Source organism: Choloepus didactylus, chromosome 3 (genome assembly GCF_015220235.1).
Source record: "Choloepus didactylus isolate mChoDid1 chromosome 3, mChoDid1.pri, whole genome shotgun sequence".
Taxonomy (NCBI): domain Eukaryota; kingdom Metazoa; phylum Chordata; class Mammalia; order Pilosa; family Megalonychidae; genus Choloepus; species Choloepus didactylus.
Window position 1 is genome coordinate 149315677 of NC_051309.1, and position 144179 is coordinate 149459855.

At 35.4% G+C, this 144179-nt stretch overlaps 3 pseudogenes; 1 reads left to right on the plus strand and 2 right to left on the minus strand.

Annotated features, from left to right (window-relative positions):
• Positions 1-41034: 41034 nt before the first annotated feature.
• On the minus strand, positions 41035-106841 carry LOC119530480 (annotated as a pseudogene).
• Positions 106842-106860: 19 nt separating this feature from the next.
• LOC119528843 lies at positions 106861-107177 on the plus strand (annotated as a pseudogene).
• Positions 107178-136308: 29131 nt separating this feature from the next.
• On the minus strand, positions 136309-137495 carry LOC119530481 (annotated as a pseudogene).
• Between the last annotated feature and the right edge of the window lie 6684 nt (positions 137496-144179).

Below are 144179 nucleotides of genomic sequence, written 5' to 3' on the forward strand. Positions count from 1 at the left end.
AGGGGTTCAGGAGGAGTGGAGGAGGGGTAAAAATGTAGGGCATGGGGTATTTTTAGGGCAATAGAACCACTCTGTATGAAACTGTAGTGGTGGATACATGACAGTATGTATTTGTCAAAACTCAACACAAAGATGTTGGTTGATAGTAAACTATCAATATTTGTTCATCAATTGAAGCTAATGAACTTCACTCATACAAGATGCTAATAATGGAGAAACTATATTGTGTGTTGGGAGGAAGGAGTATATTGGGAATCTATACTTTCTGTGCAATTTTTCTTTAAATCCAAAACTGCTCTAAAATTAAGCTTATTATATAAAAAGTCAATATCAAAACCTGGTTTAGATTTTTATTATTTCATCTCCATGTTCATTTGGGAATAAGGTATACATTTTTTCCCTTTTCTTATATATATTCAAGATATTTATTTGGACAATAAAATATCATTTTAGGGAAATGCCACAAATTTATTTTTTTAAAGAAACATCATGCAGATAGGGACTTTGGAACAATAGTTCCACATTATTAGAATAGTTACTGGTGGCTAAAAAGTTCCAAGGTAAAATAAATTTAGGAAACTGAGTTGAATAAAACTCAAATTTATTTCATTCAGAACTGCTTTGGGTTTTAAATAACCAAATTTGAGCAGGGAGTTAAAAATAGGAACAACCAGTGATAAATGACTTATAAGGGAAGTTTTGTAATTATCTGGCCAGGCTTTAAAATTCCAGATCTGCTATGTCCTGTGCTACCATGAATAAAATTTACTTTTTTAAAACCTGTTGCCTCATTAATAAAATTTAATAATTATATATACCCATACTTCAGGCATATTGTAAAATTTACCAATATATTAATAAGAATGAAGAATGTAATATCCAGAATATACTAATACTAATACTAATACCAGTACTAATGACTAAATCTTTCACATATTTAATTTCACTTAATCCTAGCAAAAACTCCATAACATAGGCATTATTATTTTCTACTCTAATAGAAGTTTCCTGACAAGTACATTTTTTTCTTTTTCTTTTTTCTCATTGCTGCATCCTAAGTGCCTAAAAGAGTGCAGAACAAATCATAACTCAGTAATTTTAAATAAATACATAAAGTTAGAAAGCACAATAAAAATCTATGCACTTCACATTCCAAACCTGTAATCTTAGCCATGCTATGTGGAGGATTTCAATGAAAAGTTTAGTGGTTTTCTTTGTTTTGATTTGTTTTGTTTTTCTATAGTCTTTGAGATCAGAAACTTTATTCATCTAAACTAATGTGTTTCATTTCTCCTGCTTCTTTGAAATTCTTATATTTATTTATGTATGTATTATGTATTTTATTCATTTATTCAACAAGTATTGATTAAATAATGGCTGCGTGTGAGATACTTAGCTTAAAATCAAAAGTACAAAATGGAAAAATACAAACCTTCTGCCTTCAACTCCAATATTATTAAGCCAAGCATGTAAACAAGTATTTATAGAACACATCAAAGGTTCTTAAGTATTTATTAAATGTTTATTGAAGACCCACTATGTGCTAAACACTCTACTATGAGCTTATAAGGCAATGAGGAAGAACACTTGCAAACCGGCACAGGCTTTGCACAAACTGAGCAGAGAATTTTGAAAAAAGGAAAGTAGGCAATTAAAAGAGCACAAGCAGCTAGTTAAAAAAAAAAATGTGTTGACCATTTCAGAAAACATCCTTTACTGCATATGCAGAGCACTTTATTGACAGTGCATTCCAAGGCATAGCATATAGTGGAACATCAAAAATGTTTGAAGAAGTGGGTGAATGATGCTATGAAGAATTGCTTTTAAATGACTAGAAGTAGAAGAGGTTAGGTTGGGAACATATTTTTCAATCTTCATGTTGGAGTTTTGGGAAAAATGTTCTCATATGCTTCTAAAATGCACTCTCTACTATTTGTCTCTATGGATTAGAATATATTATAATCAGAAAAATAAGTTCTTAGCTGAGCAAATTTGATATAAAGTGGCATATAATATGTATACATTTCTTTTTCTAAAAGAAAAATGGATAAAGGAATACCTAGTGGAAATAAAACTTGAGTTAGTAGAAAGAATTTCTCCAAAACAGACTCTGTTTATTTAGAAAAATGTCACTGTACACTTAGAAACAACTGTCTAATGAGCCATTTGAAAAATAAGCATGAGTTAAAGAAAAGGCACATTGGTAAAGTATGTTTCAATCCACCAGGCAAAAGTGACACATCAAACCAGAGATCAAGGGTAAAAGTAGACTCACTAGATTGGCAGATTGCCATAACCGACTTTCTTCATTTATCGGCTGTCATTGTCATTTTATAGCCAAGACTAATATATAATGGTGCTGAATTTTTCACAGGAAATACTATGTAGTCAAAATAAACTTACAATTTCAATTTGCTGCAGAAATTCAATATCAAGGTAAATTTACTTCTCAGTCCTTCAAAAGCCTAGGTAGAGTGTGATGTGCTCATCTGAGAGACCAACTAACACAAAGGGTTTCCCAGGGTGACATTGATTGCCCTTAGTTTACCATGACTTAATTCTTTCCTCAAATTTACAGGGCAGGCACCTAATTTTTTCAACACCCCAAAGTTGAATCTGTCTCTCAGAAGATTAATATTAACTAAATTTGTAAAACTAATTTATACAACTAAACTGATCATTTATTTATATCTATGAATTATTGGCATACATTTGAGACTACAAAAGTTATATATAAATTATGTGGAAGCAAAATAAGTGATGGTAGAAGTTAATTGAATATTTGCGGTAGAGAGCAATGATGACCTCAATTCTTTATTCCTTCCTTTAGCCTTGCCTTTTGTTATATCATGATGCAGTTTCTCACAGTTTACCCCCTGGCCTCCCATTTTGTAGCCTAGCAATAAGAACAAACCAATACATATAGTAAATAAAAAATAAATATTTGTTAACCTCACCTTATTTCAAAAAATTAATTTGGTAGATAATTTAAAGAAGATGCACCTTGGATTTATTGTTTTCATATAGTGAAGCACATCATGTCATTGATTTGAAGCTGGTGTTGCCACTGAATTTTACCTCCAACTCCCAATATAACTTGATATGCAGAAATATTAGGAATCAGTCTTAACTAAAAAAAAAAAAAAAAATCAATAGAAGGTGAATGGGTTTGTTCTTTTCTTCTGAGATATAATGTTAGACAGTGTTCTCACAGGACATGGCCCACTCAGTCTAGCAAATTGATTATATTTTGATACTTAAGAAATCACTAACTATAGAGGGTCCTAAAGCTCTCCACTTGCCAAATACAGAAGCACAATCATCAGCAATGCCAGTGCACAATGGGTGGTTTGACAAGCAGCCAAGTGTCCATAGTTATTCCACACAAAATCACAAGTTATTAATTGCCTAAGCTGTCCATGTGGACTTGTCAATCAACTCCTAGAGATAGAAGCCTCTCTAAGAACAACATCAACTAACTTAGATATTTTATTTTTGTACTCTTACAAGCAACTAGTTTGCATACGGTATTGCTCAATCTATGAAGATTAAAAATAACAGAATGCCCATTTTTCTTTTCAATCATCAGTTCAGAAATTCAATCCATGAACACAACTTAAATAAAAGACTTGCAAAGAGTTCCACACATCAACTCAAAAGCACAGCCCCAGATATTGCTAACCAAATAATCAGTGACTATTGGAATTAAATCAGCATCCTGAGTGGTTTGACACTGTGTATCATTTTTAATATATTATTTAAGATTGCTAATCCTTTTTGTAATTGCATTTGTAGTGTAACTTTTTAAAAATGAAACACGGAATTTGTTTCACATGATTAACTGTTACGTATATACATATAAATAACACTTTAGTACCTGTATTGAATGGAAAAAATTTAGGTCATAATTTTATAACAAAATATTTAATAAAGGCACATGGCAGTAATATATTTTCAAAATGATATTACTATAAAGATTTGTAATACCATTATATGTAAATATGTTTGACTTCAACATCACCAAATTTTCATTCCAAAATAACATGTTAAATGTGACACAATTTTAAAATGGAATCATAGCAATAGGTCAGTATTACTTCTTGTACATTACAAATAAAATTCATATCACACAACTATCAGGATACAGAAGATGCTTGAGATTCCACTCTAAGTCAATCAAAAGCATGATTTATGTGATTTTGGAAATAATACAAATATTATATAAATTACTTTATTTCTGTCTCCTACTAGTAACTTCACGTGTTTCTCAAAAACTTATTGGCATCGTAGATGCTGTGTATGGTTACAATAAGTATTTAACTATGACATCAACCAAAATGAGAGCAACTTTGAATGATAAACCTTAGGATCATCAATACACCTACTAAAATATCTAATTGTGATAAGTATTATATAATATGCATGTATGACTACTATATGTATATAGTTTTAAAAATCAATAATAAAAATCCTTCTATATAATTATTTATCAAGCCATCCTATGCTTTTAAAAAATGAGGGAGATTTTCAATTAAAAACTTTATAGATGTTCTCCCATTGATGATCTCCCGTGATCTACCACTCAAAGTTGACTTATTTTCAAACTAAAATACCCTCTGTCTCATAGATTGAGACATCTTAGTATCTCAACAGATAGGACAGTCTTAAGGGAAGTTCAATAACTTCTGTTCATAATTAACAGTTTTTAAAATGACTTGATCCCTTATGACATAATGAGGCTTTTAAGAATATAGTATTTTAGTTAGCTGAATCTTGCTGAGTTTAAGGTTAATCAGGGTTCTTTAAAGTAGTGCGTTTGTTAATTTCATCTTTTCAGAACTTCACATACATAAGTATGATTATTACAAGGTTCTGTTCTGAATGTTAAAATTTTAGTTATTCAGTCATACTCAAATATCTCCCATCTGTCTTATGACAGATGAAATTTTCTTCAATGAACAGGCATTTAAAGGTCTTGATTTGTAGGTCTCAAGTTCACTTACTTTACATATAAGTCAAATTTAGTCAAGGAAACCTATTTGACCATTACCAATGTGCCTTATGACTGTTTCAGATGAAGTTTGTTCAGTGCATAGCGGGTATAGGCATGGGCCTAACCATTGATTTATCATCAGCAGTAAACTTGCCTTATAACAAATGAACAAAACAACTGCACCAACTTCTAAGGAAGGTGATCAACACTGTTCAAAGATGAATAAGTAAATCTATGAGTGTCTATTGAATTTCTAACATGAAAATATGAATAAGCACAGTGTTGGGAACTGCAGGATAATTTATGCATACCAAAAAAAAACCTCATCATTGTTATTATAAACTAAGCATGGAGATATAAAAACTAAACATAAACATGTGACAATTTATAGTTAAATCCCAGAGTAGACTAATATTAGTTTTGTTTTACAAGACTTTGTCTTCAGTCGATCTATTAAAATATATATGGCTACCTGTAAAAATTATATGTAAGATTCTCAGTCAGTAGCTAGTTATCCCTGATGCTGCTTCAACACTTCTGAAGTTACTGAACATTTAATTGTTAAACTGAGATGTTTTTCATCTTTGTTTAGTAGGGATGGTTTCCATAAACCTGAGTAAGAATGAGGACTCACACTTAAGGCTGATTCTATCTGCCCAATAACAATTATAAATTGGAGTAGAAAGAACATATAATTGTTGCATCCACTAAAAAATGTTCTGCAGAAATGTCCCACTGAGTTACAATCTGTTGAACTGTGTTGTGATGGTTGAAAATAGTTTGTGATTAAAGTTTCCCAGCAAAATTCAACACATGGGGAAATCAAAGTGATGGGACACTTTCTTTCAAGTACAGAAGGAGGGCTAAAATGGCAGGGTCCAAATAGTTCAACAACACACATATGATAATATATTCCAATCTTTAAAAGGCACTAGAAATTTGTTTCTGTGCCAAATAAAAAGCAGCTACCCAATATAGATGCAACTGCTATATCTAGAAATAAAAAAAATGCTGAAATGTTGGCAATGCTACCATCAGAAAGAGAACAGTAAGAAAGTTTCTACATCCCCCAAACTGGCAACTCTTTGGGGGGAAAAAAAAAGTGATGTGTGACAAAGCTTGCTTCCATATTCACTATATTATAACATCTTCATGCATACATTTTAAAAATAGAAAATGAAGATGCAGCCTATCAGTTCGTAATACTGAATATTCATTCAATTTTCTTTAGCACTAAATTCCTTTCTTCTGTAAAAAAATTTTTGTTTGTAATGTACTAGAATTGGGTAGCTAAGGGTTAGAAGAAAATGTTTACCTAATGAAAGGAAATTTCAGTAGACTAAAGGAGGAAACACAAAGATAAGTAATGATGACTTTTAAATTATTATTTTTTAAAAGGACACAGAGAAAATGTTGTTCTCAATCTTTCTTTCTCTCCCTCTCTTTCTCTGGGTGCTGCATGCATGTTTCCAAATCCTGAAGCTTATTTTAAAAGGAAAAAAATAAATAAATAAAAGAGCATACACTTAATGTGCAAGTAAAGGGACTTGGATAACTAAAACTAAAAGGAAGACATTTTTGTAAGTAATGGTTAATATTTATCAAAATAGATGACTTTTTAAAGGTAAGTCATTTCTTCCCTTTGGAGAAACAGAAATAAAGACTGAAATTCCTTATTTCCCTTGTGTGATTTAGATATAAAAATGAAAAGAAACTGGATATTGAACTAGATATCATCTTGAGGTCCTTTTGTCCCTTCAATTTCTGAAATTATTGGCATGACAATTAGTGGTAAAATATGAGCATGATTATGTAAATTGGCTGATTCAATTAAATAGTTAGGGATATTTGACATGGGGTAGGAAGAGTGAAACTTTTCTTCTTATAAATGTTTTAAGACTATGCAGTTTCAAAGAATATTCTATTAGTAAAGATAATCATAACTGTACACAAATAAGAAATATGTAAAATAAGAACTCTGTAAATTAATCTGATCTGAATACCAGATATGGATATGTAATATAGATATGTGACCTGAAAAGGACACTTATAGGTAAGATCTTGTACCTTCCATGGCAATTATATACCAATTTTACTTTCCAAGGTATTTTTGACACTTTCTTACGTCACATTTTATTATGTTTATTGTGTGTACAATTTTTTGCTGTAGTTCACGGCTACTATATGTACCGTCTAGATATATCAAAGCCATTCATGAAGTAATTGTTCAAAGAACTGAAATATTTTAACATCTAAAACAAACTTTATGGGGCTGTATTTAATCACAAATGGCAATGCAAATCAAATTTGGACAAAGAGAACACTCTTATTAATCAAACCTGCAATCAGTTGTGTAAACTTCTATAAATAAAATAATATATAATTTAGTTTCTCTCTAGTATAATTTTTTTCAGCTCAAATGAGAAAAGAGATCATCAAGGAGTCAGAGGTGTGTGGTTGGAAGGGACAAGGGACTTTTCAGAAAGAATAACAACCTGAATCACTCAGTGAAACTTTTGCTCTTGAAATAGAAAGAAAACAGGAGAATCTACATATCTTTGGAAAATAATACCTCTTACCAGACTGCATTTGCTTTTGTCTTCAGTATGAATTGTACCACCCACACTACATGCAGAAGGAGGAAAGTGCATTACTGAATAAAGCATCCAAGTAATCTCTGGAGCTCCACAACATAGAAGTCAGTGACAATGACATGTAAACATATTCAGTGGTCTATAGAACTGTATGTAACTTTGGAGATGACAGTTAAAAAAGAAAACACAAAAATTAGTTTTCTAAATGATATAGCAAGGTAACATGCCCTAATATTTTAATGTTAATGTAAATGATATATTTTGTGAAAATTTATTGTCTGCTATATGTTGAAAGTTTATAAAATAAAATCAATTTTTTATATATTTTTCTTGTGTCTTATGAACTTGCTAATATTTGCTTCTTAATTTTTATAGATTTTCTGTAGATTTGTTCTAATGTGTAAAATGATGTGGCTGCAAATGATAATTTTATTTCTTCCATTTCAATTTTAATACATTCTATTACTATTAATTTTAAATTTATTTTACTTACTAATAAGTATAACTATCGTTTACTTATTTTACCTTATTTTAATAGTCTATAAAAAGCTGCATAAAAGTGGTGATGGTAGGCTCCCTTTCAGTGAAAAATAGCACTCACTATCAAGTGGAGTATCATCTATAGATTTTTTGTAGCTATTACCTATCAATAAAGGACATTCCCATTTAGTTTCCAATTTGATAAGTGTATTTTTAAAAATGAAATCAAGTTGAATTATTTTCAATGATTTTTTTTTTCTTGTATATTGACATGAGCAAATAATTTTTATTTCTTCCTTCCTTAAAGTGGAAAATTACATTGCTGCATTACTGGAATAAACATATATATAATATTCATGCATTGTGTTTGGGTTACAAATATTTAAAATAAAATTCCTGCATTTATGTTCATAAGTGACATTGTCCTGTAAACTTCATTTCTTATAATGTCCTGGTTAGGTTTTGGGATTAAGGTTATCCTAACTGGTAACATGCTTTGAGAAATGTTTACTCTTTTTTAATTATCTAGAAAAGTTTATGTAATTGTGTGATTTTTTTCCATTACATACTTGCTATGTGTGTATGTATGTGTGTGTGTTTGTGTGTAATTACTTTTGGATTGTCTTGAATTGCTAATATGTGTGCACGTGTTTGGATGTATGTATATGTATATTTGAAACTGCATGACTGTTCAGATTTTTTTTCTTTTTTTTGTGACAGTTTTCATAAATATTTCTACTAATTATCTAGGTTTAAATCCTCTTATTTTTCCTTTTGCCTAAAGAGCACATTGTAGTATTTCTTTTAGTGGTGATATATTGTGAGCATATAGCACTTATTTTTCTGAAAATGTCATTTTTTTCATTTTTTTGAAGTTCATTTGTATTGCATACAGACTTATAGGTTGAAAATTTTTTCAGCACTTTGAAAACATCACTTCATCCCCTTCTAGCTTTGATGTGTTGTCATTATTGTTGCTGCAGCTCTCAGTGTGTATTGTTGCTCATTTAAAGCAAACAGGCCCTTGTGGTTTTCTTCTGATTGCTTTTAAGACTTTGTTTTTGATTTTCAATGGTAATACTATGATGTACCTAGAGGTAATTTTCTCTTATTTTCCTGATTTGGCGTTTATCAGATTTCTTGAGTCTATGGCTCTTTGCCTTTCATTAGTTTTAGGAAAATGGTTAGCCACTATCTATCCAAATATCACTTCTCTCCTCTGTTCTGGTATTCCACTTTTATATGAACATTTTTATCTTATTTCATATGTCTTTTAATTTGTTTACATTATGTTATACCTTTATGTCTTTCCATGCTCTTTCCATGAAGACTATTTTCTTCAGAACTCTTAGTCCAATCAATCTTCCTTTACCATTTCTGCTTTGCTATTAAAAAGTGCTATCGATTTCAATATTTACGGTATTGCATTTCTCTGTACTGGAATTTCTCTGTACTGGAATTTTCATGTAATTTTTTTAAAGGTTCTAGTCCTTGGAAAGTTTCCCAATCTAAACTTTTATTTCAATGATTGTTAGCCATTATTATTTTAATGTTCATAGCTGATAAGCCCCTTATCCTGATCCACTGTGAATGTTTCTTTTGTTTATTTTGCTTCTTGTATTTTTTTTAATTATTATTTTTTATCAGGCCTTGACTTCTTCTATGCCTGGTTATTTTTATTAAGTTCTGAAAGTTGTTTATAAGCAATACTGGAGATAATTTAAGGTTTTAGATAATCTTAACTTCCCTCCCAAAGTTTTAAACTAACAATAATGAATCCTGTTGATAGATTAGAATGTTTTCTTTGAATTCAGATAAACTGAGGAGCAAGTATGAACCCAGTAGGTAAAGTTTGGGTTACCTAAATCAGAAATGGCACAACACTCAAGCTCCAGTTCAACATTTATGGAATTAGAATTGACTGTTTATAGGAAAAGGGAATACAATCATTACAGTATTCATTGAAACTGCATTTGAACTATAACTGCCTGAATAAGTGGTAAATATCAAATGTAAACAAGCTATGAAAATACCAATACTTATATAAAGACAACCCGTGAAAAGTTTAAGAGAAATCTATGAAAATATTTGAAGTGACAGCAGCAACTAAAATTATTATTTTAACCTATAATTATATTTGCATTTGCTTTTCTTTTGCCTTTTTAATTCACAGAAGCTAGAAGCTTCTAAATTTATCTTAATTAAAGCCAATTGTGGGTTTCCACGCTCTCAAGAAGAGAAGAAAAAGTAGTTAGAAAGGATCCGAATCTTCTCTTGAGACCAGAAATTCCTTAAGTTTTGCTGATACACATCTTTTTTACTGTCAGATCACAAATAAATTCACGGAAAATGTCAGTCGTTTCTTTAGCTTTTATAAATAAATGACAGGTGATTTCACAAACTTATTTTTAGTTAGACTAAAGGCTACTTAGTAGGAATCTGCTGCATGAATTATTTAAAGTAGCCATAATTTCACATATATAATGTAAAACTAACATATTACTAAGAAATATTGTAGCCATAAATTGTTAACAGCATCACAAACATCTGGAACACTCAAGCAGATGCAGGTAAATGTAATTTACTCAAGTTTGTGGAATGGACAATTGTCAGCACATGATCCACAGTCACTTTAATTGGTCATTTCCAGTGTTGTATTTTTACTTTTAAGTTATGGTTATTATATTGAAATTAGTTCATTGTATAGTTACATCAAAGATAACCTTAAAATGTTTAGATTTTTAGTTAAGAATAGGTACATTTATGTATTTTGTGAAACTTCAAATATGTAGATAATCTGAGAAAAACCTACAATTTACTTTTCCACAAACTCCTCTAAAATCCTGATAATTAATGACATCCCCCAACCCTCCCTGGTGGGGAGATGATTGTAGTTTTAACACTTGTCATATACATTTCTAGAATTTTTCTCTGTCATGATATTGTTAATCATGTATCTAAAAATGTTTGGTTATCAATGATTTTTATTTCATATATATAATCCTGTTATTGGCTTATTTTTATTTTATTATATGTTGTGTCAATCTTGACAAGTTACTTAAGCAACTTACTTAAGCATCAGAATAACCTGAAACTTTATTTGCCTGGACCTTACTTTACATCAACAAATACACGAGAGGCAAGTGCAAAATACTAGTCAATAAAGGATCAAAGATCTTACTGTCAAATGGTTTCATAACTTGGGAGGTGAGATAGACATATATGTGTGTGTGTGTGTGTGTGTGTGTGTGTTTGTGATAGCAAAATGTGTGAAATGGAAAATAAAACAGAAAGTGAGATAGGGAGTGCTGGGAAGGGGTACTATGGCAGAAGGTGTAGTATTCAATTTAAAATACGGTGTCCCAGAAAGGCATCATTTCAAATGTGAAATTTGACCAAAAACCTGAAAGAAGTGAAGAAGTGAGTCATATACCTGCTGAAAGTGGAAGAGAATTACAGACAGAATTACAACTAGTGTCAAGTCCTGAGACGCCAATATGCCAGGCATGTTTGATGCAGAGCCAGGTTTCCAGTTTGGCTCAAGCAGAGAAATGTGAAGAATAGAACAAGATGTAGTGAGAAACCATAAGAAATTTTTGAGTGGAGCATTGATATAATTTGATAAAAGCTTTAACAGAATTACCCCAGCTGCTCTGGGAAAATAGATTTTATCTGAGTTAGGGTCGATGGAGTAAAACAGAAGGTTTTCCAATAATACAGTTTGGAGATAATAAGTGGCATGAACATGAAATACTGGAACTGGTAAGAAGCAACCAGATAAAGATAATTTTCAGATTGATGTGTAATTTATTGTTGTAATTAACATGACAACGATTTTGGGGGTCAAGAACTGAAAGATACAGATGCCAACACCTAAGACAGCAAGGAATGTTGCAGAAGAAGGTTGGTAAGGTGAGCAATACAGAAAAAGAGGTGCTTGGATTTAGAAGTCTTACATTTGTTGTCAGGCATCTAAATAGAAATATCAAATAAGGAATTGGTTACATAAGTCTGCATTCTGGGGAAATATATTTCTTACAGACCCAAATTTAGAAGTTTTCAGCATGTAGATGATATTTAAAACCATCTCAGCAGTTGAACAAGGTCACTGAGGAAATAAACACAGGCAGAGAAAAGAAGTGGTCATGGGATATTAATTGTAAATATATCCCTAGTACTTTATATTCCCTGTATTGATGCCCTTTTTAATGCAAATTCACAGCTCCTGTTATTAAGAAGTAGAGTTTACCCGGAGCTCTTTGAATCTTGGCCAGCCTCAAGACATTGTTTGGACAATATAATGGATGGAATTGTCAACTAGGTCACTAGACCCGTGGTGGTGATTTGGATTTCTCTTTTGGAAGCCTGTCACTGTTAGGAGAACAAGACCAGGCTAGCCCACTGGATGCTGAGAGTCACATGATCTAGGCACTTTGATTGCCCAGGCCACCTCGCCTGCCATCCCCAGAAATATGAGTGAAGCCATCCCGACTAATCTCCCATCAAACAACACACCAACTTAACACAGACATATGAATGCACAGTTGAAGTCAACCAAACCTGTCTCAGTTCAGCAGAACAACTCAGGAGACTAAAGAGCAGCTTCTTAGTCCATAATAATTTACTATTATCAGAATCAAAGAATGAATCCTGAGGGCATTCTAAATGGTAAGGGATTAAGGCAATGAAGATGACCAGACAAAGGAAACTGAAATGGCAACCAGTAGGGATGGAAGATATTCAGAAATTCATAGTGTCTTTTAAGCCAAGGAAAGCAAGTGTTGCAAAAGAAACATCTATCAACTCTGTCAGGTGTTGCTAAATCAAGTAAAATGAGGGCTAGAAGGTGACCAATGGATTTAGTGATGTAGAGGTTATTGTTGACCTAATTTCAATGATCCTTTTCTAACCTTGTTCCCAGGATGAGAAAAAGATGAACTTGGTGGAAGACACTTATGACTACCACATAAATTTAATTATAAACTATCAAATTTTGAAATTCTTGTTAGTCTCAGTGTGCCAGTTTGAATGGATTATGTCCCCCCAAATGCCATTATCTTTGATGTAATCTTGCGTGGGCAGACCTATCAGTGTTGATTAGATTGCAATTCTTTGAGTGTTTCCATGGAGATGCGCCCCACCCATTTGTGGGTGATGACTCTGATTGGATAATTTCCATGGAGGTGTTGGCCCGCCCATTCAGGGTGGGTCTGAATTAAATTTCTGGAGCACTATATATGATCAGACATAAGGAGCAAGCTGCTGCAGCCTAGAGAGGAATGTCCTGGGAGAAAGCCATTTTGAAACCAGAACTCTGGAGCAGAAACCAGCCACATGCCTTCCCAGCTAACAGAGGTTTTCTGGACGCTACTGGCCATCCTCCAGTGAAGATACCCGATTGCCTATGTGTTACCTTGGACACTTTGAGAGTAGCTGCAGGTAAGAGACAGTTTGAAGATGGCTGTTGAAAGCAGACTTTTGCTCTGGAGAAGCCAAGAGAGGAAAAACACCCCAAGAGCAACTAAGAGTGACATTTTGGAGGAACTGCAGCCTAAAGAGGAATGTCCTGGGAGAAAGCCATTTTGAAGCCAGAACTTTGGAGCAGATGCCAGCCACGTGCCTTCCCAGCTAACAGAGGTTTTCCGGACGCCATTGGCCATCCTCCAGTGAAGGTACCTGATTGCTGATGTGTTACCTTGGATACTTTATGGCCTTAAGACTGTAACTTTGTAACCAAATAAACCCCCTTTTATAAAAGCCAATCCATTTCTGGTGTTTTGCATTCTGGCAGCATTAGCAAACTAGAACACTCAGTTTGGCTCAATTACATGGATAACAGGAATTATAACCCAATTATAAGATATTAACCAGAAACAACTGATTAAATCTTTAAATAAATGATATAGACTGACTTCTACTCTTTATTCATAAATAAAACAATGAAAATTCAATTATCTTGCTGTATAAACCATCGTATATATGATTTCCATCGTAGGCTCCCTTCATTAAGCCAAATGACAGATAGATGTACTATTGCACACCAGCATGCATGTTGATAAGATATCAAGGGAAAATGCGGAAGGAATTTTTTAACAGAGTACTTTTAAAGACATAAAATATCTCTTAGTTAATTTAATCAATTGGTCACATTAAAGATAGTATGAAAAAGAGTTTTCTAGACCAATATAGACAGACTTTGTAGTAGAAGTTGGTAATAAAATGGGAGTCTCTTCATTTACTTCATAATGGGCTTTAGATTTTTCTGAGAGTAAGACTGATGAGTTAGTTAGTCAAATATTTTAGTGACTTTCTCTGAACTTCATGCAAGATTAAGAAAGGGGATCCATACTGGATGTTTGACTTCTATTGCTTTGTTTCCCAGGAGGTCATGTTTCTCTTCTCTGCTCCCTGTGGTACACCTACTAAGATCCTATGAGCCTCTCTCTTGGTATAAATGTGAGTTTCAAGACAGAATACTGAGGCACTCTTAGTAACCTTTGTGCACATGCCCAGCAGTGGTCAGAAGGAAATAGTTATAGCCACTTCAAAGTGATTAAAAGCAGCTCTGTCTGTGAGAAGGGAAGAATCATCCTAATTGTGCCCTAGGGAAGAACTGTTTCAGAGGGATACTTGTGATGGCTTTGAAGTCAAAGTAACTACTCTGGCCCTCTTACCAACGCACTAACTAGAAATGTGTAAACTTTCATGGACTCAAGGAAAGAATAAGCTGAATACCTAGTATAAGAATTGATTTCTTAATCTCATGAGGCAAACCCCTGCAGAATCTTTTGCAAAACAATCCATGTGATTCCAGCTGAGTCACTCCATTGCATTAAAACTGAATTAGACCAATGTCGATAAGCCTCAAGTAATGAATGTCCTTCTAAAGAAAGCAGTAGTTACAATTTTGCTTAAAGATTTTTTGCTAAAAATAATCAAATAGAATGACTCTAATGCAGTTTTTGTTTAATTTTAAAGTAACATGAGATAAATTTGTTAACTGACCAGTACAGATTACATATTTTGAAAGCATACAATAGTATTTAGTTTCACAAAGCTATAGGAAAAGGTCAAATGTGTCACTCTGCTCTATTCTGGGGACAAGATAGACAGTGCAACTCCTACATTTACACTCCTTCCTGCCAACCAATGAGTTAAGCACTAGGGAGAAGCCCTAAAACACACAGGTCTTCTACATTTAAAAATAGGTGCATGCTTACATGCTGTTTTGTTCCAAATTCAAGTTATTTCAGAAATTTTGTATACCAATAGGGAATGCACCTGCTATTTAGCTATAAACAGCAACACAGTCAAGACTGGTATAATTCAGAAACGGTCTTTTGTATAAAGACCTTGATTCAACAATATTTAAATATTCCTAACTCAGTTTAAAAAAATTATCATAAACACACTAATTGTACAGTTAGGGGAAAACCATTGCTGATTTTGACCAAAATAAAATTATATTTGGTAGGGTTACTAAGGCTATTGTTAACAGTCTTGTGTTTAAGAAGTAAAATTTAGTTTAATTTTTGCAAATTCATTTTCCTTTAGATTTTACAAAGTAATAACATCTTAAAATAGAATTTGCTTCTAATTAAAACTTCAAGACATAAGACATTGCTAAGTATTACAAATATACACTTTTATGGAAAATACTTATATGTATAATATAAAAATAACATAGGGATGGTTTATTTTTTCTTGTTTTAAATTTTTAGAGACAAATGAGAACTACGAATGGAGAAGAGTGCAATGAGTTATAGTTGGATGTGTATGTAAACTGATATTTACATAAGCATTTGGGATATGAGAGTTTCAATCGATAATCACCTATTTCATTGTCATCACTTAGTACAACTTTTTTTTTTGTTTCTTTTTCTACTTTTCTAGGAAGGTTTTAATTGAAAGTGTTAGTGAAAATTAAACAACACTTTTTTGGTATTACAAAACACAAGAAAAAGAATAAAATTTGCTTGTATTTTGCATTCTCTATTGACTGTACAAGCTCTCTTATTTATGTTGTTTATTTATTTCCCAGCAAGGGCTGATGGGATAATGCTGAGTGCAATGGAATATGTTATGTTTTCTCATCCTCAAATTTTTACTAATTTTTCACTGCTGTTGGAAAACTGCCATATGGTGTAAAACAAAGATTTCATTTCAGGATGCCACAATATGTTCTATTAAAACTGTAAGGAAAAAAAAGTTGGATATAAAGGTCATAAAATCACTGGAATGTACCCTCCTGAGAAAGGAGTTGTTACTAAATCGCCTCATGAATATAATGATAAACATTTCAATATAAGCACTAAATGAAATAGATTTGAAATATGTTTAAAAGATGCCTCCTTTATGCAGAAAAGTATGATAATGAAGCAAGCAGTATGGAAGAGTGAATATTTAAGTCTCAAAAAAAAAAACATTTGAGAGCTTGGGTCTATTCATGCATTCACCAAAATGTATTGATTACCTGCAATAGAGTAAACATTAGGCAGAAAGATGTACAAATTCAGAATCAGTTCTCCAGAGGCTTATAATCTACTAATGGAGGTTATAGACATATAATCAAATAACCATAAATATGCAGTAGTTTCTATTTTTAGAACATGTCTGAAAGTGATGTTCTGTGGGCTCAGAGGGGAAAGCACTTAACTCTCCATAATAATTCAGGGATGACTTCCCAGAGGAACTATCATTTCAGCTAAAAGTTTTGTTTCCATTATTCAAATCTCCCAAAATGCCAAATCTATATTTCTATAAGTTTAAAACAACAACAACAACAAAGAAAACAGAATAAAGAGTGGTTTTGCAACTTCTATCCTTGTGCCCTCACAATCTATATTCTACAGAGCAGTCAGGGTCATCTTTGCAAAATATAGATCAAAATAAGCTATTCCTTTGCTTGAAAATCTTCAGTCACTAGCCATCATCTCATGATCCATAAGGCTAAATATGCCTGAGTTCTGGATTGTTCGTACTCATCTCTTATCACTTTTCCCTTCACATTCTCTACTCAAGACATATTGTCCCTGCTACTGTTGTTTCATCTACCTAGAAGGCTCATCAACAAGACATTCATAAACTTTATTCCCCCACTTCATTTCAGTAGCTGTTCAAATGCCGTATTGTGAGAAAAGAATTCCCAAATTGCCCTATGAAAAATAGCATCACCTAGACTAATGTATTCCCTTAACCCTGCTCTATATAGTCTCCATAGCAATTACGTGTACTTAAAATTGTATTTAAAATAATTGTTCATTTCCCATGGACCCCCTTAGGGTAAGCAATGTTTCTGTCCTATTCATCACAAATCCTTAGAACCTGAAACAATAACTTGCATAAATTAGGCACACAATAAAATATGTAAATTTATATATGAATGAATGCATGACTTATTTGGGAACAGAGTACTGTAATGGAGCTTCTTTTATCATTGGCTACATAGATGTAATGAATAAATAAATCAAAGAACAACCACATGTTTTACAAAGTTGCATTAAGTCTTGTGAAGAAATAGCAAATGAAGAAAGAGAAATAAGAAGAGATTATGTAAACCAACTAACAAAGAATCAAAACCAACAAAGGAATCAAAGTAGAAAAATCAAGCGTCTCTGCATTTTCAAATGTCTAAAAGTCTTTCTCTTCATTTTGAGTTTCACAAAGTTCATTTTTACCTTGAAATAAAAATTGTGTGGCTTTCCCTCTTGTTTGCTTATAAGCATCCCAGCAGGCTTTGGTTGCAGATATGAAAGGAGTAAATTCCCCCCATATGGTTTTTGCATTATCCATATGAGGGTAATCAAACAAGCCAGCTAGGGAAATCAAAGTGATCAGCTGGAGACTTCCTTTTGCTACAGCTAAACAGACCAGTTCAAACAGTATGCTTCCTGAAATGTCATTTTGCAAAACTGGTTTTATTCTCCAGAAAATAAGAATACATCTCCTTATGAAAATGGCCTGTATTTGAAAGTACTAACACACTTTACTCTCTATATAAAGGTACTATTTCAATGTGTTAACTAAAATATGTTTGAGATAGCTGTGTTACCATTTTGTTTGTTACCAAATTGTCTCTGCAGCTGAGCAAGTATAACAGTTGCAAAATTTGAATTCTTCATTTCCTTGGTGAACTTTTTCGATGTTGTTCTGACAAACCATGGAGACTTTCAAGAGAAAATACCAATTCAAGCAAAAATATTTAAGACTGTATTATTTTCATACATATTTCTGGCATATGTTTCCTGTTCTTAAAATTTATAAATAAGGTCTTTAGTTTGGTTAAAACATTAACTTCTTATTCTTGATAATTTTACAATGATAACATAAGATGCCAATATTATGGGAGCAAGATGAGGGATATAGAGGAATTTTATGTACAATTTTTGTTGCTTTTTCTAAAATTAGTTTGCAATAGAAGTTCAAATGTAAGAGAGTGTGAACCTTTAGCTACACGAACAGTAGACTATTATGTAACATATATAAAGAATATATATTATACAAATAGTAGAATATGATGTAAAATATATAAAAAGAGAATCATGATTAGAAAAATCTATTTAAGTGAATCAAGTTTTGATAGTAAAACATTTTTGTAGTTCTACTTCTACTTTGGTTATGGCAGATATCTAGTATGGACATGCTTTCTCATAATAAACAACTATGAAAATGGGAAAAATATATGAGTTATCATTTTTCAGGCATTAAAAAAACCTGTAATAACTTTAATCCCTGAGAGATTAAACATTGAGGAAAACTCAATGTTACAACCCTCTGGCTATGGGAATGTACCCTAGGTAAATCCCCCGAGTCATCAGCTAAGATATAGACTGTCTAAGTGCAGGTTGAGATTCTGGGAGTCCTGGCAAAGCATAGCTACTTTGGTACAGTAAGGGGCACAGATACATCAGAGAACACACAGGACAGGGAAACACTGAACTTGAGCTCCAATTAGAGTAAAAAGATCTTGCTAATCTCCTCTAGTATTAGTTTAGATGTCAGAAGAAAAACTATACCTTAATAAAAAGGAACTTACTCAAGGATTAAAAAAAAAACTAAAATACCTGCCCTATCAAACAATAAACTCAAGCCTAACAGAGGCAAAGGGAGCTTCCAGTAATTGAACTACCTCCTGGAACAAAATTTAACACCATTCAAAGGCAAATGACATAATCCTTAGTCCGTAGACAATATCAAGACAATGCCCAACGTATAATAAATATTTCTAGACTATGAAGAAAAAGGCAAGTGCGACCTATAATGCCGTGGAGTTTGGTGGGTGGAGCTGGGGAGAGAATTCAATAGAAACTAACCCCAAGATAATAAGGATTTTCGAATTAACAGACAAGGCCAATAGAAATTATCCAAAATGAAGAAACAAATGGAAGAAGTTTGAATAAGCATAAACACACCTAAATGACTTCTGGGACAACATCAAGCAGACTATGAGATATGTAACTGTAATCTGAAAAAAAAAGAAAAGAAAAGAAAGAAAAATGAGAGAGAATGAAGCAAAACTATTTGAAGAATTTCTTCCAAAGTTTTGATAAATATAATTTAAACAATCAACTTACAGAAGAACAGAGAAACCTGATAAAGATAGATAAAAATGAAACCACACATATGCACACTATTGTCAAACTGATGAAGACTTAAAGAAAATTTCTTGAAATGAGCCAGAGGAAACAGATATTTCATTAAGCAGAACAATATCAATAATGGCAGATACTTTCCTCGGAAACAATAGAGCCAAGAAAACAATGGAATGATATAATTAATGTGCTAAAACAACAATAAGGAAAAAATAAACAACCCTGCTAAACAAGGATTCCAATAAAAATAACTTTCCAAAATGAGTAAAAAAAAAACTTTCATAGATAAATTAAAACTAAGACAAATTGACACCAGCAAACCAGAAACATAAGCAATGCCAAAGGAATTTTTTTCAGCTTGGAATGGAATGGTATGAAAGAAAATGTGTCTCTACAAAGGAAAGGAATAAAACATGCCTGTTAAATGACTATCGGAAGGAAAAACAATTATATTGTATTCTGCTGTTTATAACAAATATAGGTACAAAATTTATGATAAGCTACCACAAACCACAAGAGTAGAAACTGGAATTATACTTTTGTAAGGTTGGTATATTTTACATGAATTAAAAGAGTATCAAGTGAAAATGTACCATAATACATTAAAAATGCATATTGCAACCCTTAGAGTTACTATTTTAAAACAATACAAATTGTTATAACTAAAAATCAACTTGTGGAATTAAAAGAGGAAAATATTCGGTTGACCCCAAATAAAATAGGAAAAGAAGAACAGAAAGAAAAAAAAAATAGATGGTGTAAAAAGAAAACAAAAAGCTAAGTAAAGATACATAAACCCAAACATACGAATGATTTCATTAAATACAAAAGGATGAACATTTCAAATAAGAGGCAGAGAAATGTACAACAGAATGATATGATTCAAGAGAAACACTTTAAATATAATTGCAGTGATAGTATAAAAGTAATATGGAACAATATACTATGAAAACTGCAAGCATTAGAAAGCCATTGTACCTATGTTAGTATTAGACTAAGAAGGGAGTGTTACAAGAAATGAACAGAAGTATTTCATAATGCTAAAAGCTTTACTCAGGAAGATATAACAATCCTAAATGTGTCACAACTAAAATGCATGAAGGAAAACTAGCAAAACTAAAGAGAGAAATGGACACATCCTTTATCAGAATTGTATAATTTTCATACAACATTTGGTAATTGATAGTAAACACAACAAAAATATCACTCAAGATATAGGAAAGCTTATATAATCAATATTTGTACAGTAGTAACCTGATCAATGCAAATTATTTTCTTTCCAGGGACACTCAGAGTGTTCCTCAAGGTAGACCATATTCTAGTCATTAAAGTACATCTAAGTATAATTGAAAAGATCAAAATCTCATAGAAAATGTGCAGAAGCTGAGTTTAAAAGATTTTATTAAATATAATATTAGGAAACATATACATGTGTTGAGGAAATAAATGTGAAAATAAGTGTAGGAATGAACAAAATAATGCATCTTAAATTCACTTCTTCATTCCTTCATTTTAATGACTATTTTTGAGTGCCTACTTATGAAACATAATGTTTTCTATTGAGTGAAGTTCAAGAATTGTCTGAGACAGAATTGCGCCTTTGAATATCTCAAAATCTAATGGATTACTTTAGATTTATGCACATTTTGCATATTCAGAACAGATAGAAACACGAAATTACCACTTAACACTTTGTTAAAAGTGAGGAAAAGTAATATAAATAGAATAATCTAGTCAACATGTATATATCTATATACTATAAGATATTTAATCCAATTAAAAATTAGATTATGCTAAAGAACGAATGTGTAAAAATAAGGGGTTTCCACAAGGCTTCAAAAATGCTCTCTGATATTCATGATTGCAAGATCAACCATAAATAATTTGGCAAAAATGGGTATCATCTAGAAATAACACAATTGCATAAAGATTTTTTATTTGTTTTTTAACTTTTCATAAACCATCATGGGTCTTTAGGTGGCTTGGACCTATGCACCCCAGAAAAACATGTTCTTAAACTTAATCCATTCTTGTGGATGTGAACCTTTTGATGAGGTTACTTCAGTTCAGGTATGGCCCAATTGAATCACAATGGGTCTTAATCCTGTTGCTAAAGGCCTTATAGGCCAAGCCACAGAGAAATACAAAGCCAGAGGAAGCAGCCAGAAGCTGGAAGTCAATGGTACCCTGAACAGAAAGAAGCCAGGGGAGGCCACTTGTGCATTGCCATGTGACAGGAAAGCCAAGGCCAAGGATCACTGGCAGCCAGCCCCAGAGTGCCAGAGTCTTTTGAGAGAAAGACGTGATGATGCCTTGATTTTGGATTTCTCCTTGACTCTAAATGCTGAGCAAGTAAATTCCCATTGTTTAAGCCAATCCCTTGCATGGTATTTGTTTCAACAGCCAGGAAACTAAAAACAAGGTGATCCCAAATCCATGTGTAAATCTTGAGTTGATGCTGAAAAATAAATTCATTGAATAGATCAACTCTATTAAAATTTCCATGTGTAGTCACTAAAGATAATTACTGTGAAAATTTTGCAAATTTCAAATAAAGTGTATAACCGAAGAATTAAAGAAAAAAAAAATGCAGACGTATAACATATCTCTTTTATACTGGCCATGCTGCGCTGATTGAACTCAATGTTACCCATTGTCTTGAAGAGGTTCTTATTTAAAACAACAAATGATTTTTTAAAAACTGAAGCACCAGCTGTTCATGTCCTGATAATACATATAATAATATATTATTTTGCTTTATTTTTCACAATGTATTGCCAGCTGAAATCTATCCAAACATTGACTCTAGCTGTAGCATTCCCTGGACCTTCCAATTCAACACAATATTATATTGAATAGTCTTATCAAGTCTTGCATATTTATGATCTTAAAAATGTTGACAGTATGTAGGCTATTTCTCTTTTATTTTGTTGTTTTTATTTTAGAATAAATTTTAAAATAAACATTTATATTTTACAATTAGGAGTTATTGAGGTCATCTTAAATGTAAAATTTGTAGATTTCAGTTGAAAGGGGAAACATTGAAAATTGAATGCTTATCAGCGACATTATCAATTTAATTACAATGTGTTAATACTCAGTTTTCCATAACTGTTCTTATTATTTCTGCTGTATAACAAACCAACCAAAATCTTGTTACAAAAAGCAAACAAACAAACAAACCAAAAAAAAAAAAAACTCTTTATTATGCTCATACATTCTGTAATTCCAGAATTTGGACAGGGAACAAAAGTAATGTCTTCTTTCCACAATTTCTGGAACTTTAGCTGAGAGTGTTTGAAGACCAAAAATCATCTGGAGTTTCAGTCATTCATATGTCTCATGCCTGCATTAAAACAGCTAAAAGATTTGACTTAGCTAGAATTCACCATCAGAGCACCTACACAAGATATTTCCCTATGCTTTGAGCCCCTCACTGGATAGTAGTAGCCTCAGGACAGTCAGGCATCTTACATGGTAACTGAGAGCATGAATGTTCCCACAAACAAGGTGGAAGCTGGATGACCTTCTATGGCCTAACCTTGGGAGGCACATAGTGTGACTTCTGCCATATTCTATTGAAACAAGTACAAGTGCAGTCACTTGTACTTATACTCCTAGGAGGAGACCCAGATCCTGCCTCTAAATGAGAAGAATATTAAATAATTTTCAGCCAATTTTTAAAGAGCAACAATTTCTAAACAGAATTATGTGCTTTAGATATTGCAACCATTTTCTATAGAACACCATCAGAATCAGTAGAATATTTCACCCTGATATAGAATCTTAGTGACAATAAAATTCACCCCCCTCTCATTTTTATATGTGAGATTATTATAAACTACAGAAACAACTATACTCATCTTTGGAACATGCACACATACCTACATACATGAAGCATACGTAAATAAATTGGTAGAGCAAAGTACATAAACTGAGTCTCTAATATTTTAAGAGCCATATCTTAATTTAATTTCACACATGACATCCTTAATAACTTTTTTTCCAATTTTTTAATTGCTTATAGTCTATCAGGAAGCTGATCACATAAACTGTATTGCAGTGACAGCCTCCCTTCAGCCAAATCCATTTTATCACACAATTTAGTGGATCCTTCTGCAAAAAGATGATACCAATGTCCCTATGTATTATTCTACCCTTGAGCATCTTTGTTAAAAACTAAAATATTTGACCTCTGTAGATACTGTTTTGGCTGCCAGCCAAGTGGACTCAGAGACTGGATATTCTGTCTCACTTGAAACAGAAAACAACAAAAAACAGTAATTAAAATACAACAACTAGTGGTTTTCAAGATCCGCAGAGGGTTGCCCCATAAAATATTCATCACAGTAGAAACCAGAACATGCCTATGAGGAAACTACTCATAGCTGCTGAGAGAACCACCTGAAAGTACAAGAAGAATCAGTACTTGACACTCATACAAGGCCAAGGGTAGTGCTTGTTTCCATCAGACAGACTGGAATTCCTCAGAATTCAAGGGACATTGGTTAGAGGACACAGAGGAGAATAATTAGCCCTAGATTAAACCCTGCTATTGTCCTACCTAACAACAAATCCTGGATCAAATTACTTTGAAGGACCAAAGTTTCAGAATGTAGGGAAACAAAAATATCCAACAACCAAAAGTAAAAGTTTTTGTCTGGCATCCAGTCAAAAAGTACCAGACGTGATTGACAAAAATTCATAAATTTAAAAAAATGTTATTAAGGATGTTGTACAGGAAATTAAAATAAGATATAGCTCTTAAAATGTTAAGACACCATTTACATTCTCTGTTCTACCAATTTATTTAGGTATTATGTATGTATGTATGGTCCAAAGATTAATAACTTTGTTTCTTTAAATAACCCATAATAAGGAGAAAATTCAACCACTGAAACTGACCTAAAATTGACACAGATGTGAGCATTAGCAGATGAAGACATGAAAACAGTTACTATAATTGTATTCCATATGTTCAAATTTAAGTAGAAACCCTAATATAGCCTATGGGCTACAGTTAATAGTACAATTATAATAATATTGTTTCATCAATTGTAACAAAATACCACACTAATGCAAAGTGTTAATAATAGGGAGAATTGTGTGGGTGAGGGAGTATATGGGAACTCTGTACTTTCTGCATGATTTTTCTGTAAACCTATGACTTCCCTAATTACAAAAAAAAAAAGGGAAATATCCGCAAGATCCATTGAAACAATTGCTTGATATACACATAAAGACAGCAGAAGGCCAGTGTCCTAGTGGAGGGCTCACCTAGGAAAAGAGGAGGCAGCATCCCCTCTGACTCAAGAGGGCACTGACTCTCAACCAGTCACAGAGGTGGGGGCTGGTCTCACCTTCGGCTTGTTTCTCTTTCCCCCCTCCCTCTTTTAGAGAGCATTTTTGGTTGTCTTCCCACGACATTTTCCTGCCAGAGAGTTGAGGCTGTTTTGATGTAAGACTAGTTGAGGCAAGAAGTCAGTGTATTTTTAGTAATGCGTCCCGCTTAAAGCAAAGGCTGTTTCACTTCTTGAGACAAAAAACAAACAAACAAACAAACAAAAAACTTAAGTAGAACCATGTAAGATATTAAAAAAAAAAAATTGAAATTGAAATTCTTAACTGAAAACTATAAAATATACCAGATTGGGAATGCCCAGGAATGACTATGGTCTGTTAATTTCTGATGGGTATAGTAGGAACAAGTTCACAGAAATGTTGCTATACTAGGTAACTTTCTTGAGGTAGAGTAGGAACATGTTGGAAGTAAATTAGTTATCTTAGGTTAGTTGTGTTTTTCTTACTCCCTTGTTATGGTCTCTTTGAAATGTTCTTTTATTGTATGTTTTTTTTTTTTTAATTATTTTTTTAATTTTTTTATTTTTCATACAGTTGATTTAAAAAAAAGAGTTAAAAAAAAAAAAACAAGGAAAAAAATATGTAGAGCCCCCTTGAGGAGCCTGTGGAGAACGCAGGGGTATTGGCCTACCCCACCTCGATGGTTGCTAACATGACCACAGACATAGGGGACTGGTGGTTTGATGGGTTGAGCTCTCTACCACAGGATTTACCCTTGGGAAGACTGTTGCTGCAAAGGAGAGGCTAGGCTTCCCTATAATTGTGCCTAAGAGCCTCCTCCCGAATGCCTCTTTGTTGCTCAGATGTGGCCCTCTCTCTCTAGCTAAGCCAACTTGAAAGGTGAAATCACTGCCCTCCTCTTTACATGGGATCAGACACCCAGGGGAGTGAATCTCCCTGGCAACGTGGAATATGACTTCTGGGGAGGAATGTAGACCCGGCATCGTGGGATGGAGAACATCTTCTTGACCAAAAAGGGGATGTGAAAGGAAATGAAATAAGCTTCAGTGGCAGAGAGATTCCAAAAGGAGCTCAGAGGTCACTCTGGTGGGCACTCTTACGCACAATTTAGACAACCCTTTTTAGGTTCTAATGAATTGGGGTAGCTGGTGGTAGATACCTGAAACTACCAAACTACAACCCAGAACCCATGAATCTCGAAGACAATTGTATAAAAATTTAGCTTATGAGGGGTGACAATGGGATTGGGAAAGCCATAAGGACCACACTCCTCTTTGTCTAGTTTATGGATGGATGAGTAGAAAAATAGGGGAAGGAAACAGACAAAGGCACCCAGTGTTCTTTTTTACTTCAATTGCTCTTTTTCACTCTAATTATTATTCTTGTTATTTTTGTGTGTGTGCTAATGAAGGTGTCAGGGATTGGTTTAGGTGATGAATGTACAACTATGTAATGGTACTGTGAACAATCAAATGTACTATTTGTTTTGTATGACTGCATAGTATGTGAATATATCTCAATAAAATGAAGATTAAAAAAATATATAGCAGATTGGATTAAAGACAGATATTCTATTGAAGTCATAGCAATGGGCATTGTTTGTTATTAATTATTAATTATATTAATTAGATTTGTCTTTTTTGTGGAATTAAAAATGAGAATGTTAGAGGTTTACATGTCCAATAAATGAAATCAGTCTAGTTCCCAAAACATAACACAGAAGAAAGCCACAACACATCAGAAAAACTTACAGTTCACATGGGTTAACACACACACACACACACACACACAAACACACACACACCCTGATATAAATATATATCATGCTAAGTCACTGAAATATCATAGTATATTAGTTCTGAAAGCTATCAGTTTCCTTACTAACACAGAAGTAATATTAGTAACACTTTCAGAAACTGTTAACATTCTTCTCCGAATTTTATATAAATTTATGCAATTTACTCTGCATGTTTTACTTAGAAAAATTAAATCATGCAATAAATTTGATTTTAAACTAATGACTTTGGTGACTGCTTCAATTAATACACAGTAGCTCCCAGAACTTATGTCAGATATAATGCATATTAGTGACAGAAAAGTTTTATTCTAATTCTAGGAAGTTGTCCAACTCTCAAGAAGCAGAAATAAAGGCAGATACATGGTAGCACACTGTAGGTGTGCTGAAATAGTGTGCAATTCTGGCACTAAATTGTTAGTTTGTGTAAGCTTTTTGTAAGAATCTATTTACCCTAATTTTTTCATCAGTAAAATGATGAGATTATGTATGCATATGTACATATAAAACAATAAAGGGATTCCACACTAACAGGTGCTTCAAACACTTAAGCAGTCTTACATAAGTCAGAAGTTGTGTAATGGTAATAATGATCATTCACTCAGTTTATTTATTTCTTTGTTTTCAGTTTAGTTAGCAAAAATTACATTAGGTACTGTGATTTTTTTGAGAATCAATAAAGGGAAAGATTATTTCTATATCTAAATAGTTGGCATTTGAGTAGAACTAATCACAACAGAGTGCATGGGTGCACAGATGGACAGGTGTTCCAACCTTGGAGTCAGAGCATCATTCTAAGAAAGATAATACCCTAACTGCAGCTTGAAGTAGGAGTAGGAGATGAGTAAATGTATAACACTGCAACAGAGGCAGCTTATCAGAACAGAATGAACTGTGATAATTTGGGGAACAGAAAATTTAGTGTACCTACATCTTATGAATGAAATGGCAGTTGAAGCTATGTATTAGTCATAATGGGCATTTGAGGTTACCACTGTTCCAGGGAAAAATCTAGACATTTCTATATAACACATAATTCTGGTGTCTATGGATATCATTTACTGTTTTTGTGGTAATCATATTTTGAGCAAATTCTGCTATTTATGTCATGACTCACCAAAATCCATAAGTTATGCTGAATACAGATAATTGTGATTTATCTCCCCAAATCATTAACCTCCCAGTGAGAGAGTAAATCTGCAAAGTAGTATATCTTTCCCACTCTAGAGAAATATCATTAACATAAACATCATACATATTAATATTAAGGAACAAATAATTCAAGAATATGCCTACATTTTAATAATTGGATTCCATGGCCAATCCATTGTTTAAATTCCAAAATAATACCAAGTATTAAAAAGAAAAAAGTTACTATAGAATTTCTCTGCCATGGCTAATCTTTCCCCAACACCCAGATATCCTTACCAAATATAACTCTATAAATAGATTCTGGCTGTAAAGTCATGCCTCATCCTAATCTCATCTTTGAATGAGTCTTCATCTGCTATCAGTACTTTGAGATTTCAATGGAGCTTACCCCTAGACTTTTGGATAAAGTTTATAAGAGCTGCAAATAACTGGACTATAAACAAGAGTAGTGATAGGAAACGTTACTTTACATAGACACAATATCTAATTTAACCTGATAAAGTGTATTAAAATATTCGGAAGTACTGTATCTTGTACAAAGATTAGTTAACCATGGGGATAAAACTACAGAGTTGCTGAAATAAAAGTGGTTACCATCCATGCAAATACTCTTCGGGTAAGTGGACCATAAGCCAACAGAATCTGAGTATCTTGATCCCTCTTTCCAAAATGAATATATTAGTATGAAGTCATTAAAATGTTGAACCATGGAGCTCTTCTTCTCTGATTCAATACTCACCAAGTAAACTCATTTTAAAATAATGCTCACCTAGAGCTTCCTACAGATATGGAATGAACTGGTAAGGTGGACATCAGTGTTGTGCTCTATGAAGTAGTTACCTTTTTCCCTTTATTTCAATTAATTGAAATCCAGATTGTATCCATTAATCAAACATTTTTACTAATATATCCCAGACCCCAAGAAAGGGCCTACTCTTCTGTGTACACACACAACAAATTTCTAACTCATATAAAGTAGCATTGAATCTTGATAACATTAATCTTTACAATTTTGGAAGGACGTTAACCATCTAGCTTTTCCTTGGCAACACAAACTGTGGTCACATGCCTGTTTTCATTTAAACTTCTATAGCTTCCTGTTGCCTTTCACCTGCTTCAAGTCTACTGGCTATTGAACCCTTCTGTTGTGACAAAGAAATCACTCTATTTGCATGTCGTCTAGAAAAATGGAGAAACATAGTTGTCAATTATTCCATTGAAACACCTGCTATTAAATGGCGTTTCTTATTTTGGAGGTTGCTTCAGTAAAACAATGTTCAACATTGAGGAAGATAACCTTTGAGGATTCAATCTTTATCAAACTGTCACTGTAGGCTACTGAAATGAAAGAGATTAACTTCCAAAATATTGAAGAATTTTTTCTCCAATAACTAAAATCAGCATAAAATAATGTCCTCATTCATAGTGTTGAAGGTCAAATAACAAGTACCCTGATATTTTATGTCTTTTTTATAGTTTTAAAAGCATTGACCTCACAATTTGAACTTTCTTTCTTCTAATTACTTCTTTTCAACATTCCATAGAGTTACATACTGGATACACTGGTATCAATTATTAAAGTTCATATAATTGTATTCAATATTTCATTATAATTACAACAGGCTCAACATTTTTGAAATTCCAAAGCTATAAATGGAAAGTTTAATTACTATGATATTTAAAATTGGACACATTGTTCCTTCATCTCCTTATATGATTATTAAATTTATCAGAGTATTTATACTATAGTGCATCTATTTGCCTATGCACATGAAATTTAATTTTAAATGTTTAAATAATAATGTTACACACTTTAAATGGTTGAGCAAGTGTTATTGAACCTTGAAAATAGAATAACATATTTTGAAAATAGTTTTTCATGAACTTTAATGATAGAATTTTTTCTGTACAGTAACAGATACTGAAACATGACTGTACTTAATAGCATTCTTTAATATACAGAATTTCAATGCATAAAAATGGCCTCAATTCTCTTCAGAGTACAAACGGAAATTTCTAAAGTTAATGCACTTACAAACAATTTTCCTCTCTTAGAATGATTTGAATATTTAGAGACTTTGAGTATGCTAAAAATAATGCCATTTTATTTAGTATTTTTTATAAATATGACAGTAAATTCATGAGTTTTTTTGATGAATGACTACTTTCCTATTTTAAGACCATGCTCTTGATGTTTTCAGGGAAGTTATGGTGACAGACAGTATGTTTCATCATCCTATCAGCAAAGACATGTTCTGATCTTACAAACATTCTATACTTTGCCTTGATTTTTGTGTCACTGTCATCTGTGATTTGGAAAAGTTATATTTCTAAATCACCATTGTTTTGTAAGGAAAAAAAAAACATTTATTCCACTAAGGATCCAACAGTGTACTACTTAATTAACAAGGTATTTAATTATTTGTTTTACATGTGTCTTCAATAGATATTTAAGGTGTTTAAGGGCAGGAGCTGTGTCTATTAAAACTCTATTGCCTTCTTGTATTATAAATTTGTATTTTAACATGCAGGGATAGATAAGTAAATAAATATCAATCAATCAATAAATTATACTTAACATTTTACTTTCCTTTCAAGGTGTATACTAGGTCATAGTCTAAGGTGACAAAGACTAACTACCTATACTCAGAGAATAATGTAGAACAAGTAGAGTGAAGGAAAAAAAATAATGAAAATTAACATAGACTCAGATAAAAGGTTCTGGTATAATAATAATATTACCATCATTGTGTTTGCTATTTATTAGACTGACTGTGTTGGGATCTTTACATAAATTTACTAATTAAATCCTACAGCAATCATATAAGATATATATCACCATTGGTCCGATTTTAAAAATGAGCCCCCAAAAAGTTAAATGACTACCAAGTTATGGCACTAGTAAGTTACACTGGGATTCACTGAGAATCTGACTACAAACTTTGAACAGGCTTACTAGTAATTAACTTATTTTGTTTCAGTGCACTTATTTTTGTGAATTTCCCTTGAATTGATATGATTTTTAAATGTATATGCTATTTTGAATTTTTAATCTGTTCTAACACATATTCTGAAAACAAGTAGTGTATTAGTTTCCTGAACTGCTCAAGGAAAACAATAAAATGAGTCAGAATAAACAATGGCAATTTATTTCCTCATGGTTTTGAGACTAAAAGAAAGTCCAAATCAAGGTGATGTTTTCTCCCTGAAGTCTGTGGCATGTGGCATTCTGGGTCTGGCTGCTGATGATTCTTGGTCCTTTGATTGTAAAGTGGCAACATACATGGGAGCCTCTCCTGTCCTCTCCATTCTTTTCCAGGTTTTGTTCATTTCAAGTTACTTATTTCCTGTGGCTTTCTCACTCTTTCTGTCTGAATCTTACTTTGCTTATAAAGGACTCCACTAATAGTATTAAGGCCCATCCTAACTGAGGTGTGCCACACCTTCTTAACTGAAGCAACCTCATCAAACTGTTCTATTTACAAACAGTTAAAACCCACAGAAATGTATTATATTTAGGAACATGTTTTACTGGAGTACATACAGCTTCAAACTGCCACAAATAGTTAATTCTTTTTAGATGTAAACATATTAAATTGTATCTTTATTAGACATTATTATATAATTGTGACTGAATATTACATTTTAAGAGTGGAAATACTTTGTCTTTTTAAAACTGTAAAAAGAGATTCATTGAAGTATAATTGATATACATAAACTGCACATATTTAAAGTGTACAACTTGATAAATTCTGACATATCACCATATCAAGATAATAAACATATCACTAACTCCCAAAAGATTACTCATGCTCCATTATAATCTCTTCCCACTTGCTCTGACTGTTCCCTCACACAATTTTCTCATTATTCTATTTTCTGTTGCTATAGATTTGTTTACTTTTCCTTGAACTGCCTATAAATGGAATCACTTAGTATGCACTCTTATTTTCTGTCTTCTTTCACTGAGTACAATATTAAAATCAATCAATTTTTTTTTTTCTATCAAGCATTCATTCTTGTTTTGGGTAGTGTTTCATTGTGTGACATACTATATGCTTTGTTTATCCATTCACCTACTGATGAACTTTGGGTTTCTTTCTGGTATAGTACTATTAAAAATAAAACTGATATGAACATTCATGTTCAAATGTTAGTATGTGCATATGCTTTCATTAGTTTGGGGCATATATCTTTGAAAGGAATGACTGGATCATATGGTAGATTTATGGTAAGATTTTTAAAAAACTGCCAAATTGTTTTCCAAAGGGGTTGTACGGTTTTACATTCCCAGGAGCAGTGTGTGAGTCCCAGTACCTCAACATTCTCATCAACACTTCCTATGGTTGTTTTTTAAATTTTAACTATTTTAATAGCTGGGTAGTGGTATGTCACTGTGGTTTTGTTTTGCATTTCTCTAATGAATAATGATGCTTAGCACTGTTACATTGTTTATTTACCTTCTATATATCCTACAAAGTTCTTAGCCTCAGTGTTCCGGCATTACTTAGAGGAAGGTTGGCATTAATATTGTATAAATGCCTTCAGATAACCCTAAAACTCCTGAGGTCAGCAAGGAGCCAAACAAACAGTTTGATTCTTGTCCTTAATACTGTGAAAATTAATGAGGTTTCTGTGCCAGGACATTTCCTTCAGGCATCACAGCATAATAATGGGATTTTGCCTAAATTTCATCAAAATGTATCTATCCCAGGTGCTGGACAGTGTTGAAAGTATACCATAATTTGTGAGAAAGAAGGGGGAAACTGCTTGTAAATTTGTACTTTAAAAGTATGCAGATAACTATATGATCAAACTGTAAACAGTTGATTGCATACCATGGATGACTGTATGGTATGTGAATATATTTCAATAAAACTGAATTTAAAAAAAAGTATGCAGAAAAATCTGTGGGCATATACAGGAAACAAGCAAAAATGTTTAGCTTTTTTTTTTTTTTCTTTTTTCTCCCCCCACCAGAAAATGGAAACCAGACAGAAGAGAGAGGGTTTTTAGTTGTACTTTTTCACTACTCCTGGAATTTGAGTAAAAAAAATAAACTTTGCTATTTATTAAAAATAAAATCCAAGCAAAATGAAACTAAATTCAAGAAAATAGAAACAGAAAGCATGTGTATGTGTGTGTGTGTGTGTGTGTGTGTGCGTGTGTCAGAAAATAAAACCCTCAATTCACTATTATTTCATGGTTATTTACTACAATTCCTATTAAAATCTTTATATACATTTTGATTGTTGTAGAAAAATGAAAAAATATTCTTAATATTCATTTGTGGAAGAATAACCAAGAAATTATAAAACAAAGAAAAATGATGGGAGACTTTCTATACAAGATTATCAGAATTAAAGACACTCAGGTAAATCAAACCAGAGCAAAATAAAAAATCCACCATGAATGGAATTTAATGATTCAAGGGATAAATTGAGTCAGAGGGAAAGGATGGATTATTTATATTTCTACCAGCACTGTTTAAACATTCCAGTTCCTTCACATCCTCACCGACACTTGGTATTTCCAGACTTTCCAGTATTTGAAAAATTGGTTATCCATCCAAAAAACAATGGCAACATAGCATACAAAAAATATATAGCATGCAAAAAAATGAATTACAAAGGATGAAAAATATGAATAGCAAATACATCATGTGCTTTAATTAAAAAAAAAAATCTTGAATCAGAATCTATGAGACTGTATGCAAAATATAGGGTTAGAGGTTTTATAACCATGACTGAAATCCATATAAGAAAATACGTACATGACCATATAAAATAAATTTTAAAAAAGCTGGGACCATAAATTATATCATCCCTAAAACAGTCAATAATTTATTTTTGCAAGTAATTGCCACATATAAGGTAGAAAAAATTATTGATATATAGAATATTCCCAGAAATCTTAAAAATCAACAACTGGGAAAATAACTCAATATAAAATCAGAAAAAAATATATTAACTAAAAATTCATAGAAGGAGTTTGAGGGGGCAAGATGATGGCATAGAGAGGAGTGGAATTTAGTTAATCCCTTGGAACAACTAATAAACAACCAGGAATAACAAGTAAATAATCTGCAACAGCTGCTGGGGGACAACCATGACTGTCCACACATTGTACACCAACCTGGATTGGGAAGAAGGCCAGAGATCACAGCATAAAATCTGTAAGTAAAACTGTGGAAACATGCCAGGAACCCCTCCCCCCATGGCAATCTGAGCTGTAAAACCTCACTGTGGTGGAAAGCAGCACTCTTTGAGCAAGCAAATATAGCTCAACCCAGTTCCAACTGGGGTTTCAATTAATGAATGTGGACTGCTGAATGCAAGCTACAAATCCTTAACAACAGAGAGAGGCTTTTGGTGACAATTGACCTTAAAGAGCCAGAAGATGCCTCTGTCCTGGGACAGGGAGCCCAGAAGACCAGGTGTTACCTCTGACCAACAGATGAAACTGGGGGGCTGTGGACTGACTCTAAAAGGGGGCTTTCTTTCCCTTTTTCTCTCTCTTAGAGTGGCCTAGTGGAGAGAGCCACAGCAATTTTCAGTTTGCAGCATTCTGACCTGGACAGGGGTGGTGATAACAGAGTCAGAGAGACAAAGGAACTATTCAAATGCAGATGATAACTCCCTAGGGGCTGTATCTTCCCTAAGAGGAAGGAGGTGGGGCCCAGCTCTAATACCAGCTTTCCCATCAGAACCAGACCCCAGGGCCTGGGGGAAAAACAGCCAAAACAGAAACAAAAGGAGCCACACATCCTTACACCAGTCAGGAATGACAGACTGACAGGTGCCACCTACTGGGCAGGTTAGGAAAAGCTCAGTGGCTAGAGACTTCACAGGAAAGTCTGTCAATCTCTATGACACACCCACAGGGAGACTTGAAACTGAATATAACCCCATTCTGAGATCTGAACCCATTCTGGTCTGGGAAAATCTGACTGGGGTAACCAAGGAAACCAGATGCCTAGGCAACAGAAAACTACAATCTATTCTAGCAAAAATGAAGATATGGCCCAGTCAAAGGAAAAAACTTACACTTCTTCAGTCAAGACACAGTTGAGATATTGTTTAACTTTAATGAAACAATTTATTAAAGATTTTCAAAGAATATGCTAAATCAAATCAAAAACCAAATTGGCAAGTTTAGGGGAAGATATGGCAAAAGAGATGAGGGATATAAAGAAAACACTGGGCAAACATAAGGTAAAAATGAAAGTTTGAAAAAACAACCAGCAGAATCTACGGAAAGGAAAGGCACAACTCAAGAAATGATGAAAATAATGGAGACATAAAATAGCAGATCTCAAGAGGCAGAAGAAAACACTCAGGAACTAGAGAACCAGAAAACAGAAATCCTACACACAAACAAACAGATAGGGAAAAGAATGGAAAAATATGAGCAATGTCTCAGGGAATTGAATGACAACATGAAGTGCATAATTGTACATCTCATGGGTATACCAGAAGGAGAAACAAGGGAACAAGGGCAGAAGAAATAATAAAGTAAATAATCAATGAAAATTTCCCATAGTTTATGAAAGACATAAAATTACAGATCCAAGAAGCACAGAGCACCCCAAATAGAATAGATCTGAATAGATCTATGCCAAAACACTTAATAATCAGATTATCAAATGTCAAGGACAAAGAGACAATCCTGAAAGCAGCAAGAGAAAAGCAATCCATTATATACAAAGGAAACTTAATAAGACTGAGGATTTCTCAGTATAAACCATGGAGGCAAGAAGGAAGTGGTATGATGTATATAAGATACTAAAAGAGAAAAACCACAAACCAAGAATCCTGTATCTGACAAAACTGCCCTTCAACTTTGATGAAGAGTTTAAAATATTCTCTGAAAAGCAGGCAATGAAAGAGTTTGTGAACAAGATACCTGCTCTAAAGGAAATACTAAAGGGAGCACTATAGACAGATAGGAAAAGACAGGAGTGAGAGGCTTGGAACACAATTTTGGGTGATTGTAGCACAACAATGTAAGTACACTGAAAAAAGATTACTGTGAGTGTGGTTGAAAGAGGAAGGTTAGGAGCATGTGGGACACCAGAAGGAAAGAGGAAAGATAAAGACTGGGGCTATATAACTCAGTGAAACTTAGAGAACCCAACAATTGTGATACAATGTACAAATATGTTTTTACAAGAGGGATAACAAATGAATGTCAACCTTGCAAGGTGTTAAAAATAGGGTGGTATTGGGGGAAAAATACATTCAATGCAAAGTAGAGACTATAATTAACAGAAGCATTGTATTATGCTTACTCTAATGAAACAATGGCAATATATCAAAGCCAAATGCCTATAACTGGGGAACATAAGGGAGAGATATGGGACTCTTGGCATTGGTGATGTCTGACTTTTAATCTACTTTAGTTGAATTCTATCTTTCCTTTTGTTGCTTTTTAGCTGACATATTTTTGTCTTTCTTTTGCTTTTTCTTTTGTCTCTCTACCTTCTTTGACTCTTCCTCCTTCTTTGTGCAAGAAATGGAGATGTTCTTATACAGATAGTGGTGATAGTGGTGAATACATAAACATGGGATTATACAGGGAACCATTGAATTTTACTTAGGATGGAATATATGGTGTGAACAAAACTGTCTTAAAAAAATGGGTTGATGAAGAAACCTTGAAGGTATTATATTAAGTGAAATAAGTCAGACACATAAGGACAAATACTGCATGGTCTCCCTGATATGAACTAATGAACTAATTATAGTATGTAAACTCATAGACATGAAATATAAGTTACCAGGGTATAGAATGGGGAGAGGTTGCTTATTATGAGCAGAATGTTCAACTAGGTGGAATTTAAGTGTTTGGAAATGGACGGAGGTGATAGTAGCATGTTATTGTGACAGTAATTGGCAGTGCTTAATGGTACATGAATGTGGTGGAAAGGGGAACCATAGAATCACATATGGCACCAGAAGGAATGTTGGAGGTTAAAAGATGGGAATATATACAACAGTGAATCTTGTGATGGACACTCTCAATGATTAGCTGTACAAATAGTAGACATCTCTTTCAGGAGCTAGAAGAAATGTATGACACTATAACTAGAAGTCAATAATAGAGGGGTATATAGGGAAAAACATATACCCATTGTAAAGTATGTTCTGCAGTTAGTAGTGTTTTAAAATTCTTTCATCAACTGTAACAAATGTACTATACCAATATTATGAGTCAATAATGGAAGGGGGTGGTTAAGGGTATGGAAGGAGTTGTTTTCTTTTTTTGTCTTTATTTCTTTTCTGGAGTAATGAAAATGTTCTAAAAACTGAAAAAAAAAATTGTGTTGATGAATGTACAGCTCTACGATGGTACTGTGGGCAATTGATTGTACACTTTGGATCTTTGGATGATTGTATGGCATGTGAACAATCTTAACAAAACCAAATTAATAACAAAATTCATAGAGGGAAAAAATCATAGAGGAGCAAGTACTAAAAGACAATAAATACATAAAAACTGAAACATACAAGTGGTCAGAGATTAGTACTTGATAATGACTACAAGGGCATCACTGAACAGCCCTCAGAAAGGCAAAAGTTAAAATGAGGTATAACACCTATTGCTTTCAGGGATTGAGGGAGAAGAGGGCACTTTCACTTATTGCCTTAGGTAATGGAATGTGTAATGTGTTACAGCTACCTTGAATGAAATCTGGAACTATACATTGAAATTAATAATTCAAAAATCTTTGACTTAGCAAACCTCAACTCAGAAGACCAAAGTAGTGTGCAAGGACATATAAACAAGTATGCTTATAAGGTCATAGTAGAGAAAAAATGTAAATATCTGATAATGGAAACGTATTTGAATAAATCATAGTACATCTATGCCATGAAATACCATGTAGCCATTGCAAGGAATGATTGACAGCTATACTACTTTACTTGGATGAATTTACCTTTTGAAAAAAAAGCAGAGGTGTACAAATATATTTAGTGAGAAATAATTCTTGCATAGCAAAAACACCCCAAAAACTTTCTTATATTCAGATGCATAAATGAATATTGTATAATAATATAACTATGAATAATATTATAAATGTGTTGCTATATAGTTACACACATACAAAAAAACAGCACAATTCTAAATACTGGGTTGTCACCATGGACTGCCTTTGGAGTGATAATAATGTACAAAAGAAAGATATTGAGCTTAAAAATTTGTACCTCATTAAATATTTATATAAAATGTGTTTATATTCATAAATGAATTTCAAAGTACAATAGACAATCAGTGAGTGTCTCAATTTATCTTAAACCAGAGAGCTCTAGAAACTTCAAATCTATACTTCCAAAATGATTCCAGAACACTGAAAAGTTGAAGGGAACTAGATAAACAGTAACATTTTACATAATTGATTGAAATCAGCTTTCTTCAATCAATTTTAAGATCACTTAAATTTTTCTACCTTTGATATGTTAGCTAATTTTCAAAAACTGCAAAAAGTATTATCTTTTATCACCCTTTCAAAGGATTATTTAGTTGTTCCTAATTATATCTAAACATGTTCACATTTGTCTTTTAATAGCCACTTATTTCAGCAATTAAATTGACATGAGAAAATTGTTTCTGCTAATAAGGAAGCTTTGACTTAGAAGTCTGTTATCAATATGCACGTAAACATTAGCTCAACAAATGGAATTTAAATAATTGACCTCATAATATATGTTACTAAACATTTTTGGAAAAGATCATGTATATACTTGCATCAGTGTTGGGGGAATAATGGGTTGTTTAGCTCAGATCTACATTCAATTTTACAAGCTTTCTCAAAAGAGGCCTTTTCTTTCTAGAATTCTATACACTTGGATTAACAAAAGTAATCTAATGCCTGTTAGCCTAATGAAAGAGAAGTAGTGAATCAAAACACATTTATTTCAGTTCACTTGTTCACAGGCTCACTCATTCATGAAATCTAATGAAATGCTGCTGGAATGAAAGGGAGAAAGACTGAGAGAAGCTGCCAAAGATTTGTGGGAAAATTTGAATTAATTTTTGAGGCAATAAAGTAACAGAGAGTTTAAGAAAGCAGATGCTTCCTGTCAGAAAACTTTGCACCAACTTATTATCTGAATTACAGCATATATTATTTCAAAGAATCGAATTTCATACATACAATACATATTATTTCATAGAATTGAATTCCATTCTCAACCACAATGGTTCCCTGTTATTAAAAAGTAGAAAGATTTACCTTGGGCTAGTCTTACTGATAGAATTTAGAATGTTGCAGATTACAGTTCATTAATGGGAACACTGGTTTTAATTATTGTTCACCTGGAAACCAGTAAACTGCCCTATATGACTTGGTTAACCTCAAAAAGTATTGTTTTTCAGCAGCTGAAAAATGACGATGTGAAAAAAAATCACAACAGTTATTTACCTGCTAATTTCATAAATTCTTAGTCATTTTTATTGGTTATGTGAAATTTTGAGTCTAATTCAGTCTTGGAATACTATTTCACTCTTGGAATATTATGTGTAAAAATCAATTAGTCATGATTTTTTGTTGTTCTTGTTATTTTTTTCATTGTATGTATGTTCTTAAGCCCTGACAAATATTGATAAATAATATTGATTTCAAATCAGTTGTGGAATGTGGTTGCATGGGGTTTTTAAAAATACACATTTAACAATCTAGTAACATGTCTATAAATAAGACTTTTATTGAAAATCTGATATTTTTAAGCAATCTAAAAATCATCTCTCTTTGAACACTATCAGTGCTAAATTTGTGAAGAAATATAGCAGAATCATCTTTCAGAAATATGCAAACAACAAATCCTTTCAGAACCACTTTTCTTACAGAACTGTTTCCCTTATACAAAATTTATAGTATATACAAATTTCTTTTATGTACTTTGGATCTTAATCTTATAAACAGGAGATCATATTACATGCCCTTTCCGATATTCGATTTTCCTACATAAAAAATACTTATGGTACATATTTCCAAGTAACTAAACATGTATTTAAGTTATTCTTTGCAGGATCTGCAGGTGAATCCAAAATATGGAGGCTTTACAATAATTGTAGCCATCCCGCTCCTCATAGATATCCAGGTTGTTTCCAGTTTTCATTTATGCAAACAAACACAGCTGAACAAATCGTCCTTGCTCTTTTATTTATCTATGTGAGCTCTTACTGTTATAAAATAGATAGCTTAAAAATGAAAGCACTGAGCCCAAAAATGCACATTTTAAAGTTTAATTGCTATTGCTAGATTGCTTGCTAATCATACTGGAACAGTTCATATTACCACTAGAATTAGAATCATCATCATTTTCACTATGTTATCATTCATTTAACATTTTGTGCTCTTAATGGTAAAAAGTGGCAATCCTCTGTTGCTTACATTTAGTATTTATCTCACCCAAACACTCTACTTTTTATCTTTTGATCCACTCTTTACCCCACTTTTCACAATGCACCTTTAGAAAATTGTTACTTCCACACTCCCAACACCTCACTCTAGGATTCCTTGGAATTGTTTAATAAGCCTAACCAAGGTTATTGTAAGGTTTTCCCTTATAGCATACATTCATAGCACTGCATACACATAACACTGTATATTTAAAAATCTAATCATGCTTTTGTTAATAAGGTCTATTAAGATCTAAACATGTGTCAGTCATAATTATTTTAATTATTCAAATTTTATAATTATTCTTTCTCCCTTTTTCCCTTACCTTGATATTTCTGGTTTTTAGTTGTAAATTAGTCAAATTTTGTTGTCAATTGGTCAAATTAGTATACTTGAAACATTATATTTCTTTCCTTAAATATTTATCTTTTACCCTAAGGAAAGGATTATACCTTGTATAAGAAATCAGGCATCCATTGGAGAAATTGCAGATTCAGTTCTAGAGCATTAGAATAAAGCAAATACCACAATAAAGTGAGTCACATGAAATTTTTGGTTTCCCAGTGCATAGAAAAGTTATGTTTACACTATACTGTAGTCTACTATGTGCAATAGCATTATGTCTAGAAAATAATGTGCATACCTCAATTAAAAAGTACTTTTTTGCTAAAAAAAAAAAATGCTATTCATCATCTGAGCCTTCAGTGAGTCATAATCTGTTTACTCAAAGATGATGGCTGCTAAATGATCAGGGTGGTGGTTGCTGAAGTTTGGGGTGGCTGTGGCAATCTTAAAATAAGACAATGAAGTTTGCCACATCAATTGACTTTTCCTTTGTGGCATGCAATGCTCTTTGATAGTGTTTTACCTAGAATAGAACTTCTTTCAAAATTGGAGTCCATCTTCTCAAACCCTCACACTGTTTTATTAACTAAGTTTATATAATATTCTGAATACTTTGTTGTCATTTCAACAATGTAAACAGTTTCTTCACTGAGAATATACTCCATCTCAAGAAACCACTTTCTTTGCTCATTCATAAAAAGCAACACCTCATGGGTTCAAGATTTGTAATGAGATTGTAACAATTCAGTCACATCTTCAGGTTCCACTTTTTCCTAATACATTTTTTAATTGTGAACTTTAATATATATACATAACAATGATAACTTTCAAAGCACAATTTAACAAGTAGTTACATGCGGTCGCAGTTGATTCGTCTGGGGGAGGGTGGCGGCCGGTTGCTAAATCCTAGGCTCCCAGGATTGCTCCGAGGGTACCGGCAGCGGGGGCTCTTTCCCGGAGGCGAGGGCGAGGCGGGGGACTTGGCCAGGTCCCCGGCGGGAGGCGTGCAAGTATGGAGGGCGGCGAGAAAGGAACAGGCGGGACACGTTTCTTTTAGGATGATGAAAACCAAGAGAGAGGGCTTTATTAGGGGAGAGTACAAGTTTATATCGGGCGGTTTCGAGGGCGGGGTAGCTGTAAGGGTTAAAGGCTTGGATTGGTTCTGAGAGGACGCGGAAGCTGTTTGTCACGGCAGGAGTTGCTCTGGCAACAGTGCATGCGCACTGGCGGTGGGGGAGTTGCTCTGGCAACGGGGAGTGGGTGGGCAAGGTAAAGGGGGCGGTTTTCTCCGGCAAGCCCTCCCCAATGGTTTTTACTTTGGGGTGAGGAAATGGGGCCTGCATTCGGCTCCACTTTCTCAGGCCCGGGGGGCCGTGGAGGGCGCAACCACCCGTGCCCCACTACCTTTCCTAGGGGCTGATCAGTTCCCCTGGCCCAGGCCCGCCAAGTCAGAACTTGATAACAGTGTCCCGCATTTCCCCCTTCTTTTCTAATTAGAGGAAGAAGCTTACCGGAGAGATCCGCCAAGGGATGAGGGAAAGGGGAGGTGGGGGAAGGGATGGGGTAGATGGTAGTTAGAGAGGCTGGAGCTCGACGTTGGTGTGGCGCCCGGGCGTTCGAGAGGGGCCTCGCTGCTTGCGGGATGGACGAGGGTGGCGACGCTGCGGAGGGTCAGCTTCTTCAGTGGAGGCAAGTTGTTGATACTGGACTTGCACAAATGATGAAAAGACAGCATTGGCTTGGTTCTTAGCAAGCTGAACAATTTTGCGGATAATGCAGGGCCCTAGGGTGAGAGCTAGAATAATCATTAGTAGGGGGCCGATGAGAGGGAGGAGGTATGGGAGGAGGGGGGTAAAGATGTGGGACCAATAGCTGGTGGCTTCACGGTCTTTTTTGCATTGTTCCAGTCCCTCTCGGACCTTTTTTAGGCTGTCCTCGGCGAGACCTGTGGAATTGGCATATACACAGCACTCCTCCTAGGGCGGCGCAGAGGCCTCCTTCTTTGAGGAGGAGAAGGTCAAGACCTCGGCAGTTTTGGAGCACTACCTCAGAGAGGGAATTGACAGAATTTTTAAGATGGGAAATAGCGTCTTGTAGGTGACGAATGTCTTCGTCAACAGCCGCCCGGAGGTGAGTTAGGGCGGAGCCTTGACTGGCTAATGCAGCGATTCCGGTGCCAGCGCCTGCAAGACCTAGGAGGGAGGCAATCGTGAGGACGGTGATGGGCTCTCGCTTTTGCAGTGGAGCAGGGGCTGCAGTTCTTTCCAGGCGGAGGAAGAAGTCTTCCTCGCTGTGGTATAGGACCCTAGGGATAAGGACAATTAGGAGGCAAGTTTCATTAGTTGTATTGAGGGTTTGCACGTTAAGGCAGGGGGTAAGTCCTGTAGAGGAGCAGAGCCATTGGGAGGAGTTATGAGGAATGAGAAATTTGGCAGAGCTGCTGGGAGATGAGTAGCTGGCACAGGCAGTGAGGCTGGGAGAGTTACTGGAGCGAGGGCGGATGCACTTTCCTGTAAAGGAGACTGAATGAAAGGTTAGGGGGACGGCAGAGGTATTCCAATTACATTCCGAGGGGCTGTCCTCTGTGTTTTCTGAAAAGGAGAGGTTGGAGGCAACTGGCTCATACAGTGAGGAGGAGGTGGAGAGGCAAAGCCAACAGGAGGAGGTAAGATTGGGGTAGGAGACATTTAGTGAGGTGAAGGTTGCTTGGATAAGGCTGAAGAGGGGAGAGGAGTAATGAGAGGGGGGTAGAAAAGGTTGGGGTGGTGGGGTTGGCGATGCGTTGTTTGCAGCTGAGGTGCGGCTGGTTGAAGCTAAGGTGCGGCTGGAGGGCTGTGGAAAAAGGGGGTTAATGACTTTATTGGGGCCAATGCCCGAAGATGAATGTTGAGCTGCTTCCTTTTTTATGAGAATGAGGGATCCCGGATTGGACCCCGCTAGATAAATTCGGAAGCCCCAGGTTCGACCCATGAGCCAAGACGTATCGGTAGGGTTTTGTACGGTGAGCATTAGCCTATTAGGACAAAGGTACCTGTTGAAATAGCGATTGCCTGAGTTTAGGCAAGTATAAGGGATTACTGTAAGATTTAGAAATTTGTCAGGGACAGAAGGTTTCCAGCCTGTGGCTAATGTTTCACACCCCCAGTATGCACAGTAGTACTCATAGGGGGAATTGCAGTATGATTTTCCAGGATTTGAAGATGGACACATATAATAATTTTGTGTATTTAGGCTGCCTGGATAACCAATAGGTTTTGGATTAGGAGGGGGGAACAGATCAGTGGCATTAAAAACAAAGGAGGGGGATCCTGCTGTGGTAATGCAAAGAATTATTTTGGAGTCTTCCCAACGCGCAAGGGTCCACTTCCAAGGCTGGTGGGGGTTGGCCTGGGTAGAAGAGGCGAGGGTAAGCATGACCATTAGAAGGGAAGCAATGCTTGGGTGGGGGTTATGGAGGTGTAGGGGGCTGGCTTTTGCCTGTCTGTATAGGCGCATGATTTGGACGATTTCTTGTCTTTCCTCTTGCGAGTTTTCAGGCCTCTCCGGGGGTGCTTTCGGACGGCCTTCCTGGTCCAGTTGTAAGGTTGTCATCTGGTATGTTAGGCTGCGGAGACGGCGGCGTTCTCGTCTTGTTAGCCGTTTGGCTGCTGGTGGCGGGTCGGATTGCTTTTCCCGGGATCCAGATTGGTTGTGCTGCATCATCTGGGAAAACACAAGCAAACCCACGCCCCTGGGCGAGGAGTGGGGAGGGACCCTTCCAGGTATTATTCTCTGGGTCCTTCCAGTAGACCATCGGGGCCTGGGTGGGCCTATACGAGGGCCCCCAATGTTTATGTAGGGGCGAAAGCCCTTCCTTATTGAATGTGAGTAGATTAAGGTGAATAAGGGCTGCTATGATAAGGTCCCCTAGAGTTGCCTGGGGGAGCATTGCCCTCTCTTTTTCAACTTGTGTTTTTAAGCGGAGATGGACTGCTTCCACAATGGCTTGCCCCTGTGGATTATAGGGGATGCCGAAATGATGGGTGATGTTATATAACTGAAGAAAGGCCGCAAAGGAGGCACTGCGATAGGCAGGCCCATTGTCCGTTTTTATGTCCCAGGGGACTCCCATGAAGAGAATTCCCTGTCTTAGGGCCTTGATACAGTGTTTGGCCGTTTCCCCGGCGAGGGGGACTGCATAACACATGGCTGAGAAGGTGTCAATCATTACATGTACATACTTGAGGCGCCCAAAGGACAGAACGTGAGTTACATCCATTTGCCATCTAGAATTGGGTTTTAGGCCTCGTGGGTTGACTCCCTGAGGTTGCAGGGGGCCAAGCGGCGCAAAGGGCGCACAAGTTGCACAATTGCGGACAAGATGTTTACAGGTATCTAGGGGGAGGCCACATAAATGATGCAATGACGTAGCCGAAAAGTGAAACCTGGAATGCAATAACTTGGCCTGGTTAACAGCGTCCCCCGGAGGGGCCGCTGTGTGAGTTAGCATAGCTTGGGTAGTCTGAGCTGAGACCGCTTGGTCTACTATACTGTTGCCATTAGCCAAGGGCCCCGGGAGGCCTGAGTGACTACGAATGTGGCTAACGAACCAAGGATCCTGTCTATGCTCTAAGATGCTTCTGAGGTCAGAAAGTGCTTTATCGATGGCCGAGTTCCCGGGGAAAAAGGTGGAAAATGCAAGGACTCGGCAGACCTGATACGTGTAGAGGCTGTCAGTGAAAATGTTTACTGGGTGGTTGCAGTGGGCGTTTAGCGCGTATGACACTGCCAGAATTTCCCCCACTTGGACTGAATGAAGGTTGACATAACTGAATAGGCGGGGTTCCGGATGGTCCTGCGAATAAGAGAGGAAGGCGAAACGGGTTTTGGAGGCGTCAGTAAAGACGGTGGTGGCACCCGGGATGGGTGCAGAGGAGGGGAAAGGATGGAAGGGGCTGCGGAAGGGAAGCTTGGCGAGTCCCTGTAACAGCCGATGGCTAGGATAGTGGCAGCTGAATTCCCCATGAAATCCTTCTAAAAGGATTTGCATGTCCGGGTTGTCACGTATAAGCAGGCGGGTTTGGCCTGCGTCTAGGGGCCAAACAATTTTTTCTGGCGGCTCTCCGAATACATGAACAGCCAGGGTGACTAGATCTGAAGCTAGGCTGATCCAGAGCCGTACTGCGGGGCAAATTTTTCTAAGCCGGCTTTTAGCAGGGTGCACCCAAAGTAGAGGGCCTTCCTGCCACAGGCAGCCCATGGGTGTGCCGGGCGTAGGAAGGATGAGTGCTATAAGATTGCCCTCTTTAGTGCTGAACCTGTTGAGACAGCAGGCGGCGAGTGCCTTGTTAATTGCGGCAATGGCTTCCTTTGCCTCCTGGGTGAGCTTAATGCGCCGGGAGATTGCTAGCGGCGGGGCTTCAGGGACACTCAGCAGCATAAAGAGTGGTTGGAGCTGGGCGGTGGTGATCGGCAACGCAGAGCGGAGCCAATTGATCTGACCGCAGAGCTGTTGAAGCTCAGTGATAGTGACCCGATCCGGTATGTCCAGCTGGGGAGCGGACGGGGCAATGGTTTTATCAATACTAAACCCTAAGAAGGCTAATGGTGGCACAATTTGAACTTTATTGGGCTGAACCGTAAGGCCGAGGTCAGCTAAATTAGTGGTGAGGTCTTTGAGGATTAGAGGAAGCGCCTCGGCGTCCTCAGAGGCCACCAAGATGTCATCCATGTAATGGATGAGCATGGCCTGCTTTCGCAGGGGGGCCACTGCGTGATTAACATACATTTGGCAGATGGCCGGACTGTTACGCATCCCTTGAGGGAGGACTTTCCATTGGTACCTGCTAGCCGCGCCCGCGTGATTGGGGACGGGAACTGTAAAGGCAAAGCGCGGGCGGTCTCGCTCATGTAGCGGGATGGAAAAGAAACAGTCTTTGATGTCAATGGTGGCTACATGATAGTGGGCCGGGATGGCTACCGGATGGGGGAGGCCAGGCTGCGGGGAACCCATGGGAAGAATATGCTTATTGATTTCCCGCAGATCATTGAGGAGCCTAAATTTCCCTGTGGCTTTTTTATGAATAACAAACACTGGCGAATTATAGGGACTAGTAGAAGGCTCTATGTGGCCAGCGTCCAATTGTTCTTGGACAAGGGCTTGAAGTGCCACTAATTTATGCGTGGGAAGGGGCCACTGCTCCACCCATATAGGTTCCTCAGTATCCCACTGCAGAGGAACGGGCGCTGGAGGTGTTAAACGAGCAGTGGCGCACATTATTGGGGGGGCTGCGTGGTAAGCACTGCCCCAGAGGCGGCGAGGATGTCACGGCCCCATAAAATTTGGTCTATGGTGTGTAGAAATAACGGGCAGAAGGTGCCTGAGTGGCCCTCTTCATCCTCCCACTTAATGGGCCCTATGGCCTGAAGAGAGGTGGAGGTACCAGTGGCTCCCACTACCGAGGGACCATCGAGAACCATGCACATGGTGGCATACTGAGCGGGCATGCAAGAGACCTCTGCCCCTGAATCGAGCGTGCCCATGTACCATTGCTCCTCTATTCTTAACTTACGAGTAGGCTTTTCTGGGGTGATAGGGACTGTCCAGAGAAGCGTTTTACTGCCGGTGAAGTGATTAGTTTTATTAGAACCGGCCGGCACGCTGCCTCTTAGGGGCGGGGCTGAGGCTTGCCCCGCTTGGAGTTTAAAGCTTGCTCAGTGCCCTGGCGCTGACTGCCGTCAGGGCACCAGGGATAGCAGAGGTTTTTTAAGCTATCCTTGCTAAGATCTCTGGGGCTGCTCTTGCAATCGCGCGCCCAGTGATAGCCACGCTGGCAGCGTGGGCAAGGAGTGGGAGGGGGGCGCCCATTACGCTGCATGAAAGGCGGGCGGTTGACTTCTGCATTGGGGCACTCCCGGGCAAAATGACCGCTCTGCCCGCACTTAAAACAACCGGCGGTGGCGGCTAAGGCGGCAGTGACAGCGCCAGAGACAGCCTGGGCTAGGGACGCGGCAGCTGGGTCAAAGGCGCTGCAGGCGAGAACCCAGTCATCTAGACTTTTTTCCCTCAAGGGGAGAATGGCTTGCTTACAGGGGGGGTTAGCCCCTTCTAGAATGAGTTCTCGGGTGAGAGCTAGCTGGGCTTGGGGGTTGCTAACTTTTCTAGCACAGGTTTCTTCGACTCTGGATACGAAGGTGGCGAAAGGTTCGTTTGGCTCCTGGAGGAGCTTGGTAAAGCTGTCAGGTCGACGGGCAGAGCAGTTGGCAAACGCGCGTAAGGCGATGCCTCTGAGGATAGTCCAGAAGGTGGCAGGGACATTAATATAAGCAGACGCATTTAGAAATGCTCCCGTGCCTAAATAGGCTTCGGGGGGATGATAGACTCCAGTGGCTGCGTCTTGCTCACTTTGCTTAGCTGCTTCCGCCTGGAAGTGAGCACGCCAATCAATAAACTGGCAGGGGTTAAGAATGGAACGGGCAAGCGAGGCCCAGTCTTGGGGGATGCAAAAGTCCATGCCGAGATCCTGCAGTATTTGGGAAGCGTATGGGCTACCCAACCGTCCTCCTTGACGGCCCTGCGAAGCTGCTTAATAGTATTAGAGTCAATGGGATACCAGTCATACGGTTTCTGTGGTGTGGGGGTAAGGTTAAGAGGAAAGCAGCGAAAGGCACGAGAGAAAGGAGGACGCGCTTGCAGAGGGCTTGGCGCGGGAGTGGGGGTAGGGGGAGCGTTGCCCCAAGGGTTGCCTTGAGGTGTAGAAGGCAGCCAGGGGTTGTTAGTCGGCAGGGTGGGAGGAGCGGCGGCAGCTGCCGGTAGCGGCTCCGAGGGGGAGCTCGCCGGAGGGGGAGGCGGAAGTGGGAGGCCCCAAGCGTCGCAAGACGGCGGCGCGGTGGGAGTGGCTAAGGCATAAGATGGTGGACTAGCTCCGCCCTGTGAAAGGGTGGGGCCCAAGGCATAAGATGGCGGACTAACTCCGCCCTGTGAAAGGGCGGGGTAAAGCGCATGCGGTTTCCTGCCCAGCTTAGGGCTGACGTCATCGCCGGAGCACTTCCTCCCCTCGATGGAAGAAGAAGGAGGAAGTTCGCCATCTTGGCGAGGCTTAGTATTGCTTTGTTTTTGGGGGGCGACTTCGAGCGCGTTGTTAATTTGCTCGACTAAGGATTCTGTGTCCGAATCGTGGTCTACATTAGTATCGCTGTCTGAATCTGTTGGCTGGGTTGATAGGGCCTCCTTGGATTTAATGGGGCCTCGATCAGGGGGAAGGGAGCCTTGAAGGCAGGAGCGGACGGTTATTAAGGTGGGGAGCAAGCCGGGAGGGAAGCGCTTGCTCTCATGTTCCATGGCGTTGGTGACCCGATCAATAAGGCGATCATAAGTAACAGGGTCCCAAAGATGGCAAGTGGTGAGCCATGGGTTAAAGGGCAGCAGGAGGTCCCAGTATACCTGCAGCTGCCGGACAGACACTTTACAGCGATGTGTGTCTAGGAGACCCGCCAGAGCGCGAACTTGGGGTGCTTGGCGTGCAGATAGACGATTACCCATAGCGGAGTGAGAAAAGAGAAAAAAGGGGGGTTGATTATTGAGTAAAGAAAATGAGGTAAACTGTGGCAGCGAGGCCGAAGGAGATGGTGAGAATGGAAGGCAGGAGCCTCTAGTAGCGAGAGCAGTTTGGGGGGGGGGGCGGTTGCAAAGAGGCACACCGCGCGAAACAAAGAAACAAAGACACAGAGGACCACAGCAAAGTAATGGAGGGGAAGAGGGAAAGCTACTGGAGGAAGAGTGTTAGGAGGAATGTGGGGGATATAGGAAGAGAAGACGAAAGGTAGTCGGGGGTAAGAGTTAGGTTAACGCGGGAAAGGAAGAGCGGCCCGGGCGCGGAGCGGCAAGGGAGGGGCGGCTCCGCGGGGCGGCGAGGGAGAGGCGGCCCTTACTTTGCAGGCGAGGAGAAGGGGAGCTGGAGAGGCGTCCGGGCGAGCGGGTGGTTTCACTGGACCGCTGCGTGGAGAGGACTTTTAATTCCAGGGGCCCCACGTTGGGCGCCAGTTGCGGTCGCAGTTGATTCGTCTGGGGGAGGGTGGCGGCCGGTTGCTAAATCCTAGGCTCCCAGGATTGCTCCGAGGGTACCGGCGGCGGGGGCTCTTTCCCGGAGGCGAGGGCGAGGCGGGGGACTTGGCCAGGTCCCCGGCGGGAGGCGTGCAAGTATGGAGGGCGGCGAGAAAGGAACAGGCGGGACACGTTTCTTTTAGGATGATGAAAACCAAGAGAGAGGGCTTTATTAGGGGAGAGTACAAGTTTATATCGGGCGGTTTAGAGGGCGGGGTAGCTGTAAGGGTTAAAGGCTTGGATTGGTTCTGAGAGGACGCGGAAGCTGTTTGTCACGGGCAGGAGTTGCTCTGGCAACAGTGCATGCGCACTGGCGGTGGGGGAGTTGCTCTGGCAACGGGGAGTGGGTGGGCAAGGTAAAGGGGGCGGTTTTCTCTGGCAAGCCCTCCCCAATGGTTTTTACTTTGGGGTGAGGAAATGGGGCCTGCATTCGGCTCCACTTTCTCAGGCCCGGGGGGCCGTGGAGGGCGCAACCACCCGTGCCCCACTACCTTTCCTAGGGGCTGATCAGTTCCCCTGGCCCAGGCCCGCCAAGTCAGAACTCGATAACAGTGTCCCGCAGTTACAGAACATATTTAAAAGAATATCATGGGTCACAGTTCCACAAGTTCAGCTATTTCCATCATTGTAAAATATAACATACATACAGAAAGGTGTTAACTTTCAATGTGCAGCTCAACAAGCAATTATATAGGTAATTTCAAAAATTTTAATGGGTTACAGTTCCACAGTTTCAGTTATTTCCTTATTATGCAGTATAGGCTATATTCAGAAAGATGAAGACTTTCAAAGCACAATTCAAGGAGTACAGGCTCCACTTTTAATTCTAGTCCTCCTGCTATTGCCACCACATCTCCCATTACTTCCTTCTCTGAAGTCTTGAACACTTCAAAGTCATCCATAAGGGTTGGAATCAACTTCTTCCAAACTCCTGTTACTGTTGATATTTTGACCTCCTCCTATGAAACATGCATCTTCTTAATGACATATAGAATGGTGAATCCTTCCATTGATTTTGCCCAGACCCATTACAGGAATCACTATCTATGGCAGCTATTGCCTTACAAAATATCTTTCTTAAATAATAAGACTTGAAAGCAAAATTACTCCTTGAACCATGGGCTGCAGAATGGATATTGTGTTAGCAGGCATGAAAATAACATTACCTTAATGTCACTGTATGTTTCCATCAGAGTACTTTGTGACCAGGTGCATTGCCAGTGAGCAATCAACTTTTGAAAATAATCTTTTTTTTTTTTAGGGGCAGTAGGTCTCAACAGTGAGTTTAAAATATTTAGTAAACATGTTGTAAATGGATGTTCTGTCATTCAAGCTTTGTTGTTCCATTTAGAGAGCGCCGGCAGAGTAGATTCAGCATAATTCTCAAGGACTCAAAAGATTTTCAGAATGACAAATGAGGACTGGCTTCAACTTCAAGTCACCAGTTGCATTAATGCCTAACAAGAGAGTCCTCCTGTCCTTTGAAGCTTTGAAGCCAGGCATTAATTTTTCCACACTACCTGTGAAGGCCCTAGATAGCACCTTCTTCCAATAGAAGGATGATTAGTCTACATCGGAAATCTCTTGTTTAGTGTAGCCATCCTCAGCTAAGCCATCCTTAGCTAGATCTTCTAGATAACTTGTTGCAGCTTCTACATCAGCACTTGTTGCTTCACTTTCTACTTTTATGTGATGAAAACAGCTTATTTCCTGAGGACTCTTGAACCAACCTCTGCTAGCTTCAGACTTTTTCTTCTGTTGCTTCCTCAACTCCCTCAGCCTTAAAGGAAGGTTGTGGCTGTTTTGATCTTCTATCTGGACCAGTATAACTTTCTCAATATTAGCAATAATGTTGTCTTGCTTTCTTATCATTTGTTCACTGGACTAGCACTTTTAATTTCCTTTAAGAACTTTTCCTTTGCATTCACAAATTGGCTAACTGTGTGGTGCAGGAGACCTAGCTTTCAGCTATCTCGGCTTTTGACATGCCTTCCTCACTATGCTTTCTGGCTTTTGATTTATATTTAGATTTTTTCTAGGTTTTGATTTAAAGTGAGAGACATGTGACTGGCTCCCCCTTTCACTTGAACTCTTAGAGGCCACTGCAGAAGACTTTCAAAGTACAATTCAAGGAGGTTCATTAATTCACCTAATTCCAATACTGTATCTCAGGGAATAGGGAGGCCTGAGGAGAGGGAGGGAGATGGGGAGTGGCTGGTCAGTGGAGCCGTCTTGACAAATGCAACATTAATCAATTAAGTTCACCATTTCATATAGATGCAGTTTTGGCACCCCAAAACAATTACCCTAGTAACATAAAATATTACTGATTACAGGTCACCATAACATATATATATAAAATAATGAAAAAGTTTGAAATATTGCAAGAATTACCAAAATGTGACAGAAAGACAGAAAGTGAGCATATGCTGTTGGAAAAATGGTGCCAAGAGACTACTCAGGTTGCCACAAACTTTAATTTGTAAAAACACATCTCCAAAGTGCAATAAAGTAAAGTGCAAAAAAGCAAGGTATGCTTATATAAAATCTTCATTGACACATGTATGCTTAATTAAAGTAAAATAATTATATTTGCCCATTTTATTCATTTCATGGATAGCATGTATTTACCTCACAATATCTGTTATTTTGCCATTTGCTTTTGATAAACCATTTTTGGTTTAGCTATATCTCTTACAAAGAGTATTTGCCTTTGGTGTCTCTTCCTCTGGTTTTCCCCAAAGCATTTGCCTTTCTGTATGTACATCTGAACATGGAATTGGGGGAAAATATGAAATTATCTTAGGGTGCTTTCCTTTGAGTTTTCCACAGTTTTGCCTCAGAGATTCACATATAATTTGGATGAGTCCTCTGGGATCCTAGATGATTTCCCAGTGACTTGTTCTTAGCAATCTGGAAACTTCACCTCTTTATTTTCTGAACTTTCATCAACATTTCAATAGGAAAATGGGAGAAAATGAGGCAGAAAAAATTTCATCATTTTTACTAACAGTAAAATAATAGACAGCTAATTTAATTTGTTATATTTGTGAGTAAAAATAAAAACAGAGATGTAGTATTTGGAGGAAGGATTTTAATTTATTATGACTTTCCATCTAAGAAGAGATTTGCTTTTGTTTATAAGGGGAAAGAAGAATCTACTTCCAATTTGGGAGTAAGATAGAAACAATAGGTGAGCTGGAAGCATTGTGAGGGTGGGCAGTCATACATTTAATCCTTGAATTATATATATATTTCAGTTATGGTATGAAATAATATTTTCACCATTCCAGAGAAGTTAATCAAATTGATGGTTGATGTTCCTTCTTTATATGCAGGACACAATAATAATGTACTTTTACATTCCTTTAACTGATTAAGGAAGAGTCAGTGTCTCGTTAAAGCCTTCCAGTGAACACATGCTTGCATATTTCGGGCATGTTCCTTTTCCATGAGTGTTTAGATAATGGAAATCAGAAGAAACATTCCACTGGTTAAAGTTTATACACCATAGAAAGTCATCTAAACATTTCTGGCATCCAGCAAATATAACTGACTCGATTCCATTTCAGATGTGCTTTTTTCAAGTTTTGTAATGCATCAACACCCAGCCAGATTAGAAATCTGAAATCAGAGTTTTAAAGACTTGACTCAAATCAACCAAAAATCAAGAGACAATCCATTTCCACCTATATCTGACTCTTATTCATTTGACAGAATTCTTCCTCTGTGGCATTCAAAGCCATGACCATCAGCTTTATTCATCTGTTATCAGGAAGACCAAAGTAAACAGCACTCTATAAAATAGATTTTAGAAAAGCTGCTAAAATAATAACCTGACACTTTATTAGAAGTACATTCCAGTCATGTTTCTTCATTTTATAAAAGAAGGTAAGAATTCAGTTGTCATTTAATTGATACACAAAACAATGATTTTATTACAAAAAAAAAAAAAAAAACGAACTCTCCGTTTCTTCAATTTCAATTTTAACAATGTTCAGCACTTCTGTGAATTCTCAGGCCACTAAATGAGACAAGCAAAATTATCCCAACTTTGGAGTTGCTTTTATTTATACATGAAAGAGCATGCTATCTTTATTACAGCTGCAAACTAATAATGAAACTGTTCCTTGGAACCATGGTGAGCTATCCTGGTAACAGCAACTGTAGCAAGTTAGAATGGGTCCTAATCTTTTCATTCTTATGCAGTGAAGATCTATTAAAAATAATGATACTATGATATCACTAATTTGGATGGTACTGCTGTCCCAAATCAGAACTATAGCTAGAGGCAGCTGTAGATATTTTATTGAAAGCCAAAGTAAATTGGGGCAGTTCCCCTAGCAGTATAAATTAGTCAGAACCTTGGAGACACAGGTATATTTTAGGAGCAAAGCACTGAACTCTTTTTCTAAGAATTATGTCACCTTAATTCAGTAATTTGGTATGCCTCAGGGTTGGCGTGTATTTTAGAGATACTGTAATGAAGCATGTGAGTATTCATTTAAACAGAGAAGTCCCCCAAGAATAAAAGGCATGCCTAATTCACTGGAAAAGCTATCATTCTCAGAATATTTTCACGAGTAAAGCAAACTCATACTAGGTAGGTTAGATAAGTTATTAGGAGCATATGGGGATGGAAATGGGAAAATGTACTAAACAGATCACTGGAAATTAGGTCATCCTCAAATGAATTAGTTTACAAACTGAAGAACCACAGAGTGGTTTGCCTCCCTCCCTGTGCTCTCTCTCTCTTTACTGGACCTACAGTCACCATTTCAGTTTGGTCAAACTCTATATATTTTTAGCGATCCAATTTAAATGCTATGCCTAAAAAATGGAGACTTTCCAAATTGGGGTAATTTTCTTTGTCTCAGTGATCCAAGAATTCACTAAAGTGCCACAGATTGTTAAAAATAAATTGAAGAAATGAAGAACTGTTTACATAGAACAAAATCATTATTTTCTTTATGACTAAAATTTACTGGAAAATGATGCTAAATAGGTTTTAAAACTCTATATACTGTTTCCTTAACTTTCTTTGTTCAGTGTTAACTGGCTCAACACTAAGAAATGCTTCCTTTTATACAGTACATGACCCTTATACCATTCCATGTTTCACTACAATTGTATGCAATTTTATATTTCTCTCTCTCCTATTAAAGTGTAAGCTAATAGAAAGAAGTGGGGTGTACTCAAAGAGCAAAAGTTTTGGAATTAGATGGCTCTATTTTGAAACCTTAATCTGCCTTTTCTTGCTGTATAATTCTGGATGTCTTTCTTACATTTTATGAGCCTTATTTTCCATTTTAAGATGTGGCTATTACATAGACATGTTCAAATAATTAGATTATATAGCTTTTATTCATGCTGTTTTATCATTAAGCGTGGACAACAAAACTCCCCTATAATTCTGGGTAAGGAGCATATTTAATGAGAAGGAAACACACACTGTTCCATTCTCATCATTTGTATTTACATTAAGTACACATGTATGTTCCTACTTTATAAACAAGGCATATATTTTCCTCTTCATTCTACTAGATATACTTTGACTAGAATTTTGAATATCGTATTACCAAGTGGATGTTAAATTGCACTTCTGAAGTTCTGTTAAAGATAAGTTCACTTCTTTGGTTTTAGAGAATAATGCCGATGAGAAACATCATACTGGGAACAAAATCAACATGCAGCTGTGTCACATTTACACAAAGAAGACTGTCAGCATCATGGACCTGCATCAAAGCTGAAGTCAGCTACAATAGTCAGATTTTCATCCAGGAAAAGAATGTATAAGGCTGCTAGCAGAAACATTTCAGGGTCTCTCCACATGATATGCTCACTTAAGTAGTTATAATGTGAAAATATGTTTGGTATTTTGATTTACATTCAAACAAAAGGGCAGTCTTTTAATTCATATATTTTCACAAATGTCAGTGCAGTTTGTGTCAGGCAGACACAGCTCATCTTAGGCCAAGGAAGCAATTTGAAAGATTAGAAGGATCTATACTTGGGAGATTACTCCATCCATTTAAATACATCTGTTGGTTGTAGAAAATTTTTTCCTAAAAAGACTATCTTATTAAACATTAGCAAAGTTTGTTCAGTGCGGGAAAGAACATTTACTTTACATCAAGCTCTTCCTAGAATCTTCTCCACATAATGTGGTGGTCATGAATAAATGCATGCAACTCATCATTTTAAATTAATTAAGGTAGAGAGCTGTTTGTTACCTTTGACGTCAGGTGGCAGAAGCAATGTCCTTGTTTTGTTGTGGAAAGCAAATATTAATCTAAGATCATTGGGAAACAATGCTCCATCACAATCTTAATAGATCTGGTGAGGAGGAATGTTTCAAATGTTTGAGTACAGTTCAGTTTCCCTAAATTTTTTAGCCAGTATTCCTATAACATTAAATTATATTTCAGAGGCCACAATTCAGCCAAATAGTTATTCTTAGGAACTAACTTTCAATTAATGAAACTTCTTGAATGATGGAAGCTTACACATGAATAAATTACTATAGTAAAACAGGAAAACTTTGTTCTGCATAGTTTTTTTTGATCCTTTTATACATTTTTAATCAACCAGGTGGGACCTTTTCCTAATTCTATGTTAGAAGTACAAAATTCATAATATCCTGATGTTACAGTCCTTCAATGATGAAAGAAAAACAGTGAAATTAAACTTAAAATTTCAAAAAAATTTTTCATATGAAACAGAAGTTGTAAAATATTGATAAATAAACCTTAAAAACCATTTCAAATAATACCTATCACTTATACTTGTATTTATAGCCAAATAAGGATTATATTGATACATATAATACCATGTCTTCTGACTACTAAAATAATATTATCACTGTATATATATATATTTTGAGTTAAAAAATGTGTGCCTATAAAGAATGAGACTACGACTTAACTACTTATTTTGGCAATAATACCTACACAAATGGAGAGTATTATAATACAAAAGTAAAAAAATACTCTTAACTACCTATTTAATTATATAACATCTATTTTCCTCAGGGAAAAAAACATTCCAATTTGGAACACTTTATTGCTCTGAATAAATAATGACATAGACTGAAACATTAAGAAATCAGTATTAGTAAATGCAATTATTTCAAAGACAACACACTAAAATAAACCTGCTAATTTTTATCGATATGCTTTTAAGCCCATATTTAATTCTGGTTGCTTTGAAGATTCTGAATAATGCTCTGCCTGTGTGTGTGCTGGTGGCAGTGATGATAGTGGTGGGGACAGATTACTAAGCAGAAAGTTAGGAAAAACAAAATTCTACCAGAGTGCATGGCAGTTCATTTTAGTGCATTTTTTTCTTCAAATATACTGAGAAACATTAAAAGCAAGATATACTTCATTAGGTGAATGTATAAACAAACTGTGACACATCCATAAAATGGGATATTTATTATTCCAAGAGAGAAAATGCAGGGAATTTTTTTTAATTTAGGGAAACTCTTCTGAATGACACTGTAATGATGGATACAGGAAATTCATAGAACTTTATAACACAAAGAGTGAACACTAATGTGCACAAATTAAAAGAAGAATTCAAGAATTCATGGAAATTCCAGGATGGAATGCAGAATATGACAAAATAACTACGAAATAACTTCACTGAAGGGGTGGGGGGAAAGGGTGTTGACATAAGTACTTTTGGAAACAAGTTGAGTGTATACACAAAGAAACTGTACATAAGCATGGTATTCAGTAAATACATTTGTTCCCCACAGGGGTACAGATTAACAATTCTGTCACTGCTAGACATGTATACTTAAATTGAACAATTAAGTAAATGGATGGCAGATGCAGGGAGCCAGGTTTCTCACTGTTGGAGTGGTAGTTTATGAATAAGCAAGGGGAGAAGATGAGACTGCTTTGCATGGTAATAGAATAGAGTTGAAGACATCACTAAGAACTCATGTTTTGCTTATTATAGATACCAGTGGTTACATATAGAAATATATTTATAGAAATGTGCATTGTAGTGAAATAAAGTGGCTTTTTCAACTGTCCTGAGGCCTCAGCATCTCCAACCTTGACATTAGTGACATAGGGGATTGCATTTTCATAATGCCTCAGCATCTTAAACCCTGTCTTAAGCCCTTCAGTGGCCAGCTCTGACACCTGCTTGTCTGAGGATCAACATCCTCGTACAAGCATCCTACCCATCTTCCCTGCATCCTATCCAGGTTCATACTCCTGCAAAAGTCGAATACAAATTCCCCAATCCTTACTCTTTCTTGGCCAAGTGCCACAGCTACAGGTCCATTGTGACCTTTTGTTCCCTGCCTGCTTGGTTGAGCCTATGCTCCTTATGCGTTTCCCTGAATAAATGTTTATGCAAGGTGCGTTCTGCAAGGTGTGTCACTCCTCTATTCTAAGACCTCTGAGTACTAACAAATTCTTCTTTCATAAATTTCTGGTGTCACTCATCCTTACTGCACCTGATTATCCATATAAAGATTCTTACAACTCATGCTTATGCATGGTTAATGTATGTGTATATATATATATATATATATATATATATATATATATATCCTTGCTTTGTCTGATGAGAGGACCTAGAAACAATGGCAGTCTGGTAGTGATTAGAACCCAGATTTTGGTTTCTAATACCATTCTCCAGTTTAAGGAACCAGTGGTGCTCCCTGGATAAATGGCTGATCTCAGGACTGGGGCAGGAAGGGGATAAAATGAATCTGTTGCATCCTGCAGTGCTACAAAGTAAGGAAGTACTCACTAAAAACAAACAAACAAACAAGAAAGCACTGCAATGATGGGAGTACGTCAAAGGAATACTGAAGCCAACCGAAAGAGGCCCCAATGGCCAAAGTTGGAAGAATTTGTGCAAGAAAATAAATAAAGTAGTTTTATATTATAAACCAAAGAATTACATAAATATCCATGGGCCCATACTTATAAAAATAAATGTTTGCATAAACAAGAAGATAGGGAGAAGAGACACATATATTATCTTATTAGTTAGAGTTCTCTAGGGAAACAGAATCAATGAGAGATATCTATGAATATAGGATTTATAAAAGTGTCTCACACAACTGTGGATAAGCATGAGTCCAAATTCTGTAGGGCAGGCAGCAATCTGGCAACTCCAATGAAGATGTTCGATGAACTCCTCAGGAGACAAACTGGCAACTTTGACGAACTCCTCAGAAAATGCTTCGCTAGTCAGCCAAAGAAGTGAAGGTCCGCTATCTGTCTCGCTTGCACATCTTCAACTGATTAATTGGATTAAATCCAGCCAACGGCATTCTCTCATTGTGGAAGACACACCCTTCGGTGAGTCATCAGTCACAGCTGCAGCCAACTGACTGATAATTTAATAAACCAGCCTGTTAGTTCATTAACCAGCCACAAACATCCTGGCAGCAATTGTTAGGCCAGTGTTTGCTTGACCAGACAGCTGGGTACCATCACCTGGCCAAGTTGACACATGAACCTAACCATCACACCCATTCCAAACAATTTATGTAGATACTCTGCCATAATGAGATAGAGCATAAATTCCTGCTCCTTAAGCAAGAGCTGCTCATAATGACTTTCTTTCCTTTCAAAGAGTACAGTATAGAGGGGAAAGAAAGGAGTTAACTTTGGAGAAACCTGACAAACAATATCTCAACCAGATAATCAAGGCCAACATCAACAGTGACAGTTCATATGGATGGTAGTTACCCTTGATGTGGGATGATGAAAATGGAGATTAATCTCTGTGACTTTTACAAACTTACAATTCTCAAATCTTGAGAACAAAAATCCCTTCAGACAAATTCCAGTTGAAAGACATTCTACAAAATACCTGACCAGTACTCCTTAAAATTGTGAAGATTGTCAAAAACAAGGAAAATTCTAAGATACCATCATAACCAAAAGGAGACCGCCCTGGAAAACTAAGAGAATACCACACAAAATGTCTTGGCTTTAACAATAAGAATTTATTGTCTCACAGCTTTGAGGCTAGCAGTCCAACATCAAGGTATCTTGTGGTGTCTGTAGAGTTCAGATACTGGCTTGCCAGTAATCACTGGTGTTCCTTGGCTAGCATTTCTGCATCACATAGCGATCTGTCTCATTCTCTGGCTTCTCCAGAAGAATTCTGACTCATGTAGATTAAGCCGCCTCCCCACCCTGATTCAATTTGATTCAACTGACCTCATCTAAATAGGATCTTTGAAGAGCCTATTTACAAATGAGTCCACATCCACAGGACTGGAATTTAGGACTTTAACATGTCTATCTAACACAGAGCCTAAGGAGACATGAGGATAAATGCTATGTGGTAAGTGGATGGAATCCAGGAACAGGGGCAAAAAAAGGCAATAGATAAAAACTAATGAAATCTTTTTAAAAATAAAGAATAAATTTTGTGCCATAATATATCAATATTAGTTCATTAACTGTAACAAATATACCACTCTACTGTAAGATGTTAATAATAAGTAAAATTGGGTGTGAGGTAATGAGAACAGTGTAATATCTTCAAAATTTTCTGTAAATCTAAAACTGTTCTAAAATTAAAAGTGTATTAAAATATCTAGTCTACCCCCTTCTCTCAAAGGATATTAACAATGAAATAGTCTGAACAAGTAAACATCTGGCTACTTTTCTTAGTAATGTGATTTAATTAAAACATAATAGTGTGCTGTTGCTTCTTCAATTCCTTTCCTTTTTTTTTTACATACCAACATAAAATGTTGCCAGTTGACCTAGTTTCCATTACATTCTGAGCCAGCTCTTCTCCAGTGCCTAGTTCATTTCCCTTCAAAGAAAGAGCTTTTAAGAAAAGCTCATTAACAATTTAATTTCACTAAGTTTGGAGATCATATGAAAACAAATTTTTTTTTGCATATACAAAACCATAGGAGAGGGAAAAATGAAAGAGAGAATACTGGAATGTGTGCTGGTTATTGGTTATGATGTGACAAAAACCCTTGCACCTGAGAAGAGGCAGTGGTTAAAGGACAGATGATTCTGGAATGGTAGGATGGAGTCATTTCAATAAATTTTATGAGGCACCTAGAAGACATCTCCTATGTATTCTGCTTTACAGAAGGACAATGCAGCTATAAAATAAGCTTCACTATTTCATAAGAGAAATTTGCATATTATTCATTCAACAAATATTAGTTGACTACTTAACGTATACCAGACAATTCTAGTGTTAAGGATGCATCAGTGACTAGAATAGATAAAAATTGTGCCGTTTTTACTTCTACATTACATTATAAATGTGGCTTTTGAAATCAAGAAATTAGGAAAAATAATAGCATTTTAAGTTTTGAGGTATCCCTAGTTCTAGGCCTCTTGGTGTCCTAACAGGGAGGAAACAAGTGATGAAAACTTCTTCCTCTAGAACATAATGTACTAAAAATCTTCCAAACTAATATGCTTTCAAAACCAAGAAAAAGAAAAAACTTGTTCCATGGTCTGTAAAGAATAAAAAAAAAAAGAGAGAGCGAGAACTTTTTGGCCTTGAACTTTCTCTCCTCTCTCTCTTTCCTTCTATCTTTCTCTCCACATTTTATAATATATATGTTTAAAGCCAGCATTTATGAATACCAAATTCAGGTGAGGTTAGGCATGAGACCCTGGGAATTAAAGACAAATATACAGTTTCTATCATCAGAAATTTTGTGAACTAAATTAGAATTTATTTTCTATTTTTGGTTAAAAAGTGCTATAACTTTTATTGGCTTCCCTCTCCACCCTAAACTTTTGGAGCTGTGGTGGTTTGAAGTTGTATGTACCCCAGAAAAATGTATTCTTAAATTTAATCCATTCTTGTGGGGGTGAACCCATTGTGAATAGAAACTTTTGGTAAATTTACTTTAGTTAACGTGTGGCCCAGGCCAATCTGGATGGGTCTTAATCCCTTTACTGGAGTCCTTTATAAACAGAAAGCCACAGACTAGCAGCCAGAAGCTGAAAATTGACAAAGCTGGAGACACCGCCATTGTGCCTCACCGAGTGACAAGCTAAGGACCCCAGGATCCCTGGCAGCCAGCCCCAGAAGTCACCATCTTCATGGAGAAAGCATCATCTTGATGATGCCTTGATTTGGACTTTTTCCTAGCTTCAAACTGTGAGCGAATAAATTCCCATTGCTTAAGCCTACCCATTTCAAGGTATTTGCTGAATCAGCCTAAGATAAGTAAACATACACAGAGACAGGAAGCAGATTAGGGTTCATGGGGGTGCAATGCTGTGTAGCGGAATGTTTGGCATAAAAAAGAAGAAAAATGTCCGAAGACTGTTTAGGGACCAAACCTGCTTTACAAAAAGAAAAGGGAAGAAAAGAAAAGAATAAATCCAGACAATTTACTATATTCTATAGATTTCTGAGGGATATGTTTGCTTAAATTCTCAAGAACTGAAGTGTTTCTAGGGACAGAAGTAGGAAGAATGCTGAAACTCGAAAGTTAGTATAGCTTTCAGTTACCTCAGACTATCTTCCTTCGAATACGGCACCAGCCTTGCTAATTAAGACCGTTAGGTTCAATGTTCAATACCTCTGAAGTAACTCAAACTTCCGTAACACACAGATAGGACATTTGAGCACATAATCGGAAAAGGCCACAAAACTGGAGGACCCCATTGTCCTTAGAACTTAGGAGAGAACTGTGCTCACTGTACCCTCCCAAGGGACCAGTTCCAATGTGGATGGAGAACAGAAAGGAAAGAAAGAAGGCATTTGTGCTTGAATGGATAAATATTTAATTAGAATCTCTCATTAAAATTAACATTTTATAAGACTTTAGTAGCTAAAAATAACAATTTTTAAAAAATTGTTAGGCTATCCTAACAAAATCCATAGACAAATGGTAGATACTGGAACACCCAATGACTAAGAATTAATATAAATATTACAAACTGAAAGAATACAAACAGAGGCCCACACATCACACGCCTAAAATTTGGAAGTTACAAAGCGAGCCAATAAATTACATTTGTAAAATGTTTCATTCCTTTACTTCCACAAATATAACCTAAAACAAGAAGCTGAAAAATATGTCCAGAATTGTCATTTTTTAAATGACAGAATTTAGCAAATTGTCAAATACAACTGAATATAATTATTGTACATAATCTGGCTTTCTGTTGAGAGGCAATGTTTGGATGAAAATATAAAGACTTTATAACTCAAATTTTATTACATATTTTTCAAATTTTCATATATTGTTACACATTATTGTTATACCATGCAATTCATTTTCCTTGTTATTTTGGAAACATAACTAATTATATTATCATACTCAATATTTGTAAAATTTTTGCTCTATTGGCAATAACAATCTAAAGGATTATAAATAATAGGTAAACAACTTTCCATGACATAAAATTTTAATATAATATTCAAATTATATATCTTTTAAAAGAAAAATACAAATAATCATTGACTCAAAATTTAAATAAAAAGTACTTAGATAAAATTGAAATATTTACTTAATTTCTGGGAAAGAAATTTAAAGTTAACAAAATTTTTTATAAAAATTGACTTTTATTTCTAGCACTGAAGGTGAGCCCAGTAGATCAATGTAAAAAAAAAAAAAGGTATTGTAATAGTAGCTCCATTTTGAACAAATCTGAATATAGGAGTTTCAGCAATTTAGACAGAAATATGTGTTTAGTGTTTGACATGCATTTGAGGGGCTTAGGAGGTGTTCAAGAAGTTCCTGTCCAACTAGAAGTTTGATTTATGAACTGTGCATCAGGAAAACAGTTGGGCTTTGTATTAGGTAACCCAGCAAGAAGATTAAGAGAGAGAGCCAAATGATTATGTTCAAGTTTCTTTTACCCAATCTCCTTTGAACAGTCTCTTTAAATAATCATTATTTAAAATATAATTATTTTCAGTATTTTCATGCTCCAAAATACTATGGATATAATTAATAATTCATCAGTGCTCGTCCCTGTAAGCATTTTAAAGATATCTTTAGCATTTAAAAATTTATGCATTCTTGATTTTCAACTTCGGAGGAGTCAATATTTTTGGCAAGAAGTTATCTCAGATCATATAAAGAAGATCATTGTGAAACAGAGACATAGAAATCTACTTTATATTAAACTTCAATCAAAATGTTTATCCTTTACATAGGGAATACATAAGTAATATCTGAAATTATACAAATAAGAGAAATGCTTTTCTTAAGCAAAAATTTAACCAATAATAAGAAACTAATTTAAAGCAAGCAAAATTTCATATATTTGGGCATTCTCCAAAAGTACACAATTTTACAATGCAGCATTGTTCTAAACCTGTATCACACATAAAAGAAGAAATGCATTATATTCTCTGGAGAAAAAAAAAATAGAATGAATAAGGATAGAATAAAAATGCTCTACATTCAACCTTTGTCTCTGTCGGAGCAACAGTGAGCAACGATGCCAAAGCCTTTAATTCTCCGGTCTCTGTGGGCTCAGTTCACACTCTTCAAGATATATATCAACCTTCTAAAATACAGAAGGAATGTCTACTATTTTCCTCAGGCACTTGTGATCAAGGATACAAAAGCAGAACACAAATCTATGTTTCTTTAAACTACTTTTCCTAGTTCAGTTGTCTGCTTTGCTTTCAGATTCATCCTTAAATATAAGCATTCTCAGATATAAACAAACAGCAACAGTAACTACTCTATAACCTGAAATGTGTTTATGTAAACATAGATTTGTAGGTATATAGATAGGTAAAAGGTAGTAGGTAGAGATAGATAGATAGATAGATAGATAGATAACTGGTATCTTCATAGACAAACATATTTTGGAGCAATTGCGAATATTTTCCTGAATTATTTTGGCATATTATGAATTTTATTTGATAAAAGGATAACATTCTGTCAATTTTAGCTGACCTATTAAAGACCAGCTTGTACAGATATTGCTAGCACATTACTATCTTAGAACTGTAGATGATGGTAGTGTTAAATGGGTAAGTCAGCCAGCCTGAGTACATGTTAAAATTGTGAACAGGCACCTTGAGAAAAAATATTGTTCATAATGAAATGAGTACAAGTGTTTCCATTATATCCACTGCAGCAAATATAACATCTGCCACATAGTTCTTTAATTTCGATCCTTAAAGTTATAATGATACTGAGAATTGATTTGGTTGAACAGTTTGTTTATGGAAGTGGTAGTGTCTGCCAAATTAAACAATTTCTTAAAAGAGTGCTCATTTATCTTCCTTGGATTTCAACCAAACACATTTCAGAGATAATGACATAATGTATCTTCAAAACATTAACTTGACTGGCATAAGGTTTAAGTAGAAATATTCCATCTATATCTATATTTATATCTATATCCAAATCCATATCTATTAGGAATAGTGCCCATTTTTAAAGACTTTTATGCCTTAGGGCAATGGATCTCAACTTTGTCTGCATATTAGAATCACTGGGGGAGCTGAAAAGGATACTGATATCTAGTACCAACCCCAGAAACTCAGATTTAATTGGTCTGTAGTGGTTCATGGATATTAAAGTTTTTAAAACTCTCTAGATAATTGTAATGTCCAGTAAAAGTGTAGAATCCCTGTTTTAGCATTTCAAAAGGTCATAGGGGAGGAAGATAGCCATTGTTAGATTTTATAATTATTTCTTTGGAATGAGTGAGTCTAACACTGAATGCTCCTGTCTTTTAATATGTTTTAAAGTAAGAGATTTAATAAAACAAGTCTATCATGAGTAATTTATTACAAATCCATAATTTAAATAAAATGTGATTTAAAACTATTTTCAATATTGTTTTGGAGCCTTAATCCATGAAGCTGTTACTTAAAAAAAAATTATTTCCTCCTAATGCTCTTTTGCATAATGGATATTAAACAAATAAAAAGGTGTATTTATTAATTTAGATTGAAGTTCAGTGGTATGCCAATAAATGTTTGGCAACCAGTTTTTTTGAGGAAAATAAGGCCCTGACATAGTATGTATTAATTTCCATGGCTCTTCTTCTTGCTCTATATTCATGACAACATACATACTTTCAACAAGTTTATATTCTACTGGGAGTTTGCAGAATAATCAATAAATCAATATATATGATACATTCAATAATGGATAAGAGCTATAAGGAAAATATGATTGATAATGTAGTAGACTGGTGCGGGGAGCTATTTCAAATTGGACGGTGGAAAAGCTTACTGAGAAGTGTCACTCAAATTAAGTTATAAATGAGGTATAAAGGTAATGAAGCTCTGAGGGGCATGTTCTAAGAAAAAGGAACTATTGCAAATGTGCTAAATGGGTATAAGCAAAGAAGTTCCAAGGTACAACACAGGGTGCAACCAGTGCCTAGTAAATGAGGCAGAGAAAAGTAGGAGCAGTTGGTGAGGTTGGCAGAAGACTGGCCTTGCAGGGTTTTACAATTCGGATTTTATTCTACATGTAACGAAAAGCCACTTGAGGATTTTCAGCCTGAGAAATGTCTAGATCTGACATTTATTCAGAAGACAACTCTACCTGCTCTGACCAAGGGTACCAGTAGAGCCTGAGAGGTCAGAGAGAATGTTTTTACAGTATTTCAGGCATTGATAATGGTGTCTTAGGCTAGAGCAGAGCTTGCCAAATGTGTGCAGCTAGGTCCTCTCAAGCCTCAGCCACAACAGGGTGGGGCTTGGTGCCACTGGCCCCCAAAGGCCTGTCACTCCAGCTGGGAGTGACTTTGTCCATTCACCCCAGTGTTGATGCACATAGTAAATATCTGTGTCATGGCATAAAAGGGGAAGCACAGGAAGTTGGTTAGTAGTGAATACAGTAAGAAAGGTTGGATTATGGATATAATTTGAAGGTAGAATTATCTGCATTTGCTTATTGCTTCACAGTGGGGCTTAAGGAGAAAAGAGAAATCAAGGACTCCAAATTAGATTCCAGACAGAAACTAGTGTGGACTGAAGAGAGTTTAACAGAGGGACTATTTACACAGCTATGGACAAGGTAAAAGGATACCTAAGTAAAGATGAATTATTCTGAGACTCTCAATAGCAGGAAGCTATTATTATCCTTAGACCTGAAAATGCTATGGAACAGGAATTTGATCTTAAAATACTAAGTTGGGAAACTATAGAAAAATTTCAACAGGAAATAAATGAAACCAACAATGGTTTGCATCAAATATAGTGATAGGAAAATAAAGTAATCTTATTACTAGTAAATGCTTTCTGTTTTCTTCTTTCTTCTCCTAATGGGATGAAGTCAATGTTATTATAGGAAAAATAATGCATATTAGGAAGAGAAAGATTTCCTCAAGTCCACTTCTAAGTATTGACTCCTCCTTTCCTTGATAAAGAGGCTTGAGGTTTCAACACCCTGAAAACCCTCAGTCAACTTCTTGATTGCATTCCTTGGACTTTGCAAGCTAATAACCTGATGCAAAGTTCTTGTCAAATGATGAAATTTCAATCTAGATTTGGCCTGCATGTTTCCTTCACTAGGATGTTGATGGTGTTTTCATCTCTCTGATTATTAATGTCACTTCTAATTCCTGGTGTCTTTCTCTAAATGATAGGTGTAAGTAAAGAGCTTGAGCTAGTCTAAAATCACAACATGGTTTGAGATCAGTGGATTACTCCCTACTCCTTATAGTGAAGATTATCGTTTTTTTAGTCCAGAGGTTAGACTAGGAATATACTGGGAATCTTTCTTTTCCTGATTCTCTTTTTCCTCCAGATTCATAAGAATTTACCATCTTTCTGGCTCACACAGTACTAAATTTCATTGAACTACATTTAGCTGAGCTTATCAACATTCCACCTCAAACATCTCAAATATAAAATGTTAATATTTCCTCATTGATTTTTCTTGTTCAAGAAGATATATAGATACTGACATATCAATAGACCATCTAATAGGTATATTCAAAACAAAGAATGTACATTATTTTCTTAATTAAGAAAAATTCCAAATGTTGGAATTTCTCATATACAAAGATAATATCTAATTAAACAGACTGATTTCCCAGATGGGAAAGAGAGAGAGCAAGAAAGGATTCATTGAATTGCTATCACTATCTTCCAAATGGAAAAGGCAATAATAATCCAAATTTGAAACAGTATGCCATGTATGAAGCTCCCAGATTCACAATATGGGTCAAAATACCTACAACATTACTTTTTTTCCAATTGTACCATAAGTAGGTTACCGTGGAGTTAACGTCTATGGTAGTTTGATTGCCATATGTATATATAGATGGTCCTAATTGAGTTCAGAATATAAACATTGTCATACCTGATATTGGCATATTTATATGATAGCCTTAGGCCTTTGCTCTTACTGTTCATTTAAAATGAATAGTTGATAGGATAATTACAAAATAAAAAAAATCATAGTATTCACTTTTTCATTTTAAATGGTGATTTTAAAATTACTGCTTAATCAATTTGGTTTATTCCTTTTAAGCCTTTTTGTGTTAACTCTGATTATATTCATTTGCTTTATATGTTTCTCTGAGTTCTGACAAACCTATGACACAGCAGACATAAAAATTGGATGGTTAAATTGCCTAGAAATTAACATATTGTTTAAATGTTGATTATTAATTATTTGTAAAATAAACCTATTGCAAAAAGCCTTAGAGAGGGTGCCAATTAAATGCTTTTAAGCCATAAAAATAAAAATAGCTGTAGACAGAGAATTTTAATTATCCAGTGATGTTTCTGGGCCTGAAAAGATGACTTTCACAATATGCTCTGAAGGTCAGAAAACTAGAGTCTCTGGAGAGTAAGTAGACAGGTAGTCAACACACTTATTGATTTCTCCTTGTGGGTAAAAGATGAAGCCATGAACCTGGTAAGCCTCTGATTCCTGAAAATAAAATTTCTGGTTTCTAAGCCTCATGTGGAAAGGATGCCTGAGATTCATGTAGAAGCAATGCCACATATCACTGAGAAATGTGGCATGCTCTTGTACAAGCAGGCAAATTTTTATTTCATGTGGAATCCCAAAATTCTTTTGCCTGCCTGGATGATATTCTCTTAGATAAAATCATTAAAAGTCCTCCAAATTCCATTTAGTAATTATCTGCAAATGAAGTCTAGTTGATCACAATTAAAGCTGTTTGCCTTTTATTCACAAGTATGTATATAAGCATCTGAAATAATTCTATATGGCTCCAGACAAGGGGATGTCTGAGAGTAGTTCTCAGGAGCTAACAGTAACAGAATGTAGTTTTTTTGTTTGTTTGTTTGTTCGTTTTTTTCCACTGAGGGAGATGATTTCAGATGGCATTTCAGGTAGATTTATTCAGATAAGAGCAAAAGATTCTGAATCTTATTAACATAAGCAAAAGCCATTAAAAATTGCTAGGTGGAATTGGATGTACACAGCTCACAAAGTTAAAGAGAAAGCTAAAAACTGAGCTTCAGGAAGAAGTAGAAGCCACGCAGCTCATCAATCTCAGCAAAAGGAACCCATTGCCTCTTATTAAGGATCTTGACATCAGAGTTACTCAGAAATTCTTGTTTACCACATACTTTCCTTGTATTATTTCACCTAAGATTCCAATTCCCAACCTGACTGTCATGGTTGGGAAAATGCCATGTTTGTGGTTGGGGCATGGCATGTGAACAGCTCTGTCAATGTCATTCCCACAAGAACCACTTGCAATGGCAATTTGCATGTAGCAAAGAAAAAGACAAAGGTTGCTACCAAAGAATAATAAAGATACAATTTTAAATTGCATAAAAGAGATATTTTCCCCCAACATTATTTTCTTCCCATTAAGCTAGAGTGGCCTATAACATTCTTATCAAGAGAAAAATGTGGCATTTACTACAAGCAGGCTGCCTCTGGTTGGCATTTTGAAAGTATGGTTTATGGGAGTAGAAAATTAAAAAAACAAACAAAATTATACCATTATTTCCATATTAATATGGATTGCCTTTAATCTCAAACCATATTTATATTATTTCTAAACTGGAATTTGTGTGTATGTTCATTCACTTTTAGTTTAATCTCATGAGGTAGAGACTTGATTTCATCCTCTTCCTGGGCCCAGAGCTAGACTGCATTTCTGAGCCTTCCTTTTAATTAGGTGGGCCATGAGATTGTTTTCTGGTCAATGGAACGTAGGTGAAAATGATGTGAACCATCTCCATGACTTGCGTGCGAAAACCTATTATGTCTTATCTCTATCTTCTTTCTTCTTATGGTTGACAGTCATGAAGACAACTCACAGAACAATTTTGGAACCATATATTGAAGATGGCAGACTGCCAACTAGTAGGATCCCTAAGTGTTATGTTGAGCAACAGATGACCCTCCCACCACCACTTTCTTGGATTAATATGTGAACAAGAAATTCCTAACAAGTTTGTGCTTTTTTTTTTTTTTCTTTTTCGGTATATCCATTTCAGCAGCAGTATCTAGCCTACTTAATAATCTTTGCAGGTTATATTTTACATTGTGAGTTTACCTTTTATATAAACACATATTTCACTGTCATTATACAATTTGGGGTAGTAGATTCTTGTAAGTTATAGTAAGCCTAAAACTAGAGAAGTCGAATGTTGCCCACACAATAGTGCCCAGGCCATGGCTTCTTGCAGAAGGCTTCCTGGACGATGGCCATGCTTGTGAAAATAATGTATTGCACATGAGCTAAGGGATCAATTCATTGGAGCAGCTTTTATTGGATGAAATTCCAGAACCCACTCTAGTCAGCAGCAGCTCTCCACTAATGTTAGATTTAATTATGTTTTAGAAATAGATTAATTCCTATAGCAGAGAAGAAAGTGAGGGGAAGAAATGCTCACACTGTGTCCTGCAATAAATAAATAAATAAATAAAATGGTGATAATTGGTTTTCCTGACCTTCTGTCCATTCCCATTCTGCATCACTTCCCTCCAAAAAAGTAAGAACAATGTACTCTTAGTAGTATACTTAGCTACAGTGTTGTGGCCTCTGATAAAGACTAAATAAATCCACCACTTCTATTCCTTCTTTTTTCCTGTTTTTTATTTTATTTTATTTTATTTTATTTTTTAGTATCATTGATATTGATTACAACATGCTCAGGCTACACATAAAACTTAGGAGAAAAATAAGAGACATTGAACACAGAATTTTTAAATGGAATAAAATATTATTTGTTTAAATATAATGGATATATAATGATTATGAATAAATAATTTTTTATTTTTCAATAAAATTTATTGGGAAGGAGGATCTGAAAAAAAAACAACACTTTTAATCATACCCTCATTCCTTCTCTCTTGGCTCCTTCTCTGGAATAAGGCATTCTTAATGTCAAAAGCAGAGAGGGCATTTGAGGTAGGGATCACCTGAAGGACAGGACAGGATAAGGAAGGGAACAAGATTCACTAATAACTAGTAATGGCTCAGCAATGAGATGGTCAAAGATGATCTATATCTGCCTGTTCACACAGGCTCTTGAGCAGGCCTACCTGGTTTTTCTGGGTCTGGAAAGGAACTTCAGTACAAACTGAGTGGCTTCCAACTTCAGAGACTATGAGAAATCTGACAAATGCAGCTGATCAAATCTGGGAGAAGAAAGGATTTCTCTCTGGCCTCAGGAGAGAGTTAAGTTTAAGAAAATGTCCCCTGCCCAGTCACTTAGACATAGAAAGAGCTGTGCCTTTTGATCACTGTTTCTCTGTCCAATCAAGCCCAAAATCTTAATCTGTTCACTAAGAGTGTGGAGAGAAAAATTCATAATACTCTTTAGAGCCCAGGGAACCAGGTGAATAACAAACAAACCCAGAGTCATTGGAGTAGACGGGCAGCAACTTTAACAAAATCAACTTTAAGAAACTCAACTTTAACAAAACTGATGCTCCTTAAAGAACATCAATTAAGTTATTAAAATCTTGATAGTAATATTGTGAAAACTTGTTTGAACATTTGGAAGAATGGATTATCACTATCCAGTGCCTTGGAAGATCATGTGAAATAAATAGCTCAGAACTCATAGGGGAAAAAAAAATTAGAGATGGACATGTGATGGAAGCAATAAAAGTTGTTGAGGAGAATTGCTAGAAATATGATGTCAAAATGTTCTTTAGAAAACTAAAAGAAATACTGGACATAGAGGAAATGATTAAATGAATTAAAAAGAAAATGTATCCGAGATAAAGAAGGATAAGAAGTCTCATCAAGTTCCAGGCAGGATTAATTAAAAATTCCATAATCTAGACATCTTAGTGAAAATCTTGAATTCCAAGAATAAACATGATAATTCACAAGCTTCAAGTCAATTAGAATAACTTACTTTCAGAAGAAAGAGGACCATACTAGCACTGGGTTCTCATCAGCAGTAATAGCTGGTAGAAGTCAGAGGGACCAAGAGGAAAAAGACTTAATCCAAGAATGCTGAACTCACAAGTCTTTGTCTCTTTTAAAACCAAGGAAACTTTGACAGAGTCACAGTTTACTGGGTATTTTAATAGAGGCATAGTTTACATCCTTCTATTCATATAGGAAGCCTTATGTACAGATGTATAGTGGTTAAGAGCTGAGCCCCTAGAGCCAGAAAATCTGAGATTTAATCTAAAGGTCCCTTTACTAAAGTTTGACTACATATAAATCATCTCAAAAATCTAATTCCCAATATTGTTTCATGATAAGATTATTGTAGAGATTAAATAAAACATATCTAAAGTGCCTATTGCCTGCATCTTGTTTAATGCCTGGGTTGACATGATGGGCCAAATGTCAATAAAGAAAGTGAAATATTCAGCCACAATATTCAAACTTTAGTTTGTGTGAAAATTACTCAAGAATATGGCCATTGATGCTATTTATGATCCTCCCATCTAAGGGTTTTGATTCAGTAGAAACAGAGGAGGTACCAATAATGTCCATAACTAGCAATTGCCTTCGGTCTATGAACCACATTTTTACAAACATAGAAAAGTTGAATAATATATCATTTATAAGGTTGAATTGAACATTGCAAAGACAGAATATATCTTATCTTTTGCATGAATCTATGGAACATTTCAAAAACTGATCTTTGAAAAAATGATAAAGACCACCTGACGCAGTTATTTTTCAAAGTGAAATTGTAAAAAGAAATAGAAACCCTGACAAAAATAGTAAAACAAATCACAATCAGAAAGTAACAGCAGCAATAACAACAAAATAATTGTGTTTTTTAAAAACACAATTGGTGATTAATAGCAGGAATAAATTAGTAAAGATTAAAAAAATAGAAATAATAAAAGCATAAAATTTCCAAACTATGAAATTCAGTCAAAGCTGTATTCTGAAGTAGTTTTATATGTTTTTATACATAAAGGAAAAATTATATAAGATTTAAATTCTGCAGGTTAGAAAATTCAAGTATAAAAATTTAATGAAAACTGAATAAAGTATGTCAACATATGTAGGTAGAAAGGTAGATATATAAGAATACGGCACACTATTCAATATACAAGGAAAGAAGGAAGGAAGGAAGGGAGAAAGGGAGGAAGGAAGGAGAAAAGAGAAAGAAAGAGAAGGGGTGAAGGGGGAAGAAGAAGGGAAAGAGGTAAGAAATCCTTCCTAACAGAATCCTTAATCTACTAATTTATGAGGATGAGAGAAACTGATTTTAAAAACAGAAACAAACACAAAACAAACCTTTCACCCTCAAAATAATCTGTTTTTAAATGTTATCTGATTTAATTATTTTATTATTTGTAATGTGTCCTATCATCTGAGTTTTTTGAAAAATGGAATAACTGTTTCCATGTGGTTAGCATATAAAGAGAATATCAGACATGTTCAAAATTACACCTGAACTTCCCATAGGAACATGCTGACATGAGCAGTTTTTGTTTTGGCACTGTTATGGTTTGCTAGAGCTGCCATTATTCAAAATACAAGAAATGGATTGACTTTTATAAAGGGGTTTATTTGGTTATAAGATTACAGTCCCAAGGCCAAAAAAGTGTCCAAACTAAGGCATCAGCAAGAGGATACCTTCACTGAAGAAAGGCCAATAGCGTCTGGAACACCTCTGTCAGCTGGGAAGGCACGTGGCTGGTGTCTGCTGGTCCCAGGTTGTGTTTTAACTCCTCTCTCACCTCCTGTGTGTTCTTAGCTTAGGATCTCTAAACATCCTTCTGTCTGCAACTCCAAGTATCTCCAAGCATCAGCTTTCAACGACCATCTTCAAAATGTCTCTCACAGCTGCTCTTGGGGTGTTTTGTCCTCTCTTAGCTTCTCTGGTGCAAACTCTGGGCTAGCATCTCAAAGAATCAGCTCCCAAGCATCTCTCCAAAAGTCTCTCTCAGCTGCTCATAGTGCCTTCTGTTTGTGAGCTCTTTTATAGGACTCCAGTGATTAAATTAAGACCACCCTGAATGGGCAGGGTCCATATCTCCATGGAAATAATTTAATTAAACATTTCACCAGCAGTTGATTGAGTCACATCTCCATGGAAACAATCAAAAGATTAATGTCTGCCATCGTAAGACTGCATTAAAGAAAATGGCTTTTGGGGGACATTATATATCCAAACCGGCACAGGCACTGCAACAGATCTTTTTCTTCAAAGAAGGATAAGAAAACACAGATGGCAATTGCTTTTAGAAGCCGATCTCTCTCTCTCTCCTTCTACTTCTTTCTCTCCCTCTCTGTCTGTCTATATGCACGCATGTATGTATGTATGAATATATAAATGCATGTATGTGTACGTGTGTGTGTGTGTGTCTACTTTAGCATTGTGAGATGTTCATTTTGAGAGGCTCCTTGGTACATGACTGAATAAGAGCTTAATTGATTTGCCTTCTACTTCAAGGACACACTTGGAAGAAGTGTCATGATTGAAATACCAGCAAAATTACCTTTACTCTTAATATTTTTAAAACTTTCACATGCTTTCTCTACACCTCTTTCATACTTATAAAGCTAAATTTAAGTACATAAAATGCTGTAAATGCTTCCTGTTTATTAGGTATACAGCATCTTCTAAAATATTTGTAAAGTACTGCATATAGTATCTAAACAACCATTGTTATTTCATTATTTTTATTTCATAGAAAAGAAAAATGAAGCTCAAAGTAGTAATGCAGTATCCCTTTACAAGATCCCAGATAACAATTGTGAATAGTTTGCATGATTATTTCTAAGATAACTTCTAAACTATCATGCCAAGTCATCTCTCTAAAACACTGGAATTTATAATGAATCCAAGATCTGATTACTTTTTGGAAAATTAAAACAAAAGAACAATAAGTTCACCTTTAGAAATTTTTATCAAGAGAGCAAAGAAATGACAAGAAAACCTAGTGTGCAGGAGCTGGGGTACAAATACATCTTTAAATTATCTGTACCAGATGAGGCAGGAGACTGTGGTTTGGATACTCACATAAGGCAAGGATTTCAGGAATCAGGGCACAAATAAAATGGAATTGGAAGCTGAGCTACCTACAGAAAATCAGAAGTCGCAATGTATGTATAGAAAAGAATCTAAAATAATTATTTTTACCAGTTTAAGGAAGTACCAAGGAATCTTGTATTGATTTGTATTTATTAGGTTAAGATAAGAATCATTCTTGAGAAATCAGGAAACTCAAGCAGATATGGATATAAAATTTACACCACTCTAATATTTTGTGACTATTAAGTTGATAAATTAGCATAAACACCTGTGATTTAGAAAACTGAGAGCACTGTGGGACCCATCCTGAAAGAAACATAAACCCTTCATTTATAGATGTTTCCAAAGCCCAAGACACATGAGACTCTCATGAAAATCACCATAAAGAAGACAATGTTTACAAATCACATGAGGAAACCTGCAGCTGAGAAATTAACAGATGGAGAATTTGGAGAGTTTTCTGTTCAAGAAAAAAAAAAATGGCATCTAATCAAAATCACACCAGGAATTTTAGATAAATTGAAGGATACTTTAATGGACTTGTAAAAGTTAAAAATAGCCACAGCACTTTTGAAAAGGAATTAAAAGCTCCTCCTCCCCACCCGCACCCCATATATCAAACTTATTATCAAGTCATGCTAGTTAAAACTAGCTGGTTGGAATCAAATCCAGTGTTCACACACTTCCAAGCATATTTGAAACTTGGTGTATATTGAGAGATTTTGTACATCAAAAGGTAAAAGATAGTCAGGAAATGTTTCCTTTCAGATTCAGAACCCTGTCCTCAATTGCCTGTTTGACATCTTTTCTTGAATGTCTCACAGCACTTCATGCTCAGCATGACCAAACTGAACTCATGATTTTCTCTCCAATTGTTATGCATCTGAGTTAAAGGCAGTACCACCCATCCAGTTCAGTAAGTCAAAGAAAAAGGTGTCATCATTGTCACTTTATGTGGTGAAGAAGAGATATTCAGAGGAAAATGTTAATTACTAAAAGCCCTGTTGTTAATCCCATTCTGATCCTCTTTCTTCAAAATGTTTATAATACTTAGTTGAGGTCTCAGAAAGTTAATTAAATTTAGTTAAATTAAATAACCTAATGATTTCTGGAATGCTCCCAAATCCAAGTGTAATCCTAAATCATGCATAAAGTACTAATTTTGTGTAACGAAGAAAAGTATTTATACATTTTATTCAAATAAAGGTCTATATTCCACAGTTTTAGGACTTTAAATTAAACTCTACCCACAAAATTCTTATACTAAAAAGCTTTATATTTAAAATTAGTAATAATTTTGGAAAATAACATAGTTTAAAATCTGACATCCAAGAGTAAAAATCACTCTTAAGAATACCTTTTGGAAACACATCTGACATTTTTATAGAGAGATAAAGGGCCCTTTGAAGAAGCCTGCTGATATGCTTTTATTTTTATCTATTCTCTTTAAATGTTTGAGTACATATTCATGCGTGCTGTGATTAAATTACCAGGCAGAATTGGAATGTGAGATTTCCCATACAATACCTTGAACCTTTGATTCCAAACTGGCATTTTGTTCTTTAAGATGATATAAATATGAACTGCTGGAAAGCAACAGCAACAAATGGATCAGCTGGAGAATGGTTAGGAGGGATGGGCCCGCATTTCAATAAACACTGCAACTCTACCAGGTAACTAAGAAGCAGATGGTGTTAATAGAAGCTGCTATTCCTTTGATGTGATTTTCCGACACATGTTTATTCATTTATAATCTGCACTTCTATCCCTGTGTTTAGGTGATATTTCATGGAAGTTTCCCACTAGAACACTTAACCTGTGAATTTTTCTAAGGAAGAGATTTGCTCATCTCTCCATGCCCAATATATATGTGTGTGTGCATGTGTGTGTGTGTGTGTGTGTAAAATGACTTAACAAAAGAAAAACTGTGTACAGTATGTATTTACCAAATTAATGTGTACATAAAAGGGCAAAAATGACAGGCATTAATCATCGGTGAACCCTTTGTGAATTATTGTTGCCTTTTTTTTCAGGCATACTCACACATAAACCATAAGAGAGAAGATAGAACTTTGAAATAAATGGATATTATTGCAGACATGGTGCTCTTTCACATGGTGCAATAATTTCTAAAGAACAAAGATTTATTGTGTTTAAATATATTTGATTCTTTTCATATAAATGCATTATCTGCTTAAAATTAGACAGTTAACATGATTTTAAAAATCAAATTTGCACGTGATATATTAGAGCTCTACTTCTAATCTAATTTCCAAACAAAATTGTACCTTACTTGAAATTCTGTTTTCAATTTTATATTTAGTATGTCCTAAAATATTAAATTTAGTTCAATATTCAAACTTCATGCAGGATATAGTTGGCTCACTTAAGTGGGATAATTGTGCTGAGTTTCATGAAGGAAAGTTTTGGACAGGGCTAAGGGAAACCAAGGGAAAATGAAGCATATCTTGGGTCTACCCATTATGGAGAATTGGGCACAGGGTGGATTCCAGGCTGTGCCATCCAATAGAGACCCCAGCAAGAAGGGAGGCAGGGAATAAAGACTCTGAATTCATTCTCTCCTACCTTCTGGGAAATGATCTCTTGCTACTGCATCTCGAGGCCCGGTGCCAGCCCAGATGGTGCACATCAGGGCTCTGGGGCATAGAGCAGGGTGGAGAAGAATGGGGAGCAGATTTGGAAGGGCAAACAGAAAATACCCAGTACTTTCTGCACGTATGACATTACTTTTCTATAATAGTAATAAAGAAAATTATTTCTTTGCTTTTATTCCATTTTATAACTAAGGGAGTTTCAAGTCATGTGGATTTCCTTTAGAGTATAAAACATGAGCAGTGTAGCAAACATATACAAAAATGAATGTGTCATTTTTCGTGAACATAAGCCAAGTTCACATTCCCCTGAGATAGAGGCCGCTTCAATTTTAAAAAACAAAAGGGTGAACTTGGATGAAAACACATTTAGAACCTGTATTTTAGCATATTGGCTACATAGAGACTACTCAAATACTAAACACTTCACATATTAATTCTTGTGAAAGCATAAAGCTCCTGATCACACTGCATATTTATTCATACTATGGAAGACATCAATTCGCCCCTTCATCTTTGGGCTTAACCTCAATTTTTCTTTCTGGGGCTATGAAAACTGATCCCTAGAATTTTATTTATTTCCCAATAGCATATGTATCATTATGCAGGCTAGTATTTATTCAGAAAATTTTAATGTGAATTCAATATATTGATTCAAGAGTAGAGAGATTATGTTTCAAACTCCACTAGCAGCTTTTCTATACAAAAGCCAATTTTACTTAACAAAAAAAAAATATGCTTATAACTTCAAGTTTTAGTGGTGGATTTGATGATTACTTGTCCAAAAATTATTTAGAAGTTGGTCAGACTGAAAGGATAATGTACCACCAATAGTGGATTACACATAGAGAAATAGATTTTACATCATTTGCTTATAGAACAGTTTTCTTACAGGTACTTAAAAACATTAAACATAAGAGAGCAAAATCATCACATACTCAACCAAGTAATGTATGTTCAGCAGAAAATACAAGGGAGAAGGGACGGAAAGATTGCTATCAATTTACACTGAACTCATTTTCTAAAGTTGTCCTACAGTTGATAAACTCCAGGATGGGAGATGGGGAACGTGAAGCAGCAAAAATAAAGTAAGGCATCTAGCAACTTGAAAAAAATAATAACTTCCTGTGGAGCAACTATTGGGGTTAACAACAAATTTTGGCTTTCAAAATGCCTTCCCCACTAAGCATAATCATTTCTAGCTTTTGACTGAAAGTGAGAGACTTGTGACTCTTCCTTCCACTTGAAAACTTAAAGGCCATTGTAAGGTTATTAATTGGTCTAATTTCAGTATTTTTGTTTCTCAGGGAATAGGGTGGCCTGTGGAGAGGGAGAGAGACTGGGGAACAGCTGGTCAGTGGGGCAGTCAGAACATACTCAACATTTATCCATTAAGTTTTTTGTCTTATGTGGGTTTCAGTTTGGGGTGTCCTATAACAATTACAACAGCAACATCAAAGATCACTGGTCACAGACACCAAAGCAGATATGATATTTATGAAAAATTTGAAATATTGTGAGAGTTACCGAAATGTAACACAGAGACATGAAGTGAGCCCATGCTGTTGGAAAAATAGTGTCAGACTTGCTCAAGATAGGGTCGCCACAAATCTTCCATTTGTAAAAAACTCAATACCTGTACGGCACAATACAGTGAAAAGCAATAAAGCAAGGTATTCCTGTACATGTCTGTTATTCAGAAATATGGAGTTAAATATCACAAGAAATAACTGAAAGAGTTGAAAGTGTACTACAGGAAGGACAGAACAGGGATAGGATGCTTTTGTTTGTTCTAAACTTATAATATTGTTTGGTTTCTTAAACCACATATTTGTATTATTTTAGTACAGAAAATACAAGAAAAAAAAACCATAGACATAGGAGTTAAAAATAGAAATATGAGAATATGTGCATTAGAGTGCTTTTTTAGGTTATGAGTTAATTGTGTCACTCAGAAAGACATGTTCAAGTCCCAACCTTGTTCCTGTGAATGGGACATAACTTGGAATAGGGTCTTTGAAGATGTTATTAGTTAATAGGAAGCTAAATTAGATTAGGGTGAGTCTAAATACAATATGACTGGTATCCTTACAGGAAGGGAATATTTGGACCGAGACAGAAACAGAGAGTGGAGTGGCATGTTACAACTGAGGCAGAGAGTGCCTTGGATTATAGACAAACCATCACTGGAAGTCAAAAGAGAGACATGAAACACATTCTTCTCTACAGACTTCATTAGCGGGAGCATGGTACTGCAAAAACCTCAGTTTTTGGACTTCTAGACTCTGAAACTGTGAAAGAATAAATTTCAGTTGTTTTAAGTGACCCATTTCATAGTACCTTGTTATGGCAGTCCTAGGAAACTAAGATATGCAGGTTAACAAAAAACAATAATGTGCTTGCACACAGATAGCGTATTGACACTTGCTTTCATCAGGGACGTGGGAATTGACAGTTAATGGGATCAAAATTAAATGAAGAAGGGGGGTGTTCTGGTTTGCTAATGTTGCCATTATGCAAAATACCAGAAATGGATTGGCTTTCATAAAGGGGTTTATTTGGTTACAAAGTTACAGTCTTATGGTCATAAAAGTGTCCAAGCTAAGGTGTCAACACTAGGGTACCTTCACAGAAGAAAGGCCATTGTCATCTGGAACACCTCTGTTGTCTGGGAAGGCACGAGGCTGGCATCTTCTTCCTTTGCTCCCAGGTTGTGTTCCAAAATGGCTTTCTCCCAAGACTTTTCTCTCTAGGCATCTGGAGGTACTCTCTTAGTTTCTTCCAGGCAAACTCTGTAGTAGCAAAAGTCTACTTTCAATGGCCGTCTTCAAATTGTCTCTCTGGGCTGAAGCTGCTCTTTTTTAAAAAAGTACTCCAGTAAACTAATCAAGACCCACCCTGAATGGGTGGGGCCACACCTCCATGGAAATAATCTAATCAAAGGTATTTACCACAGTTGGATGGGTCACATCTCCATGGATTCCAACCTAATCAACACTAATACCTCTGCCCCCACAAGATTGCATCAAAGAACATGGCGTTTTCGGGGACATAATACATTCAAGCTGGCACAGAGGGTGAGGCACTAAGAGCAAGGACACTGAAACATCATTTTATAGGATGAATGTAACATATAATATCAATTCCTGGAGAGTTCTTAAAGATCAAAATTCCTATTTCACTAACAGAGAAACTTGGGACAAGAGAAAGCAAGTGAATTGAGAATGGTCACATATCAGCCAAGAGCAAAGACAGAGCTGAGGCAAAGCTCTCTTGTCCACAGTGTTACTTTCCAGCATTGTAAAATTGGATGTTCTTCACCAGCAAATGGTAACCAGTTGTTCAAAAGGGTGAAGTTGTGCTAAGTGACATATTACATACTGCCTATCTCATATCCAGAAGTATGTACAGTCAACCAATGATGCACAAGAAGGGAATTCTGATCACTTTAGTTTATTCTGCATGTTTTAAATGTAAATCTTGTTGAAAAACAGTTTGAAGACATTTAAAATATTTTTAAAAGTCATGAAAAGGATATATATATTTGATGGGTAAAACATGTAGTGAGTATTTTGATGATTGCGAGTTTCCTTTTTTCAATTCTTTTTCTTTTACTGAAGGTTTGAAGCATTCAATTAGTTTTTTCAGTCAACTGGCTGAAATTGGATTAGGGCATCTTTGAAAAATATTCTTATACTTCTGATAAAAATGGTTAGTAAACAGCAGATTGACAGCTTGATGCTGGTATGTAAAAATAAAAGAACAGAACATAAAAGCTCTAAATGGTGTACTTATATGTGTAATACACATATTACATGATTAAAGTTTAATCTACCATTTTTAATTAATATGGTATTTCCATTTAAGATTAACTACTTAGTGGGAATTTATCAATTCTTTTGTATCTGCTACTATAGAAAAGAAAGCTGTTGTGTATCTGCTCATATATTTAATGTATCTAAGCATTAAACTTATCACTTAACAGTTTTTAAGTGGAAAATTTTCATTAGCTCTATTAATTTATAAAGTTCAGCATTACTTGTTAACATAATTGGAAGTATAATTGAGAAGAATTAAAAGTTACATTAAAGAACTATTCTTTAGGGTTATTTGGGGTTTTAAAATCTACACATTTGCCAAAAGAGAACATGGTCAAATTAATTAGGTAGTTAATGTAAGTAATTAAAAAAAAACTTCCATTAATTTAATCTAGAAATTAGTACAATTACATTATTTCTGCTTGATTACTTTGAGTCTCACAAAAGTGATATGGTCTTATGAATATTTCCATTCGGTTCAGTTTACTTCCAACTGCTAGAATATATATCCACTGCTTTGAATATTTGTTAAAACGCTTAGTCTAAAGCTAATGATGTTCTAAATAAAGAAATTGTTGCTTTTTAATTGAAAATAAAATGCATGAAATCTAGAAAAAAGGCATTTTAAAGCTATTTGTGTCCATTTACAGAAAAAACTTCTTCAATCAATGTCCATTTATGATTCAGGCACATTTTCATCCATAGAATTGGTTTATTAAAACAACTATAGCCACATTTCTAAAATTTTCTTTAAAATAAAATTTAAGTATCAAATTTGATTTAAATACTCAAAAGAAATCATATATATATACACACATGTATACATAGAAACCAATCTTCCCAATATTTACAAAATGTGTCATTTAATAGAAATATTTTTAATGAATGATATGACAAAAATATGAACCCATTGCTAACTAACAAGAAATGTACAGAGAAGCTACCTAAAGACCTCTCCAAAATAAAGTTATAGTTTCACACCCACTCTAGACATGATGTTTTTTTGTTACTATAGAAAAGTGTTGTATGTCTGCTCACATATTTAATGTATATAAGTATTAACCTCATCACTTAACAGTTTTTTTCTACTCTTTTAGTTTCTAACAATTTCCCTTTCCCTCTTGATAAGGTTGCTTTTCAATAGTAATAACTGCCAGAAAGGCTAATTAGGGAAAAAAAAAAAAAAAAAAAAACACATGATATACATGTTTTTTTTTAAGCAAGGGGCAGAATCTCCCAATTTCATCATTCTGATTTTATGACTACTCAGTATATTTCTGAAAATGTGTGATATGAATAGTCTAGACTCAATGTCAAGTTTAGGAACAGTTCAGCTAAACCCAATGTATATCTTATTACAACTCAGTCTCCATGGGAAATGAGAAGAGATCAAACTAAAGACAGGCATTAAAAGTGTAGCAGCTGTTGGTGGATATATAAAAGAAGAAATGTCATTAAAAAATGGTTATGCATCTTCTTGACCAAAAGGGGGATGTGAAAGGAAATGAAATAAACTTCAGTGGCAGAGAGATTCCAAAAGGAGCCGAGAGGTCACTCTGGTGGTCACTCTTATGCACAATATAGACAACCCTTTTTAGGTTCTAATGAATTGGAATAGCTAGCAGTAAATACCTGAAACTATCAAACTAACACCCAGAACCCATGAATCTTGAAGACAATTGTATAAAAATGTGGCTTATGAGGGGGGACAGTGGGATTGGGGGGGCCATAGGGATCACACTCCCGTTTGTCTAGTTTGTGGATGGATGAGTGGAAAGGTGGGGGAAGGAAACAAACAAACAAACAAACAGACAAGGGCACCCAGTGTTCTTTTTTACTTTAGTTGCTCCTTTTCACTTAAATTATTATTCTGGTTATTTTTGCGTGTGTGGTAATGAGGGTGTTGGGGATTAATTTTGGTAATGAATGTACAAATACATAATGGTACTGTGAACAATCAAATGTACGATTTGTTTTGTATGACTGCATGGTATGTGAATATATCTCAATAAAATGAATAAAAAAATTAAAAAAAAATGGTTCTGAATCTTCCATATATTATAAAGTTATCATTTAAAACCATTGAAAATCCCAATGTATGATATTATATGAAGGCATCTTTTCAGCTGGTTTAAATTGACATATTTATTTGAAGTTCCTTTGCCTTCTTTTCCCTCATTTTACCTTGCAGATTTTTTTCTGTTAGTTGTTTTCTTGTCTTGCTTGCTAGAACCCAGTTGAGAAACAGCTATGTAAAAAGACACACTTTGATCATGTCTATTTTCACTGTAAATGTGTAGCTTAAAAATATGTCATATTGCAGAAAACAAACAAACAGATGACTACATCCTTGTCCTTTCAAGAAACTGGAAATTTAATATCTTCCCTCTATACAGTGACACAAAATCTTATTTTGAATCATAGTGTAATCTGTTCTCTATTGATTAAAATTATAGAGAAATCATTAATCTCACTTGTATTCAATATGATAAGGTACATTTATTATGCATTTTTAATTAAAAATATTTTTCTAGGTTTTAAGTATCTGAGAATTTTCCAGCAATTTTGAAGAAGACATTGACCATATCCTATCTTTAATTATGGTGCGACATTATTATTGAACCATAATCCTACCCAAAATGTGTGACTTTTAACCAAGCCATTAATATTCATTTTAATTTCTGATGGACTAGAAGTTCTGACTCCTTTTCTGAATAATAAAAGAGATAAGTGTATTTTATCCTCTTGGAAAGTAAATTCTGAGTTCTCTGCAGTTAGCAATGTTCTGACCTTCAGAGAATTTTTCATGGATTCTGGTCTCTGCCCCCTGCTCGGACTGACTTGACAGATATTGGGCAAGTTGTTCTCCACAGTGCTCTGCTCCATGTATTTAGGATCTGGTGGTGATGTCTTTCAGCTTGGAAAAAACAGCATGAACAACTGCTCAAAATGCTACACAGTGACATCTGAGAAAAGTTTACATGTTGCAAAAATAATAGAATTTACCACTGACAAGCTTATAGTGTTATTTCCAAACTACATATATGTTTAAAAGAGAAAAACCTATTTATTTAGTGTTTTGAAATAAAATTTTAGTCAGTCCCCTCTTTAACTGACTTCCTCCCAATAAACTGACACTAAAAATCATACGAACATAATAATCTGCTTTTAAAGACAGAATAAATTCCATGTACCTAGACCCTCTTTTATTAAGCCTAGAAACCAGATTTCCACCATCTAGCTCTGAGCAAGGAAGCCCATACTTCCAAAGGATAACTTAGTTTGCATATCCATGCACATAAATTAGGTATATTTATCTTTGCTGAAACTGTTTTAACATGACAGCTTCATTAATACAACACAGTATAATGACCAAAAATTAGCTCAATCCTAAAAGTGTACTTAAGATAAAATTTTATTCTGTTAATGTTTTCCATATTTTGAAGGTTTTTTTATGGTATGTGAAATAACAGGTTGAGATTTTAACATACTTTTCCTTTTGACATTCCTTATGGCCACCAATCACTGATTTTTACTCATTCAGATTTTTCTACACTACACATGCAATAGAAGATGCATATTCTCTCACAAGTATTTCACTTCTCTTACTCCATGCCATTGATACCATTGCACTTTCATTGCACTGCTATTTAATATGTCTGTGTGACTAAATTTGGGCAACGGAATTTGAGCATAAGTTGTTTTACTTAGAGTTGGAAATGTTGAAAGAATAGCATGTGCTTCAACATGTTCTCTTCCCCAGACTGATGATGTTGTGAAGCAGCATGCCCTGTCTGTCCACAATGGATACATGGCAGAATCGAGAGAAAAACTTATGTCCATGCATCATAACATGGAGTGTCCTATCTGATGAATGTGGAAATTCTAAAAAATTAAAAAAAACAGGTTTTTGCAAAGATTTTGGGGAGTTACTTTTATACCTTCCAATTTTAGAAATATTTTCTTTCCCCAAACTTGAATCTCCAAAGCTAGCTTTCCTTCTATGCTGCACTGTCTCTGATTCACATTTTAAAATGAATTGAAAGAAGGCTGTACCATACAATCTCACCTTTAATCTTCATGTCTCCCTCTCTTCTATAGCATAAAATTCTAATTTTCAGAAAGTGTAAAGCACTTTCGATAGGAAAAATACAGTTTCATAAATTTTAATGTTACTTTTTTCATGAATATGATTTCCTTGTGTTAATATAGGTTGTTCTTACAAAAAAAGAAAAAAGATTTAAATCTGAATCTTTTACTTCTACTCTTTTGATTCCTTATTCAACACGATAATCCGGGGAACTAAAACACCATAATTTAGTGCTTCAAAGCAATTTTTTAATCTCTCCCCTCCTAAAATTAACCTTATCTAGCTAAGGTGCTATAATAAAAAAATATAAAGAATCCAACCAAAATCAACAAAATGAATTAATTATGGGGCCTTTCTTGGGCTATGTGTATTTTGTTTGAGGCTTGTTACATCTCAAGGATATTTTTCCTCCACAATAGTAACACTTGAAGCTATATTACTAAAAGAACACATACTGTTTGGTAATCGTTATTCAAACTGCTTGAATCTTTTGTAGCTAAATGGCTTTATTCCAAAAAAAACAGATAAAATTTAAGCTGATTGGAGTCATAAATATGTCAAGAATGAGTCTGAATCCATCATTAAATATCACATTACAATTTGAGATGTTTCACAAATATCGACAGAATATCATCTTTGAAGTTTTAAAGATATCAGTCAAAAATACTAACAGGATAAAATAAGCTGCTAAACTTTAAACCAGCAAATGCCAGCAGAAATAAGAAACTACTATTAAAATAGCATAAACCATGCAATTACTTTGTATTAGGATTATATTGCATGAAGTACAAAATTCTACTTTGAAATTGTTAAATAAAGGAAATAAAATAGCTGAAGATTGATTGAAATTTCTCTCTATAATATCTTTGAATCATTTGGTATGTATTGTAATATCATAAAATGTTAAAAAAATTCCATTAGAAATGTTAGCTCACTATCTGGTTTTAACTCATTAAAATTTCATTTTAGTTTAATCCACTAAGAATTATGTATGCTTAAATTATAGATATTAACTGTCATTTTTGCATTTTTTCTTAAATTATCATTAATTTTCAGAGAGAAAAATGAGAATAACCTATAGTAGAAGGCTTTTACATCCTAGGAGGAAAGAAACTCTGGGGTATTAAAAGTAAAATATTTTCAGTTTTCTATTTCATAATTTGTCTGTGAAATTCACGCTCCAAATAATCATTCATGAGAAAGTCTTAAGAATGTGCATTCTAAATATTTTGCTTGAAAATAAAGTAAAATGCCTGGTTGGAAGGTAGCACTAGCGCATCTAATTGGATATCTGTCACATTTTTAAATATTTACTTTAAAATTTTCCTATGAGGCCATCAAAGTAAAGTAGCTGCACATGAAATGGAAATTAAAAAAGGATTGACAAGAGCAATGAAGATGATAATGAATTTGCACACTTTTTCATTCATTCATTCTTTCATTCATTGTTTTTCCAGCAAATATTGGTCTATGCCCAGTGGTATCTAGTACATGTAGATAACCAATAATGATTGCAGAATGAATGAATGAATGAATGAATGAATGAATGAATAAAAGATTAATAAAGTAGTAATTAACTAATATGAGATGTAATTTTCAGAGTTGCATCTAGATTTTGCCTTCCTGAGAATGTTACCATGATGTTACTTCAGTATGACTAACACGGATCTCTACTAGAAGTTTACCAACTCCAGTCAATTCCTCCCCTCCCCTAACATCAGATCCACAGTTTCCTCTCATCCCCTGGGTAGATACTCTTCTTACACTCACTGCCCAAGCTCTAATTATCTTTCGGTGCCATCATAGCTCTAGGCAGTCCCCGGCATTTGCATCTAATGGTTTTTGGATTGCGTTATTTAGGAAATTAGGGGAAAGGAAGAGAAAGAAGAAATGGAGGCTTTCTTTACATTTTCTCAGTAACCAATTTCTGCTCACTCTATGAACTGCAGATACTTTATCTTAAACAGCTCATTACTTTTTTGAATGTATTTAATATATCTTCATCCCTACTACCAGGAAATATGTATTCTAACGTAGTCAACAATACATCTTTTCATTTGTGAGTTGAATTTTTTGTAAGAGGTCTAAAGAAAATTTCTTTAACTGTGATGATAAATATATCCAGTATCTTCTTCTTAATAAAATAATTTTTAATTTCATACATGGATCTTTAATAATCTGGAATGTATTTGTATATGTAATGAGCAAAGCTTATAATTTTACCTTTTTCTTTGAGGCTAAACAATTACTAAATAGGTAATATTTTCTCCATTGACTTATCTTTCCTTCTTCCTTAGAACAAAAGCATCCATGAGTCATGTGTCTTTCTCTCAGTTCTGCATTCTGTTCCACTGATCAATTTGCACAAGTATCACAGTTTTATGTTCTATAGTTGTGTGTGTTTAGGGTTCTCCAGAGAATTATAACCAACAGGATAGATGTTTACATATGTAAGAGATTTATTATGAGGAATTGGCTCATCTGACCATGGGAACTGGCAAATTCCAAGTATAGGGCAGGCCACAGGCTGGAAACTCTGATAAAGGTGATGCTGAAGTCCCTAGTACCAATTCTCCAGGGGAAGCTGACTAGCTGGAAATTCCTGCAAGAGCCAATGTTGAAGTTGAGACAGAAATTCTTCTCCTGAACTTTGAAAAGTTCATTTCTGACATTTATAACATGATATTTATTACTTCCAACTGTTTAGATTGCTCTAGGCAATCTCCTTTGTTGATTGAAGATGCAATCAAATGACTGCAGATGCAGATCCTATCTACAAAATACCTTCACAGTAACAAATAGGACGGGATTTGACCAAACAACCAGACACCATAAGCTTGCTGAGTTGACACATGAAACTAACCATCACACTGTGTAAACATTAATATCTGGTAGGACAGGTTACTTTCCTTAGTTATTTTTTCAAGATTGTCCCAACCATTGTTGATCCTTTTACAAATTCAAGAATAGCTTCACAGTTTACATGACAATGTTATCTTTGTGAAATTGGGATTCCATTATATTTATAGGTTAATGTACAAAAGAAATAATGTCACTACTAAATTTAACTGTCCTCTCCTTGTACATGGTATATACCTTCACATATTTAGAACTTCTTTTTTGTTCCTTCAATTAAAATTTATGAGTTCCCCCTATGGCTCTACGACCATTGTTCTTAAATATATTCTTGGATAAATTATAGTTTTTTTTGTTAAATTAAACATTGAACATTCATATTTTCATTACTACATGTCTACTTTTTAAGCTAATAAAAAGGAATACTCTCTCTATATATTGAATTTATATTCAAAAGTCACTTGCTAGTTTTGGAAAATTTTCTTGAATCTTTAATGTATATGTTAAAGTACTCTTCAAATACTAGCGTTCTTTCTTTCTAATTTTTTAAACTCTTAATTCTTCTCCCAGTTTTGGTTATTACCTCCAGCATACAACATTAAATATGATCAGCAATAAGGGATACCTTGTCTTTTCCCTGAATTTGAGGGAATATAAATTTTCAATGGTATCTAATGAATTGGCATTTCACAGAACATACTTTGGAAAATAATGCTTTACTTTAAAAAATGTGGCACTGCTTACTTCAAACTGACATACTTATGCAAGGCAGGTTTTCACTAGAGAGAAAATATATAGTCTGTACCTAAATGTGGCCTCACTGATATTTGTATAACATTACTTTCCACTTAAGAATCAAATAGATTTATCAGTTAAATTTGAAATTTCTTCTTCTTTTCAAAGTCAGGATTTTAGGCCTCCCAAGATGCCATTTTAAAGGCAGAAATTTAATTTTGGAAGGACTGTGGGGCTAATCAAATATAGCATTGCTATGTTCTTTGACACCACAATATGATGGTTGGTATAATATACTGGCATTACAAAATAAATGCTCTTAAATATAATGCTAGGAATTAAAGGAACTGGTTGATACACACTAAAAGCTGGGAAACCCAAAACAAAACAAACCAAAAAACCACCAAAAAGTAAAAGTAAATGAATTTCTGAGTGGACACTGAGTAAAGTTTGACAAGGACTGAACTGTGCCTAAATGGGAAAAAGAAAAGAAAAGAAAAGAAAAAAAAGAAAAACAAAAACAACAACAACAACAACAAAAAAAAACACTTCATGTTTTGAGTGAAAATAGAACAGCATTTTTGGCAAATCACAGAAATACCCATAAATTCTCAGACAGTACTTTACCAACAAGAAGTATATAAAATTCAGATTATAAACTTAGAAGACAAGTTCTGCAGAGCTTTAAAATGAGTACAGGAATGAAGGCAGAAAATTTTCTTGAATGAGAGTCAGAAGTAGCTGCAGAGCAAGAGCGTTTTCCACATTTAAAACAGAAGAGGAATTATTGAAGCAAAAAGATGAGAATGTTACCACCTACTCCTACTAACAGCCCATGGATATTTAACTTATTTAAACATGGCAAAAAACAAAAGCCTTTGTTTAACAACATACAGATAAGTCATGAAAGGAAAACTGATAAAACAGAAATAGTTCAAGAAAAACGAAGGCACATGACTAAATGCAGCAACAAAGTAGGAGAACATGTAATAATAAGAATTTTCAAAGCAATGTAAAAGAATGTAATTCAATGATCACATCTCTGAAAGAACTGTGCAGTCCAGAAATAGAATTAAATTACAAAATAATAATACAGATCTGAAAAACAAACATCGATGTTACATCAGTAAATGTAAATAGACTTGAATTCAAAGCTGTTAAGCTGTGAAAATATTTAGATGAGCTTCACACCCATGGAATACTAGAAAAAAATTCTCAGTAATAAAAAAACCATGATTATCTGTACGAGTACCAAAGAGTGGTGAATGCAAGCAAACATGGATTTACTGAGAGTAAGAACATTTTATATTGAGCTTTGGAACACAACCCCCAATTTCTGGGAGCAAACATGAAGCGTTACTGTTGTGGATGTGGGATAAACCTACCAATGAGAGAATTTACCAGATTAGGAAGAAGGCAATGGAACTACTAGTGATAGGGACTTGGGCCCATGGGACCAATTCAAATGTGAAAGAATTCGAACTGCAAAATTAATTTGCTCAGCAAATAATCCTTCCCATCCCTACCTCAATTTTGCTGTGAATAAAATGAGGTCAAGTTGGGACTGAAAAAAGAAAAGACCTGCACAGTCTCCTGTCTTACTTTTTGATTGTGTGTGATGGTGAGTTTTATGTCACAATTTAGCTAGAACACAATACCAATTATTCAAACACTAATCTAGGTGTTGCTGTAGAGATATTTTGGAGACTTAATGGAAATCCATAACAGTTGATTTTAAGTAAGGGAAATCATCCTGGATAAGCTGAGTGGGCATCATACAACCAGTTGAAATGCTTTAGAGCTGAGCTGAGACAGTCTCGAAGAAGAAATTCTGCCTGTGGACAGCAGCTCCATCCCAAGTCTGAAAGGTCAGCCTGCCCTTCCTGATGGCCTATCTAACATATGTCAGACTTGCCCAGCAGGTGTCCGCAATTGTGTATGTCAATTCCTTGCAATAAATCTTTAATATATATCTCCTACTGGTTCTATTTTTCTATAGGTTCTCAAGCAGTTCTGATGCTCTCCTAGCTCCAGGCTCCTACAGCCATAGGAACAAAGAGAAAACCTCCTAGGCAACTGCAGCTCCGATGATTAGTAGTTGGGCTAACCAGACATGAACTGAATCTCTTAAAGATACAGCATGATCCCAGAAGAATTTAATGTTATGTGAAATCTGAATAATAATCACCTCCTTACTTTCATCAGCAGACACAGAATGAGTTTACACTCTGGGGAAAATATAAAATCGTATTTCTCCGTCTCCACTGTTCTTCCATTCACAATATATAGGATACAATAAAAAACTATGACACCTCCAAATAAGCAAGAAAGAGGACACAAAATTATTTTAAAAAGTGTAAATCAACAGTAGCTGAAGCATAGTTGATTCAGATATTGGAACTAGAGGAGGAGGGCTTTAAAGTATCTATTATAAGAAAGAATGGTTGAACAGATGGAGAATTCAACAGATAAATTGAAAGGGAAACTGTCTGTACAAAAAATTACCTAGAATGAAGCTTCTAGAATGAAAAAAAAAAAGACTAAATAAACTGAACAGAATGTCAGTGACTTGCAGGATTATATCAAGTTATACAAAGCAGTCTTACAAGGGTGTAATATCTTGATGAAGAGGAAAGAAAATATGGATCATCAAAATATTTGAAAAAAATTGGTGAACTTTTTCCATTTTTATGAAAAATAAACATCTTGAGATACATTTTAAATCACTCATATATCAAAGTAAAAGACAAAACAAATATACAGAATATAAATAATGAAAATAACTTGACATAAAAATCTACAGAGTTCACTTAAAGCACATATCAAAGGAAAGTTCATAATATTAAGTGTTTGTCGATAATTTAAAAAAATTCAAACCTCTAGCTCAATTAAACTGGAGAAAGGATATAAATTAAATTAAAAGAAACAAGAGGAATAAAGCAATAAAATAGAAAGAGGAGGAATAAAACAATAGAATAGAAGCAAAGCACAATCATTTAGAAAACAGTAATCTAGTTAAACAAATATAAATAAAAATTAACTGTACCTTCTAAGCACACAGGAAAGTAAAAAACTACTAGATAACTTAATGCAAAAAATAAATGTTAATTAGTAGAAAAAAATGCAAATACACTAAATAAGAATGGATAAGAGAAAATAAATATCAGAAAAGAAGCATTAAAATTATAAAATAATATTCATAATTACATGCAAATGATTTTGAAAGCTTAGATGCAGTGTATATTTTGTAAAAATGTATTTTAATAAAATTGTCCCCACTAAAGATAAAAATTGTCAACAGACTTGTTACCCTAAAGTTATTGAAAAAAGTAGTCAGAAAACTCTCCAATACAAATAGCATTTACTTATCTCACAAAGGAATTCTATGAAACCATTAAATCCCAATGCTTCTTTTATTGTATATGAGCATTGAAAAATAAGTAAAATGAGTTATTCTAAGGACTTAGGATTCCATTAATACAAAATATGATTGGGGCAAGGATTATGCCATAATATCAATACTAACAATTGTAACAGAATCATTGATCTGTATTGTCAGTCTCCAAAATGAAAACATATGTAGCCATAACAGGATAATGTTAAAGTGTCCAAACATTTCAAATGCCCAAAATGTCAGTGGTGATTTAGAAAACTCTAGGATTTAGAATAAAACTCTCTAAAAATTGTAAATATGATTGTTACGTTTCAGCTTATTTGGTACCAAGACCACTTCTGTTTCCAGATTGTGAAAAGTGGTCACTAACATTTCAGAGGTTTCTGTGAGGGCAAGATGAGAACATAAGTCTAAGAGTACTGTACACATTTTCAGCATTCTTTCATTTATTCATTTTCTCACTCAACAAATATTTATTGAGCAACTATTAAAAGCTTTAGGTGCTGGGAATATAGAAGGGAACAATACAAACACAAATCCCTACCTTTACAGAAATGATATTCTAGTGTAGTGGTTCAGGTAGAAATAATATGTGAAATACACGAGTAAAATATAGACTATGTTTAATGGCAATAGTTCTTGTAGAGATAAACAAAGCAGAGAATGGTTACAGTTAGTGATGAACGAAAGCAGTATAAAATTTTCAGAAAGGTGCCCTACAAAGCTCCTGCTGAGATAGTGACATAAGAGGAGAGGACTGAAAAATATGAAGAAATGAGCCACGTAGATATCCAGGGAAGGTTAGCAGTTGCAACAGCCCTGTTGTCAAAAGGAACAGCAAAGAGATCAGAGTGGCTAGAGGAAAGTGAGTTAGAGAGAAGTATAAAAATGATGTCAGACAGTTGGCAGAGGCAGATGAATTAGGGCCTTGTAAGCCATTGTAAAGCAACTTGTTTTTCACTGAGTGAGAAGGGAAGCCACTGGAAGATTTTGAGGAAAGGTGTAGAAGGATAATTCCTTCTGCAATATTAAGAAAAGTTTCATTGAGCCAGGACAAAATCTGGGGAAACTGTTCAAAGCTTTATTCCAACTTAAACTATAGGACAGCAGTGAGGGAATAACAAGTTGTTAGATGGTAAAGCCTAGTCTTAGATGAGGAATTACATGGGAGATGAGAGAGAAAGAATGATGCCCATGTATTTTGCTTATGTACCTTTAAGAATGGAGTTGACATGAATTAATTAATCATTGCATATGGACTATTAGTTAATTTGTTTTATATAATAGACTAGGAATAATTAATTAGCAAGATATGCAAGTTTTTAAGGGAAAATTCAGAAATAAAATTTGATCAAGTTTGAAGTACCCATTAGAAATTCAAGTGACAATGTTAAATAAGCATTGCAATATATAAGTTGGACTTCGGGGAGAGTAGGAACTACTTTGAGGAATAGAAATTTAAAGTCATTGGGAATTTAAACAGTTGTGTGATAGCTGGATGCAATGAAGGTACAGTGAAAGCAGAGTAAAAGCAATTAGAAGACACTGGCATTAATGCAAATTAGGCTTGATGAGAATTTCTTCTAGAATTATCCCTAGTGACACTTAGAAGATGGAGTGGAATAGACAAATTTGAGAATAGTGATTGGGAACTGAGAATGAGAGTCAAAGTTTTATATTGGAAGTGAAACAACTATGAGATTGGCTGCAATAGTAAATAAAATATTTAAATGTGAGCATGAAACAATATAATGTACTAGAAAGTGATGTTGAAATGGAGCTAATCTTGTTTGACACTTTAAGGCAAATAGCAATTAGAGTAAGTACTAAGCATTATGCCAATGTTTTTTGCTTTGATAACACCAGGTGACAAATTTCAAAAAGATTATCCCTATTATTAGGATAGTGTTATTTTCAGGTAATAGAGGAAGAAAATACTAATTTTAATCAATCATTACTACACAGACACATTAACTGTGAAATCCATTCAACATGATCATTTCAAATAAAATGTTCTTTAGTATTAAATCAACTGCTTCTTTTGTAAAATATAGTTAATATCATGCAGTAGTGATATGAGGATATCAGACACAAATTTATACAAATTCAAATCTTTTTCTTATGTGAACTCAATAGTCAACTTGAAGTCCTTGCTCAAAGCTTTAATTACCTACTCAGTGAGTGGTTGCTGCACACCTGGTTTCCTGTTCTTGTGGTTTTCCAGTAATCAATAGCTATGCAGCTTTGTATGAAGCTGTGCTTTAAAGAATCCTTAAGCATTTTTCCAATCTAGTTACCTGGAGTTATCCACCTCAGTTTGCTGTATGATAGTGTTCTGTTTCCTTGAGTATCTTTTTGGGAATTGGGAAGCGGAACAGAGTGCATAGTATTATCAGGTGTTAAAAGTGAAAATAGGACAGGAGGCAAAGATGGAACCGTTGCTACTAAAGCAGGCAATGAGTACAATCTCCCAAACTTTTTACCTTTTTTTGCTTCTAATTGACCATCAGGTTTCAGTCCAAGTTGATGTATAAATGTTTTGAGTAGTCCTCAACTGCTTTTTCTAACAAAGGGGTGTTTGGTGAAGAAGTGAAGCTTACCGTGGTGTCATAACGTGGGTTTCTTTACATTTTTCCATTAGCTCAGAAATTAAATTTAGACCTTCCCTGGTAAAAAGAGTAATCCATTGGGACAAACAACTGAATGGTTTAAAAAAATGAATGTTAAAAGAGCAACTCACCAACTGACAACAACAATAAAAAACACAGAAAATTAATTAACTCTCCCCAGTCACGCCTCTATTTACATGATAAGGAAATAAAATTGACATTGTTTATGTACACAGATTCTTTTTTATTCCTGTCTTAGATGGATGTAGTAAATCCAATGACTTGAGTTTACCGTCATGTCATACTACTATACAAATAGATGCTAAACATTTACTTACACATTTTTGGTTATATGTACCTCCAAAAAGTCTCTAAAGTAATTGGAACTAATTTGGCATAAACCAAGAATTCAAGGTAATTGACTTCTCATCCACATAGCATGAGCTCTGAAAAGGAAATATAATGAGATTTTTTTAAGAAGACACAGCAGGCAGCAGGAAGAGAATAACTATTAGGGAAAAATGATCACATCAATAAATATTACAAATAAAAATGCAGACTATAGCCAAAGTTTTCCAAAAATATACCATCTGTAAGTGCTGATTTCAGACTATTCTATAGGCCAGAGTTTTTCTAGGTATTTAACTGACAATGTACAAATAATCATTATGATACTTAAATAATTCCAGTGCTTAAAAAGAGAATTTCCAATACATCTAAAAAGTAATCATAATGCAAATAACAACATGCTTTAAAATATCTACAAATACAAATCTCTAGATTAATCCAAATACTTATATTAATTTTGAATTCTTAAATGAAATATTAGCATGTTCAAGTGTATTTTGAATCTCATTTTCATTTCAAAGATGAAAAAAAAAAAGAACTTAATTAAAAATCTCGTGGTGCTATCCACTAGGTAAATAGATTAAAGGATAAAGTTCACGTTTTCACGTCAACAGTTTTAAAAAAAATTAGTGGTTATTTTTCCCTCTCTATTTGTCTCTCTCTTATACAAAAACATATTTAAATAAAAATACTTACTGTACTTGAAGATAATTAATTTGGGAAATTTAGGGGACAAAGTAATATTTTTATTATTTGTTACCTTATGAGAAAAATATGCTGGCTTAAGCTCTTGAAACCATTTTCTTTCTTTTTGTTCTTTACTTCAATATTCTGTTTAGAATACTTCAGATATTGAGTGTACATCTTTTTTTCTATATTTCCAACCCAAGTTTGTAGTTGGGTACTAAGTATATAAGGAAAGCAAATATGTCCATATTACAATTCTAAGATAGCTGAAATTGTTTTACAGGAGATTTGATTTAGAAAGGGCAGATGCCTAATTCTTCACTCAAAGTCTACAAGAACTCAGATAACCTTCCTAGTAATTTCCTGTTCTGTTTTTATTTTTGAACTCACTATCTCTCTAAATTCTTCTGAACTGTATCCATTTTCGAGGCTTCAACTATTAATTCCAACAAATCTAGTTTGTCTCCACAATGGCTAAGGGTATAGAATGAACCTTTTTCTGAAAACAGCATAGCATGCTTTTCCCAATTTCTAGCCAGTTGCACCTGCCACCTAGTCTCTTGGGGTTGTTATTAATGCCTACTACAACTGTGCCATATAATTCCAAATTTCCCTTCTTCCTCAGTGTATCAGCATCTAACAAAGAAAAAAGGAAACTTTTACCATAGAGAATAGATATTTCTGAAAGACAACATGTGAGTTTACTGAATAATTTGTTCCTAAACAGAATGAGAAACTATATTATATGTTAGTAGACATGTTAGCTAAATCAGCCTATCCAGGAATGTTCTTAAGAAAATGAACAAATTAAAATAAAATATTCTTCAAATAAAATAACTTCCATATAATTCATTAAAGGGAAATATGGCCCTGTTCGTAGTGTCAAAATTAAATTGCTTATGTGGTGTGACCTGAGACATGCTCAAAAGTCTATCAATTATCTAAATATGCACACGCCCACATCTTGAAAAATGATTTTCTCCTGAATATTCTCATATAACACTTGTTCTATTGATTATGTTATGCAATGAGAAGGTGTTAATATGTTAAATGTCTTGCTCCGGTTATGGATTGAATTGATTCAACAATGTATTGAAGTGCTAACCCCCAGTACCTCATAATATGGCCATGTTTGGAAGTAGGGATTTTGAGATATTTATGGTTTGATTCATGTGTCAACTTGGCTGAATTATAGTGTCCAGTTGTTTGGTGAAGCAAATGCTACCCCAATTGTTACTGTGGGGGTATTTTGTAGATGGATTTGCGTCTATAATTAGTAGATTGCATCCATGCCTGATTGCATCTACAATCAATAAAGGAGATTGCCCACAACAATATGCGAAATCTCCTCATTCAATCAATTGGAGGCCTTAGAAGCCAGAACTGAAGATTTCAGAACCAGAAAGAAGAATATGTGCTTTAAGGTCAGTCTGCCAATTTTCCCTGGAGAATTTGAACAAAATTTCAGCATCAACTTTATTGGAGGTTGAAGCTTACAACCTTCCCTACAATTTCACTTGCCAGACTTCAGAAACATGTTTATTGGAGTTTCCACCTTGAAGCCTGTCCTTTGGAATTTTCACTAGCTAGCCCCCATGATCACAATAGCCAATTCCTTATATATATATATAATATATAATATAATTATTACATATATATATAATTTATTAATATAATCCTGTCAGTTCTGTTTCTTTGGAGAACCCTTACTAATATACAAACATAATAATTTAACTTAAGATGAGGCAACACTGGGGGAAGGTGGGTCCTTAATCAGATATGACTGTGTCCTTATAAGAAGAGTGGAAAAGACACAAAACAGAGATCCAGAGGGAGAAGACCATTTAAAGACAGAGGAAGACTGAAGTTACACAGCTACAAGCCATAGGACACCTGGATTCCTGACCACCACCAGAAGCTTGGAAGAGGTAAGCAGTGATTCTTCTCTAGAACCATTTGAGAGAGCATGGCCCTGCTGGTGACCTGATTTCTGACTCTAGCCTCTAGATATATGAAAGAGTAAATTTATTTCATTTTGAGCTACCAAGGTTGTGTAATTTGTTACAGCAATCCTAGGAAGCTAATACACTCCCTTTCAAACCTTGTCCATTTACCTCCATTATCACCACCCTAGACTTCAGCTGGGCTACAGTATTAAACATTTCTCAAACATATTTTAAAATGCATGCTTTTCTATTTGTGCACAAGGATTGGCAACTTCTAGCATGCATTTATCCATTTTAAACAAATATTTATTGAGTCCCTACTATATGCAAAGATCTTTATTTGCACAAAGGTAAATAAGGCAGTGCCTGCCCCCATGGGGCTTGTCCTTTTCATATCTGTTCAAAATTCTCTGGCCATCTGTTTCAGCTTTCTAGCTTCTATAACAAATCTATAAAGTAGGTTGGCTTCACAACAGGAATTTACTGGCTCACAGTTTTGAGGCTAGGAGAAGTCCAAGTTCAAGGCATCAGCATGACAATGCTTTCTCTCTGAAGACTGTGGTACTCTGGGACTAGTTGTGGGCCATCCTTGATCCTCAGCTTTTCCATCACTTGGAAACACACATGGCAGCCTCTCCTTTCTCTTCCATGTCCCATTGATCTTCAACTTCTGGCTGCTCTCATGGCTTCTCCTATGTGTCTAATTTCCTTTGCTTATACAGACTTGTGTCATATTGGATTAAGGCCCACCTTCATTCAGTTTGGGTACACCTTAACTAATATCTTCAAAGTCCTGCTAACAAATGGGTTCACATCCACAGAACTGGGGATTGCGACCTGAACATGCCTTTTGTGGGGGACATGATTCAATCCCTAATACTGTTCTTTAAGGCCAGTCACTGGATGTAGTGGATTTAATAATGTTATCCGCTATCCCCAAATAAGTCCAAGTTCTAAGCCCTGGTAACTGTGAATTTGAATTTACTTGGAAATAGGATTTTTGTGATATAATTAAGGATCTCCTGATGAGATCACCCTAAATTTAGGGTAGGCTCTAAATACAATGACTATTGTTCTTATAAGAGAAAAGAGCAGGAGAGAGTTATTTGACACAGACACAGGGAGAAGAACAAGTGAAGAAGGAGGCAAAGATTGGTGTTAGGTAGCTACAAGCCAAAGAAAGCCAAGGATCACTAGCACTCACCAGAGGCTGAGAGAATTGGAACAGACTCTTCCTCAAAGCTTCCAGAATGACCTTGTCCTTTCTAAGTTGATTTTAGACATCTGCCTCCAGATGTGAGGGAACAAATTTCTGTTATTTTAAGTCACAAGTTTGTGGTAATTTGTTATAGCATCCCTGGAAAACTAATATATAAATACATATATATATATATATATATATATATATATATATATATATTTTTTTTTTTTTTTACATATTCCAATATACTGACATTGCACAACATTTTAAGGTTTGGAATTACTGGTAGTTTAGTGTGATATGGTTATTTTAGACATTCCTTGGCAGAATCTTTTTTTTTTCAGTTCTTTTTTTTTGTCTTTTCTCTAATGGCTCACTCATCCCATGTCTATTCCTGACACAATCATTTCAGGTTCAATTTTTAACTTTACTATGAGCCCTGTACTTCCATTGATATCCCACTCTAGTCCCCATGGTTATGCAAGTCAACTCCTATAATCTCCTAATATTTACATCTATATCTACATAAATCTAGCTATGTATTTCCTATAGTTCTTTTTCTCTGGAGAACCCTGACTAATAAAGGTTTTGGTACTAGGAGTGGCTCTTGAGAAACAGAATCTTAAAGATATTTCTGACATTTTTGGAATTGGCTCTTTAATTTGATTAAATGAAAAACCCCTTATGACTCTATTTATAATGACCAAGAGGGCACCTATAGTCCATAGAATGAATTGAGATGCATAAAATATCACTATTGGATTGCTTGTAAGGGGCAGCATGTATTTGATAATTTGTTTTGTGAAGTTAAAAAGTAGAATGCTGTTGGCTGGTTGTTCCTAAATATGCTGGAGACAGTTGTGTTCTGGTTTGCTAATGCTGCTGTTATGCAAAATATCAGATATGAATTGCCTTTTATAAAGGGGTTTTATTTGGTTACACAGCTACAGTCTTAAAGCCATAAAGTGTCCAAGGTAACACATCAGCAATAGGGTACCTTCACTGGAAGATGGACAGTGGCATCTGGAAAACCTCTATTAGCTTGAAAGGTATGTGGCTGGAGTCAGCTCTAGAGTTCTGGTTTCAAAATGGCTTTCTCCCAGGTCATTTCTCTCTAGGCATCTGGGAGTGTTCTCTTAGTTTCTCCCAGGCACACTCTGGACTAGCAAAAGTCTACTTTCAGTGGTCACCTCCAAAATATGTCTTCCAGCTGCAGCTCCTCAAAAAAGTCACTCTCAGTTGCTCTGAGTTCCTTCTGTTTGTCAACTCTTTTATATGGCTCCAGTGATTTAATTCAGACCCACCCTGAATGGGTGGGGTAACACCTCTATGGAAATTATCCAATCAAAGGTCTTTCCCACAGTTGATTGAGTCACATCTCCATGGAAACACTCAATCAATAGGTTCCACCAAATCTTCACTAATATATCTACCCACAAAAGATTGCATCAAAGAACATGGCATTTTGGGGGACATAATACATCCAAACTGGCACATGTTGTAAACGACAGGGATGAGTTCAAGTCTTCAAATTCTCAGCTTAAGTGCAGTATGAAAGTTTCTATGTGTGCACTGAAAGAAACTCTTGTATCTTGTAGCTGCAGTGTTGCGATTTCTGAAAACCAAACCCAGAGTCTAGTATGAGTGACAGAATTAAAGCATAAATTGAATTCTCAACATTGCAGGGTGTCTGCTGTTAAAGTGAGGGCATTGATTGGGAAAGACTGGGATCCTGAAAACAAGATGGGGAAATATGAGCAGATTATGATGGTGGTGGCAACAATGAAACCATAGATTCTACTGAGTCTTACTTGCCAATATTATTTGCTTATTGGCTGAGTCTCTTTTGCCATAGCCACACTACATCAATTCTGCCCTGAAGAATCAGCCACCCATCCAACATCCATTCTACCCTGAGGAAACAGCCCTCCTACCTCCTTCTGAAGAAATCAACCAACTTTCTGGGTAATTGGCCTGCAAGACATTGCTAATTCCTTCCATGACCTACCCCTCTCCTTTCTTCCATGCCAATATTTAGGCTAAAGTCCCAACAGGCTCAGAAATGTATGGTACAGGGTGTAACCCATGAGGAGGCATCCTACACTGCAAAAAAAGAAAAAAAAGATGCATCATTTTTCCAATTCATAGAGACAGAAATCAGGAGAATATGCATGGGAATGGATTTTTATTAAATCAATTTTTATATTAAGGGTGTGGGATAATGGTGGAAGGAATGTAAATTTGGATCAGGCTGAATTTATTGATATGACAACTAAGCTGAGATTCTGATTTAAATGCTACAGCTCTAGCAGTTAGAAAGGGCTCTAACAGTTTGTTCAATTCTGTTTCTCTGGAGATCCCTAATACTAATGCCTAGAAGAAAATATAGTGAAGCATCTTCAGGACCTGTATTAAGCAACAGATATTTAGACTACATAAAAGCATCAGCAATAAGAGAGAGAGAAAAAAAAAAGGGGGAGCCTTCCAATTTTAAAACTTTTTTGCATAAGTGGACTTCACATGAAATTAGAGAAACAACTTATGGGATAAGAAAATATATCATGAAACCACATATCCTTAAATGTTTATATCCAGAATATACTTTCAAAACCCAACAACTCAACAACAAAAAGATAAACAAACATTAAAAAATGGAAAAAAAAGATTTGAATAGACATTTCTACAAAGAAGATACACAAAAATGGCCAATAAGCATGTTTAAAAGATGCTCAACATCATTAGCCATTAGGGAAATGCAAATAAATTAAAACCATGAGACACCATTTCACACCCACTAGAAGGGCTACTATTTAATAAATCAAAAATCACAAGGGTTGGAAAGGATGCAGAAATACAGGAACACTTGATCATTTTTGGTGGGAATGTAAAATGCTGCAGTTACTGCGGAAAACAGTTTGACAATTCCTCAGAAGGGTAACTATAGAATTACCATACCACCTGGCAATCCCACTTCTAGGTAAATACCCAAAAGAATTGAAAGCAGGGAATCAAACAGATATTTGCACAATGTTGTTCACAGTGTATTCACAATTGCCAAAAGATGGAAACAATCTAATGTCTATTAACTGATGAGTAGATAAATAAAATGTGTTATGTACATAAATGGAATATGATTCAGCCATAAAAAAGAGTAAATTTCTTGAATATGTGACAGCATGGATGAACGTTGAAGACATCATGTTGAATGAAATAAGCCAGACACAAAAGGACACATATTGTATTATCTCTCCAATATGAAATAATTAGAGAAAGCAAATTCATAGAGTCAGAAACTAGAATACAGAGTAACAGGGGCTGGGGTAGGGGTAGGAATGGAGAGTTAATGCTTAATTGGTACAGTTTCTGCTTCGCGTGATAGAAAAGCTTTGATAATTTATGGTTGTGATGGTAATTAATTACATTGTGAATGTAATTAACACCACTGGATCATATATTTGAATGTGGTTATGTGGAGATATTTTAGGTAGTATATATGTTAAGAGGATTAAAAAATTTACAAAAAACAACATAGGACTGTACAAAACAAGGACTGAATGCTAATGTAAACTATGGACTATAGTTAATAGTATAATTGTAATAAAATGTTTAATCAATTGTAACACAGGTACCACAGTAATGTAAAATGTTATTAATATTCCTTAAATATTAAAAAAAATCATTTTGGAAAAATGGGAGGAAACAAAAAAACATTATATGTTACATTGGGGTGGAGGAATTGCTGGAGCTGATGTCTGTGATGTTTAGGTTCATGTGTCAACTTCCCAGGTGATGGTGTCCAGGTATCTGGTCAAGCAAACACTGGCCTAACCATTACTGCAAGGACATTTGTGGCTGGTTAATAAACCAAAAGGCTGGTTTATTAAATCATCAGTCAATTGGCTGCAGTTCTGACTGATTACATCAACAAAGAGCTTGTCTTCCGCAATGAGAGAATCCAATCAGCTGGATTAATCCAATCAGTTGAAGACTTTTAAGCGAGAAAGTTAGAGGACCTTCACTTCTTAGGCTAACCAGCGAAGCATATTCCGAGTTTATCAAAGTTGCCGGTTGGTTTCCTGAGGAACATCTTCATTGGAGTGCCAGTTTGCTGCCTGCCCTATAGAATTTGGATTCGTGCATACCCACAGTTGTGTGAGACACTTCTATAAAATCTTATATTTATAGATATCTCTTGTTGATTCTGTTTCCCTAGAGAACCCTAACTAATATAGAGTCCTAGAGAGTGTGGGCTGGAAAAAGTATGGTGGTTACTGGGAAGTGGAATATTTGAAATAAAGATTTTACAGGAGTTGTAGTTATTGTTTAAGACCAGACATGTAATATAAACATGGGAATACGTGGGTCATAGGTGTAGAAATGAATGTTAGAAGACCAAGAGACTAATAAACTGATTTTTAGGCACAAAATCTACTGTTTTTGTCACTAGAATATTGAAATAACCAAAAATAACAACAGGAGTAGTGTTGGAGCCAGACAATAAAACTCCCAAGTGTCCATAATTTGCTACAAAAGTATGTGTTGGCAGAATCTTAGGACAAGAGAATTAATGTTGGTTGTTTTATTGGGAATGAAAGTGAAAATAACTTAGAAGTCAAAATAGGAAGTAAGACAGTACACCTACAATACAGTCTGCACAGGAGAGCTCTGTCCAGGAAGGACTGTCATTTCAGCTTAAGCAAGCAGCAAATGACTGTTCTTGGAAGTGACTGATTGATGTTATTAGAGGTTTATTGATGAGAAACAATGAGGTCCTGAAGTCATTCTTACAGGTTTTGTTTGTTGACTTCTTTGTTTTAAGAATTGGAGAGGAATGAGAGATGTGATCACATAGATGATCACAAAGATATTACTTAGAGTTGTAGGTATGTTAAAGCCAGACTGTGATGGGAGTTCTCAGTTGCTTGTGCCATCAGACAAACAGAAATAAAAGCCATGATGAGATTGGCCTTAATGGTCCCAAGGCAAATGTTATTGGCAAGCTGTGAATGTTACGGGGAGTGAGAATTGGGAACGCTGTCAGGAGTTTTTAATTCCTGTTAAGGGAAGGAAGAAAGAGAACGAACAAAATTAAATCAGAACATGCATCCGCAAAGAAAACTGAAATAATTTAGAGGGGAGAACATGTAAATTTTAAATAAGTACAATAAATATCCTCAGAAAGTTTTAAAAGTTTCTTTCATCTATATGAAGATAAAATTGGGTGCTATAAGAAGCAAATAACCCACAAGCCAAAAGAGTGCTTTTAGCTACTAAAGATGATTGTCATAATTTAAGAAAAGAAAATAATTGAAAGTGTAGAAGATGATATTAAAGGAAACTACAAAAATGGAGACCAAAAGGAAAAGAGTAAAAAACCAACAAAAAGTTAAGCAAAATAGAAAATTATCTGAAAATTAAAATTAAAAGAAAAATATGTTTTAAAAAAAGACATAAGGAAGTTCACATGGCAGGGAAGAATTATGGGGTCCGTATCCAGGGAAAGTGGCCAATAGATGTGAGCCTTACTTGGGAGTCAATTCTAAAACAGGGTAAAAAGCGATTCTGCTGAAGATCTGAGAAGTTAAGCTTCTGAGAGACTTAGGTTACAAGGATTAGGATGTGGTATACAGGGACTGTGCACAAAAAGAGAATAAAGGAGGGGAGGGAACTAATTAAAGACACCAGGAAACTTTAAAAGAGCACCCTACAGTAAAAGATGAGTAGGAAATAGATCAATCCTTGCAGTGACTAGAAAATAACTTTATATCATTTTAACCCTGAAAATGGAATGAGATCATGTAGGATTCCTAGTGTCCTATCGACCTGATGGAAACAAATATAAATATTGCTTGATTAAAGATATCATTTTCACATTATTTCATTATTATGCAGAAATAATTTCATATTACTTCTGCATTCTTTGCATCTACATTGTCCAGCATTTAATCAAAAATCAGTGAAAGAATGGTGTGTCTGAAAAGCAAAAGAAACAATGGAAATATGCAATCGTTGGGGATTCATATAATAGAGTTATTTGCCACAGATCTGTAATAATTCAAAAGACCAGGTTGAGAATTTTGACAGAGAAATGGATACTATTTTTAACAAGAGCCAAAGGGAATTTTTAGACATGAAAATTAAAAAAAAAAGAAATTAAGGACACAATAGAGGTCTTAGATGAGTTTAACAGCTTATTATATTCAGGTAAAATAAGAGAGTTTGTAAACTGGAAGAAAATATCCAAAATGAAAAGCACTGGGATGCAAAATAAGGAAAAAGAGGAAAGAGAGATGGATGATATTGTGAGATCATAAACACATTTAATTTGACTCCTAGAAAGAGAAGAGTGAGTTAGGGAAATATTTGCTAAATATTTTTAAATCTGGTAAAGAAGCTCAGTTAATACTAAACAGATCACTCAGCATATCAGATAAAACAGTTGAAGATAACAACAGAGTAAATCCTAAAATCAGCAAGAAAAAGAAAATCATATAATTGTGAAAAGAACAGTAGGATTGAGAGCTGATTGACTTCAAAATTATAAAAAGCAAAAGACAGTGGGATTATGTCTTCAAAATGTTAAAAGAAAAAAGCTGGCAATCTAGAGTTCTATAACCAGAGGAAATAAATTTCAAGAATGGAGGTGAAATAAAATCATTTACAGAAAACAAAAAAACTGAGAAAGATATGTCATCAACAGACTGAAAATAAGTAAAAACTAAGGATTTTTCTTTAGCCAAAAATTAATCAACCAGCTTGGAAGTTTAGAGAATTGGGGGTAATGAAAGGAAATACGTTGGTAAATCTATAGAGCTCTATAATAGTGTATAATGGTATATAAAAATATATGTAATTAACATACTAAAAAAATATTGATTGTGAAGGAAGTTAACTCTTTTAAAGATCAGCGATTTGTCAGGGAAGAATTGTAGGATCAATTTATGTTAGCAGTTAAATATTAAATAGATGAAGAATCAATTTGTGATTTACGGGATAATCATTGAATAGTAAATATGTGTACAAAAAAACAAGCTATTATCATTAATAGGCAAAAATGAGTAAAAATTTCAAACATTCTGAAATAAAGTAAAATAAAAAGAAAAGCAGAATAGTAGAACAAAAATCAAGCAAATAAGATGATATAATGAAATCCCTAATTACATCACAAAATAATTTATTTAATGCTTTATATAGAAGACAAATCTCAGGTTAAAAAAATAAACTGTAAAAATGATATTATAAAGGACATTTCTAAAATATGAGGATACAGTAAGTTTGAAAGTAAAATGATAGAAATATAGAGGTTTTTCCACACTGAGCTGCTGACAACTTCATACGGCTTTTCTCGCGGGGAATTGGCTGTTGGCGGCGTTGAAGCTAGCTCCTGTGCAGGAGCGGTGTTGGCAGTGGACATAGTGAAGGAGTTTGGCGCAATGTCTCACACCATCATGCTTCTACAGCCTACCAAGGGACCGGAAGACAGAGCTTAGGCTGACTATGAGTCTGTGAATGAGTGCATGGGAGGTATTTGTAAAATGTATGAAGAACATCTGAAGAGAATGAATCCCAAAGATCCCTCTATCACATATGATATCACAGTCAGTTGTTTGATTTTACTGATGATCGCGGAGACCTCAGCTGCCTTGTTTACCGAGCTGATGCCCAGACATACCAATCTTACAACAAAGACTGGATTACAGAGAAGATCTACGTGCTTCTTTGTCGGCAGGCCCAACAGGCTGGGAAATAGTTGAGTTGGACGCTTTAGGGGATGGGAGTGGACTTGGAACACAGGTGTGTACAGCGTGCTGTAGTGGAAGTTTTGTACTCCAGTAACCCTGTTTCCATTTTGTTGCACCCTAGCCAGGACTGAATATGTTGGACAAAGTGTGAAGCTCTTGTTCAATCTGAAACCCCTGTTGCCCCATCTTTTCCTTTTTTTTTTTACTTAAACATTTTTATGATTTAGATGAAAGTTGTTCTTTGTCAGTTAATGTTGGTTCCAGTCCTGCAAGCTGTTTGTATCTCCTTTACAACATTCACTGAACTAACCTTTCTGTGAGATTGGGTAGTGGTGGTGACAAAGTTTAGTTATGTCCTCAAGATAAAGTGTTAGTAGGAAATAAATGAATGCTCTTTATCTAAAAAATAGTAAAAATAAATAAAATAAAAAATAAAAATATATATACCATACAATTTATGAAAATGGAAAGCTGCTAGAGCTGTGTTAAAAATATAAAAATTAAATTCTAAGGCCAAAACAATTTTTTATAATGATAAAATTCAAATTACTCAGAACATACAATAATTCTAAATATATACACGCATAATAGTATGATAACAGAGTATCTAAAGCAAAAATTAATTGTAGTAAAAAAAGAAAAAGCAAAAACGGTCATTATTGGGAGAATTTATTTTAAAATGCACTTCACTCATTAACTGATAGGACAAGCTAACAAAAATCAGAAGGATTAGAAAGTTTGACCAGTACAAAGAACAAATTTGATCCCAAACATTTACTGAAAAGATCTTCCTTTCCACACAATTCTATTGCCCACATTTATGACAAGTCAAATGTGTCAATACACATAACAATTCCAAGTTGATTATTGACTTAAATGTGAAAGAAAGATAATGCTCCTAAAAATTAATGTAGAATGTTTTCATGATATTAAGGAAGAGAGAAATATTTTTCTTCAACATACAAAGAGCATTAATTTTGGAAAGAAAATTTGATAAATTAGACTAGATTAAATGTAATGATTCCTGTTCATCTAAAAACATAAATGTGTGAAAAGGCAAGCCATAGCATGGAAGAAAATATTTTTAACTCCTATAACTAGCAAAGGGCTTAAGCCATAATAAAGAAGCCTGAAAAAAAGAGAAGATAAAAGTATTCAACACAATTTTTCTAAAAAGTGCAAGTGACTTGAACAGACATTTCACAAATAATGTATCCAAATGACCAATTAAATAGAAAATTGCTTAATTTCATTAATAAGCAGGGAAATGTAAATTAAGATTAAAATCAAAATAGGATATTACTACACAAGAATGATTAAAGCAAAATTACAATTTCAAATGTTGAAAAGATATACACAGGAATTCTAATGCACTACTGGAAGGAATACATATTTCTATAAACACACTGGAAATAGTGTTTGGCATTCTCTACTAATTATTTGGCAATATATATAATATATATATAATATATAAAGTATCATTACCATGATACAGCAGTTCAACTCCTATGTCGTATACACAATTAAAATGCATGGACATTGGCATCAGAAAAAATGAAGATCTCTCTTCTCCAAAACTCATAGAAAGAAATAATCCACAAATTAAGTGCAGCCTTTCACAGATTATGGTCCAGCATTATTGTCTCCCTTTACTTCTTTGATCTAGACTTTTCCCTATGGTTTAATGATGCAAATAACGTAGTATCAGAAAATAATCTCAAATCTCAAAAAAGAAAAAGAAAACAAACATCTTTTGACTATAATTTTCTTTTTCTCATTTAACTTCCAATTTACCTGGGAATTTAAATTACTCTGATTTATTTTATGACTTCTCTGCATCCAACAAAACTTGGTTAGAGAACATTGCTCTTCTGATCCAGGTCTTATTACATGTAGAAGTGACAGGGGAAACACAGATCTGCCTGAGGGATTTTGCATGTGGTTATTATAGTTCCCAGCCTTTCCACTCTTTGTTCAGGCTCTCCTGGGCATAGGACATGACAGCTCTGGGTTGTGGCTTTCGCAGTGCTATTTTTCATGTTGCTTATATGGAATTTGAAAATAAGAGAGATACCGGTAGTTAATGTGTCTCCCAGCCTCCCCACACCAGTTGTTGCCCAGCTTAAAGGCACTAGTTAATTATGAGTTCTAGCAAGCTCTTCCGGTTTATTAAGTCTTAGGTATGACAAGGTCTTCTGGTATGTGATATAGCTGATTAAAAAGTCAGGTGGGAAATGCTGGATCTTAAATATCATTTGTCCTCTAAAGCATTTTGTTAGTATAAAATAAATGTCATAAATGTTGCTGATATTAAAACTAATACCACAAGTTATGGAGATGTAAAATTGCATTGGAGGAAACAGTCTAAATGGTGTGCATACTACAAGAGAACTGATAAGATATAACCTAAAAAAGTTCAGTGGCACTTTACATAGAGAAATTTCCTATCAACGAAATACCCTATATAAAGTTGAGGAGGGCTGTCAAAATGAGTGCTATGTATATATATGAAGAAGTCAATATTTTTCTAATCATAAAATGTTTCATATGATGAATTGACTACAGTATGGCAGTGGAAAGTAACTAGAAGTGGAATGAGAATAACTTAGTCTGATTCCAAGTTATTAGCTGCATGACCTTAGGCATTTACACACTCTGAAATTCACTTATCCTATCTGTAAAATGGAGGTGAGCATAGTAACAGCAACCCCACAGTGTCTTGCTACTATCCCAGGAGATAAAAGTTCTTTGTAAATTTGCTAAGAAAATATTATCTAATTTAATTTAATTTAATTACCCAGAGGTCATATTCTAATGTGCCTGACGTCTACATGCTTTTTCATTCCCATTTAGACTTTGGAAACGTTACTCTCTAATCACAAGGTTATTATTAAAAATTGTTTGTAATTCAAAGGAGGCAAATGTTAATCAGACAAATTAAAAATGCCACAAATTAGAAACAGCAACACTTTCCTTCTGGGGCAAATATGCATGGCATATGGGAATTTAGTGTTAGGTAGATGATTGCAGTAATAATGATAGATAATTAAATTCATGTATTCAAGTGGCCTCATTTTATCTGACTGTGCATGTTTTTGTGTTCAAGAATATATGAAATGAGCATTTTAAGATAATATTATTTCCTGTTTGCAATTTACAAACATGAAAATCATATTATTAGACACAAAGTATATTTCCTGAAATAAAATAAATATACAATATAAGCTCCAGGCATATCCCATAATATTATATAGATTCAGATATATAAAGAAGTTAAATATATCATTTCTTTCCTACTATAAAACCAAATTATATATATAATCTCTTATTAAGTATCCTTGTAAGGAAATACGTTGATTTAAAAATACATTCTAAATGGCATTACTCCATGTATTTTATTTAAATAAATTATGACATGTATGCCATTTTTAATAGAAATTACTTAAAACTGAATTCTTCATTGGAGCTGTTAGAGAAAAGGCCATTTTCTAAAAGCTTTTTTTGCCACTGATAATGTATTTACAATACATATTGGTCCACAGTGAGGTAAATTTATTAACATTGTTTAGAGTGATCTTTAAAGTCTCCCAACTGTTAAGTTTGCTGTATAAATATTTATGTAATGGTTTGCTTAAGACTGTATAATTCATTTCAAAAGATGTGTGAATATGCTACTCTCTTCTGCAAAGACATTAAAGTTGTCCTTACCGCAAGTCAATTAACAAATTTCACATTTTTAATTTTTAGTGTTTCTGAAAGATTTAATAAAAAGAATAAATTATAAAATTTTAGCCAAATGAATACAAGTGAGTGCTGTTTTTATGCTCTGTACAGTTTGTAAATGTTACATTTTATCAAACTGCAGGATAAAAGAAGGCACAATCTACCAGCAGCATCTACTAAAGGAACAATTTAATTTGTTTTTAAATAGAGAACTGGAGGAAAAATAAGAATCTGTCAGTTAGTATCACCTGAAAAGTTCTCTTTACAGGGAAAGCACAATTTTAAGCACATGTATTCTTAAATTTGGTGAAAAGAATATATATAAGCTCCATTAAACAGTCCCTTAAAAAAAAAAAGTGACAAATTGTTACAATGAAAGTGGCAAAAGTTTGCATTAATTCCTTAAACCTCATTTTTTATGAGATATATAATGATATAAAATGCATTTTTAAATAATCATTAATATAAATAGATGCATATATGTGAATGTTTAAAATTATTTTCTTATGAAAATGACCTGAGGGGAATCATATAACTACAAAAATATTGTAATAATACTAGTTATAAGAGTGAATTCTGGAGCCAGGTTGTCTGAGTTTACCTTGCAGCTCAGCCATTGGCTATATAAGCTGGTCAAGTCTCCTAATCTCTCTGGCTCATTTTTCTCAGGTTAAAATCACAGTAGTATCTACCTCTTGGAATGCCTGTGAGAAATAAAGTCATAGGTTTTAAGCCAGTGCACGTAATAAATGCTGTATAAGTTTAGCTGTTGTTATTCACCATAACTTCATTAGAAGTTAAATTATCAGCCACGCATCTAGATTTTTTTTCAATTTCCATGGAGAAGGAAACAAGGAGATTTAGAAATATCTCCTAAAGGAAATATCTCAGAAAGAAAAGGAAAGAAATAACTGCATCCTTCTCCAATCTCTTCCAGAAAAATTTAGTTCTGCAAAGGGCTTTCTGGGTAAGGCATTCTATCATCATTGCCCAGGACAAAGGGATGGCTCTAAAGGAATGGTGGTATATGTGGTTTTAATGGTGGTGATAGTTAAGCCTAGTTTAAAGTCCTGTCACATTAGCACTGGCCCTGGCTGGGTTCTGGAAGACGAACTCTGAGCCCTTGCAATATTATGCCTGTTAGGAATGTTTTGTATGCCAGGCCTTGAGCCATGAGGTACCAGTCTGATCAGATGGTTTAATGCTAGCAATGTGATTTTTGATGAATGCTTTGGGGAGCTGGAATCGAAGTAACTGATATCTGGTGCACAGGTGCCACACCTCACCCACAAGAACTCCAGCCCCCCAACACCAAGGCTCAGGTGAGCTTCCCTGTTTGACAACACATTGCATGTTTTGTAACATCATTACTGGGCGAATTAAATATGCCTGTATGACTCCACTGAGAAAGGACACCAGGAAGCTTGTGCCTTTTTTCTGCTGTATTTGCTCCATGTGCCCTTTCCCCTTGCAAATTTTAATCTGTATTGTTTTGCTGTAATAAACCACAACCATGAGTAAACAGCTTTTCTGAGTCCTGTGAATCCTTCTAATGAATCATCGAACCTGAGCATGGTATTAAGATCTTCTGACCTTGTTCTCCATCAGTATTTCATCTAATTACTTTTGCCTGAACTATTTATTTCATTAGACATGCAAAGTAATGATTTTCAAATTATTTCACTTTCTTTCATATTTATTAGCTGGTATTCTTCTGAAAAATGGTTTTATTTTCATTTTATTCATTAATATTATTTAGTTAACCTGAAACTAAGATTCTTAGAGAAAGTCAGGATTATTTGTTAATTCTGTCACCTTAACAAAAATGTTTCAATGTAAATAATAGGCAGAATTTTCAAACCAAGGAGTTACCTAGTGTAGTAATGGGTGGACTGTTATGGCTTTATTTTGTGGTTTGTTTTGTTATTTTCTCTTATTTTTTTTTGAGTGCCAGTATAAAAACTCCTGAGATTTTTATATATTTCACATATTTCATGTAACTATCATCATTTTTCTGCACAAATTATCTCATTTTAGGCCAATATGATCCCTTTTATTCCTTTATTGCCTCTGTTTCATTTTGAAATAACACATTTAGTCCTCATCCTGACTCTCCCTCCCGAAACAGGTCACTGGAAAAATTATATATGTTTTTCTGTACTGTGCCCTTTTCACATATCTGTGGATCACAGAGACTAAATCATATCAGTGTATAAAAATCAGATTCATTCTTTCTCCTGATTGCAGTGCATCCCATTGTATTGCATACCTGGTTACTCATTCAGCTTCCTATCAATAGACAATAAGCTGTTTTCAACATTTGCTATTAATAAGAATGCCATAATGAGAACATGTCATTTCATATTTTGGCCAATTTACCCTGATGATGGATTCCTACAAGTGGGATCAATGAGTTAATTCACTGTGAAATTTTGCTGATGTTGTCAAATATCCCTCCATTTGCTTATCTTCACCAGCAATGTATGAGAGTACCTCTTTCTCCACTGCTTCCTTAACACAATATTTTTGTCATTCTTTGGGAATTTTGCCAATCTGATACATGGGAAATGCTAATTTTCTTTTTCTTTTTATGCGTGAAGGTGAGGAACTTTTCATATAGTTAAGGACTTGATATTTAAGGTTCTTCTCTGAGCCCCTTGTTTATACAGTTTGTCCATTATTGTACAAGTGGCAGATTATTATTTTATATAGCAATAGAAACTTCTTGACACATAATTTGTAAATATTATTTCCCAGTTTGTTGTTTGGGTTTTGTCTTTGCTTATGGTGTTTCCTCCCCTCCAATTTTCTCCCTTAACAGATTTCACCTCAAGTTTTTCTAGTTCATGTATAGTTTTAATTTTTGTATGTAGTTTCTGATCAACTTGGAATTTATACTGGTGTGGGCAGAAGGGATGGATCCAATTTATCTTTTATCAAATAGATATATCATTTGTAATATATAGCAATGTAATTTAAGGTATTTTCTTTAAAGACATGTCTACAGTTTGGTGATTTATTTCCAGAATTTATCACGGTAATGTGTTTTCCATTTTTGTTTCTTTAAAGTAAAATGAGAAAAATTAAATATAGACAGTAGAGAAGCAATTTTTTTGTGGAAATCTCTTAGATATTAGCATTTTTTAAAATTTTACACTCTCCAAAACCTAGAGAACAAATTTTAGTGACTCACTTTTATCTGATCTGTACAAATAACATATTTTTCACAGAAATAACATTTTGCTGTATTCTTTTCTATTCTATTCTATTCTATTCTATTCTATTCTTTTCTATTCTATTCATTGCTACTGCTCCCAACATACCATTCAGTGGGATTAAGCACATACACAATGTTGCAGTGTCTTACCACCTTCCATTTCTAAAGCTTTCCAATCAACCCAAATAGAAATTCTATATTCATTATGCATTAACTCTCCACTCCCTCTGCCCTCTGTCCCTGACAACCTGCACTCTAACTTCTGTCTCTACAAGCTTGCAAATTCTCTGATATTTTCTTCATAGTTATATGGAGCTTAAATTCAACATCCTAAATTGATAACAATCCCATTTGCTTTGATACAAATTTAACAGTAATAGTATATCAAACTATATTTCTATACTCCCATCTTTATGGAGTTCTTATCACAAATACAAGCTTATGAGTTCAGAAACACTGAATTATCATTACGTTTATGTATTTGTCTTTTAGATATATGAAGGTAAAATCGGAGTTACAAACAAAACATACGATAGTACTCACATATTTATCCATGTCCTTACCCTCACCAGAGATCTTTATTTCTCCTTGTGGCTTCAAACTATTGTCTATTGTCCTTTCCTTTCAACCTGCAGACTTCTCTTTAGCGTCTCTTCTAAGACTGGTCTGGTGATGATGAACTCATTCAGCTTTTGTTTATCTGGGAATGTCTTAATCTCATCCTCATTTATGAAAGACAGTTTTGCTGGATATACAATTTTTGGTTGGCAAAATTTATTTCAGCACTTTAAATAAATCATCCCACTGCCTTCTTGCCTCCAGGTTTCCAATGAGAAATTGGCACCTAAACTTATTGAGGCTCCCTTGTAAGTGACATGTTGCTTCTCTCTTGTGACTTTCAGAATACTCCCTGTGTCTTTGGCAGTCAACAGTTTGATTATAACATGGAATGGTGTATATCTATTTGAGTTTGTACTGTTTAGAGTTCATTGAGCATAGTGGATTGGTATATTCATCTCTTTCATTAAACTTGGGAAACTTTCAACCATTATTTTTTGAATAGTCTCTCTGCTCCTTTCTTTCTTCTCATTCTTGGACTCCCATAATGCACTTATTGGTACACTTGATGGTGTCTGACAGGTTCTTCAACTTCTATTCACTTTTCTTCATTCTTTTGCTTTCTTCTACTCAAACTGGATAATGTAATTCATCATATCTTCAAGTTCAATGAGTGTTTCTTCTGTCAGGTCCAATCTGCTGTTGAATTTTTATTTTCTTACTGTGGTCTTCTGCTCTGAGTCATTTTCATAATTTCTGTCTCTCTATTGATATGCTCTTTGTGCTTATCTATCATTTTCTAAATTTTCATTAATTCTTTGCCCATTTTTAGGATCATTTTTTAAAAAGTTGTTGTTTGGTATATCCCAGGTCTGGTACTCCTCATCAATGGTTTCCAATATGTTAATTTTCTCCTTTGCCAGGGTTGTTTTCCTATAATAAATAGGGAAATATTCCTATTTCATTCTATAATCTTTTGTTGGAGCTTAGAAATGTAGATATATTGCTGGAATTTAGAATCTGAGCTGTCTGTTCCTTAAATTTGTATGCAGCTAGTGTTATGACATAGTTTTCCTTTAATGCTAGAATCTAACAAAAAAAAAAAAAAAAAAAAAAAAAAAAGAAGAAGAAGAAGAAGAGGAAGAGGAAGAAAAATAAAACATCTTTCCAAGTCTCTGCAGATTCACTTGTGAAGGTGCTCTCCTTCAGGGCTTATCAATAAAATGAATTTACAGGATAGCTACAGGCCAAAGCACAAGAGCCTCCCTGATCCTTTCTTTGCATGCTTCTCATCTTGTACATGTTCGTGTGGCCCTAGGAAATATCTGGTTTTCCTTGGGTAAAAATGTCTTCCTTAGGAATCAGTTTCCTCACAGGTCACAGGCATTGCACTGAATGCCCCACTGCCAGAAATCCCTTGCCCTGGTTAGCCGTGACATGACTTCTGTCCATCAGTATTCTATAGAAGAACTCTGTGAGCTGCTCTTTACAGGAAAGTCAAGTTCTGAGACAGTGAGCCTATGACAACTATCCTGGTTCAGTCTGTCAGGCTGCCACCAGTCACATTTTGGAGACATACATGCTTCCTGCATGTGCGTGGGGGTTACTTTGTTCCCTCTGGTACTGGGACATGGGACCCACGCCAGGAGTATGGACCAAGCTGGTGAGGATATGCCAGAGGAGTCAGCCATAGTGCCAGGAGAACCTACTGCTTCTAAGTAACTTTTCTCTTGATCCAGGAATCACCCTGTATCTGCAAGACTTTAACTATTTTCTGGAACTTTGAGAAAGATATGGCCTAGTTCTTGCTGCTTGTTCAAAGCTTCTGTGGGGAGGTGGAGCCCTGAAATTTCCAACTCTTCCATCTTGATTGGGGTGGGTACAGTCTCCAGAACAATATTTTTGAAGCCATTTTAGAATACCTTTAAAATAATACTTGCAATAAAAACAGAAAAAAAAATTAAGTTACAAGCACTGAGAAAGATTTTCTATATGTTTATATTTATGTAGTATATAACTCTCTACAGGCATTAGAACTCATATAGGCTTCATTCCTAAAATAATTTGAACTTTTTAAAAGTCAATGCTGAGTTATTTTTCCTATGTAATTAATTTTTAATCTTTTTTCTTCATGTTGTTAGATTTACTATTCAAATACATCACTATTTCAATCTATTTCAGGCCACACTTAATATGGCCACATCTCATTGATTTGCTCTCATCTCAATTTATTGCCAAATAAGGACACTCTTTTATGCCTTGGCCCACCCCCCATCCCCATATTCTACCCCTGAAAAGTCAACATCAACAGTTGTTTCAACCATGTACTTGTTCAGGCTACAGCTTCCTTCTGATAAAAATGGTCTCCAACTACTCTACCCATTCTTTGAAGGCCCAACCTAAAACTTACTTTCTTGCCCAAGGTGCAAGAAAACACTAATCACTTTCTCTCTGACCTTAGATTATTTGCTGTTGTATCAGAAACTTGTCTCTACTCTCTCATATTTATAAATTATGAATTTAAGTGATAATTTCCCAACAAAGTGATCATACTAGTTTAAATTTAAAGTGCATGAAGATTTATGAAACCCTTATGTTCTTAGTTTTGGCTTTATAATAACCAAGTTTGCAGAACTAAATTCAAAATATATGGACTGATATGAGAATTTGTGTTTTATTAGTATAAAGGGGGAAAGGATTTGAAATGGACCTGTTATAAATATATATGGGATGTATGATCAATGTAACAATTGTCTGCTTTAAAAAAGAATATATAATATTTGTTTTATATATAGTTTTAATAATGTAGGTAGTATATTCTTTGGTTCACTTATTTTATTCTTAAAGTGTACCAATGTTTGAATAGCATTCAAATTTATTTAGTGTACAACAGGATTTTGATATTTACCAATTTTTGATTTGTTTAATGATAATTAAGGTTTTATAAAAAAGCATTGAAACCATCATGAAATGAAGATTGATATTTTTTGAGACTTTTCCCCATAGTTGTAAATATGAGCAAAGGAATGCAAACAGAGCTTTTTAACAATTTTTAAAATTAACATTCTAATTTCCTTTAACTTTGGGCTAGGTATGAACATATTTGCCACAGTGCCTAAATCATATCCCTGGTAGTAAACTGCATAACCATTGACAACTTACACAAGATTTAAGATTCTTCAATAACCTAGAAAAGTATTTTAAGTAAGATAATTAAATGTTATGCATAAAATTTATACATATTCATAAGGTCCAGGAAAGAATATAGCAATATGTGTGAGCAAGACTGGGTGGTATAATGGTTTTGCATTTCACAGTGTTTAAAATAGTCCTTGGAAATTTCATATACCCATGGAAAGAATTCTGATCCATCTAGGACCCTGAGATCATCAAAGTCATTGAGAGACAACTTCTTATCTGTTTATATTCTGAGCCCTGATGGATGTCATGCTGTTTCCAAAGATCCTTAATTTGCATTTATGCAGCACAGAACAACACCCAGAGGTTAAAGATCATAGTATTTGGGTTCACTGTGAGCTCCATAGTCTCTTTATTATGTTATTGAAAGTAACATCAAATGAAAATGCATTTCAAGGAAAGCAACATAAAGGTGGGATCTGTGTCTTCCAGAGGAACATCAGTCTCACCAACCACCCAAATCCTGTGTTGTATTTTATTAAGAAGGGTTATGAAATGAATATACTTGTGAACTTCATATTGCATTCTATCTCTCTCCATCTCTACTGGCCTTCCCTCTAAATAACAGCTTCAAGGCCAGCTGCTAAATCCTATGGAAAGGGGACAGGGAGGTGGCAAGAGAAGAGAGGAAATAAAGTTCAGGACTAGGGCAAGCCCAGCTGAAGGGCAGATTTATCTGGAAGGATTTTGCTCAATAGATGATCATGTTTGGTTTGACTTGCTGCTCTGGAATAATTACAAAATGCTCATTAAAATTTCCATAATGTGCTTAATTATTAGAGAAAATAAATGCCTACATAACTAATTAAGAATATTAAATGTAACTATTACCTTATGGGGATTTATTCCACTGCACCACAAACTGCAAAATAATTTATGTGAGGTGATAACATATAAAAGCTAATAAATTCAATTGAACCATAAAATATTAATGCACAATAAAAATAAAATGACATATATGAAAGGAATGATTTATACAGAAAAATCCTGCCAAACTACACTTGTGAAGAAGGAAGGTAGCAGACAAGTCTGAGTACTTAGTACATTCCAGGTATAGTTCTTTGTATTTTATTTACTTTATCTGATTACTATAATGACCTTGTTAAGAGATTGTTATTTTTTCTCTTTTGTACAGCTGAGAAACACTAAGTTGTGGAGCCAGAATTCTAAACTTCATGTGTTCTAGTTTGCTAATGCTGCTGGAATGCAAAACACCAGAGATGAACTGGCTTTTATAAAAGGAGGTTTATTTGGTTACACAGTTACAGTCTTAAGGCCATAAAGTGTCCAAGGTAATGCAGCAGCAATCGGGTACCTTCACTGGAGGATGGCCAATGGCATCCAGAAAACCTCTGTTAGCTGGGAAGGCACATGGCTGGTGTCTGCTCCCAAGTTCTGGTTTCAAAATGGCTTTCTCTAAGAACATTCCTCTCTAGGCTGCAGTTCCTCAAAAATGTCACTCTCAGTTGCTCCTGGGACGTTTGTTCTCTCTTAGCTTCTCTGGAGCAAGAGTCTGCTTTCAACAGCCATCTTCAAACTGTCTCTCAGCTGCAGCTACTCTCTCAGCTCCTGTGCATTCTCCAAAGTGTCTCTCTTGGCTCTAGCTCCTCAGCTGCACTGAGTTCCTTCTGTTTGTCAGCTCATTTATATGGCTCCAGTGATTTAATTTAGACCCACCCTGAATGGGTGGGATAACACCTTCATGGAAATTATCCAATTAGAGTCATCACCCACAGTTGGGTGGGGTGCATTTCCATGCAAACAACCTAATCCAAATGTTCCAGCTTAATCCCCACTAATATGTCTGCCCCACAAGATTGCATCAAAGAATACGGCTTTTTCTGGAGGACATAATACATTCAAACCAGCACATCTTGCCATTCCATTATACCACTTTACATTTCTCTTCTTCATACCTTATAACTAAAGGTTCGATACAGAAAAACAAAAAAAGTGGATAGGATGTGTGGATATGTTCAGCCTTGTTTTTATTAACATATCTTGGCCAAATTCCTATAAATAGCTATGCTATTAAACAAATTCTTTCTTTCTTGAAAATCAATACATTCTTAAAAAATGCCATTTGACTAAGAGTAGGCAATTTAATTTAGACAATAGGGTACAAAAATATTTATGCCTCTTTTAAAATATTAAAGCAATAGGTAAGTCCTCTGTCAAATGCAGCTGGCATATGAGGCTTCCTCTGCACTGGGAAATTGCCAGTATACAAATATATCCATACATAAATATAGGTAGCCTTTCCATGGCTATATATTATTTTAGATAACATGGACTTTAGAGACTGAAGGTGAGGCATCTAATCACTCATGGCAGCTGTCATATTTAGAGCAGCATATGAGATGTGGGAAAGAAGTACAAGTGTCAGGAAAAGGAAAGTCCTTTAAAACATCAAGATTTCTCCAACAGATGGCTCAATAGCTTATTTTTTATATCTATTCTATGACTTAATTTTCATCATAGTAAAGAAGTTTTAATAATACCTCATGAGTCAAATTAATTTGTAGGAGAAATAAAAAGGTGGAAAGTACTTTTTCAAATTTCAAATACAGAACTGAAAAAATATCTTCTTGAGTCATGTCATACTACAAGTCAGTGATTGAATTCATTGACTTCCTATCCTATGTGATATGGTAGACATGATATTTGGGGTAAAAGCAAGGTGAAGGAAGATCAAGAGAAATATAGAGAATGCTATCAAACAACTGGCTGGCTAAAGGAGTTCCCAATAGCCAAAACTGGAACAATTCAAACAAACAAAACAAATAGAGTAGTTTTGGATTACAAACCAAAGGATAAAATAAATGTACATGAGATAATACTGATACATGGAAATTACTGAATATATAAATAAGTGAAAAAGTCTGTGCAGAAGAACTGTAAATAATGTATGTAGATACCTATCCCCATAGAGTGTGTGGAGCTTAATTCCTGCCACCTATGACATACCACCCCCCGTCCCTTCTCAAGGTTCTGGATTTAGTGACTTGCTTTCCAAGAATAGAATAGGGAATGAAAAAATAGTGAAGAAACCTTGCAAACAATACCTTAACAAAGTAATGAATATTGGTATCACCAGTGATACCACATGAATATCACTCATCCCTTGATAGAGTGTGATGAGAAAAAGCCCTTTACCTCTGTGGTATTCTCTCCAAATACCCATCATTCTAGTTTAATAAAAAATAATAATAAATACCAACTAAGATTGGAAGACATTCTACGTGGTACTCACTTGACAATCCTCAACACTGTCAAGATCATTAAAAACAAAGAAAAACTCAGAAATTGTCTCAGACCAGGGGAGGCTGAAGAGACATGGCAAATAAATGCAAGGTGATCCCCTAGATCAGATGCTCAAACAGAAAGAGGATATTGATTGAAAAATTGGTGAAATCCAAATGAGGTCTGGAATTGACATAACAGCAATGTATCAACACTGATATCTTAGTTTTGATAAATAGGCCACAATAATATAAGAAGAGAAAAATAGGCAAAACTGGTTTGAGGGGTATAGCATACTTTCTGAACTATAACTATAACTTTTCTGTAAATATAGAATAATTCCAAATTAAAGAGTTATTTAAAAAAATAAATCTGGCCACGACCTTAAAAAAATTACATTTCCATGAGAAACCAAGGAAACTGAAGGAAACATTTCAGGTTAAGGAATCTAAAGACACTTGACAACTAAATATAATGAGCAATTATTCATGTCTCATATTAACAAAAGAAGTTAAAAACTATAAAGGGCATTCTTGGGACAATTGGAGAAATTTTAATATGGACTGGGTCTTACATAACATTATTTTATTCATGTTAAATTTATTGAGTTTGATAATATCATTGTGGTTATGTAGAGGACTGCATTTTTCTTTGAAATACATGCTGAATTATTTAGGGATTTTTCTAGTTTGCTAATGCTACTGGAATGCAAAACACCAGAAATGGATTGGCTTTTTATAAGGGGGGGTTATTTGTTTACACAGTTACAGTCTTAAGGCCATAAAGTGTCCAAGGTAAGGCATCAACAATCAGATACCTTCACTGGAGTATGGCCAATGGTGTCTGGAAAACCTGCAGTTCCTCAAAAATGTCACTCTTAGTTGCTCTTGGGGTGTTTGTCCTCTCTTAGCTTCTCTGGAGCAAGAGTCTGCTTTCAACAGTTGTGTTCAAACTGTGTCTCATCTGCAGCTACTTCTCAGCTCCTGTGCATTCTTCAAAGTATCCCTCTTGGCTGTAGTTCCTCTTCAAAATGTTACTCTCAGCTGCACTGAGTTCCTTCTGTTTGTCAGCTCGTTTATATGGGACTAGTGATTTAATTTAGATCTACCCTGAATGGGTGGGGTAACACCTCCATGGAAATTATCCAATCAGAGTCATCGCCCACAGTTGGGTGGAGCACATCTCCATGGAAACACTCAGAGAATTACAATCTAATCAACACTGATATGTCTGCCCACACAAGATTACATCAAAGATAATGGTGTTTTGGGGGACATAATACATTCAAACCAGCACAGGGATGAAATGCCATGGTGTCTATAAATTACTTTCAATTGTTTTGGCAAATAATGTGAAGAGACAGAGAGAGAGAGAGAGAGCAAGAGAAATTGTATATGGATAGAGACAAAACAAAGTCAAATGTTAAAAATTTTTAAATCCTTTGAATTACTTTTTGTCTTTTCTCTAGGTCTGATCTTTTTTAAGAGTTAGGGGAAAAAATGACATTGTTTCTATTCAGAATCCTAAACTTTTATTGTGGAGCTAAGTGAGCTAACAGAATAGTAAAAAGCAGAATTTTGAGAGGAAATAACTCAAGCATGGTGTTTGGAATCCTAAGTAAAGACAGAGAAATCAACAGGTCTTAGAACACTAGACTTAACTGTATTTTGCCTTTTTTTGACCTTACAAGGCTTGAAAGTTAAAGTTATAATAATGAAAACAAATGTATTTATTTTAGTTTTATTTCCCCAATGTGAAGCCCCAAACACTTTATAGAGGGCTTAGTGACCATGGTGGCTGGCACTCCAATATCCATCCAAGAAAATGGAGGAGCCTGAGCTAATAATTATTTTCCAATTAGCTCCCATGGCAATTTCCTCTGGCATGGACTTTGTAGCAGACACTGCTGGTATCCTGCCCCTTTGATACCAATCAAAGCATGGGCACCTGCCTATGCACATAATAACTAATCCTGTGACATTGGAGTTTCAAAGGGAGAAAGAGCTCTATTGCACATTGCACAGCAAGGAGAAAAGGAGGCTTATGGGTCTAAGAACTGTTTTCCCAAACTGCAGTAACTTTAAAAGTTTTAAACTATTCTAAAAACAGCCGCAGATTTAGGATAGTGAGTACAATGATGCCTCAAGATGACAACATTAGAGGTAGTCTAATTGTTGGGTACACACAGATTGATTACATGTTTTGTCACAGGACACAGGACAGAAAATAGCAGGCTTAACGTGATAATGGGTGTGATTTTTAGTATTATAATGAGGTAAATGTCACCTATAGTTTAAAGTTGAAGCTACTACACATTTCAGGAGGGTCAATTCTGGTTAGAACTAGTTTTGTCTAGCAAGATAGCTTAGGAATTAGGGTGGGTTAGCGCTGAGAAGACTCTAGTGAGTTCCTTCATTAATAAACATGACGGGGCTGCCTACAAGATCATAAGACTTCAAATTTGCAAAACAAGATAAAGGGAAACAAATGGTGCCAGTCAGGAGTTATCATGAGGCCTTAGAGTTCAACAAAGCACTGTCATCAAAGTATTCAAGGCATCTGCATTACAATTTAGTGAATTGCAATAGTTACAGATATTTGCTTCTGGCTACATTAAAAGTTTTGCACACATCTGGGCTACAGTTCACTGGGTTTCAGTAGTTTCAGGTATTTACTTTTGTCTACCCAACTATACACTAGAAAGTAAGAAAGCATCTGGGTAATGATTCAGTAAATATATTCACTTGTTAATTCTTGACTCTTGGTTACACCATCAAACTCACCCAAAATGTCCTTTGTTCCTTCAGTGGATAGTTCATGTCTTTACATTCAACTTCATAACTGAATCACTGACATCTCTCTGCCTTAGGGTATTCTCTGATCAATACAATATTCTTGACCCATGTGCAAGATAGACAAAAGGATCAGGGAGTACTAATTCTCAAACTAAGAGGCATAGAATTTGAAGGATAAATACCCAAGATTTCCTGTCTATTGGTGAGACAATTCTGTGGTGTTCTCTTCAGAGTACTTGAAGGGATCCCTAACAGGGTTGAATTCCCTTATCCAGAGTAGTGTAAAAAACTCATTCAAACATGCTTTATTTTCCTTCCTTCTCTGCATGTGTACTACTCTCGAATGGTGCTTTTTAGAATCACCTCCCAGATAAATTACTTCAACTCAAATTCTGGCCTCAGGATCTGCTTTAGGAGGAAACTAAATTAAGAAAAGCATATTACCTAAAACTTGCAAATGAGTCTTGAGGGGATAGAAGTAGAAGAAGATGCAAAGAAAGTTTTCCTCCTTCTATAAGGAGGTATGGAAAAAGGTGGCCACTTCTCCTTCAGGACGGGACAGTACACTGCTATATCAGAACATAAGACCTGGGAATTCTGCTGTCCCATTGACTCAGTTTGAGAATGAATCCATAGGATTTTGGTTGCACAAAGTAATTTAAGGAAATTAGAAGCACTTAAGAAATCCTTCATAGTTCTGGGTAACTTGTTATGTATTTCGTATTCATAAACTAGTTTGAATTGGGAAGTTTTATTACTTGTGTCTCAAAACCACCCTAACTGACACAGGAAAGTTAGAGGTAGAGATTTGTTTGGAGATTACATAGTTGGGGGCTACAGGATTCTTTATAAGGTGGCTTACATATGAATGGAAGAATATTAATTGTGCAATTCAAAGAATGGAAAGCAGCTTGATAGAGATTATCAGAGAAAGCATTTTTTGGCATTGACACTGGGTTGCCTACTCCACAGACCTCTTGGCAATAAATTTGATCAAAAGCCCTAAATCCTTTGTTACTGTTAGTTTATTTACTCAGCTAACATTTATAAATCACATCCAATAGGCCAAAATTTGTGTTTGATTCTTGAATGAAGATGCAAAACCCTTTTCCTTAAGGAATACACAGAAAATAAATGTTGAATATTGTCTAAACTGAGGATATTTGTGACAGAATTAGGCACATAGTAGGGAGTTAAGGAAACCCAGCACCTGACCTCACTTTAAGTAGTTAAGTAGATCTCATTACCTGAGCTAAATCTTAGCATACAAGTGGAAGAACAAGAAGAATAGGAGTATTACAAATAAAGGGGAGTAGACATGGAGAATGAAGGGTGTTCAAGGCCAAAGACCACTATGTGAAAGAGCACAGAGGCAAGAGCAGCATGATTCATTTTATGAATGTATATGTTTTCATAAAGTTGAAGAATGTTTTATGTGTCCAAATGTGTCAAGGTATGAGGTTAGAGTCAGTTGTGTCTTACATGTCGTGATTAAAAGGAAAAAAGTTTGCTCCCTCCTGAAGGCAACAGAGTGTTGTGACTAATTTTGCCTTTGGGACCATATTGACAGTAGTGCAGAGGATAACTTAGGGAAAATATGAGTGAAGGCAAAGAAGGAAATTTGAAGTCTGCGTGAGACTTAAGTAAGCTTTCTTAAGAGTAATGTGAAAGAAAAGCATAGAGGAATCAGAGAAGTATATAGGCATTAGAAAAGAATTAACCAGACATTTTGATTCCTAGGATTTGGGGGCAGAGAAGACAAGAAGTGGTCAAGGTTGGGTCCCGTGTTTCCTCCCTGAGTGAATAGGTGAATGATGAGAACAATCACCACAGTAGAAAATGCAGGAAAAGAACAAAAATGAGAGAAAATGTGAGCAAAGTTTTGGCTATGTTAAGCTTAGATGCATGTTGGAGGTCTAAGTGACTGCATTCTATATAAATATATGAGTCTTAAGTTCGGGGAAAGTATTTTGGCCTAGAGATATATATTTGTTAATAGTGATCATACAAGTGAAGATTTAAATCATGGGACTAGATGAGTGTTAAACTGGGGAGTTTAATATTCATTTCCTCACCAGTTTTCTAATCAAGGGATAATAGAAAAGACTCAAATTAGAATAAAAGTATCCATTATATAAATGGACCAAGCCAATGCCCCAAACTTCCAGAAATAGGTCTGTTAATTAAGAGTAAACTGGAGAATGTCAATGGGCCTGGAGTGAGAGAAGCAGCTTCAAAGACCTCTCACCTGACTGGAGTTCACCCACATAACCACCAGCCCCTACCCCAAAAAACAGGAGCACAGAGGAAGGAGAACTTGTTGAAACAACCAGAGGCAGCTGATGATGCTTCATTAGCATGGAGACCAGAAGCCTAAGGCAAGCCGTTCTGCCTGAGTGCAAGTGGTTGAGACGGAAATGAAGAATGTTCCAGGAATGGACCGTGTGGCCTCAAAATTTTAGCTCTCCTCATGGAAAACAAGGCCCAGTGAATAGAAGTCTCTCACCAATCTCCAATCACATTCTATTTACAGGTAGGAAGGTGGAGAGTGGAGTACAGCTTCCTCTTCAGAAATTACCTGAACAGGGAAAGAAAAGAAGTTTTGATAATGTTGTCCCTAGTTGTGGAGATAATCCAATTTCCCTCATTTACTGATTCATGAATATAAGAGGAAAATTATTTTCACCTGAAGTGGAGGCTACCTAGGGCAGCATATAAATGAAAAAGAAATGGAATAATACAAATAACTATAGAATATTATATATATATATATATTTACATATATGTATGCACACACACACAGAGGGAAAGGAGTATATGAAAGAAATGGAGAATTAACAGGGTTAAAAAAAAAAAAAAAGAAGAAAGAGTGATGAAAAATGCAAGAAGAACACACCTAGTACCCAGATTTGGGTTTCCCCAATATCATGGAGCAGGGCTCTCTGGAGAAGTGATTACCCTAGAAATGTGACATAAAGGATACAAAATAAACCTGGAGCATTTTGTAGTGCCAAAATAAGGAAGTGGTCCAAAAAAAATGTTGTACGTCAAAGGGACAAAGGAATGACACACTGGTGTATACAAATACAACTGAAACCCTGTTTTCACTTTCTCAGGTTATATACCTAGGAGTAGAATTGCAAGGCTATACGGTAATTCTATGTTAAACTTTTTGGGGAATTGCCATATTGCTTTCCACAGGGCAGACAACATTTAGCATTCTCACCAACAATGAACTAGAGTTCTAATCTCTCTGCATCCTCTCCAACATTTGCTATTTTATGTTTTTTTTCTATAAATAATAGCTATCTCTGTGGGTGTGAAACAGTCTCTGGTGGTTTTGATTTGCATTTTGCTAATGGCTAATGATGTTGAGCATCTTTATATATGCTTATTGACCCTTTGTATCTTTGGAGAAATGTCTACTCAAGTTCCTTTTGCATTTTTTAAAATCAGTTGTTTGTCTTTTTGTTGTTGCATTATAAAGTTTCTTTATATATTCTGGATATTAAACCCTTATCTGGTACACGATTTGCAAGTATTTTCTCTTATTCTGTAGGCTGTCTTTTCACATTTTTTATAATTTCCTTTGATGTACAAAAATTTTTAATTTTAATGAAGTCAATGTATCTATTGTTTCTTTTGTTGCTCATGATTTTTGTATAATATCTAAGAATCCATTGCCAAATCCCAGGTCATGAACATTTGCCTGTATATTATCTCCTCAGTGTTTTATGGTATGAGCTTTTTTATTTAGGTTTTTAGTCCATTGGAGTTAAATTTTGTATGCAATATGAAATGGGTGTACAATTTCATTCTTTGATGTGTGGATATCCATTTTTTTCAGTGCCATTTTTTGAAGAGGCTATTCTTTCCCCATTGCATGTACCTGTACCCTTGTCAAAAATCAGTTGGCCTTAGATGTGTGAATAAAGCTGGAACAATTTGAGCAACAAAATAAAATAGTATTGGAGAATAATCCAAAATATAAAATACCCATGAGTTCATACTGTTAGAAATAAATGTTTAAATAAATGCAAAATTGGATAGAATAGACAAATGTCCTGTGCAAAACAATTCCAAATAATTTATATAGATTATCTGCCCTCAAGGAGGTAGAATATAACTCTCCACTACTTCTGGGTAGACTGTGCATAGCGACTTCCTCCCAAAGAGAACAGCATGGAAAGGGGGTAAAAAGAATAACTTTTCAGTGATATTAACCTTGATCAGGGCTAATACCAATGGTGATAAATGTTGCTGGTATTTACCCTTGATACAATTGATATGAATGCTACTTTGCCTTTTTGGTCTTCCACAAAAACAAAAACACGTAACCCTAATCTCATCATGAAAGAAATGCCAGACAAATCCCAATTGAGGGACATTATACAAAATACCTAATCAGTACTAATTAAACTATTAAGTTCCTCAAAAAAAGGAAAAGTATAGATGTCATTCAATAATAGTATATCAATAGTTTCATTGAACGTAAAAAGTTGTAGCTTCTCTGTAAAATGAAGAGAGAAAAAGGGAGAACCAGAGTTAGAGAGAGAAAAAGTGCATTGAGGTAAGTATGTTTATAAACTATAAACAGAAGAGAATGTATGATAACTAGAAGTTGAAAAGAGGAGTGAGAAAATAAATAACGGTGGATGTAAATTGCTCAAGACACTGGAGTGAATGATATATGGAACACAGGAAGAGAAATTAGCCTTGAGTACAGAGAAAAATACTTCTTTTTCTGAGATGGCTGGGAAGACAACCGTAATGAGTGGATATGCATATGATCTAAACAATGCTAAGAGAATTGGAAAAAAAGAGAAGAAATTTTCCCTGGATGGCATAATATCTCACAGATATTAATTTATGAGATATTCTTTTACTTTTCTGTCCTTAAAAAACCAATCATGTGTTTTTCAGTGTGTAACTGTAGTTGTGAAATTCTACTTAACTTGAAGTCAAGGTTTTTATTCCAGCTTTCCTTCTTGATATTGGTTAACCATTTAATATTGAAATATCTGAAGCATGTTTTATATTATACAATTTTCTCTTCTTACTCAATATTAAGGTTTTCAGGATACACTTATGTTGACATATGCAGGCTTAATTCATTTATGAATGGCTGTTTAACATTTCATTGTATGTATTAAACAGATTTGTTCATTCTGCTAGAGATGTACATGTAGGTCATTTTAATTTTTACATATTATGAGTAATGCTTCAGTGAATATTTGTGTAAATGTGTTCTGTTACACAATTGTAAACATTTCCTGTGATATGTAATCCAAGGATCATAATTCCCATTCTCCAGAAGAGAATAGCTTTAACAGTTGTTCTTTCCCCTTCCCCGGGTTAGAGGTTCAAGGTTTTGCTTTGCTTTGCTTTGTATTTTAGAAACAAGCACATCTGCCATAGAAGTGTATAAGACTTATGTGAGGTAGTAATATTGGCAATAAGTTGGTCAAGAAAGGTTCTATTTTAAGAGTTATAAGGACAACCTACATTAGGACCATAACAGTGAGGAATGAAAAGATAAGCTTGTTTCAAGGGACTCTGAAAAAAATAAATTAGAGGACTTGTCAAATGATTAGTTGGACAGGAGAATAGGAAGAACATGAATAAGATTTCTAGAAGGATTGAGAAATTAGAGATGCTTAGACTAGAGATAAGAAATGCATTTTAAAAAGTACATGGGTGTGAAGATGCTGAGTAGTGTTTGGATATGTTAATTTTAAGGTGTGGCTAAAGTACCCAATAGAAATTTCCCATAAATACCTGGAAATGTAGCTTAGGAGAATGTATAGACTGCAAATACAGACTTGATAATCATGCACACAAACATGATTACTAAAGCTAGGGAACTAGACGAGATCTGCAAAGAAGGAAAATTATAATTAACAGATTCAAGTAAAGAAATTGAAAAAGATACATATTTAGGGAAAAACAAAGGAAAAGATGCCAAAAACCATATTTATAAGCAGCAGATGTCCCAAGTATGAAAATACATTTATTAACAAGAAGGCTGAGAAATTTGTGATTAGTCATTTATGACCTTATTTTCTATTTTTGTAGAGTGAATGGGATAAAAGCCAGATTGAGGCATATTGAAAAATGAGTAAGAAGTAAGCAAGTGGGAGCAATGAGTATAGCTATTTTCTACTCTTTCAAGAAGTTTAGTAATGAAAGAAAATATAGGGGTTGGCTATATGCTTCAGTGGTTTTTCAGTTTGATAATGGTTGTTTTAATTTTATTTGCTTATTTTTATAATGGTAAAGTAACCCCCAACCATGATTATATGACATTCAAAAAGATCTAGGAGAGAAGGAAATATTGAAATAAAATATAATGCAATATATTATAATACATAATATATATGACCATTCTCTATTATAAATTAAATAATATACATAGTAAAACATAACTGGGATATTAGACAAAGACAGAAGAAGATAGAGGAAAAAATTCAGAGGATACCCACCGCCACCATTTTTTCCTAGAATTGTCCATCCTCCAAAAAATTTTAGTTCCTCCATTTTTTTTCATGAATTTAAAAAATATGTATTTGTAATTATACTGAGTGTGTCATGTACATATGTGGAAAGAAGATAAATGAAGAAAGTTCAATCCATCTAACAGAGCAGAAGAGATCATATGTTTGAAGAAAGGAAGAAATATTACAATCAGAGAGAAAACTTGAAAATAACTAAAGATTAATATAAGCCAAGTAACAGTGAGGGCCCTACAGACTACACAGGATAGTAGGTGATTAATTATATTCTCTGTGCCTGTTAAGTTGTCAAGCAACCCCCAAACAGCTTCATGATGGTAGCTGCTAGTTTGGCTTGCCACACTTGCAGAGATTCATCTGGTAAGGAGACAAGTCCAAATGGCTTTAGACCACTTATTACTTACACAGACAGCAAAAGCATGATCGGCATGGTGTCAGCTCCTTGCATGCTTAGTACCATAGTACCATACCAAACTGGGGGACCCAGATGACAGGCAGCATGAATCTCTGTCTTCATGGTCACTCTGTCATTAAGGAGCCAACTCTCTTTACTAGAGCAAACCAGTTTTATAGCCTACAACTCTTCCCAAAGGAAGATGTTACAGGTTGAATTGTGCCGCCCCTAAAAAGACCTGGTCAAGTCCTAACACCTGGTCCTGTGAATGTGACCTTATTTGGAAATAGGGTCTTTGAAGATAATTTTAACTAAGATGAGGTCAAACTGGATGGGTGGACCGTAATCCAACATGGCTGGTGATGTTATAAAAAAGGGAGCGTTACCCACAGAAAGACACAGAGAAATCAGCCATGTGGCAACCAGAGCTGGAGGGAGGCACGGAACAGATTCTTCCCCAGAAACTTCAGATGTCTATCCTCTAGAACCGTTTAAGACAACAAATTTCTGTTGTAAGCCATTCAGTTTGTAGCAGCTGTTACAACAGCCCTAAGAAACTAAGACAGAAGACAAGATAGAAAGTTCCAGCCTGACTGGAACCAAGGAGACAGATGAGAAACTACCTCTTGGCAGTTTCCCACAAGATAATGAGGGAAACGAGAAATGTCCTTGTGACGGCTCCTCACAGGACTCCCTGTCTTGCCACATTTAAGAATGGGAAACAGGGCTTTCCACCAAGACCTGTTTCTGGTTCAGAATGTGACTAAGTCTTCCTTACATGGCCGAAGTGGGGACAGCAAGATGGCCAGGGGGCTATGTGTGAACCATATTGCCCACAGCAGATTAATCAGCTTATCCATCACTTTCTTAAAAACTTTCCTTGCTAGATCCCAAGAGGATCTATTTTTTACAAGAATAAAAATTACGTGATTTGTTGCTTTTATTTAGTAGAGGCACTGGCACACTTTCATTTTGTCATTTACAATTACTTACTAAATGAATATGGCATATCATTTCTTATTAAAGGAATAAATGAAGGTATTTCCATGCCTTTGTAAATGTAAAATGATCAAATCTTTGCATTAACGACTCACATCAAAGACATTAGTTTGAATCACAAGTCATAAAATGAAGAGTCATATTAAAATAAAATCTAAAACAGTAACAGCTGAAAATACAGACACAAAGACTTGAAGACATGCATGCAGTAAGAGCTACTAATCAGAAATACCCACTCAGAATTTCTTATAGAGGGAAATGCAGAACATTCTAAAATGAATGAACAGCTCAATGAGCAGGCAAATGAGAATGATTCAAAAAGCACATTCTCTTACATAAAAATATAAATATGTAAAATAAAGTGTGTGTGCATTTTATACACATTTGGTTGATTTTTCTTTCATATATTCTGGTTTTTCAGATATTTTTTAAAGTTATTACTTTAAAATTAAAAATCCCAGATTGGCTTATGGTCTTATCAGTCTTTTCCAGACCTAAAAGAAAACAAAAATCAAGTTTTGTACTTGACTCTTATTCCACCTCCAAAGTAAAAATACAAAGGAAATAAGGAGATCTGGGGCATGTACTTTTATGCAGAAACATAATCTGAATGATCTGAATGCTTTATATATTTGATCTCTTATAACTATTGACAGATCATAAATACATCTTTTTAAAGATAAATAAAATAACATTATTTGTAATACACACATTGACCTTCTTCACTACCCTTCATTCAGGTTTTAAAGGAGGCCTTTAAAATATCTTCCTCTAGAAAGTTGGAGTCAGTCTTTAAAATGATCAATTATTTGATCATTTTACGTTGACAAAGGTAAGGAAATACCTTCATTTATTCCTTTAATAAGAAATGATATGCCATATGCCTTTAGTAAGTAATTGTAAATGACAAAATGAAAGTATGCCAGTGCCTCTGCTAAGTAAAAGCAACATATGGAGGAGCCTGGAGTAAGAAACATTGCTCAACCTCATTTGAATTCTCCTACATCTATTGTTTTCCGTGTAGAAAAGAGACTTTTTTTTATTCACGCAGAGGCTCTTGAGTTGTCAACCCAAAGCTGCTCCAATGCATCCCATGCTCCTCCCAACTACATCTACTTCTCCATGGTCTCACCTCATTTTAGGGAGCATGTGACTGATTCTGTACAACTGTAGAATCTGAATTTGATTATAAAATTCAAGAGTGCAAAAAGCTGCAATATATTTTCTATAACCCAATTTATGTTCTATTATGAACATTCATTCTTCAAGATGAAGGGGGACTAATCTCAGTCAGTGTAAATTTTCCCCTATGCCTTTGGGACTACTGGTTCCCCTGAAGGCATTCAGATCTTTTATCTAATCTGGGTCATTCACACTACACCTGACTATTTGATGAAATGCAAGCCACCCAATCATCATTTTTGCCTAATAATAGGTAACCTCTGAGTTTGTCCCTCATTAAGACAAATCATGTTTTCCTCTCGAGTACATGGAAACTTTATGCTGCTTGTCCATCATGATGGAACTCTTAGAAACTCGTGGGCCATGTATGATGCTTCACCACTTCCAGGCTGTTCTGGGCACTATCAGAATTTTTCTACTGTTCGCTGTCTTGCTAGGTATGAAGTTGCTCGTTGAGACTACTCAAGCCTGCCTGATAGACATATCCTGTAGCCACTTATGTTCTGGGGTCTTGAGGTTTCCTTTAGATCAAACAAGAAAGGGGTTAAATGTCTGTCTGGATTTAGATCTCCCAAAATGAATGGGCACTTTTGTAATCTTACCTCTTGTCAATGACAATGCATGTCATATCAAGATTCAAGATCCCAGCCAGGGATGCCACCAGCATTATAGTTCTTTATTATTGTCTCTGACTTTCTAATCTCTTGCCAATGACAATGCATGTCAAATCAGGATTCAAGATCCCAGCCAGGGATGCCACCAGCATTACAGCTCTTTATTATTGTCTCTGACTTTCTAATCTACTTCATCAGCTCTTTATTTTTGTCTCTGACTTTCTAATCTACTTCATATGGAGGAACCTGGAGTGAGAAACCTTGCTCAACCTCACCTGAATTCTCCTAAATCTATTGTTTTCTGTGTAGAAAAGAGACTTTTTTTTTTTTTTTAATTCACCTAGAGGCTCCATACTGTAACAATCTAAAATCCAGAAAAACTCCTTGCTTTCCATTCTTCTGGTACATTCCACCCCTAAAGCAAAGAGCATGGACTTCTTTATTTGCTCACTGAAAGGAGTTAAGATATAAATTATGTGGTAAAAGAAATTATGATGATGTCAAACCTGTTTACATTTACAATTATCACACTGTACAAAAACAGAAAGAATGAGATAACTACACCTTGTTGACCACATCCTTTTAATTTGGATAAACATTGGGGTAGGTTTATTTATGTACCCCCCCCCAAAAAAAAAAGAAGAAGGAGAAGACATGTTCTTAATCTTAATCCTCATTCCTTTGACTGTGAACCCATTTGTAAACAGGCCCCTTTGAAGATTAATTTAACAGTTAATTTATGAACGCATTTGTGAATAAGATTTTCTAAATTCCCAATTAGTTATAACCCAGGTTGGACCTTAATCCACATGACTGGATGTCTTATTAAGAGGTAATTTGGACACAGTCAGGTAACTAGAAGCCTTAAGTCAGTGGAAACCTGAAGACCAGGCACAACGAAAGATGCAAGCCAAGGAACCCCAAAGGATTGCAGCAAGCCAGCAACAGCACACTACGGACTTTGGGGAAAGCATGGCCTTGCCAACACCTTGATTACGGAATTCTAGCCTCCAAAACCAGGAGACAATAAATTCTTGTTGTATAAGCCAATCTGTTGCATGGAATTTGTCACAACAGCCTGGGAAACAAAGACAACCATGCAGATGTATAGAAGTGTGTCAAATTTTCTTAAAAGGTTGGAGGCCACCAAAGAATGCATATCACTGTACATTTAACATCTTTGCCTTTTAAGGGGGAGGGGAGGACATCCAAAAAGTTAAACACTTAAAGAAAGAACTTCCCCAATGACTACTCATTTGTGCCTGTTTAATAACAAATCACTAAACACATTTTGGGGTCCCCAAACCTACCCATAGGTGTATATCTGTCAGGGTTCATTTGTTAACAAGAAGTGTCCACTAATCTGGATGGACAGACCACAATACTAGGGGAAGTTCAAGGTAATCCATTAGATCCACCAGTCCACTGGTCTGGGATAGTCTTTATCCCTCTTTTTCAGTTCCTCCATCAAGGACTCAACACCAAGGAGAGTTTCATGTTTGCCTGTTGATACCATTAATGTCTGATAAAATACATAGAGGCTTGGTTATATGAATACTGGATGTGAGTTACAAAAGTATTATTTTATGGGCTAAATATGTTTCTACACAGTTGTGATTAGGGCTGTAGGTAGGCTGGACAGTAGGGTAGATGGGAAAAGAAGGTTGCTGTAGGTAGTATTGATTTTCCAATTTGGGGACCCTGATTAGTTTTTGTTAAAAAAAATAAGAAAGCCTATAGTTGGAACATGGTCAGTCCTTAAAAAAAAGTTCAGAAATGTGAACACTTAAATGTAATATACTCAAAAGTGCCTTCCAGTTTAGGATTCACAGAGAAATTAGGTAGGATAAAGAATACTTGATCTTTCCAATCACTTACCTCTACTTCTTTATTTGACAAACAGGTATCAATATGTTTAGTGTTTCAGATAGTCTTTTGGAAGCTGAGGCTACAGTGGTGTTCATTTTTTATCTCTCATATGCACTAGATCTGCTTATTCCTTCTTTTCTGCCATTTAGACCCTAAGCTTCAAGAGTATCAAATGACTGTTAATTTTCTAGTTGCCATATACTGTTTTTTTCTATTTTTTGTTGTGAAAAAAGTCATTATTTTAAGAAAAAAACTGAGTTAATAAGTTTCATTTAGCAAAATACACCAAAAAGGAAATCACAGTACAAAGAAAGGTCTAAGGTCTCATCAATTCCTACAGTATTAGTATTGTGTCTCAATTTTCAAAAAATAACTTTTTTTAAAAGCTTAAACTTAACCTAAAAGATTTTAAATGAAAATAAACTAAAACAAACAAACATGAGAACTGTTTCTCTTTGAATTAGGGATCCAGCACCTTTGAGTTTTCCAAAATACCATATCTCCCGAATGTGTTCTCTGTAACGTGGTGTAAAAGACCCACAGTTAACGAATTTGAAACTACATTTTAACTCAAATAACATTGCTCTGAAGTACATCACCAAAATGTTAATTGAGAAAGGCCGAAAATAATTTAAGGTATTGTTTACTCAACAGGACATGGTAGAAGAAAATTTGCATCTGAAAACACTGAAGAGGTAATTTTTTAATCCAGTTTTCACAAACTCATTGGTGTAAAATGGGTCCCAGACCTTCCTCTAGAGTAATAACTTTTCTTCACTGCTTGTTGGCTGCCTGTGAATATTTGATTGCAATAACTCAGAATATTTCTAGAAAACTAGTGGCACTCACCCATGCTGTTCGGAAAGCCATAGCCACTCTGGTAGCAGCGCTCTCGAGGCCCCTGTAGGTGGACTGGATGGACAGCCCCACACCCTGCATCATGTGGCTGCCGTCTGCTCCACTGCTGGCACGGGTGTTAGAATTCAAGAAGAGTTCTATGCATCTGGCTGCATGTTGGCTCTGTCTTTTGCCATTGCCGCCACATCCTCTTCGTGGGTGACAAACTAAACATCAGCTTCGCCAGTCATTCTGCCTTGGGGACCAATTTCGATGTGCACTCTCACGGGGGTGAGTGGAGAAAAGAAGTAGTAAATGTTGTTCTCGGTGGCTTTGTAGGGCAGCCCACTCCCGTGGAGGCAGGGCCGGTGGTGCGCTGGCCGGCGAACTCGCCATCCCCATATCCGTGGTCGTACATTCGGGCAGTAGGTGAGGTCATGCCCAGAGAAGTCCGTGGTGAAGCCGCAGCTGTCGCCGGGACCACTGTACTCCTCGTAAACCCTGTAGCCTGCCCTGTAAGTGCCAGGCCGCATCCCATCCAGGCCCGCCTGCTTGGTGATGCCCATGTACCTCCTGGCGGTGCCAGGCTGGTTGTAGGGCCCCGGCCACTGCGCGGGCATGAACTTCAGAGGGAGATCCAAGTAGGACCTCACCTTCTGGCTGCTCTTGAGCACCTCCATGTATCGGTGCCCTATTTTCAGCTTACGCTTTCGTGGGGTCTTCTCGGCCAACTCCTGCGAGGAACACTGCACGAAAGCCTCCCGGATTATCTTGCCTTCCGGGTCCACAGGCAGCATGATTCCATAGCACATGAGTTTCAATCCCGAGAAGAACTGCACGATCTCTTCCTTGGTACAGTCAAAGGGGAGTCCCCGCAGCCTCACAAAGCCGTGGTTGGCGGTGTCGGCGCTGCTCAAACTGCTGTGCTTCAGCATCCAATCTATTTCCATTTGGTGGGACTTGAAGACCTCAATATACTTGTGGCCCATGCTCTCTGTCTTTTTTCAGGACCATTTTAACATCCTCTTCTGACTCAAGTTCAACCCAAGCCTCACCACTCAGCCTGCCTTCTTTGCCTTAAGATGGAATGAACACCAGCGACCCCATCAAGGATTTTGCATTCGGAGAGGAAATTCTGCACATCATCCATAGAGCAAGACCAGGGCAAGCCACCACAAATCCTTCTCCACCCTTGGAGATTTGATAGGGCAGGTATCAGACCAACTCGGTGGCGAGGTTCCTGTCGCTTTGGAGCAGCGGATTCCGCAGGGACTGGGACACTCGGGTCAAACAACGGGGGGAGATGGACCTCGAGGGAGCAGAGAGGAGAGCGGGCCCCGGGGCATGGGAGGGTGACAAGCCCCTCTCATCACACCAGGGTCCAGCACTCGGCGACGCTGGAACCCGAGTTGAGCGGCGTTCCCGAGCCAGAGCCCACCACCACGGAGCCTGGCTGGCGCCATGCTGAGTACTGCCATATACATTTACCTCAGCTTAAAATGCTGTCTCCTTACACAGTGTTCACAAAGTTCAAATTTCAATAAAATTTTGAGTAAATGAGGTTCTCATGCATCACATGAAGGTATGTAATTCCAATTAATACAAAATAGTTGTTTTCCTAATTTAATTATTTGATGCACATCAAACCCTGCATAGAGAAAATTTTATTTTTGATTTGGTACATACTAAGAAGTCCATAGACAGAAAATATCTTAAAGCAGTCCAGTATTATTATGTTGAACTACAGTTTTGGCACTTTGGGAAAACTGAATCCTGAATCCCATTGGGTGACATTGAGAAGGCATAACAGAAAGAAACAAGACAACATTATAAAGAGTTCTCTGAATTGGAGAATATGTTATAGAATATGGTAGGACATTTTCCATGGATTTAATACATTTTAATTCTGTGATTTTTCAAAATCACTATGGAAAATCAAACACTAGTTGCAATAGTTTGTATTCTAGTCTATCTATTTGTTGCAGAGAAAATGAGCAAGGATGCTTGAAGGACATTTTTTGCATACTTGATGTCACTATACCAATTTAAATAGATAACTATCTCTGGAAATAAACTATTATTGTTATTGTTTTATTGTTAACATTTATCACTGTTATTAGCCTAATTAAAATACCAGAGAAAATATTCTTTCTAACACTACTGTAAATGGAAGCAGTGAATTTTAGAACCTCTCACATATAACGTACAGAATTGTTTTTTCTCATGAGAATTCTATCTCTAGCTTTCAGTTTCTCAAGGCTTGAATAATTAGTCTAAATAGATAGCTTGCATATTGAGAACTTTGGAACCAAACATTTTTTTAAGTTTTTTGTCACTGGTGATAAAAGGAAAAGTACATTTCTTATTTCACTTTTTAATGAGACATTTAAATTTTGCTTCTTGAAAAGGAGAGTACAGTAATGCTTGCTTATAAAAGTAAAGATAAATTACTTTATGAAATATGTAAAATAAAAAAAGTTTATTTACTGCAATATTATTTAATTTAGTTTAAAAACTGAGAGAACATTTTGTAAAACAGGAAAACTGAAATCTGAGATTTTGGAATTAAGAATATTGACTATTTTTGCAATTATGCAGTGCATTGTTTTCCAGATTCTTATAGGGATTTTAAAATGGCATTGGAATATATGCTAATATATTCCTATATTGTTTGGTTTTTTTCCCTTCATCGTCTTTCTTCACTAACTTCTGTAATCTCCTCTTTGTTTAATTATGTTATTTTTTTCCTCAAATATTTTTTTTTTCCTTTATTAGGAAAGTTGTGGGTTTACAGAACACTCATGCTCAGGATTCTCATATACCACCTTGTTATTAACACCTTGCATTGGTGTGGAACATTTGTTACATATCAGGATAGCATTTTTTTAATAATTGTATTATTAACTATAGTCTAACTTAGGGCTCACTGTGTAATGTAGTTCCATGGATGTTTTAAAAATTTTTATTGTTACCATATATACAATCTCAAATTTCCCCTTTTAATCATATTCATATATATATGTGTACATATATGTATATGTATGTATCAGTGCTGTTAATTACATTCACAATGCTGTGCTACCATCACCACCATCCATTACCAAAACATTTCCATCATTCCAAATAGGAACCCTGTACATTTTAAGCCTTAACTTCCCATTCCCTATCTCCACCTTGTCCCCTGGTAACCTATATAAGTATGCTTATTCTAATTGTTTCAAATCAGCGAGATCACCCAATATCTGTCCTTCTGTTCCTGGCTTATTTCACTTAATATTAGGTCTTCAAATTTCACCCATGTTCATCCATGTAGTTGTCTGTATGAGAATTTTATTCCTTTCTAAGGCTGAATATATTCCATTGTATCCACATTCCACATTTTATTTATCTGTTCATCAGTTGATGGACACTTGAGTTGCATCCATCTTTTGGTAATTGTGAATAATGCTACTGTGAACAATGGTGTATAAATACCTGTTCAAGTCCCTTCTTTCGATTGTTGGGTTATATACCTAGTATATATAACTGGTGCCAGGTTGTATGGTAATTCTATACTTAGCTTTCCGAGGAAACACCAAACAGTCTTCCTTAGCAGCTGTACCATTTTACATTGCCACCAGCAGTGAATGAGTGCCCCTATTTCTCCATATCCTATGAAGCATTTTTTATTTTCCATTTTTAAATAGCAGCCATTCTAATGAGTATGAAATGGTATTTCATTGTGGTTTTGATTTCTGTTTTCCTGATGGCTAATAATGTTCAGCAACTTTTCATGTGTTTTCTGGTCATTTGCATGTTTTCTTTGGAAAGATATCTGTTTAACTCTTTTTCCAAATTTTTATAATTGGGTGGTGTGCATCATCCTTCTTTAACTCTGAATATCCACTAGTGTTAGTATTGGCTAAGGGGTTAGGTTTTCTCTGAATGGCACGTGCTGTTCCCGTGTCCTCATTGATTTGCTGCATAGAATTAAAATCAATAGTATAAACTCATCCCAGAGTGGACAAGCTTATCTCATCCTCATCGACCTGATGGGCTGCCTCAATTATCCGGCTATCGATCCTGTTATAGGGATGCCAAAGGCCCCGATCATCTCGCCACTGCCATATTGCACCATCTGTGTTCTGTGTGTTTCCCTTCTTCAGCATGGTATCAACTGCAAAAATGCCTTCTTTTGGTAAACATGGCATAAGTTCGCAAATCAAAGATGTCAGTTCATACAATTCTTGAGGACTTCGTGGGACAAGATCAATCTTTTTTATTGATAAGCTGAAGGATTTCTTTATATATTCTGGATATTATTCTTTGATTGGATGTTTGTTTTCCAAATATTTTCCCCCATTGTGTAGTTTGTGGTTTTATTTTCATGATAAAGTCCTTTGTGGAGAGAAAGTTTTTAATTTTGATGAGGTCCCATGTATCTATCTTTTTCTTTTGTTGCTTGTACTTCGGCTGGAAAGTCTAAGAAACCATTGTCTAACACAAGGTCCTGAAAATTCTTCCTTGAGTTTTCTTCTAGTAGTTTTATAGTTCTGCCTCTTATATTGAGGTCTTTAATCCATTTTGAGTTCATTTTTGTATATGGTGTGAGGTAGGGGTCCTCCTCTTTTTTTTTTTTTTTCCAAATGGGGATCCAGTTTTCCTAGCACCATTTGTTGAAGGTACTATTCTTTCCTAATTGAATGGTCTTTTCCAACTTGTCAAAAATCAGTTGGCCATAAATGTGAGGGTTGATTTCTGAGTACTCAACTCTATTGCATTGTTCTATATGCCTGTCCTTGTGCCAGTAACATGCTGTTTTGATTACTGTGACTTGATAATAAGTTTCAAAAACAGGAAGTGTGAGCACTCCAATTTCATTCTTCTTTTGCAGTTCCCTTTCCCCTTTCCATATAAATTTGATGATTGGCTTTTCCATATCTGCAAAGAAGGTTGTTAGAATTTTGATTGGGATTGCATTGAATCAATAAATTCCTTTGGATAGTACTGATTAATGATGTTTAATCTTCCAACCCATGAACATGGAATGTCTTTCCAATTATTTAGATCTTCTTTGATTTATTTTAGCAATGCATATAGCTTTGTATGTGTATCTTTGGTTAGATTTATCCCTAAATATTTTATTTTTTATGTTGCTACTGTGAATAGAATAATTTTCTTGATTTATTCTTCTGATTATTCATTGCTTCTGTTTAGAAACACTACTAATTTTGTGCTGTTGATCTTGTACACCACTACTTTGCTGAATTCAATTATTAGCTCTAGGAGATTTTTGTGGATTGTTCAGGATTTTCTGTACATAGTATCACACCATATGCACATAGGGAAAGTTTTATTTTCTTTCCTTTCCAATTTGGGTGCCTTTTATTAATTTTTTTTCCTAATTTCTCTGGCAAGAACTTCCAGTACAATGTTGAATAACAGTGGGGACAGAAGGCCTTTTTCTTGAGCTCAGAGGGAAAGCTTTCACTCCTTTACCAGTAAGTAGGATTTTGGCTGTGGGGTTTTCATATATGCCCTTTACCATGTTGAAGAAGCTTCCTTACATTCCTAATGTTCTAAGTGTTTTGATCAAGAAATGGTGCTGCATTTTGTCAAATGCCTTTTCTGTATCATTGAGATGATCACATGGTTTTTCCCTTCATACCATTATTGTGGTATATTACATTAATTGGTTTTATTATGTTGAGCTAACCTTGCATACCAAGGATAAATCCTACTTGATCATGGTATATGATTCTTTTAATATGCTGTTGGATTTTCATGTGTGATTTTTTGTTATTTGTATTCTCTCTATTTTTTTGTCAGTCTAGCTAAAAGTTTGCCAATTTTGCTACTCTTTTCAAAGAATCAATTTTTGTTTTTGTTGATTCTCTAAATAGTTTTTGTTTTGTTTTGTTTTCTATTTCAGTTACCTCTACTCCATTTTTGTTCTTTTCTTCTGCTTGGTTTGGGTTTTGTTTGCTCTTATTTTTCTAGTTCTTTCGGGTTTAAGGTTGGTTCTGTTAAATGAAGTCCTTCTTTTTTAATGAAAGCATTTTAGAGCTATAAATTTCCCTCTTAGCCCTACCTTTGTTGCATCCCATATGTTTTGGTATGATGTATTTTCATTTTCATTTGACTCAAGATATTTCTAATTTTGCTTGTGATTTCCTCTTTAACCCATTGGTTGTTTAATAGAATGTTAATTATTTTCCACATATTTCTGAATTTTCCATATCTCCCTATGTTATTGATTTCCAGCTTCATTTCATTGTTGGGGAATATACGCTATATAATTTAAATATTTTTGAATTTATTGAGACAGTTTTATGACCCAAAATATTGATCTGTCCTCAAGAATGTTCCTTGTGCACTTGAGAAGAATGTGTGTGATGTTTTCATTGGTGTTCAGTACTTTTGTCCTCTTCCTTTGAACGGGTCATCATTTCCTGTTTATTTATCTTGCACTCTTTTGTTGTATATTGTACGCTTCAATAATTTAAAATGTTTACTCTGGGATTTACTCCTGGGTTGTTTGTTTCTTTTTTGGTAACCACCTGTTGGTAAGACAGAGATTATCTTGAGCATCAGCCCTCCTACCAGGAAGGTCTGCTCGAGGTGAATGCAGTGCTCAGGGTTTTCCCTGTCTTTCTGGGTCTCTGAATTGTCCTGGACCTTTGCTTGTTAATTGTTTTGGAGTTCCCCTGTTGACAGGAATTTGGTTGTCCCCTCTGTTTCTCAGAAGACAGACTTCCCTCTCCTGGTTATTTGAAGCCAATATGCCTTTGTCCTAGACTATCCAACTCTATGGATTTTTACACTCCTTTCATTGTCTCATGCTCCTTTTGCCTGAAGGGTAAATTCTAGGAGAGGGTCACCACAAAGAGGACTTTCTGAAGTCCAGCTTTCCCAGACAAAACAGGGCCAGGGACCTACAAAGGAAGAACAGATTAGTTCCAAAGTGCCCTTAGGAAAGGGTCAGGAAGGGCACCAAAAACTTCTTCAATGATTCCCCATAGCTGAGCTTTCCTGGCCTGCACAACACATTTAGCCCTTCAGCTAACTGTCCCCTGCAGCCCTGAGGAAAACTGCATCATCAAAATCCCACCACCTCTGTCCCTGTTCATGGCAGGTTAAAACAATAGCTGCCCTCAGAGCCAGGTCAAATGATCCAAATTCACTAATCAAAAGCCATAATCATGATGGGAGGTAGAGATGCAAAGCCCAGGAACCCCAGGGATTGTGGCAAGCCAGCACCAGATTGCTAACTCCGCTGGGAGAAAGCATAACCTTGCTCAAGTCTTGACTTCGGACTTACAGACCCTGAAACCAAGAAACAATAAATTCCTGTTTTTTAAGCTAACCTATTGTGTGATATTTGTCATAGTAGCATGGTAAACTAAGACGTGACTCAACAGGAAAATAAATAGTGCAGCATAGGTATTAATCTAAACAAAGATGAATACGCTCCTCCTTTGCAGATTCTTGTGGCAATATCCATAGTTGCAATACTTGCAGCCGTGTTATTCCACCAGTCCCATGACAGTGTGGCTAGGACTTTCAACAAAACTTCACGGCTTCGAACCCCTCTGCCATGGACCCTTTTTCTGCTTCCAGAGGGTTGTATCTTATCCACTTCAGTAATAGTTCTCTCTTCCACTCAATCATCTCACTTTTCTGTATGTGCCATTAAATTTATACTGTTGTGAGAAAGAAATTAATTTGGGCTGTCCATGTATAGCCTATGAGCTCTCTTGTGAGTGGTTATATATATATGTGTGTGTGTGTGTGTGTGTATACACACACACACACACACACAGTGAAATTGCTATGGTTTGTTTAAAATGCTTTCTTTTCTGGCTTATACTAAACTCTTAAAAGCAAATT